General features: G+C 42.4%; 2 protein-coding genes and 1 long non-coding RNA gene across 11 annotated transcripts; 2 read left to right on the forward strand and 1 right to left on the reverse strand.

The window, feature by feature from the left end:
• Positions 1 to 13647: 13647 nt before the first annotated feature.
• Positions 13648 to 33665, forward strand: LOC101168889 (methylated-DNA--protein-cysteine methyltransferase). Of its 4 annotated transcripts, none has more exons than XM_004077080.5 (5): positions 13648 to 13793; positions 15901 to 16049; positions 25703 to 25863; positions 30209 to 30348; positions 32892 to 33665. In XM_004077080.5, the coding sequence occupies exons 2-5, from the start codon at positions 15913 to 15915 to the stop codon at positions 33018 to 33020; spliced, it is 567 nt and encodes a 188-aa protein (XP_004077128.1). In that variant the 5' UTR covers positions 13648 to 13793; positions 15901 to 15912; the 3' UTR covers positions 33021 to 33665. The 4 variants fall into 4 exon arrangements, with proteins under 4 accessions (XP_004077128.1, XP_078788093.1, XP_078788092.1 ...); XM_078931967.1 differs by having other exon boundaries at positions 13672 to 13793; positions 31049 to 33665; XM_078931966.1 differs by having other exon boundaries at positions 13702 to 13793; positions 15905 to 16049; positions 31049 to 33665.
• Positions 33666 to 41470: 7805 nt separating this feature from the next.
• Positions 41471 to 108028, reverse strand: LOC101169136 (EBF transcription factor 3). Of its 6 annotated transcripts, none has more exons than XM_078931964.1 (16): positions 107317 to 108028; positions 106861 to 107017; positions 106484 to 106547; positions 106293 to 106348; positions 104478 to 104551; positions 102789 to 102857; positions 68028 to 68109; positions 65898 to 66039; positions 61279 to 61412; positions 61056 to 61182; positions 50945 to 51033; positions 45572 to 45637; positions 45272 to 45443; positions 44855 to 45040; positions 44350 to 44439; positions 41471 to 43051 (listed from the first exon to the last, which is right to left on the reverse strand). In XM_078931964.1, the coding sequence occupies exons 1-16, from the start codon at positions 107445 to 107447 to the stop codon at positions 43020 to 43022; spliced, it is 1671 nt and encodes a 556-aa protein (XP_078788090.1). In that variant the 5' UTR covers positions 107448 to 108028; the 3' UTR covers positions 41471 to 43019. The 6 variants fall into 6 exon arrangements, with proteins under 6 accessions (XP_078788090.1, XP_023819502.1, XP_023819501.1 ...); XM_023963734.2 differs by having other exon boundaries at positions 61279 to 61409; positions 65922 to 66039; positions 107317 to 108027; XM_023963733.2 differs by having other exon boundaries at positions 65922 to 66039; positions 107317 to 108027.
• LOC144984154 (uncharacterized) lies at positions 56986 to 59449 on the forward strand. The gene is made up of 2 exons (XR_013647822.1): positions 56986 to 57250; positions 57559 to 59449. It is a non-coding gene; the product is annotated as an uncharacterized LOC144984154 (long non-coding RNA).
• Positions 108029 to 115568: the final 7540 nt, after the last annotated feature.

Here is a 115568-nt window from a genome sequence, read left to right on the forward strand (position 1 = left end):
GATACTACCAGACTAAGATCCGAAGTGCCCGCAATTTTCTTCAGATATAATTAATCAAGTGAAGCATGTAACCTAATGAATGTGTTTGATATCCGCTCCTATTCAAATATGGGCTTTATCTCGATGTGTGCCGGAATTGCTCAGAGCTATGCACAGACAGTGACATTGCTTGGAAATGTTCTTCAATAGTTTCTCATTGCGTGTAAACAATATCCATGCTTGTCAAGGCATGAAAAAAAAAACAGACAGAGAGACACATTTTAATTGCAGTAAATTAATAACAATTAAGCCGCAGGATGCTGGGTATCTTGACAGTGCTTTGTTGTTACCCTGGAGATAATATCTCCTAGTGCAAGTACGACAATAAGGTGAAAAGAAAAAAATAAAGTAAAAAAAAAATAATAGATATGGCACTCTTTTTCTTTTTATTCCCAGAAAATTACAGACAAATATATAAAATTAGAATTTACTTTGGAAGTTGGTGAACTATTTCAAACCTTTGACCATGAAAGTTGACGGATGAGCGCAAGAGTCAATCGAAGAACTGTCCAACAAGCACACCAAAAAATGAAAAATGTGAAAGACGGCGTAGTGTGAGCTGACAGATAGACAAACGAACATTGCAGGAAGATGATCCATAAGTCCTTACTGTGACCTCAGAGTGTCAGACCAGCGGAGTCACGTGACGGACAGAGGCTCTCTAATTAACAGGGAGGACTCTGGAAAGCTTCTCCGTAATGAGGCACCATGCTGGACGGGCCTCTAGTGAGGCACGCGGCCCATATGCAAGGCCAGCATTGCCGGAATTTACATACTGCAGGTCAATTGAACATATGCACACTCAAAACTGACTAATGACTTCCACTAGTGCTCTGATTCTATTTCACAGCCTGCTCTCAGGATGAGTATAGTATAGAACGCTAATGAGGATAACACTGGGAGGTATATGACTTCAAGCATTAATATACGTATCGAGACATGGGTTCAATATTAAATTTGGTTGCCAGGGTACAGCTGCAGCGTTTCAGGCGATGCAACTTCACCCCATGCTCAAAGGAATGTTTCATGATGTGACCAATCAGCAGGGAGTAAAACCCAATGTCCAGTAAAGTGCCCATCCTTGTCTTTTTGCTGCACATTTACTCTCAGACAGCTGATGCCCAGTACCTGTAAGGCCACCCATTCACTATTAAAGTTTTCCCTCAACACCCCACAGTTTGGACAGTTTGGGGGCCCGGCAGGGGTGTGTGTGTCCATCTGTGTGTGGCTGCATGCTCGCGCGGTCGACTGCACGTGTGTGGCTGCATGCATGTGTATGTGCATGTGCATGACGGAGAGGGTTTATGTTGAGGGGGTAGCGATGAGGAGTTGGAAGGTGTTAAAAGTAGGAGTGCTGGTGGTGGGGGGGGTGGCTCTTATTTGGCTGGGTGTAAAAAAATGCCCCCAGGTCTCCTGATGGAAGAGACAGGTATTAGCTCTGAGACCTCCATAGTCCCAGCTTGCCATTAGTTTCCTCTCCAGCTGCACCAGGATCCGGACTATGAATCTGCCATGGCTGGTCATTCATCAGTTTCACAGTCCGCACCAGCACACACACACACACACACACATACACGCACATACATTCCAATAACAACACAGTGAAATAGAGAGTGAGTGAGTAAGAGTCACAGGAAGAGTAAAAGTGTGAGAAAAAGATCTTGTCATGCAGAGACTTTAACTCCAGCAAGTGCTCATGCTGCATCCATGACTCAAATGAGGGAAACATTACTGAACAGGCCCACGCTCAGACGCAACACAGTGTCAGCCTGCGTACATGTGTGGGGGCAACCTTTCACGAAAAGGTGATGAGACATCATATAAATTAACTCTGGTTCTGCATGCTGCCGTTTCGCACAGTTGAGCATCGGGCCAGGTCCCACAGAGTGATGTGGAACTTCCTGTCAAACAGGAAGCATTTAAATGTTGGCTGGAGAGTTATGGAATTGCCTGTGGAAACATATCAGTTGAGGTCAAACGAAAAGGTCGGAACTCCAAGACTTTCTCTGTCACGCTCCTCTCCTTTCAGAAGTTTTTACGGCTCTGGTAGTTTATTTGAATTTGGGACGTTCTTTGATTGGAAATCAAGCTGTGCGAAAATATTAACAATAGGTCGGTGGACGCGCCTCCCTTAACTTAGATGCCAAAATCGAAAGGATCTTTTGTTGACACGTCGGTGTTTGTGTTTTTCTTCAGGCTGCGAAACAGTGAAAGTTTATCAAAACAAAGCAAATCAAAGTATTCCGTTTCTCAGATGACCTGCCATGCTGAAAGAGCCTTTATTTATTTATTTACGAATTTTCTGCCCCGAGTGAGTGAAGGCCACACGCTCTGTCATGTAGTGTATATGCTAACTCAAAAGGAAGGACAGGTCCAAGCGATTCGGTCGCTTGGGTTGATGTGACCAGGACATGGCAATGGCAGCAGTGAAAGCCCGGTTGAGCCGTAGTGACACGTCGTCTCCATCCATCTTCAGTCTGAAACATTTTACGCTAACTGACAGAGCGTGGCGCTTGCTTACCCACCTCCCAGAGGAAATAGTCCAGACTGGTGTCTTCTTGACATGCACTAAAGAGTGAGCAGTCCAGAGGTCCAGAGGGGCATTGTGTATTCAGTCCAAGACGAAAGGTTAGCTCCTTTGAAAAGAAAAACTACTTCAGTGTATATTCCTGAGAGTGACAATGACTTTGTTTATTTTATTCATTGACTTATTTGTGGGGCAATGAGTTACGCAATAAAAAGAAACAATTTAATCAAACATTTGATATTTTTACCTCATAAATGTTCATACAATTTGCATGTACATAAACGCATTACCTCCCTTCAAGTGGCTTTACCTGCTTAAATGTATTTACAAAAAACATTTAAAATGTAATTAAATGAAAATAGTTGCATATTATTGCAAGTTTAATGAGACATGGAAATCTTTCACTCAGTTTTAACATATGTAAGTTATTTAAATGTATAAAGAAAATAAAAATAACAAAAAAGAATGTAAATATAGGTATATATTCAAAGATGTAATGTGTTTCCCGATAGACTGAATTTCGTCTACACTTATGTTCATATCCTGTATCTCGGTCAGGTACCTAAAAGAAGGGGGGAGGTAGAAAAGCAGAATTGAGCAGTGGCTGTAGTAATAAATCACAGGATCGCTGGTGACATTCATACAATACGGATACAGTGTTAACTCAATGAGTCGGACAGCCCTAGCCTGTTCCTCCATCCTGACCTTGCCTCCCTGTCGTAATCAATCATGTTGGCACAGCACACACGCTCCTTATTTATTATTACTGTAGACCCGCATGTACAGTAAACAATGAGTAGAATACATTGGAAAGACTGAGGGAGTGGGGTGCTATTATAAGAGAGGAGGTAAAGGTCCAGCGGAATAACCGGGGGGCATGTGTGTCCACCTGGTTGGTTAAAAGACTGTGAAGAAGGACAGTGAGAAACCACCATGGCGAGGAATTGGCTTTCCTGCAAAAACAACTGGAACTGAGAACCTTTTGCTCCAAAAAGCTCACCTTACTGTCGCAATTTAAAATTTACACTTACTGCTGTTGATGTTGTCCTGTTCACACGCGGTTGTTATTTTTTTCAAGTAGTGAGGGATGCCACACTTCTAAAAGTCTATTTAAAAGTAGGTAGTGTCAAAGCTGTTTTCAGGCTTGTCCAGCTTCAGTGTTAGATTAAGAAGCCGTCAGACAGATGTCATTTAATTCTGGGGCTTTTGACGGTTTTCCTTCCAGATATATTAGTATTTCACTTCTGTTTTTCTCAGGTAGCAGGTGTATTTCCTGAGTGACAAAACCACTTTCTTTGTGGAACTAACATCTTACAAAGTCAGTGAAAATTAACAATGACCCAATGTGAAGCCTTTCTAACACCACCATAACAATTCATTAAAGCCAGCCAAGACTGTCATCATACAGTCCCATATGCAGTCTATGCAGGGGGCCTGTCTTGGCAACAAAACAGGGCCCCCATACAGCAGAAGGCCCCTGAACTCTTCATGAAGGATGGTCGGCTAGAAGGAGGGCCGAGGGGGAGTCGGTTCAAAACACATACCATATGCAGTTAGGAAGAGCCTCATTTATCAGCCTCTCAAATTCCTTGGTTTTTACACCTCAGACCCCCCAGCACTTTTTTCCCCTCACCAAGGGGTTAGCCACCTCCTGACTCTACACCATAAATGACAGGTCGCTAATTTTGGCTTTAACTGCAACCCTGATTTCTCGCTCCATATACATAACAATGAACTTATTACAGGTACTTGCACAGTTAAGCGACCCATAGAGGTGTGGAATACATTTGACAAGAATACTTTTACGGTGATTGATCACAGAAATCGTCGACATCGTTGCTGCAGTTAGTTCATTGGGTTTTAAGTTCATTGGCTTTTTTTTTGTTGTTTTTGTTAAAGTTTTTTGGGATGTCCATCAAACTCAGCTGTCTTGGTTGCCCTTCTCTTGCCCTTCCTGTCCGAGCTGTTCTTCGCAGTTGGACATCATCTGGCCCGTGAATGGCACATTGTTATGCTCGCTCCTTGGCGGCCGTCTGAGCAGATGCCATGAGCAGCAGCAGCACTGGTCCCTGCACAAGGTTGGTCGCTTGCATGCAATACAAAGCTGTAAATTACATCCAGCAAACACACCAGTGCTTTGCGCTCAGCTGAGTTTCAGCAGTTAAAAGCGCCACAGAAGGAGCACCGCATATCCTGAATTTGTTTGAGTGACGACCGCTTTCAAGCAGCGGGGGAAGTGGACCTCATGCTGCACGACCGTGGCCTAGAAGAAGAGATCAGGCACGGCCAGCTGGGCTTTGAACTTCCTACCCGGGCGCTCCTGAGGTCAACAGCTTGATGGCCACAGGGGTCAACCAGCAGCAAGAGGCCATCTTCTAGTGAACTGTTGGAGTTGTTTTGACTATGTCCCAGTGGCACCATTACCCCATGATGACTAGAGGTGATGTTTTTTTAAAGAAATCACAGTTTAGAAATAATAGTTCTGGTTTTTGCATGAACATCACGTACATGCCTGGATTTTGAAACTACTCTGTGCAAAAGTTGCGAGTTCAGTAAAGTAAATAGCACTATAGATTGAAAACAAGACACAATCAAGAGCCATTTGTAATGATCTTGGGAAATATATGAGTCTAAATTGAATAAAGGATATCACCAAAGTGTATTTGAGGAAGGATCATTCTTGTTGCGCTTTGCTACAAACAATATTTACACACTTAAATCCCATGACAAGTCCATGGATGGATAGTGGCCCACTAAGATATATGGGTTACTTTATTCATAGCGCTTCAATTACAAAATCATGTATTGGGGGAAGAATAAATTAATAATAAAACATCCTATCTGAACTTCTAATATTTTGCTTGGCGAAGGAAAACGAATTACCCTTTTCAGAACTGATGATGTATTACTAGCGTTTGATCCTTGGAGGTTTCACCATGCTCACATTCATTACTTTCAAGTGCTGAGGTGTATCTGCAATTAGAAGCACCTTGCAGTGGATTTCTGACACTCCCGCAGACTTGAAACACCAGATCATAGAATCATCACAGCATTATACTGCAGAAGAGGGGACGGTGTCTCCTTCGTATGGAAGCAGCGGTGTTGGGGCAGGAGGGGGGGGGGATGCTTAATTTAACCGTGTATCCGTAAGTGAGGGGAGCCAGCAAGCAAATGAGGACCTTTCATTAAATCAAAGGTGATTTTTGTTCTGCTAATGGGTGCCCCAAAAATCTAGCGCGGCTGCAAAACATGTGATCGGTCTCTGTGGAGCCCGCTATACTGCCACAGAACGGTCAGGGCTATTCTCATTTCAGTGTGCATAATTTAATGAGCATGCTTGTTTAATTTAATCATACTGAGTGGACTGTGTTGGTATGTCTTTAAAAAGACTAAACCATACAACCATGTGGTTTGATAAAATAAAGGAAAATGCATAATACCATAACTTGCCCAGCTTGTGCTGTAAATACCCTTGCTATTTCACAAATGGCAGTCATTTACATGCTACACTGAGTTCATAGTATGGAGCAGTTTTGTGGACTTATGTGACGTTTCTTCTGCCACCACGGACTTTGATTTTAAATTTGAAGGCACACCCCCGAAATATTTTCCCAATGACTGCCTTTAAGACTTGCCGTCATCACCAGGTTTTCCCCTGATTGACCATGACAGCACCAAAACAGCCACTGTGGTGAAACACCTCAGAGAAGAAAAGGAAGTTTAGCCAAAAAACACGCTGAGCCATTATGTTAAAGTAAACGACAGCACTTCCTAATGTCATTTGGCAGTGCTAGCGCTCAGCAATTAGGGCCTCTCTTAATGCGAAGCTGGGAGCATTTCTCCTCAAGGTTAGCGCCTCATTTCCCCACGATGGGTCTGCAGGGCCGGACCAGATGCATTGTGGGAGCTGGGGGGCGCGAGTTAGGACAGGTGTCCGCCACCTTGGAAATCTCCTCTCACAGCTGGCACCAGCTGGCACCCCCAGTGCCCCATCCGGATGGTCTGCTCTCCCTACTCTGAGGAGGAGAAGGCGGAGGAAGAGGAGTAGAGGGGGCATGTCAAGGGCAGACCTGATACAAGCTCACTCACAGGGCACCCATGCCATGACATGACCTGGCCACTAGGGGACATGCCAGCAGTGAAAGGCAGGAGTGATGCAGTGCAGCCGCGCTCTTTTGGAGACCCGCTCCAGCATCCCTAATGGAGCGGCAATGATGAGGCCCAGCAGTGCCAGAGGGTCAGAGGCAGTTTCTGTGGAGGACGCTACTCTTCCCACCGGAGAGCTGGGGATGTCATGTCAAAAGGTGGGCTCTCTAGATGAACAGGAGCCATTTTGCCGGCAGGTACTTGTGAGAGGAATCTTTAAATTACTGAGGATTGTATATTTAGCAGAAACCATTAAATCTTCATTTAGAAAATTAGACAACATTGAAAAATATACAATTTCACAACTTTTTATTTTTATTCTAGATGCATTATGTACTACTAAGACAATGTTAGCATCCTTTTAATTTTTTTTATTTCAGCTAAAACACAGTTTTAAGTTTAATTTAAAAACAATTTGTCTCTGAAAGATATGTGTGTTCACAGCAGAACATAAATTGAAATTAAAATAAATTCTATTTTAGAAATTGTGCAGTTTGATGAAAAATCTGAAACATAACGAATTGTTGAATACAAATTCTTTGGGGGTGGGGGGTTGCGCCATGGGGCTAAATAAAGTAGAGCTGCAAAGAAAATATTACAGATTTAAAGTGGCTTACTTGTGCCGAGTTGGGAGAAATCACTTCACATTATATTCGCATTATGTTTCAGGCAATACCACACAGTGGTTTTCCCTCTCATGATGCAAGTTAATTCACTTAATATGTCTTTAATGGGGACAGGCTTTCTTCAGTCTGAAATGGTTTCCACACTGACCATTATCTGAAATCAAGCCTAATGATGGCTTCTGTTTATGGTAATGACCATTATCACACAGACCCACCATCATGTTTGCCAAATGATCAAATGATCCCGCGTTCCTTACTTGCCATTTGAATTTGTTAGTCATGTAAATTTAAAGCCCTTGATGAAGCCCCCTACTCAACCCCTTTCCACATTTTTTCTTCACACTCTCCTGTATAATATTAAATATCTGATGCTTTTACTGCTGTTGTTTTGCCCTGGTACTGAGCTGAGTCTGCTTTTGAAGTTCATTACAGCTTACAATATAACCTCAGCAGCCCTTAATGGGCAAAAAAAAAAACTTGCGGGCATCTCATCATTTCCTTAGTTAACATAGTCATCAGCTCCAGTATAAAAAGGTAACTCTGAGGCAATAATAATAATAATTTGTAATAACACACACAAGCTCTTGGTGTCTGATGCCACAAGAATCCTTTGATGTGCAGACTGTTGATTACTGTAAATGAGAGCTGTTTCAGGGTGGATTGTGGGTAATTATATGCAGTGCACCCCAGGGAGCAGTGCTGGGACCCAGGGGACAGCAGTTCCACAGGAGAGTGAAGCACAGACAGAGCAACACATGCTGGGCCACCGATTCTCAGCTTGACGCGAGTCAACAGGCCTGTCTTTTATTTCTAATGTCTGTGATTTACATGAAAGAACCACTGTCACCCAACTGCAACAGAGTGTTGTATGCGGCAGTTTGATTGACAGGATTTCATATTCCACATGTCCCAGCACCCCCTTCTCCCTCCCCGAACAACATGATGATGATTGCAGCATTATAACATTAAACATATTGCCAGTTTAGCTGCTGTGGAATGGAGCTGCTCTGTGTTTATTTTTTCAAGCACATGCTTTTTTATGGCTCATAGTTCATTACATCTATAAAACAAACCATAAGAATTTACTTTAAATAACTGTAATATCAATTTTAACTTAAAAACAAAACATATAACATTGGCCAATTATAAAAAGTGTATAGAACCAAGTAAAGGCTGAGTATAACACTATAATAATGAGCAGATGCAAGAATATTCTATAAAACAATAAATATGTAATTCACACATATTTGTCAAGAATATTGTATTATTCATAAATGTAGAGACAAACTGTTTATAAGCTCACATCTACAATAAAGAGGGTTAAAACTTTCAGTTACACATTTGCAAATGCTTACAATTTATTTTTTTCTTTTAAATACATATCTATATTTTATGTTTGTCAATTAACTGTCAAATATATATTTAAATCTGAACTCAAATTAGGATGCAATGTGAGCCAAAGTTTCCAATCATGCTGGGAGCCCCACAATCTCTTTCTCCTCACTTGAGCTCATTTCTCCACTAATGACTTTGCCCTCTGATGCAAGCCAAGGGATCATCAAAGGTCCTTGAAACAAAAAGGGAAATATAGCAATTACTGGGACTTTCATCGGCAAGAAAGAGATTAAAAACCCTGTAGTTGTATAATCACCCGAGAAGCAAACCAAGACCTGTTTCACCAGCAAATGTATATTCAAGCACTTCGCTGCAGACACTATTCATAAATATGTTCTTCCTTTTTTCTACCACCTTCATTCATTTTTTTTCTTCTTTTTTCGGGCATGGTAATAGAATCAAATGTATTATGTATTACTAATCACACGATAAAAGCCTGTGGTGCCGGTAATGCATGTAGATTCCAAAAATGCTGCTCGTGTACAAGAAAAGTCATTGCCTTTTTAACAGTGGCCTGAGGGAACGGAGTTGTCCCTTAGCCTCCATAACCATTGACACAAAAGGTCCCCAAACAATTTCAAATTACTGCTTTATTTCTCTCTCTTATATAATCCACCCACATTATTAAATCTACCACCTTCTGGGACTTTACTGATACAATAATATTACAGTGCTAAGATGTTTACATTCCAGACCGCCAGCTTTTCTTGTTATATACATGTTATCCCCCAGGACTTACACTATTTATGCATACTACTTGGCCCAAATGAGGCACAGGTCATTTTGTTTTTAAGAGGGGTCAATATTACCACAAGCAAGGGGGCCAAGGCCAACATTGGAACCTGACTGAGCAGAAAATGGTTCCTGATACTCACAGATGAGATCTATTATACATTAAACATGCTTGTAAATATTCACTAGTCAGACCATTCAAATGGAAAATATGGTTTAGGTCAAAGGTTCATGAAAATGTTGTCTCCAGAGGAAGTCCCCGTAGAATAGAGGCAATGATGATAACTGGGAGAAACACCCATAGGGGACTGGGAAGAACATTAAGAGTTGTTTTACATGTTTGACTGTGGTAAAGCGATGATACCGGGGAGATAAATGATGGGCACTTATTAGACTGAACTGACCTGGAGTTATGTACCGTGTTTAATGGAATGTAGCATTCCCATCAATTATAGACCTGAGCTTAATTACGATGGATGAATGTCCACTCCTTCTTTTTATTTATTTTTATTCTATTTAAAGATTTTACTAGCACAAAAAAAAAAGCATTGAACTAAAGCACAACTTAGATTGTGGTGTGTAAGTACACAAGGCACAAAAGATGTACAAAAAAAATATGCGCACATCAGTTTTATTATTGGTTTGTCTCGCTGACAGGATCACATGGCCTGAAAATTATTTCATCATGTTCAAGTCCAACAGTGGGACTTCGATGTTATCGTCTATTTTTGTCTCTCTCAGCCATATATTTCAGAGGCCAGGAACAATGTAGTCTGACAGACATATTCTTTATGAGGGGCTCGTGGTCTCTCTAATTTGACACAGTTGTCAGAGATAAAGCTCCTTAGAGAGTGTGGCCATGCTCTGGGTAAGAATGGGGATTAAATTAACACCCCCACCTTCACATCCTCTGACCCCAATACTAGAGAATAAAACATGCACGGTGACTCACTTCCACACCCAACATCTCCCTCCTAACTTCATCTCTGAGTGCACTTTGATTTTTATCACTCAATGAAACAGTAATACTCATATTACTCTTATTGCTGCAATCTTAATTTTAAGAGAGCTCTGAAAATTGACAGAGAACACTTAAACATACAAAGAAAATTGAAGATGAATGAGTTTTTTTTAAGATGAAGAAAAATGTGTTGTTTTATAAAAAGTAAAAAAAAAAATAATAATAATAACTTGGCAAGAAACGTAGGCAAGATAGAGGGAACGGCTCACACAATTTAACAATACACTCCCTCTTCTTGGTCTCCTCCTATCAAATGACCCGAGCACATAAAATCAAATCAACACTGGAATGGATCATATCAAATTCTAATGAAAACATAATGTGCTCTTAAAATGTGTATTGGCCGGGCAGCCAGTCATCCAGAGAGTCTCCCCCAAATGACGTGATGAATAGGGAACACCGATGGAATATGCATCAAAGTCGAGCTCATGATTTATGTAATAGCAGTCACTTGGACACTGATTAGCTGCTCTGTCAAGCGTGTAATACGAGAGGCACAACCCCTGGTTTATCAGTCATTTATCTGAAGTGCGTCCTGATATTATCACTGGATCCTAATGTCATCATTATGCCGCACAGCATGTGCGGGCCAGTGTGTCATGGTGCCTGCGACACTCCCTGTCAGGAGTTCAAGTCTCTTCATTTGCAAAATGCTCAGACATTCATAACACTGTGTCAACAGTAAAATAGAGAAGCCACATCATATCAGCGATGGCAGAACAGAAGCACACAGGCGCACTAAAAAAGTGGCCACTTGAGGGTAAAGAGAAATTTTGTCTCACTTTTGTGGTCGTGGAGATGCTTACATGATGATCAGAATATTTCTTGAGAGAGGAGTGGATTTACAAAGAGTCAAAGTTGAAAAAAAAGAACAAAAAAGGAGGCTTCTGTTTTCAAGTTTGGTTCAAGGTTTGATTTACAGAAAAAAGATATAAAACGAAATCCAATGTAGTCTAGATATACACAATGAGTACCCCACCACCACCAGATCTCCTGGATGTGCCTTCTGAGCCATTTCTTCTGATTAAAATGCACACTCACACACCCTGCTGTGTGAGAGGATCGTGGTTGTTCAGTCTGTCAGGACTTTCTTGCTCTCCAAGAGAATATCTGATATCGTAAATGACTTCAACTCCTCCCACACCAACATGAGAATGAGACTGCAAACACAGGAAAAGGGAGCAAGACACAAGCAGGTGGTGTATGACTGAGCTATGACAATCATACACCACCGGATGGACAAATGTGCTATAAACAATCCCTGTCATTGCAGCATAAAAAAAAGGAAGGAGTTGTTATTCTAGCAAACATCTGGTGCTGTACACTAAAAGGAAGCGGTGCAACATGTAAGTCTATCATCACCTTAAACAAACAAAAATAGTGAAGGAAACTGAACAGGAAAAAGAGCTCTTTGAGTCCTAAACAAAAGATTTCAGCTCTGCTTGCCAGTGCAGACAGGGCACCACACCTTGGCAATGATACCGCTCACAATCAAAGGAACAGTCGTCATCAGTGGGGCCGTGTTTTTAAAGGATATCTTAAAAAGATTGAAAATATGTGTCATTATGGAAAACAATCGTGCTTGGATCTTTTTAGTATATCGTGTTTTTCTGTCACTCACAATCACTTCAAGCAGCTCGTTTCAACACATAACAGCTAAAATATTTCCTGTTTTTAAACGCATTGTTTGCCCTCCAAAGAATTCATTTATATAGGTGACTAAAAAAAACAATGCAAAACCTTGATGGTGTAAAACGTAATTTTAATTTAGCATTGTGCAAAAAGATTTCACAAACAGCAATGCTTTAGGATGAAAAAAGAAAATTCATTTGAGTTAAATTATATAAAGTGAAAAGTAAACACCGATATCTGTGCAGCGCATCCAGGTAAGACTGTGGTCCGTCCTTGTAAAGCAGCACCTAAAGAACTTGAGGTGTGACCCAGAAGATCCAGCAGAGGGGGCTGCTTACTGCAATCATATGCTGATTAATTGAGCTTGATTCTCCCCATGCTGCGAACATAAGTTGTCCCACACTGTAGGCTACATGTTGGTATGTGGGTAAAGGTTACAAGGCTTTGTCGAAGTCACCTTTCTACCACAGGTAGCTCTTCACATCATTTGTGATAAATGCTAAGAAAACATTGATTTTCAGATTATCCCTCATCAAGCCCGTATCAAACTAGGTTATGTTCATTTTTATTAATTGTGCATGTTGCTCTCTAATTAGCTAATGAGAGACAAAAAGCAGGTTTAGAGCAGAAAAATGCAAATTACTCTTAGAAAATAGCACAAAAAAGTAAATGGCAAGGCTGAGAATCATCCTTCATTGAAATGTCAGAGATAAATGGCTCAAATGTCACATCAATTAAAACGGGGGACAGTTAGTAGTTCATTAAAGAGAGAGCCATATTGCACCGTCGGGTACCGTTGCCAACCCTTACTATCTGGGGCAGACTGGCAGCGGGTCCAGATGGCACAGAAATCCTCACAGATTTCAAAATGGTCTCTGCAGGGGTGGCGTTTTCTCCCCCCCACTTCCACCCTCACTGCTGAGATGGGGTGTGGGCCATAGGCCCATAGTGGCCTACGCATTCCAAACAGAGGCATGCAGAGAACTGAAGACTCCACAGAAAGGAAATAAATACAAAATAATAATAATGGAAAAAAAAAACACTGTAGAGGATGCCACATACTTTTTGTCATAATGACTGAAATATATGCCTCAGCTTAATCTAAGACTGCTCCAGGCAACATAAGGTAACTCCCTCTCCTTTAGACGCCATAATAACCTACTCTAATAAAAGGATTGAGTAGTGCCCCATGTGTTGTTCATAATAACATGCTGACTTTATTAGATGGTAATACATAGGATGTTATTGGTTGTTGCAGCCACATAGGTGTCTTTTATCCACAAACATTATGCATGAGACCCCAAAGACCTCTGCAAAAACTGTCACTGGAGACAGAGAACTGTATACACGCCTTGGCTTTATGTAAGAAAACAGCAATGTTTTAAATTATTGGTTCAACCATGCATTTTTTTTTACTTTATATGCTGTAAAGACATTAAAAAAACATATAGTTTAATCCAAAACTAAAGTGTTTTTGGGAAATGGGGACCTAAACTCCCAATTTAAAAGAAACCTGCTTTCAATAAGGGGAGGGGCGGAACAGGACAGCCAATTAGAATGCGGCAGCGAACAGCTCCATCCTCCGATTGGACGGCTCGCGCATGCTGTCCGAAGAAACAGGAAAAGACTTGTTTTGCAGCAGGAGCAACACTGGAATCTACAAAGTACTTTATTTGTAAGCAACAACACTAACTATTATTGCTAAACTTGTTTTTGATCAACCAACTGTGAAATAGTTAGTGTCAGAACCTGGCTGGAGCTATTTAAAATAAGCGTTTTAACCTCTGCTTATTTATTTTCGACATTTTTTTAGTAAGCGAAAAACTAAAGGTGCGCGTGTTGCGTTTTCACACATGCGCAAACACACATGTTAGCTTTCTACTCAATTAATCAGGCGGGTTTGACCAAAACCTAGTCTAATGAGAAACGAGTGGGATGATTGACGAGCACGAGGATGCTGCCAGCAAAGTTTTAACAACACAAGCTGTTTGTTGTTCCTCACCGTGAAGAGCTGGGTAAACATCAAACACAGAGAGAGCCCCCGTTACGCAGAACAGCGCCGAAAACGCGGCTTGCAACCATCAAGATGGCATTATTTTTAATCAGCAAAGACTATTAGTGAAGGCCATTATTGCCAAAGTCCATTATTCTATCCACGAGTCTATTACCAGGCTGCTAAATGGCAAGACAGTGTGTTCAACGCTCAACCACAAAGTGCACTGACTGTACCATTGTTTGGCTCAGAAATGTTCTCGCCTTTATTGTCAGTTCAGGCAAACCCCTGATGAATACAGCGAGAGCTGCAAGAGTAGAAACAAGAAAGTTGAAGCAGACGCATTTGTGATCACATACCATGACAGATATGCTGGTGTGCGTTTGTGAAGCGAGAGGGGCTGATGGGTAATCCAAAACTAAAGTATAGATAGCTTAAAATTAGTAGCAGTTTGAATACGCAGTGAGAAATGCTTACTAGTTTTTATACATATTTTCTAAGTTGCAGATTGAAGTATTTTGCTAGAATTTTGTGGTAGATATATATAGTTGTTTTTTTTTTTGTTTGTTTTGTCAGGGTACTTCAAAATATCCATCACAATTAGGTCAAGCTCAAAGTGACACCTTTCAGTTGTTTTTGTTGTTGTCTAACAGGGCATACCCCCCACCCCCCACCCCAAATTCTGTTTACATCCCAGAAGACAAAGAAAAGTACAAAAACAGTTAATTGGAAGCAAAAATTCCACTTTTACCTCTCCAACCCCCCCAAAGATCTGTATTTGTACAATATATTTTATATTTCTTTAGTTTTTTTTAAATACTTTACTGGATACATTTTTGCTAACATTATTATTAATAGGTGTTTTCTGACATGTAAAAGTATTCTTTAAAAATATAAATTATTTTGAAGTACCTTGAAGAACCTTGAATTTTTTTTTAAGAAAAAAGTATTTTGTGACATTGAAAAAGTTTTTTGGATTGGATTGCTGAAGTTACAAAATAATATTAATTATAATAATAATAATAATAAGTCATACAGTCACCAATAAAATAAATAGATTTTATAGAATTAGAAAAAAATAAATGTCATGTTTTTAAATTTAAAAGCAAATTCAAAACACTTTGGCATATTTCTCTGAAATCTAGAAACTGAAGTGTTTTTTTGCTTAAAACTCTCACAATCAATGTGACCTTTATTTATTATAACCCCATCCCTCAAAAACTCACATATAACATAGTCAATCATTTCTCCTTCCCCTCAAAGTAAAAATAAAAAAGGAACTGCTGTCTGGTTATTGCCAGTATCCATCTCAGTCGTCAGAAAAGCTGCACGTTTTTGCTGTTGTTAAGGGCTGGAAACCAGAATCCCATTGGAGTTGCACCCTAAGGAACAAATTTAATGCTAGAAAAACATCCCGGCCATCAACCAAAAATGACGGATTGAAAATAATGTCGAGCTATCTTGGGAATCCCCCACCAGACAAGGGAACAGACTGCATTGTTTTTCTCATTTATGTGATATATAGAACAGAAAGAGGGGAAAAAATGGGCGATTTATTGGTTAGATAGGCGTATTCTTTCCCATGCACAAAAGAAATATTTGAGAGTAATGCAGGGATCAAGTCGCATCATGACATTGTTTGGATGCTAGGTGATCAAATGTATAAGTCATCCTCCGCTGGCTTCCGTTTGGTTTTCAATAGATCACTCAATGCAAATATGTGTGTGAATTTGTGAAAGTTTGCACATGAACATGTCAATGAACACGCTGTAATTTGTACTTCCCCCAGCAAGGCTGCAAGATGAAGAAGCAAAAGGAGAGCCAGTGCACTCAGAAGACCATCTCATTGCTGAGCCCCCTGGGGACGATCCAAGTCAGCGGATGTGAGAATGGTGTGCACACCATCCAGATCCTAATGGATGTCGCACCTGCTGAAAGGTACTGTACAACAGCCGGGCTGGTGACGCGATAAACAAAGGTGTGAAATTTACAGGCAGACAGAATCCACTCCTGTGATGGAGTGCCACCATTCCTCATTGGAAGCAGGGCATTTTTGTAGATCCCACAAGAAATATCCTGGAGAAAGTTGGGCAAATATGAGCAGGCACTAGAAATATGAGGGGCACTAGAATACAGTTGGGTTTGAAATTAGATTTCTGATGGCATCTGGTAGTGATTCTGTCTGCAGTATATTTGAAATTTCAGAAAAAATAACTCGCTTATTACCCACAGGGGAGTTGATTAGAAGCGATGTCTGGAAGGTCAGCTAAGGCCACAGGGAGAATAGACTGTTCTCTCCTGTTTCTGTATGTTTTTCTTCAGGTTGTATTCAGTAGTTTAGAGTGTCAACTGACATCAGAATGTTATATTTGGTTGCAATTCAAGGGCTGCCCATCCTTCAAAATTGTCAGTATGTAGACAGTCCTACTGAAGCGACTGAAACTGATTAAAGTCAGTATTAATAAGTACTTATTCCATAGTTTTACAGGTCCACACCCGATGCCTAAGATTAGTTTTGACTAGATTGAAATTAAATATCCATGTAGTGCAGATTCACATTTGATAAACTTGAATGACTTGGGAAATTAAACCATTTCGAATGCGCCCGGATCGGAAGTTATCCTTTTCCAAATGTACGTTTAAATTCTAATTTATGGAATCCCATTAATGACCGTGTATATTTCACATCAACACGTGTTTCCTTCTCGACTGTCTGATATTTCCTAAAATTCATCAAGCAGTAAAAACATGCCACTTGTTGTTAATGAGTTGAAGGGAGAAAATTAATAATATGGAGTTTTGATTATGGAAGATGTCCTATAACCATGTGCCAGCACCTTTTCTCCGTCTCCCCGCGAATGGGGTTTAATTTGCGCGTTCAGGTTCAGTAGTAATATGCAAATGCATTTAATGATTCGCATCACTAGATCATTTCTCAGTTTAATATCATTTGCTATGTCGGTCATAAGTGGGGCTCCGTTCACGCCACTATCTCAAACCTTCTCTAAGGTGGGAGCGAGAAATCATTAGGAAAATGTTTCGATTTTATCGTGACTGCTTCAATATGCTGTTATTGTTGCAGGAGGGGGGCAGTGGGCCCACCTTCGATTCGTGGAGTAACTCAATGTAAACAGGCATTAAGGGAAGCGAGATAAAGTGACAGAATACAGGCTTATCTTTGCAAACCGGCTTTACATGTAGATCTCACAAAAGCCAGCGTGTAGCGGTAATAGTTCAGATCAGGCATTTCCATTGATTTATTTATGACATATTAAACACAGCTCCTTCCAGCTTCGGATGTGGTATTGCACCAGCTTAGGAAGTCAGAGTGATAAATGATCTCTAGAAAATATTTTGGATGAGGGAAATGGATGCATAAAACACAGACAAGTACAGAGATGTCTGTGAGCGAGGCGCTGTGTGAAGGTTTACGTGTTTGCCTTCAACGCCTTTGTAAACTCACAGCTGGTTTAACAGCTGGAACAAAAGCAAAAGCATTCATGGCATTGATAGATAGTTATTGATGAATGCCATTATAGCTACATAAACGCCCTTGAAGTATTGCTTACCCACCATGACCGTCAGCTCTTTCTAATAGAAACGTCTCAAGCCCCTTTTGCTTCCTAACTGATCTTAGAAACATTTCCTGAAATCAACCTCCTCTGCCAGTCTAACGACAGCCCTGAAGGCACCATCAGATGAACAAATTCATTACATCTCAACAGCCCCTGTTGGGGCCTTTCGCACCAGCCTCCCTGTTAACCAGTTTTTTTTTCCCTCCCCTGTTTAGTTTTTAGTATGGCCCTGGCGTTCACACGCACACACAAAAAAAAAGGATATGCATTTTGTTTACATGAGATTACTGTTATCTGAAATATGAGGCTTCCTTCAAACGCAGCACAGACACAATCACTGAGCACTTTTTTATTAGTGTGAAAAATGAGGAAAAAAAAGGGCTGGACTCCTGCCCCGAGACATTTTTGTGAGCATATTATTTTACAATGCTTTGATCAATTTGTCTGTCAAGCTGGCTGAGATGTGGGGGCGCGGGAATAAGGCAATTTAGCTTGTGAGGTCCTCAATAGAAATGTACAGCAGGAGCCCGTGTATGACATGTTGCATTAGAACCTGAGTAGACTTTATTGCCTGATAATGTTGCAAGGCAATGCTGATATCAATCACTCTTTAACGGCCGGCATGATGTGTTTTCATGGAAAGAAAAGAAGAAGAAGAAAGAAAAAAGGGGGCAAGGAGCATTTCTTGGAAAATAATTGATTTAATTCTCAGCTGAGGGAGTTACTCCTCTTTAACGAGATAAAAATATTGCGTTGGAAAAACGGGCACAAAATGTGTTGGAAGCTAAAAATTGTTACGAACAAGCTCCTATAGAAAATTGCAATTAATTTTACACGGATAAGCACTCAAGTCTCATTTGCATATAGATCTAAACAATATATTTGTGTATCTGAATTCCCAGCACACGTTGGTCACATGATCCGCCTAAAATCCTAAGTGGCTCACACCAAAAATTATCATTAGACTTTCCAGGCCATAAATTCCCTTTTTTTTCATTTCCTCTGCGACACAAAGCCTTATAAATCTGTGTCTGATTTTTCACATTGCGCATTGTTTTTAGTTAATGATTTTCATCTGTTTGTTGTTGCTGTGATAGCGGGGAAGTGTACCATATGCTCCGGCAAAAGACAAATGATTAGCAAATGGAATTCTGGACAGCTGTCTGACTGAAAGCGTTTGGTTGATAGCATTCTGCTACCATAATTAGCTTAAGCTTTGGGTTAATTAACTTTCTACCTGGATATGCATAATAATAGCATTCTGCAGAAAGCCAAGCAGCTTTCAGGATATCAGCTGCAAAAAAGGCTCGCTTTTTATTTTGCATTTCTCCAGCATATTTCAATTTCAAGAGGCGATTTAGCTCGGGAGCATCGTCAAATATTGTAGATTTTGCTCCCCAAGCCAGATAAATCTGAAACAATAGGGGTGTATTATGTGGCAGAAATGCCATTTCTGAATGTAATTAAAGAGGATGAAAGCAATCACCAAATTTTAAATGCTTTTGTCTTGCATGAGGCCTACTTGTAAAAAAAAAAAAAAAATACCCATCAAGAGGAGAAAAGAGGCAAGAGAACCCCCAAGTCCTTATATAAGAGGCCTTTGAGACCAAAGTGAAGTACAACAGTAATTAGTCTTTTGTATGAAATTGTGGCCATGGTCATGATTAGTTAAGCATATGAGAGGACTGCAGGACTGTGCTGCTCTTAAGGAGGAGGGTGTTAAAGTCTATTTATCACCAGTTATCCTCACAGCTTTCCATTATCACCGACAACACTGGATGAGGCCTGAGAGCAGCCTAATTGTTCCGAGGTGGAGTGTTTTCGTGTCAAACCCGTCACCTCGGCCGCATTGGCATTCATAAGCAGCCAGACATTTTCCATCTATCTAGCCCTAATACCCAAGCTGTCACAACAGCTTTTACACAGTACCAATACTGGTGTGAAATATCTGAGGTGATGCATTTATCGTTTTTCTCACACTCCTGTAGTGTTGTGAATCAATGTCCTGGTTTCACACTGAATAGGGCTATGGCGAATGTATTCCCTGGCTGGGCCCTGTTTACTTGATATGCGGGGAATCATAGCAACTACTTCATTCCCATTAGTCTCACTCTCTTGCTTTATATTCCCTCTCTAGATCTCTTTAAGGCGGTCCTATTTAAAAAAAAAAAAAGATTTAGCAAAAGTCAGAAATGTCTTAAGGCGTGCGGAAAAGTGCTTATGCTTGTAGCCAAAATGCTTCGTCACACAAGCAGTAATCTGCTGAGATATTGAATGAAATCACCAGCAAAGCAGGAGGAGACTTTTTGACATAGTCCCTTCAGAAAATGGCATGAATAATTCATTGTGTAATGATATTCAGATGATTTTTGTTCTATTTTCTACCACAGCCTTGGAATATTGTTTTGCATGTTGTGAAGTGTAGTACTCAGCTGCGTATTCATTAAGGTGCTGCTCCCCGTGGCCCTTGGACCCATCTGTGCTCTATGTTTATGCCTCCGTCTCCCGAGACCGCCCCAATCAGGCTGCATGTGCCATTTCCTGTGTAAACTAACACCTGTGCAACACACTACCTGTAAACTGCCCCACGCAGACGAGACATGCGCTCAGTTGAAAATCTGAAAATGTTGTGGCTTCTGAAGTGGAGCCTCCAGGGTCAGGGCTGGGAGCTGAACAGGACTTTGCTTCTTGTTGTGGGGGAAGTTAAAAAAGCAGCCCCCGCACTTTTGTTTCTGCATTCTCTGCTGTTGTTGACCGGGAAGTTTCCCCCCCCACCCATTCAAAGGGTTGTGCTTGTTTTCTTTTTTTTTTTAAATTTGATTGCATTCTATATCTGCATCACGCAGAAGTGTACAGTGTGCGACAAAGTAAGGCAATATGCAGAGAGATGATTCCGCTCTGACATCTTGGAGAGGAGTATGAGTCAATTATGCCCAAGTGTTGTTCTTGCTTATCTTCCTGCAGCACCAAACAAGGATTTAGTCAAGGATTTAGGGGTGAGGGGGCGGCGGTGGGGATCATGGTAAGCGGTTCACAACAAAACACTCAAAACTCTTGGGATTGGGCACTGATTTAAAAATAAATTACAGAAGACGAAGCGCTAACACTCAAGGGCCCTCAGCAGTGCCGGCGTACACAGGTGAAGATTAGCCTTCTCGCTAATCAGAGAAACAAGGCAGTAATTTGCTCTGAACACAGACAGTAATTAGGACTTGGTGACACTGGATTCCCATAATGCCTTTGTGCTTGGCGTGGTCAAATTTTGACAGAGGCTATCCATGCGGGGTCACTGTCCCTCTCAGTCTCTTGGCCCTCCTCAGTTGAATCCCCTAAAAGGTCCCCACAGTTAGCGGGGCTCCCTAATGTACTTTATGCCTCCTCACTGGCTCCTTACCATTCAGGTAATTGGAATCTCTTACTGTGGCACTTGAGAATAGAGGCTAAAAATGCTATTTGAAACTGCTCAGTAGTCTGTTGTAGATAAACATTGCAGCATTGACTCGGGTGTGGATACACTACATAATGGAGTAAGAGTTAAGGCTCTGGTAATACATGCTTTCACTGACTCTTGTGGCGAGCCAGTTGGGAGGAAACCTAATTGTTGTTCGCTCTGTTGCCAACTCCGCTACCTTACAAACTTTAAAAGCGGGATTAATGTCGCTCCCTTTTTGGTGGAAATCCAATGGTGGCCTTGAAATCCAAATCGCATAAGCAAATCAAAGCAAAAACATATTAAAGATCAAAACTATTAAAAAGCAAAGCAAAGAATAAGAAGAAAAAAAACATTACATTTTGGAAATCAAATTAAAATTCCATGAAGCAAAATGTAAACAAAACGAAAAAAACATTTTGGAAAACTAAAGTAATTTCAAGAATTTAAAATAAAGAAGAGGAGGAGCAGAATTATTTTTTTCCAACTCTTTAGCCCAAACTGTGCAAAATAGTTGATTGAGCAATCACTGAATTTTGTGGTGGGTGTGGCCAGAAGCCCAAAGAAAGATATTTCCATCTCCAAAAACTTTGGTTGAAAATGTGAACGCCATCATCCAATCAGTGATGTTTTTTTCAATTACATTTTGGTTGCTGGAATTTTGTTTTGATTTTTAAAAGTTTGTGTTGCTTTTTATTATTTGTTTTACTTTTTCAATTGGCCTGATTTGGGATGTAACAATTTACTTAGAAAACAATTCGATTCATATCATATTTTCTGGTTGCTGATACGATTCATAGTCGATATTGATTCATTTTGATCGATCCGATTCACTGACCTAAAGTCGATCCAGGACATCTTTATCTAAAACTTTAACCAGTGTGACCTAGAGATAAATACCTGGTACTGAACAGTACAGGTGAAATTTTTCAGATTCCTCATATGTCTTAAAAGACAATCAAGAGTAAATGAAATTTGTGAACAGACAAACAAGTAAAGAAGAACTTATGGCAAATCCATTCACATTTTAGTTTCACAAAGTTCAGCCCACTTCTCTTTTTCCACATAAAAATAATCTAGACGGAACATTTTTCTACACTGTATGGTCACATGTCTCTGTAAAATTTAAAGTGTTTCCACACATTGGACTGGAATAATGGACTGATCCGTTTTTGCTGCCGTCACATGTGTGTTGTCCGTTGTGATGCACTTGGTCGTTTTAAAGTAGAATAAACCTACCATGCTTCAATTCGAATGGTGTTTGCCATTATTTATGTAATCGATTTATTTAATTTTGAAACGATTTTATATCGGAATCGGTCAATTTGATTAACAGCTTGCCTCAGACAGATTGATCTGATAGGATTGTAGAAATATAAATCGATTCATCAATTAAGTCGATTTATTGTCACACCCCTTGTACGTGATCTTTAATTTTTCTTTTTTGCGTTAAGTGATTTGCACTTCAAGGCCACCATAACATCCAGTTACAGGACCTTCATGGTATCATAGGTGTTTTCTTTTTTTTGTTTCCACTTTGAAAGAAACGAGTCCGCCTCACAGCCGAATAAGAAGTACACTACTCCAAAAGCTCTCAACTTTACCCCTGCAAAAGCTAGATAGGCATCTGAATGATGTTGGAATGGTTGAACGCGCTGCATTGAGCAAGAGGCTTACAGTTGTATCACAGCCTTTTGCTCAGAGAGCATCAGGATCTTGACATTCATAGAGACATGCTGTATTTTTTTCTCCCTTTTTAGACAGTCATTTTAGGCTTTTTTCATGCTCTCTTGAGTCTTTGACGTGTCTGAGTTAAGTATCTGCAGCTATAAAGCTGAGAAAAATATTGGACTGCTCTTGGCCTTTTCTATTTCATCCTCTGACCCGCCATGTTACCCATGATCGGTGAAGGAGAACTCTGGCAGGCTGTGTCAAAAGTGACAGCCGATCGAGTCAGGATGAGCGCCATCACGCTTCATAGAATGGAGGCTTGAGTCCTGAGTTTTTCCCCTTTTTTGTGCAATATGCCATTACACCCTTCGCCAGATTCCTTTCAATTAGATCCTGTGGTTAAACTGTTTCATTCTTATGTCTGCAGCAGATAGAAAAAAAAGTCCTGCTGAAGTCCTGTGATACAGGAGTAACACCAAACATATTTGAACAGAAATTGACAAGTTCAGTGTCATCCTTTTTTTCTGCCTTTGTCTTCTTTGATTGTTTCTTCCAGGATGAATGAAATAACCTCCAACATTATATAAGTGCTCATTTCATTCTTTATATTAGACTTGGAAAATGGTTAGAACTCCAAATGACTCCCACTTTACGCAACAATGATTTATGGTAATTGGAAATTGATTGTGACAGGAGCACAGTATTAGAAATTTTCTCAAATCACTATCTTGCATCAGGGGAAATATTCTTTTTAGTGCGGCAGGTCCTCGGCTAGTTTGGAATTAGTTTTATATTTCCTCACCTGTGATGAAATAGCAAATGGCTCAAGTACATAGAAAAAAAGAGTGATTTATGCAGTCAAGAAGGTAATGAAACAACAATACTGCTCACACTTTGTTTGAAGTGTTTATTTAAGCTTAAATTTGCGAGTTGAAGCACTCTTAAAAGTGGCTCTTACTTTTGTTTCTAGCTTTTCACACCTGAGAAGGCAGAAACATCAGGACAACATGCAGATGGCTCCTCCTCTGATAGTTTCCTCTCGTTTAAAGGGCGGCGTTTGTCTGTTGACTCTGAAGTGTTGGTGGAGCTACAAGTCCACTGCTCTTTCAGAGGAATCCCCTCTAGAACCAAGAAGCGACAGACTTCAGCTCTGCCGATGTTGTTCTCCTTTTTTATTTTTATTTTTATTTTCCCATGTTGCCGGTTGCACTGCCATTTCCCAGCCATAACATGTACTGCATCGCATTAACTTTTACCGCTGTCAGTGTCGGATCGCTCCCGACACGTCTTCCAAAGCGGTTGCATCCGACAGCAAAGCGGGGAAGGGAAATTAGCCACGGTGACAAGTGTGAAGAGCGAGCTGGAGGTCAAAGGTGGTGAGCCTTAAGCAAAGGTACACTAGCCTTTGTCCAGTAGATTGTAAGGGCCTGCGGGTCCAACAGGAACATTTCCACTCACAATATCCCCGAGCTGTCAGTGTGCAGCGGCTGGAACATCCTCTCAGAGAGAAAGAAGGGGTGGAGGATGCGAGGGGGAGGTTAGAAAGGAACAGTGGCCTGAAGATCCTTGCTGAGAGAGGGATGGGCGGGAGGGGGGAGGTTGATGGTGGGTGTGTGTTGGGTTGTAGGTAGTGGGGAGCCAAAAGAGCTGGAGTGAGAGGACAGAGAAATGGAGAGGGGGAGAAATGAGTGAGGGGGGAGGGAGGGAGGGATGGAAAGGAGAGACAATGACAAGTAGGGGCTGGCTGGGCACTCACCCATGCCGACAGAGATTGCCATGAGCCATGGCCATTGTTTGAGCGGGTCTCAGCGCAGAGCCCGCCGGTGGCTTTCCGAGTTTTCACCACTCAACTATAAACTGCTGTGTGGTTTATTTAGAAATGAGAGTATTTACACCTTTTACTGTATTTACACCCACTGTTAAACGGCACCCCGGAGACTTTCATCGCACAGCCACAAACTAGCAGGCAGAGTGGTTCTCTCCAAAACTGGCCTTTGCAGTCATAACACTCCGCTCCAGCTCAGCTTCACATGTCTAATATAAAACGATGCTCAAACTGCGACCTGCAGAAGTGTAAAAACACTTTAGGGCCGTGTTGTTACGGCAGCCTCTGTGAGACAGAGAGAGACAGCCTCTGTGTTAAACAAAGTAAATGTCTATTATTAATACCATACAGGATAAGTCAATTTTGTAAAAGGAGTACTTAAACGCTGGTATCATTTATTTATAAGTCCTGTACACCAGTTAATGGAATTGGCGGCCTGCTTTAGGATCCGCAACACAGCTTGAGGTCCACTTTGGAGAAATGCACATACTAAGAGAGGACCTTCCCAGTTGGGTCTTTAAGTGTCAAATATGGGTCAGGCTGCTTGCGTTGACCCGGGGGGTGGTCATCAGCAGAGAGAAACTCAGCTGTTAAGTGATGCCAAGTCAACCATCGGCAAATTCCTCCAAGCTTCTCCTCATGCTAAGATGCACGTCCAAGTGCAGCGCTTTGCCGGCCAGCTTCACTTTTGCCAAAAAAAAAAAAAAAATCAATTTATTCTTGTCATGAACTTTAAACCCAAGCAAAGATGTCATTGAGGTAGCAGTTTCCTTCTACTAAGCATTTTTTGCACTGCTCTTTATAAACATGTTCTGTATGTATATATTGAGATGAATGTGGATTGTATATTTTCATTCTGTTGTTGCAGCGACTTGACAGCAGCAGCCTGCAATTGCATAACTTTTGATTTTAAACACGTCTCGATTAACAACTTAGCTTTTCACTCAGCAAATTACCCCATCTTGCATCTGTGTCACATGTTATTGGACTCCTGTGACATATTTTAGCACTGTTCAGCCAAGAACTGGGCTTTATGATTGCTCCTCTGATCCCCCTCTTACCTCTCTATCCCGCCTTACATCCCTCACAGGAGCAGCGAGGCCCCCCTGAGCTGTGTGGTCAACGATAGCCCAGCAGAAACGAGCCCCGAGTTGCAGCGCTGCGTTGAATGGCTCCAGGCGTACTTCAGTGAGCCGCAGACCACTGGGAGTCTCCCGTTCCCTGCCTTTCACCACCCCGCCCTGCAAGGAGGTCTGTCATGGATAAATATTTGCAGAGCCATGACTGGGATCAGGCTTTCACTCTTAATTGTCAGTTACATCACTTACACTCACTGGCTCACTGTGTTATAATGAAGTATTTTATGGCTGAGAGGGAGAGTGGAGGAAAAGTGGGTGGTGTGTGAGCGGCGGAGGGAGAACAGAACACAGGGCTGTAACTTGGTTCAGTAATCTGTGGCAGCTCTTACCACGCGTGTTAGTCTTGGCAAGTTTTCCATGATTCTTGGCACATTCTTTGAAACTGATCGAATTCCACTCTTGACATTTTCAGACAGGAAGCTTTCTTTTTTTTTCTTCTTCTTTTTTTTTCGTCCTTTTTTTTTAATGAGATCGTGTGAATGGTGGTAAAGTTTGAATGAGCTTATTGTTGGCTTGACCAATCACTTAGGGCCAGTAAAACAAGAGACACCCCCCCCCCCCCCCCCAAAAAAAAAAAGCATTGTCTTTTCAACTGGTTGTGCCATGCAGGTGGCTTTTTAATTTATTTTATTTTAGTGTCGTTTTTTGTGGAAACGCATCCTCTCCCAACTAAGTTTGGAAATGAAGAATCAAAAACCATTTCTTAATCACTCTAAGATGCATTTTAACTTTAACATTTTCACTTTGTTCAAACCCACCAGCACACAGTGGGGAAAAAAAGTAACTAATATATGCATTTAACAATTGCACCTCCCTTCCCCTGCAATCAGGCCTTGGCTGCTCTCTAATTTCATGCAGATCTGCAGTGCTTGAGTGATGGCATTTTCAATGAGCAGTTACTCCATCGAGACCCTGTATACAGCTATGAGTCCCACGCTCCCGCAAAGGCAATGCAGAAATACATCAGGACCAATTACGATATCAACTTTCAGTGCGATTCCCTTCGCCACCAAGTGCTTGTGTACCAGCCCCAGGCTCTTTCAAATCGCATCTCATCTGAAGTCTTTGGGGTTTTAATTAAATTTCAGGATAGATGGAATTCTTCATTAGTACCTGATCTGAATAGGTGATTGTGCTGTGTACCACGTCTTTCCCTCATCTGTTGTTTTGGGGCCTAGTAAATACAGGTTTCAGGCTGGAATTGCTCTCAGTTGGTCGAACCATAGGCCAAGCCGCAATGAAAATGTTAAATGTGAGCATCAAGTGTATTTGTCTTCAGAGGAGGAAAACTGGAGGGTTTTTCTGTTTTCTTTCCATATTTTTTCTCCCTATTTTTTTTATATTTTTTTGAAATTCGCAAATATAACGAGATTTATTTTGTCTTAGTGGTGCACAGCGTTCTCCACAATCAAGTCCTGCAGCCGCAGCTACTCTGGGAAAAAGAAACAGAAAAGAAAAAAAAAACAAGTTTAATCAGGTCATTACAATATGTGACAACCAACTTTTGTTTGCTCAGTTATCTTCAGGGAGAACCTGAATGCAGCAGCGCTCTCGCAGCACTTGTCATGTAATATTGAGTTGTGACCTTCACTTGAAGTGTTGCCATGTTTATTTACACATTTCTGACAAAACAAGCCACTTTTCATATTAGCTGTCACGGCCTACCTGAGAAGCAGAGGGTGACATGAAAGGAGATGCAAGGCACAGTTTTTATAGACTGTCTGACTGTCATGCGGAGCATCACACGCCAGTTTGGTCAACAAGGGTAAAGGAATGGTGAGAGCGCGTGTATTTTATGCTCAGTTCACTCGTGTGTAGATCCCGCCGAAAAACACAGACGCCAACGTGGGTTCTTAAAAATGATGCATATTCTTATCTCATTAATTATACATCCATATGTAACAGACGAGAGGATCTTAGTCTCGGTAAGCGGCACAGGGAGCGTGCAGGGAGGGGGCCTGGCGAAGAGGGGGGTGCGGGTCGGGGGGAGGGAGGGCGCTCTTCAAAGCCCAAATGACTGTGCTCCTGCAGGAGCCCGAACCTCCCCCTGTGCACAGCGCAGGGCGAGATGAGACACTCGCCAGGACGCGCCCCTGTGATGTGGAGAGGAATTAGGGAAATGAACGTTTTCAGAGTATCGAATAATCACAGAATCATCAGCACCCCGTCAGCCTTCAAAAGTATGGATCCCTCAAGACTCGAGAGACACTTTGACTGGGAGTCAAAGTCTTCCCTCCCATTAGACACAAAGGATAATGAGGTGGCTGCATTTCCACTATTGTCTTTGTATTCTCACAACCTATGTAAGAGGTGACTGTCAGCTGGAGGTTGTCTCTCCAAATCTGTCATTAACAGGGCTGATAGAAATCAGTTTACTGCTTTTTCTTTATCTTGTGTGTGTGTGTTTGAAATTGCTCTCATATACAAAATTATGAGCAAATCGATCATATATGTCAATACCCTCATAATCGCTAGATCTGTTCGATTTTACTGCGGGTAAATCCATCCCTCCCTCGGCAGCGACCCCATCACCTGGCCTCACAGCAGGTAATGACCTGTAACATAATTATGGGATGTCTGTAAACATGTAAGTGGTTCCCCTCAACTTTTATTTAAACAATTGACTTCAGCGCGCCCCGATCTAAAGAGGGTCCTGACCTCAGACACATCGTATTAGGCACTTTATGAAGTATGGGGCTGGGGGACCGCGCTCCAAATTATTGCTGGTCACCTTGAGCGACCCGCGCAGAGTCTCTGTCACAATCGCTGATGAGGTTAAAGTTCTCTCACCTCTGTAGCGGCAGATGAGAGCAGACACTTGTTTTTCCTCCTTTCTGAGATGTGAAAGCATCCAGGAGAAACAGCAGCTCTGTTTTTTTTTTGTTAGGAGGGTGTCAGCAGCCCCACAGCTTGTTGCCGGCTTTTTTTTTTTTTCCCCCCGGTGTGGTGCAGAGTTTGGTTGTTTGTCAAAACGTCCGGATCAACAGGGATTTGTCATCACCTCAGCCCGGGCAGGTTTTCATCTACCCATCAGTGACAAAGCGATATCAAAATGTAGCGCTCACATCATCACGAGGCCAAACCCCAGCCTTTTTTTTTTTTTTTTGGAGGCAGAGCATCGGAAAAGGGGAAAAAAAATATTCAAGGGTTATCTTATCTTTTCGTGATATTAAGGCTGTCTGCGTAAGAGCCCGTCATCTCGTTGACAGCGTGATTATTACCTGAAAAATTATTAAACAGTACCTACGGGCCTTGTTCAAGACAAAGAACTCACATGGGTGTGCATCAATCAAACGTATCCCCTTTAGGTTTTACACTTATTCCCCCCAGTTTAGGCAAATTGCCTTGTTCGCGTGGCTTTGTGTAGCAGAGAGTGACTATAAGGTAGCGAGGGAGCCTGGGGAGCAAAGGATGTTCACTCTGTAGAAGAGAGACAGGGGTGTGACATGTTTTCACACAATGCCAATTTAGAGGGATTTCACATAGATCGCTTGTCATGTGCTCTCTTAGACCATATAAATGAGAGGGAATGGGAGATCACTAATTGAATTTTCATGACTGAATACATGTAGTGTATACACTAGAAGAATTTTTACCCAGTCTTGATAACGAGACTATTGTTCCTCACCCTGTCCTCTGTTCACCCAAAAAACGTGTTTTCTCCTTTTTCTTCTTGTCGCCGCACACAAGCTCAGTTCATCAGTGTCTCAAGGTTTCCCGGAGCTTCAGGTACTGTCTGGTCCGCTGCAACCAGACAAACATACCTCTCAGTCACTGCCTGGTAATCCAGAAAAAAACAAAGATAATGCAACTCCTAAAGCGCTAATGAAATCAAAGCCTTTAATGTGGTCGGTTAAGCTGTGGATGATTTGAAGAATTCCGCCATTTAAGCGAAAATGATATAATGAATCTACTCTGAATAGAAAGCAATTAAAAGGACAAATTGGTCTGATTAACCTCAAAGTCATCCCACCACCACAAATGGTGTGCAACATTCAAATTATTATTATTAAAAATGTGGAGCAGATTTGCAGTCTTTTTGGCCTCTCTTAATCCTTTTAAATGAAGGAGCGAACTTTTTTAATTTTAGCTGTGACCTTTCGAAAGCATAACCTAGATTTTTCTGCCATAGGAATAATTTTCTCACATCTTGCTTGTGTGTAGTGTTAATACTGGTTGTAAGGTCAAATAGAGGGATTTTCATGTATTAGGCTGTTTGATGAGGACTGGGGAAGAAGGAGAAAGAATAGACATGAGCTACTTAGAGTAACAGCAAATGTTGTCTTAAACTTTGGGTTTCAGTTCCCACACACTAGAGGGTTTTCCAAAAAAGCTTGTTTAAAGTGCCATCATGTCACGGTGCTCACAGTCGGCTGTCTGAGCTTGATTGATGAAATGGCTCTTCCTCTGTTCTCTGTCTGTCGCTCTTCCTCTCCGTCCTCTGCCGTGTGGCGAAGGCGCGTTCACCAGCCGCGTGCTGCACGTTCTTCTGAGGGATGTGAAGCTGGGAGAGACGGTCTCTTACAAACGCCTCGCTGAAATGGCGGGAAACCCCAGAGCGGTGCGGGCAGTGGGAGGGGCTATGAGGAGGAACCCGGTGAGTGTGGCTGACAGTGATTGACAGGCTTCTGTCCTTACTAACTTTGCTTTATCAGACATAGGGAGTATAGTTTTTTTAGCAAGTTTTTAGTTTAAAGCCAACATAATTGTTTTATAATATATAAGTGGTGATAAAATAATTATTTAATTGTTATAAAAAAGAAAACTCATTAACTTTTTTTTTTTGGTAAAAATTGAAGGTAAAAAACATTTTTAAACTCTGGAAAAGGGTGGAAGACATTTGTAATAATTAGTAAAGAAAATTAAATATTTTTAAGGGAGTTTCTAAAAAAATAAAAATAAAATATTTCATAATAAATATTGTTTGGAAAAAACAGGATAGCAGTAAAAGAAAATAAAAAGTGTAAAGCTGATCTAAGAACAAACATATGCATAAATTATTATTATTATTTTTTTTCAGTTGTACTGTAAAGTGTCATTGCATATTCTCTGGTTTTCTTCTCGCCTCTTGTTTTAGTTTCTTAAAGAAACAGTCCTCACACAAAACTAACAGTTTCAAACATTTCCAAAACAGTTTTTTCCAAACGCAGAAACAGTAATCCGAGCTGTGGATCTGTTTTGATTTGTCAGATGCTGAAATCAGCGCCTCCCTCTGAGAGCAGCTGAGGGGAAAAGCTCTACCTACAGCACAATTTTAAGTCCTTGCTTTTTGTTCTTGTTCTGCCTTCACTCCGCAGATGTTCTGTGCAAATCTCCGATTCTTGTAGGAAACCTGGCCTGCACCGTTTCGCCCGTGAATCTACCGCGTACAAAATGGAGGGCTAGAGGGCAAGCGGCGCGTCTTCTTTTGATCAAACTCTTTGATCAAAGGCTGTTTAACTCTGCCCATGTAGTGCTGTGGGCACCACCGGTGTGCTCCGTGAAGGCAGCGAGCACTTCTTGTACGGTACTGCAGCCAGTATGAGTTCCTTCAGATGTCAGCATCCACCTTTTGGAGCTCCACTTTTCCTGTAGTTTAAGATAATTAGGAAGGACGTCACATTAAAAGACTTTGAGCCAAAAATGTTCCCTCTTTTATTTTAATTGAATGCATTGCCCTGAATTCCTAGTATAATGTATATATAGGGTTAGCCAGTGGCAGTGCTACTAGATGAGCGTATAATGCACTCATTCTCGTGTTTTACAGGCGTTTCTTTCCTTGCGTCGGGGAGGCTGGGAGCCTGAGCCCTCAGCTCCTGATTCGGATCCAGAGTCAGATTGTCAGTGTCAATTACTTGTCAGTAGCACTGCTCCACTTGGGCTTCAGCTGTGAAAAGCTCAGTGTGCTCAATCGATCTTCGCCTCTCTGTGGCACTTCTTCTTCCCCAGGATTTGAGTATTGATAAGCCTGGTGTTGTGCTCTTTTCCCCCCCAAGTGAAGAGGCAGATCCACAGGCCTTGAGGGTACCCCCGCTCCACCTCCAAACCCGGGGAACAGTATTGATCCGAATACGCGAGCAGTATTTCTCTGTCTGCAAGGTTAATCTGGGGCTCGGAAAGTTTTATTGCTGCTGATATGGGAGCGGGTTTAATGATGGATTTGAACCGAAACAAGCTGCACGTTCAACTTTCATATGAAAGGTGGAGGTGCGGCCATCAATTCAGAGTACAACTCCCTCACAGCACAGGAGCGCAGTCACAGCACAGCAGAGGTTGGCATCTTCTTTTTTTTTTTTTTTGTTCGTTTCCAATCTACAACAGGAAAGAAAAGAGAACATTAGGATTTTTTTTAAAAAGAAATAATTGCAGGTTTTCATTCCAGCCTCTCCTTGTTCTGAATTCACAATGATCGGCATGTTTTAGGCTTTGCTTGTTTAATCTTTCTCCAGCCATTTAGTTTACAAAGAACTCAGGACCCCCCTGGCAGTCGACTGCAACGAGAGTAAACGCTCCACCGACTTCCTCTTTTTAATGATCACAGGCTTATCAGATCTTAATGTTGACACCCTCTCGATTGAATATTCATCCTGCTGGTGTTTTTGCCCATTAATTTTTGATTGCGTCTTTGCTTTTCACTATTTAAGAGTAAAAAAATATTTATACCCGTAGACTGAGCCATCACCCTGAATGTGGATTTGTGCAGGATCAAACCAGACACTTGTAGCGTGGCACTTTGTTTTTGCACACATAAAAAGTGCAAAATGAATTAAAAAAAACAAGACAAAAACATTTTTTTTCTGCTGGCTGGTTACTTTTAAGTCACTCCGTTTCTGAGGTAAATCGCAGATCCTTTCATACATAATGCATGCCTACTATCAGCACTTTTCCGCTGTTGTATTTTTATAATGTGCTGCTAATCTTAAAGTAATGTTTTTGCATAGATTCATATTTTTATATTAATAATTAGTTTGAACTAAATATACCACCTGCAGGCCCCTGTGAATTATTAAAGCAGCTTTTCATTAAAATTCAAGGGAAAAAACAGACTTGCTAAACTTTTTGGATTTGGATTGAGACGTGTTGCATCATTTTTGCAGGAATAAACACATGGTTTTTTTTTTCTTTCAGCCCCCTGATTGTGTCTGTTTTCTCTCTGTCCAGGTCCCCCTCCTGATTCCTTGTCACAGAGTCATTTCCAGCTCTGGACAGAGTGGGCCATACATGAGCGGCAAGGGCAACCATCTCAAACAATGGCTGCTCACCCATGAGAGGCAGAGAGGGAAAGGCTGAAGCATTTCAGAGCCCAACTGTCCTCTGTGCAGTGCCCACACAAGGCTGGAATTTTCCTTTTTTTATTTTTATTAGTCTTAAAAGAACAAAAAAACAAGGCCATAAAGTTAGGAGCCCTAAGCACACACTGTGGAAACAACTGGAGTTGTAAATATTCAGTTTATGCTTTCTTAAAATCTAAGAATAGAGATGCTGCATAACTAATGGGATACAGAGTTGTAGCAGAATTAGAATGTACAAAAATAACTTAAACAGAGAACAGTAGGAATTACAAACATATGCTCCCGTGGGTCTCTGTTGCATTTGCCAAAATAATGCTGGAATGGTTTTTCTAAAGAATTATTATTCCCCTTAAAAATACGTCTATTGCATTGTTGTTGTTGTTGTTGTTTTTCCTAAGAAGAATTAGTCTTTGTACCTCTTGTTGGTTTTTGTAATTTCCTGCCAAGTAAATGCTTTGTTCAACATCCAGTGATAAAGGCTCCGATTTTTACAGCTACAAAGCTTTGTAGTGAAGCATTTGTTTTGTCTTCGTTTAGATCTCATTGTTTGCTCTCGCCTTATAATCCACCTAGAGCGGAGAAGTCTTATGTTTCTTATAATGTATGCTTTGTCGCAATTTTAAATAAATGCATCACAAAATGACTTATTTTGCTTTTTTATTTTTTTTATTTAGGACTGTTTAATTTAGACACTGATTACAAAAAAACCCCAAAACAGATCACTTCTGAAATAATGATGCTGCTCTTCCTGCTGCGGCTGCGTTTGTCACTGCTCCTTTTCTTTTCCTTCTGAGTGGAGTTTTCCATTAGAGGGCAGTACAGAACGGGAAAACAGAAATCAACATTTCCTCCTTGAAGTCATCCTGTGCGTTTAATCTGTAATTTAAATGTTTAGATGTTATTTTATTTTCATCACATCCTTGTTTAATCCCTTTGGGGTGAATTACAATTTCTTCAAAAGAGCATGCAGAAATGATAGCAGGGTTTGAGAAATCAGCTGCTTTTACATGAAAATGTCATGAACTTTTTATTTTCTCCTTGTTTTTTTAACAGTGATTTATAGTTACAGTTTTAGTGTTTGTCTTTTTTGGTCTTTAAATTTGTGACTCTTAGCAGTTTTTTTTTTTTTTTTTTTGCCGCAGCTCCACTCAGCCCTGATTTAGCCCAGAGTTATTCCTCCTCTTCTCAGCCCAGGTAGCCTAATAATCCACCCTCCAAAAATAACCTCAGCTCTAACCTTTGCCAAGCCACCTCAAGTGGCCTGCTTGCTGAATACATTTGAACTTTGCAGCTTTTTAGAATTTCTTATCTGACCCGCTCCGAATGGCTGTCTCACCGTGTTGCTGGACTCACTTACTCTGCCATTGGAGCAGCGTCGCGGTGTAAATGTTGAGGCAGCAGACAGGCAGATGAAGAATGAGACTCAGTCTGTGGTTTCACAGAGGGCTAATGATGCCTGTGGTGACTACAGGCTACAGTCAGCCCCCTAACGAAGGGAGCTGTGACACAGCCACAAGGGGTCCCATTTAAGCCAGGCGCACTCTGAAGTGCACTGTAAGCACCCTCTTTTTTTTGGTTTTGTTTTTTTTTTTTTGCTTGTGGCCAAGTAAATTCTATGGAATGCCATGAATTTAGCAAGCAGAGATACTGATGTCTTTAGAGTTTTGTGGTTGATGTTAAAAAACAAGTCTATCATCAAAGCATCTGACATGCTGCCAGTAATTGGCTGCGTAATTTATGTAGGTACCCAAAAAAAAATCTCTTCCGAAAAAAGTTTTACCTTTAATTAAGCTTCTTTTTTCTTTTCTTTAAAAAAACAAAACAAAAATCTTCACTTTCATTGTGATCACTGGAAGAATTACCATGATGTATGCATTATTTTGTTGTTGTTTTTCACCATGTGGACAGTCTTTATATCATGCTGGCTCAGAGATAAAAAGGAATTAGATTAAAAGAAGCTGAGAAGATCTCATCATCCGCACTGTTAATCTCTTTGAAACCTTTAATTTTGGCCTAATATCTGCCTCCGTTTCACCGGCAGAATACTTGGTTGCGCGCGTGCAGGAAGCCACATTTGTGCGCGTGAGTGCGTGGCCATGCATGCTGGTGTGCGCACATGTGTACGTCCATATGTGTGTGGGTGAAGTGGATGATATTGAGTCTGACTTCATAAATCACCCAGACACTGATAAACTCCCCATGCACCCACACACCGCTAATGGGCAACCCTTAAGGAGTGTGAGTGTCTCGTGCGGCGTTTGATTCAACATTTATTAACCCCCTCACACACACACGCTCTCTCACACACACGCAAAGAGCGCAGATACAGTTGGTGGCATCCGCAGCGTTGGAGAGGGGCTTTGACCTGGCCGGGCTGTATTAATCATGGCCTATAGTGGTGAGATGCATTTTAGCTTATGCAGCCACAACAACAGCCTCTGCATTTCCGAACTGTACTCTAGTTCTCTTCTCATAACTTATATCCTGTCTCCAACTCCCTACTTCCCATCTCATATCCTGGCACCCCTCCTCATTATGGAGCAATTTTCTGCCCCCACATCAAACACAAACACACTCCACACTTCCTTCTCGTTCTCTGCGATCACTGTGCTTCATAGTTCTGCTGTGATCTTATCCACCACCCCTTAATATATGTAGCAAACTTAGAAGTTACTCTGGCTGCTTTATCCTGGTTTCATAAATAGCTGCTTTTTTTCCCAAACTGTTTAAAAATACAGAACATTTTTATTTTATTTTACTGCAAGCAGTTGCTGGGAGTATCCAGTATCCAGCAAATAGATAGTGAATGTCCAAAAGGCAGTTAGACAGATAGACGGAGCGGTAGATAGCTGGATATTCTGACATTACACTGGAGCTTGGCTACCGTATCAGGTTTCCGCCCCCTCTGTCTGCCTGCTGGGACAGCCTGGCCTTGGAGGCCCTGACACCAAGGCACCACACTGCCAGCCAGCCAGCACAGCTGCCACAGCAGGATCCAATACCAACACACTCCATGCTTTGCCACAACTACAAAGACCATCAGAACCAGACTCTGATGCTTATGTAGAGAGGTCTTTGAGGCTTGATAGAGAAAGCAGATTTTTTTTTTTTCGACGCATTTCTTTGTAACAAAAACTTGGACAGGAGGATGTTGAGGAGATACAGCTAGATTAATATAAGGGGGAAACATGCCTTTAGAGGTATCAGTATGCAAGCGTGTGTGTCTGTTAGTAACCTTGTATCAGCATGTCATTCTAACCCTGTGAACTCAAGCATTGGTCTGTGGAACTCTAATTAAGAACGGCTGATGAACAAGAATTACGTGAGAGTTGGCTGCATGTGGAAGCGTATCCCTGCACGTATCAATCTGTGACTATAGTGCGGCTGTCAGCGTGGTAAGGACAGTGTCTCACTCAGCCTGGAGAAAGTGCAGGTCTAGCCTTGGTCGCGTTGATGGAAGGGCGGCACTTCAGAGGCTCCAGGACCCCATGGCACCAGTCTCCCCAGTCCCCCAGACAGACTGGGAGCATCTGGGCTCTGTCAGCGCCTCTGGCCCCTGCAGACTCCGATCTATATGACGGGAGAGAGGAGTGCATTGGATCAGGGCAAGGGAAAATATGAGCCAGATTCCTCAGCCTTGTGCAAAACTCATGCTTTGCCAGTTAGCATGTTCGTGTTGCAGCATTGTTAGTGCGTCAAAGTAATTTCATATGGTTGGAGTTTATTCATTTTAAACTTTTTTTTTTTTAAGTTCTTTAATTAAGAATTAATCAAAAGTGTGCTGTTGGAAAATCATGCAAAGCTGCTTCAGAGCAAAAAGATGAGATTGATAGAAATCATTCCAGTTTCTCTATGAAAGTGAAAAAAGATTTGATCAAGTAGACGTAGCTCCAAAGCTCCGCCACATGAAAACTGATCCATACACTCGCCAGCACTAATTAATCCATACACTAAATTAGGAATATAAATTCCAGTCCCAGCTTAACAAGGTCAGTTCTAACTTCTCCCTTTACACTTTAGTTAACTGTGGAGGAGACGATGAAAAAAACACAACACCTATCATTGTGCTTCGCTTATTATGATTGACGATTGATGATTAAGTCCTCCAGCTGACACACCACCAAAGCCGGTGAGTTGGAATTGGATGTGACACGTACACAGTTCTGCGTGTTAGGTAATTCGTTGACGAGGGGCCAAATTCATTTATGGAACAGCGGTATTGGCAGGCATGGACACTCTGCAAAAACAACGATAATCACAGAGGTTTGGCGCTGTGTGACAAGGACTCTTCAGGGAAAGGCCCTTACACGCTGCTTTGTTGGCCGTTCCTCCTTAAGATGGAGGGAAACATCAGTCACCGTTCCTAAGATGAGAGTCGCTCAGAGCAGGAGGGGTTTGTGCAAGGTGTGGATAAGTTTTTCTTTTTCTTTCTAAAGGTTGGATTAGCGTAACTGCTGAAGAGGCTCACGCAACACCTGGGATGTAAAGAATTCTATAAATGTAGATTTAGTTACGTCTTTGCTTTTTCTCCCAAAAAAAAACTCCCTGTTTTTTTTCTCATTTTTTACAGAACTGACAAAAGAAAAGCTCTGTTATCCATTCTAATGAAACATGAGGGGGACCCAGTCGCAAGCCATTTAATCTCTTCTGGTATTCTCCATTTTTTCTGCTAATGAGCCTTATTGACAATCAAACAGAAGCTGTCATCCCCCAGGATGCAACACTCCCAGCCCCTGCTTGTTTGTCATAGTGTCCTGGCAATCAGAGCCGCCTGCAAGACCAGACTGTCAGTTAGTGGTTCTCACAGCAGCACTGCCTGAAAATGGCACACTTCCTGTAGAGTTGCAGCTGCCATCTCTGCTACTTCCATTACTTTCTATAGCATGCAGATGTTGTATCAACATTCCCTGCCAAGGGGACTGCAATAACTGCGAGATTCATGCCATGTTTCAGAGGCACGTCAATTTCTCAAGTGGCACAATTAAAGAGGGAAATACAGTACCAGGTTTTTCACAGGCGCTCAAATCGGAAAAGGACTTTTTCACTTCTTTTTTTTTTTTCCAAAGAGAGGCTGTTTCATAAGGGGTTCAGAAATCCGCCTGATTTTTACTGCCCTTTCCTGAGTGGAGCTGTTCTGTGAGCCTTTGTGCGGCAGACCTGTTGTGACCCACAGCGGATATGGAAATGGGGCTAAGGTTTTATGGGCCAAACGGATTGGACACAGTCAAGCTCAGGGGGCATGAATATTGGATGTTATTTCTGCTCCCTTTTTATGTAATCCATTGCCAATACATTATTAATAGATGATATCACATCCAGAACTACTGGACAAAGCACTACAGAGGAGTACTATGAAAGGAGCTCTATATGGTGAAGACTGTGGCAGAAAACACAGTCCAAGTGATATTATTTTATTGCTGCAGCCCAGAACTCTCTGAACTGAGAATCCTCAAACTGTCTTTTTTTTTTTTTTTTGGCTAAGTGAAGTTCATATAGTAGAAAAAATGTGTTTCCTGCAAGAGGAGATTTTGCATTTGTGGGTTTGAAATGCACTGAAACATTGATGAAGTATCAAATGACACCCAAATACAAGTTTAATGGATGCTGAAGCACTGGGATACTTACTTCATCCTGCTTGACTGTAGTGAGTGAAGTGGAAATCTTTGTGAGGATCAGGAGTTTTCCTTGCAAAGCTCACTCTCGGTGTACAGTAGCAGGGGACTCGTGTTTTTCATCTGATGTACAATTCACAGACAGGAGGTTGATCTAATACCGAACAGTCAAAATAAAAAAAGTGCAGCTCTCTGCTTTGATTGAAATGTAAAATTCTTCAAAAAAAGGAAATAAATTTGGTTTTCCTTCATCTCAAAGTTATAATCTTGACATGTGCAGCTTTTTATGAGTCACAAAAGCCGTATCTTTACATGTATAAACTTTCCTGCACTTGGAGGTCACTCAGTTCCTCTGTCCGAGTGCAAATCTTTTAAAAGTACTGATTGTCAGCACTGCACCTTTCTCAGAGAGGATAAACCGCCGTCCACCTTTTATTTTCACAGCCTGTCTCTACTGTACAACGCGCACGACGCCGGTAAAAGTGAATTCGCGAGCCCCTTTTAATAAGACTTACAAGAGAAGAAGGGTAAGGTAATATTCTCATTTTGAGGTCAGTCCGAATTGTTTTTTCTCATGGGAAACGGCAGATTGATAAAGAGCAAACAAAACCTCTTTTCTGAAAGCTTGTCCTCCATGGCCTCAATGAAGGTTTCATTCCTTTATATCATCCAGCCCAATTCCCAGCATGCACAGCCATTGTGGCTCTTTCAACTGGAGCTCTCCATTGACTGGCTCATTGTCCGGCCGCTCTTTTGTGCGTGCTATCACCGGAGCACAATCTTTCACCTGAACAACACAGGAGCGCAGCTTGGATATGTATGTATGTAAAAAAAAAATAGAAAAGAAGTGAGTCGCCCACGTAGATGCCAAACCATTAAGCTGACGCTGATGAAGAAACATTTACATCCTTAGGAATCTGCACTGATGCTCCTTTATAACACAGTAATTAGTCGTGCCCTGGCTGCATGCTTCACATGGAGATGTACAATATTAAAGCTTTTTTATTGAGAGGAGTTTTTCTTTTTCTTTTTTTTTAAATATAACAATACACGAGCAGATGGTTGAAGAGTGGCCCTCGGCAGCACAAGGCTAGTTAAGATCGATATTGCTTTCAATATTTCTTTCCTTTGACAGATAACCAGTACTGAGGAAAGTCTTGATAAGAGTGGCAACATATGGATGTGGTGAGCCTTGCTCTCTTTTGATTGTGTGACCCTCTGACCCTTGTTTGAGAGAGAGGCAGCCACATGGTACGGTGGGGGTCTGTCAGGCTCTGGTTATGGGGCATTATTGACCCAGGATTTATAAATATTTAATGCACACATTAAGATCATGGCGGAGGGTGGCCATTAGAGTTCTCCAATAAAAGAGGCTCTCACGATGATTGAATGGTGTGGCAGGGGCTAGTGGCTGTTTGTTAGGTACAGAGAAACCTGCTGAGACTTTATACTGTACCTCACTCACAAATGAAAAAGCTTGTCGTTATTTTTTGCTTTTCCGCCTTAAAAATATTTTCTCCTGCTGTTGTGGGGTTTTTTTTCTTCTTCTTGTAATTGATTGAGCATTTTATTTTTCTCTTGCGAATGGAAACGGCAGCAGGCGGATCAAAACTAGTGCATCCCAAACAGATAAAGCCACGTTAGGGAGCAGATGGGCGTCCATTGTTATCACACACACTGGATTATCGAGGGAGGCCTCTGAAAATGAAAATCGCTCTTTTCAGTGTAGCGGTCTTCTGCGCTATCAGCAGCCTTCTGGCCTATCTCCTGCACTGTGCGATCTGTGCATACCGGCCCGCATAATAAGCTGTGATATGCTGATTGCCCGCTCAGGTTGCTGTCATTTAATTGTGCATTAAAAGGCAGCCGTGGCCTCGGACAATGTTGCCTTGATGAGAAATTGACATTTTGTGACCTGCGCTCTGCCACCACTCAGGATGCCAGATAAGATGCTCAGTTGTTTTTAAGGAGGACCACTGTTCTTCGCTCAAACACTTCTATCCTTCTGTTTGACCCACTTGATGAGTATAGATTTCACAGTGGCCCCCCTTTCAGCTCTCAAACTATAAGAGGTTCAAAACGATACCAGCCCTTATAGACAAAGGATAACCTTGCTCTTTCAATGTATTGATTCTTTATTAACTAGGTGGCTTAATGCAATGAAATGAGGGATTTGAATGAGCCCCATTTGGGGTGCTTTGAATAAAAAGCCTGCACTGTTTAGGTATGACTACAATGAACCCTTGAAGCCTCACAGATGCAGGCTGCGCTTGTACAAAGACTTGTAGGAATGTTCCAGGTGCTTTGTTGAAATAATGCCAGTGAAGGAGATGTTTTCATCTTTTATCAATTTTACATTTTTTACAGGTTTCACTTCAATTCAGTGTCTAGAGCGTACAGATGAATGTGTAATTTTTTTTATTCTTTTTTTTTTTTATTGTGTCCCTAAACCTCAGTTTGTCTGCCGGTCAAACTGCATTTCAAACTGAAAAAGTCCACAGTTGAGGAGCTATTGTGTTTTTACTGAAAATTTTAATAAAGCATCACTTATTCATTTCTTTTTCCATTCCAAATGTTGACATTTTTAAATTTTCTTCCCTGTAAACACATGTAAGCTATGTGGCAGAGTCATCTTTGTGAGTAGAAATTACTTCTATACATTCTACAAAACAGAAAAAAATACAACCACAGATGGAGTGTTTTTGTTTGATTTGTTTTTTTTTTGTAGTTTTTTTCATTCTTTGTTATTGTGGGTTTTTTTTTTTTTTTTTGCTTTTTGTATCTCCAAGGCTGTCCCTCATGCACATTAGTCTCTATTGGATCTTAACAACTATCATATGGGTCACAAACAATTTATTTGACAATACAACCAACAAATTTTTCTCCAAAATGGTCTGTATAGATAATTTAAAATCAATATAAAAATAAACAATGAAGTTTGACTTCCCCTTTAAAAAATGGACAGAGAGTCTTGACGGCATAACACAAAGTTTGAGGATACACATGAAATATATGCACATTGCATTTCATCAAATACAAAAAAGAAAACAAATGAAGGCAACAGTTCTTGGCTGAATTATCTGTGCTGCATCACTATATTAAGGGCATGACGATTAATACATAGATAATGAAAAGCAATATACAAAATTTCAGAGATAAATACATTATTTATAGTTGATATGTTACAAAATTTTCCTCAGTGAGCGCAAGTGTGTGTTTAAACAGAAATATGACAATGAACTACCATACCTCTACATTCTCAATGGGTTTTAAATTTGCTTTTTTTTAAATGTTGGTCTAAAAGAACATGAAAAAGACAGATGTATAAATATTTAGCACAAGTTTGGCAATATCACAATAGTCTACAATTTTTAACCACATATAAAACACATAAGGGAGTTGGAGCTAGAAGGGGGAGACTGCTCCTCATTAACAAGAAACAGACTTCACAGTAGCCTAGAATGCATTAATATACAGTGCTAGCAAAAAAGTTGAAAAACATGGCAAAACACACTTGCTTAAAAGGAAGCTCTAGACGTGGAAGTACATCATATTCATCAAGAGAGCAGTGTTTTGTACACGTCTGTGTGCTTGTTGAATTAAGGAGGAATTTTTTTTTCTTTTTTTTTTTTAAACTTTTGAAGTTGATTTCTAGCTACAATAAATTACAAAATTTAAGTTAAAATGCAGGAATGAAACATGATACAACATTGCCCACCCAGTCCCACCCCGTCGTATTTGCTGCGGTTTTATGATCAATTTTCTACATTATATATTTCATATATTTTCCAGTTGAAACTGTCTTGGCCCCTGTGTAATTTTGTCACACATAAAAATACAAAAAGTCACATTATAAAGACACACAACTTTTGTGAATCTATTAAAAGTGTTGAAACAGAAAAAAAGAAAACTATTTCTGAGGCAAACAAGTTTGTTGGCAAATGTACTGTACAACAGTGTTTGTCTTTTTTTTTTTTTTGCTGTTTTTCTTTTTTAACTTTACAACCAGATGATGAGTTCACAGAGTCTCTTCCAGTACTGAGTGTGTGGTTAATTAGATATGTCCGAGGGCGAACCCGACAGGTATACAAAATAAATCCTTCGTCCTCCCGTGTCCTCTTCCAAGGGGGATTAAAACAAAAATTTCACCAAGAAAAAAAAAACGTTCTTCACAAAATCCCTTTTTTTGAAGGTGTTTAAAGTCATTGAAAATTAAAAAACAAAAACAAAAAGAGCCTTATTTTCCTTTTCTTCGTCTGTCCTTTAAAAACAAAACAAGTGATTGACTGTACATTGCACCAGCAATTTGCTGTGTGCTGAGAGGGGGGGGGGTGTCCTGTCAAGTGGTAGTGTGTCGAATGGTGCTTTTGATGACAAAAGTGCATTTACATTGGTGGGACAACCAGGCCGGACATGGCTAAGGGGGAAAGAGGAGACAGAAAACGGACGTTAGTTCTGAGTCGACAACAGACTTGGAAATAAACATGAAAATTTATTGAAATTACAATTTAGTGCATGCATGTGTGTATGTTTGTGCCAGTGCATGCTTGTGTCCAGCCATCTGACAGTGCACAGGTGCGTGAGTGAAAGCCTAATTGTGGTTGTTTGCGTGTGAGCCTGTGAGAGTTTGCCGCGTCGGCCAGCCTGCTGCAGTACGTCCTCCTAACGGGAGAGCGGTTTGAAATCGTCCCTCCTGCTCTGACATTTCAGCCCCAGCACGCCAGTCCTGCTATGTGTGATATTTCTCCTGGCGTTGGAGTAATGGCAAACAGAGGCCCAGACTCCCAAGAGAGGCGGCCGTGGTGACAGCAAAGCAACAACACGGTCACTTCCCACAATGCCACAATGCTGCAGAACTACACGTTCCTCAGACTACCCTCAGATTCGCTCCTGTCACTTCCTTTTCTCCTCTCATCTCTTCATCCTCAGCTCTCCAACTCTGAGCGGCACATTAGTCGCGCATTTCTACATTCCCCAACTTGTGCCTTTGCGTCATTATCCAAGACAGATTAGGCAAGATCAAAGGTAGCTTCCGTTATTTCACCACAACCATCTGCTAAGGATATCATTAGCAACTGTACCTCACCCTCAGAGTTTATATATTCAGTCTTTTCACACGTTTTAACAATTAGGCGACTAGTGAAGTGCTAGGATGATATATTATTATATTGCTCTGAGTATATTTGTAGAGTCATGGTTGAAATGCTTTTAAGTTTGCCAGCACAGATGATGGCAAGGCATTGCTCATTAATTTCTGCACAACATGTATTAATAAGTATGAACGTGTAGCAAGATGAACTTTAATTTCCCACTTCATTAAGCCCAATGTTATTAATCTTGGGGCACACACTACGGCTAAGCTTGTTTTCAAAGCAATCATGTTGGTCATGACACATGCACAAAACCTAATAAACATCATTACTAAAACAATTCTGGGAGGGTCTGTACCACCGACATCGGAGCAGATCATCTGTCTGAAAGGGCAACGAGAGCGCGCGTCTGCACAGGCGCTGGCGGCCTTACACCTGCGTGTGTGCGGGCGTGTGTGAGGGCATGCTTTGTGTGCATTTGAATGTAAACTGAAAGGTGTAAATTGGCCTGTCAAAATGCATATATTGGTAATGATTAATCCCTCACCAAACCGGACAGAGGCCTGAGCAGCGGTATCTGACCAGTAGTCCGTAGGGAAGGGATGAGGGGGTGAGGGGGGCTCACCTTGCAGTCCGTTGCCGTTGGCGCTGGTGCAGGAAGGGGGTGGGGAGGCCTGGGGTCGGACCACAGGGGCGAAGGCGCTCTTTTGTTTAACTGCAGAGACGATAGGGCAGGGATGGGGAGGGTTTGGAAAAGAAGGGAGGGCAAGAGTGAGAACGTGCAGTGAGTAGTGCTCAAGAGGGAGAGGGCAGTTAAGGCAAGGTGGGGATAGTATTACTGCCAGGGGAGCACACGATCAGCACTCACAGGCCCCTGCCATCAACATCTTCTCCGCGCAAACACAGGTGGAATCTGCAGAAATGCACCTAATTTCTCTTACAACTCCGAGCCGCGCAACTGTTCGCCTGACTTCGCAGCCAAACAAGCCCTGGTGAATAAACGCCTGCACATTATCACCATCAATAATTCTATAACCCCTCCAGAAAAGATTCGCTGAAGTGAAAACGAAAGTGGGAGCTTGAATTAAACCAGCAGCAGCTTTGTGCTACTAGTGGGGCACGCTACTCACTTCCATATGGGGAGTTGGCAGAGGATCCGTTGAGGAACCCGGGGGAGCTTGGCACTCCCAGGTTCATACCGGCGTTGCCGTAGCCATTCATGCTGTTGCTGACGGTGTTGTAGCTTGACTGCTGTGGGGTACTGCTGGAGATGTAGCCCCGAGGGGACACGCTGCTGGTGTTCCGGCTGTAGCCCACTGAATAAGAAGATGGAAGATGGTTCACACTCATTTATGTCCTTCTGTGGTATTTGTCAAACACATGGTTAGGGCTCAAAGTAAAAAAAAAGAAAGTTTTTATTTAAAATGTTTTAAAAGATCAACATTTTTTTATCATAGCATTAAAAAAATGTGTTGTTGTTAATTTTGCAATGCTATTGTCGTCTGCTTTGAGAGGTCCTAGATTGTGGAGCCATCCTGAAATCACACCTTGGTCATTCCCTTGTGACTCAGACACATTGACTGCTAGTTGGCTGCTGAAAGAGTTGACTCCCATCATGCCATGGGAGGCTGTGTTAGCGAGAGAAGGGATCTGGTTGTGGTTGCGTGGAACGCTGTACAGGGCCTCAGCAATGTCGGCTGCCCTCTTCAGAATGATCTCCTGAAACACACGACGGCAGAAGTTTCACCAATGCTTCCATGCAGTGTCATGAAACTGTGATTACATTCTCGTTTTTTCTCATCTATCAGTGGTAAAAGTATGCTGAAGACAGTTGTGGGCATACGCACCTGATTGTTGTGAGGCATTCCATACAGGGCTTCAACAAGATCAGCCGCCCTTTTCAGTAACACCTCCTACAGAGGAAATGCAGGGAGAAAAGGTTTTAAGTCCCACTCCGACCATTTTTGATGAATTATAAAAGTGATCCCAGTGGTCTTTTAGTTATGATTGAACATTTTTAGCTATCTTACAGCCCACACAACCGCAACCAAACATTACCGGGGCAACAACAATGGCGAGCAATATTAAATTTTTCAGTTTTGAACCAGCTCTGACGAGGCAAACAAAGATGTACATGGATGTATTTCTGTACAAGCAGAAGCATCAGAATAGAGCGGAGCATGGAGCTTGTGGCTTGCCGTAGTAACTCGTACATCACTCTCACAAGCTTTTTCCAACAGCATTTTTTTCCGTCTGCTCCTGATTCACAAGGATTGGAATAAAGAAATACTCAGATGCACAGTTGTTGGCTTATCTTTATACCTGTCCTCCATCATGAGAAAAATGCTACAAGAACGTGTTAAAAACACCAAAAACATGATTTTCATCAGAGTGGGTCTTTAAGAATCTCATCCAGACACAGTTTAATAATTTTAACAAGCAAAATCCTGTGCGTCATTTTCCAGCAGGGTGGCAGAGCACTTTGGAAAAGTTGACATAAATAAAAGCCACCTTGATTTAAGTGGCATCGGAGCTACATTTGTGCGCCACCATTTTGCTCCTTCCAACCATGCAGAGCAGTGAATAATGTTCCCTATCTTAATTAAACTGGCATAGCCCTTTAAAAACAACACCTCACCCATGATTCTGAGCTTCACGTTTGCTCTGAAGTTCAATGCAGAGTCCCCTCTCTTCAGAACAATAAAGTGAATTAGCTCTGGGTTAATCTAGTTCTGTTGTAATGACATTAAGGAATTTTTCAATTAACCTCTTTGACTGGCTGTTGCAAAGGACTACACAAATGACTTCCCATCCAGCAGGAGCTGGGTGCTTGTGCCTTGGGGACACGGATGCTCGGGATGTGGTCTTATCCATGTCTGCATGCTTGCCCCCGCTTGACAATGCGGATTAACTGTGTTGCTTTGGCTCTTAACGCTGAAAATGAGTTGGCCCCGGATCCTGTTTCCCCCACTCTGTTTTAGGCTTTCAGCTAGGTGGGGTTTGGCCCGTTTGTGTGTCTTTATCTGCTCTTTGAATGCAGCACTTACAATTAAATCCCCCTCAAGAAACCAGACTGCTCTCTTTGTTTTCTATAATACAGAAGGCCCCTCTATGGAAACCCTCTCCTTCTCTTATAGCGCATTTAATCTGACAAAGGCAAGTTGCAGAGATGGCTGTTGCCTGTGTTTTTTAAAATGCTCTCTTGTTGTCACCTGCTGTAGAGCAGAGATTTGTCGACTGTGCTGTTAGAGCCCTGGTTAAAAGCAATGCAAATCTGTCACCAGAAACATCTCAGATGGTGCTTGTTTTCTTCCCACATTCGCCGTGTTTTCTTTTGCAGGCCTCGGTAATTTGTCTGAAGTGTTCCATCACTTGGCAATGGCAGAGTGGGATTAAGACGGCAGCTGCCGTAAATGAATGTAAACACAGCCTTCGCGCCTTCAAACAGCGGCCTCCAAGACTTGGCCTGCTTTTCCAAGGCGCAGCGTATGTGCTATGTGCTGTGTATTGGGGGTGTGTATGGACCCCTTTCATCCTGAGGAGCATATCCTGCACCGTCCTTGATTTATCAAGATGAATCACTGTAGAAGCCACTTGCAGCAAATGCCGTGCTCTCTTATAGAAACATATCGCTTAATCCACCCCAAGTTACCGGATGGGTGGCTCTTAGAATGGGCATTTACCTCTGAAATTGGTGTGTATGCTCAACGTTGCATGCATCTAGTTTGCATACAAATAAAGAATTATGGTTGTCGTGAAGCAGGTAGACTAAATGAGAGGACCAGCTGTCTTGATGTGTTCTCATCAGGCAGAACAGATTTCTCTCTCTCTTGCTGAGTGAGATAAAGTGGTTTTCTTTCTTTTTGTCTGCAGTTAATAATTACCAATAATCTATTCTATCATATTTCAAGATCTCCTACATGGCTCTCAATTTTAAACAACAATTAAAGCAATTAAGACTGTCACGTTTGCAAGCCATGTTTCATTCTCTGTAAAACATCCTCTCCCTCCTTGTCCATATGGTACTTTGCAGCAGTGACATAAGGACAGCTTGGAAAAAAGGAGGAGAGGAAGCGATATTGCCTCTCATCCTTAATCTGTCGTTTACCGCGTGGTGTCTTAACTAACCAAGCTGACTCGCAGGGCTATGCTTAAGTGGCAACCTAGTCATATCCGAGGATGATGAGAAGTGCTGCACCCAATCAAGGCAGAAGTTTGTTTTCTTCTGACGAGACGCTTTCATGCGCATCAGCTCACGCTGTGAATACGATTAGCACGGAATAGTGTTCTGAGGGCATTTCCATGTAAATCTCAATACTGCTCCAGCATAAGTGTAATTGGCTTTCTTGTCATGGAGACATATCAGAACACACCATGTTAAATTGAAACAATTAAAGGCTTCGAATGATTTCTGTTGTTCTGTGACAAATGCGTGACTGATTCCCACTATTGTTCGCGACGCTTCAAGATCTGCCGCTCCACATCTGTTTGAGCGAAGCTGCTGGGATGACAGATGACCCAAGATTTAGAAGCTGCTTTGTGTTATTGCTGAGCGGAAAAGAAAAAAGAAAACATGAGGGGAAGTCATAACAAATGATGTGTTATAAAAGAAATCTAAGAATGAGGATTTGTGGCCCAAATGTGATTCTTCAAGCACTAGATTAACACGGATGTAGTATTTATATTATCACAGTTAATAAAAGGGGGCCTAGGTTATGTAGCTTGGAGTGCTAATGCCATTATAAAACTGTAAGGCAATTACTCTGTTAGCTCTAGCCTGAGGTAATGAATGCATTTAGAAGCATAGGGCCATTAGATGAAGGTACTTCAAAGAGCACAGGAAGAGAGATTCATTTAAATACATGGGTAATTGCTTGACATGAACACATTTGTAATATTTTCTCCTTGTGGATTACACAAGGAATTGGAAAAGAATGGGTTCAGGCTCATTTTAGGGGAAAAGAAAAGAATCCAAAGCAATCAGCTTAATAATAAAACAATATTGAGTTTCCACTTTTAATTTCATAATGAATCTAATTTGTTACAGAAGAGAGAAATTGAGTGTGATATAATGTGATATCCAGTCTATTTGTCCATTACTGCCAGAGGGCACAAAATGGTATTATAAATTGTCTTTTTTATATTATGAATAGAAAATTGTTTTATAACAAGATCTTAAAAAGGAGGGTGAATTCCAAAGTCTCTCTTCACTTAACGCAATGCCCGCAAACCAATCTCCTTTCTCATCACTTGACTGCTCACACTTATTACTTTCATATTCACCCTGGACTTTGCATTGAATTTTTATATCTCCACTCCTCCCACAGGGTCAGACTGTCATCCGCGATGTTGTCTTAGAATTACGAGGTAAACTTCAATCAGAGGCAGCTTCCCTCCCTTTTTTTTTTTCTCTGTGTAGCAACAATATTAGCGTGCATCCCTTGCTATCCATGAGCACTCCCATATTGGCTTTCTGTCTCCTTACAATTACCACGTGTCTTACTGGTCCCAGGGAGAAGGCTGGTGGAAATCAATAGCGCAGTAATATTATCAACTGGAGGGTGAAGTCATGGGAGGGAGGGTGGGTAGAGGCGGTGAGTGGGCTTGGTGTCGATTTGCCTTTCTGCTAATGCACACCGCGCGTCCTCCAGCTTTATCTTCTTTTTATAGAGTCTCCCCAGCTCACCTGCACCCTGTAATGGCTGTTCTTTGTATGCCGTTTCTGTTCTCATTCCAAATGTACGTTCCAGCCTCAGCTCGCCGCGGGCTGTTTTATTGGGAATGTGCTTTTGACCCCGAGAGCTGACCCTCAGATGGCAAGCTTAACAATGACGAATCACTTGGTGGGATCATTTACATGCCCCCTGAACCCCATATTTGGGTCCATTAGAGAGCAAATCAAATATTTATGTTGTTTATTGGAAGTGCAGGGTTTCATCTCACTCTGTGATTGTTTCATGCAAAGGCTGGGAGACCGTGCTATATTAAGTATACGCTCACCCAGGAAACTAATCTTGGGCTCAGTGTCAAAATCTGTCTCACAACCAATATCACCTTCTATTCAAGGAAAGACATTAGGTTATTCTGTAATAAAACAGTGTTAAGACAGAGTCTTTCATGTTGTGGGGACTTTATAAAAACCAAAACACCATAGTTCTGTTGACTGCTGGTGCCTGCAGAGATAGGGCAACACCTGAAATTAGAGTAACATTTCATGTCTTGGTGTAGGTTCTTGTCTCCACGGGGACCGGGTCTAATTGAAACACTTCATATACTCAACCAGGGACAGACTGTGATGTTCCATTTGTTCACACTGCCTTGGTCAAACATCTACAGCTACCACACAGTCTGTTCTTTATTAAACTGGCTGTTGGACATTATTGATATTGCTGTGTTGCATGCTGGGATTTAATAGATAAGGTCTTTAAAGGGTTTACAGTATTATTAAAACTCTGAGGTGGTCTCCACTTTACTACCTGCTGAGGGGGTTTGCACAGACTAATCAGTCATATTATTACACTTGACACATCTAGAGCGTCAGTCATCAAAATGGTTACTGGCAGGGTGGCAATTAGTGAAAACACAGATAGATTTTTATCAATAGGAAATGGATGCAGAGAAAGGATCAAAGTAAAACAAAAGAATCAAAGAGATTGCACCTTTGGTGCTTAGATCTTTCAATATGGCCGCCTTTTTATGAGCCACGCAAGGGAGACTAAAAACGAATGTAGTTTCCTACTCCTTCACTAGAGTTCAAAAGAAAACAATAAGAAAGCCAAAGTATAATAGCATGCGGTCTTTGTCTATTAGCTGCAGTAAGACTAGGGGGTTTACGGCACAGGGTTCTGTAAACAAAAGATTAAACCGAATCGAGCCGCAGAAAATGAAAGGAAAACATGAGTGGGGTAATGAGGGTGCAGGCGTCGTTTTCTGACCAGATTACCATCTCCACAGACTACTGGAGAGGAAAACGCCTGATTGAGCTATTTTACCACACAGAGCGTTTACGCCTCCCTCCACATACAAAAACCAATACCATTACCATGCTGGTTAGTGGGTAAGCCGCATATGTGAAGCAAAGCTGTTAGTGCTTAGGCTCACAAGGCTCCACGTTGATGCTAATGTTTTGTTTATTTGTCACAGAATATTAAGACATTAAAAGCCAGGCAGCTGTGAATCATTTCTGCTCTACGTTTGTCTGCACAAGAAACTCTACTGACCTTTGGTAACCTCTCAGGGTCGCCGGGGTGTCTAGGGATGACCTTCTGCAGCCTCTGGAAACCATAGTCGATGGTTGGCTCATTCAGGGCTGAAAGAGAGAAAAGAAAAAGATTAGAACTTTTTAGGACAAATTTAGCTGGAGATAGTAATTGGAGGAACTAATTGAGGAATCTGCTAGAGTTTACTTTACAAAAGTCATTTTAGAATCCCTAATTTCCAAGAAATCTCAGGGGTGATACCATGTTTCATGAAACGTCATTGGCTTTGAAGGGAGGGAAAGAGTGATAGAAAATGACACAGGTTCCTCTGACACTAGTGTCACCAAGTGCTATTCCATTAACAGCCATGATGACCTACATCCATCGAAGGATCCTTCAGAGGGACCCTCCCCCTTTTTATCTGCTTGAGAATATTGACTACAGCAAACTACATAGCAGGGGTCTTTTAATCTAACAGAGCTTTAATAATCTGTGAAAGGCTGTCCACACATTGATCTAGTGTAAGTTGCTGTCATTTCACCCTTCTGCACCAACTGTACTGCAACACTGGGCCTGTGAAATACGGCAGCAGATCCCATAGAGCTATTAATCTCTCCCACCCCTCAAATAGTAATCTGGGGCATGAGGCATATTGGGCGATGAATCAGAGGCACAAAGTAAATGAATCATAACCCAGACTTTGGTGAGAGCAGGGCGTTTTATGTCTGATAGTCCTAATGGGTAATTGAAGGTTTCCTTACAGCTCCTCCTGATTCTAAACAATCATGTGCACACTCGTAGGGCGGGCAGGGAAGAGAACGAGGGGAGGAAGAGAGCAGTGTAAAAAGGGGAAGGAACGACTTAATAGAGAACATCACTTCTCAATGTAGATATCATTTTCAGGAGAGTAACTCCGCCGAGCAAGGCGCTTCATAAATCAATGGCTTTCTATGGAGACTAATAAGAGCTGCCTGCCTCTATTCATTGTTCAGCCTGTAATTTGGCCCATCACTCATTACTCAGCATGTAATTTCGGCATTAACACCGCACAGCTCGCTGAACCTGCTGAACAACAGAAAATGTGAAAGCAAACGTACGCAACCCCCCCACGCACACACACATGAACACACACATACACACAGGGCCAATGAGGCAATAGTCAGGCAGTCCCAAAAGAAAAACAGTTTTTGTGGGGTTTTTTTTCATTCTTTCCATTGTTGCTGCTCATTTTAATCCAAATGCATTTATCAAGCACAACTTTTACACAGGCAGATAGAGTAACTTCTCACACCTACATGCTTGTACATTTGAACACACGCGCCACTTGTGGCAAAACCAGTAATTGCTAGCTCGACCGTGATCAAATGGAGCAATTATGTGTTCGAGCATGGACAATGCAGGGTGCTAATCGATAGCAAAGATCCAGCTCACAAATGCAGCGATGTTCAACCTCACAGAGCAGACAAGTGTGTAAACCTCACAGCAAGATACACTGCTGGAAATCTGATTTGACATGTCATCATATGTCCTGGAACAACAAAGGTCTGTGTCGGAATGTGGGCGAAAGCCATCCTCTTCTTAATAAAGGATTGATCCGCTGTATTGATCATACATGACAAGGCAGTAGCGAGGAAATTTGCCCCTTTTCTTTTCGTGTTTCCACTCCCCTTCTTGTCTATTCACTTGGCCAATCGCACATGTGTGTATGTGTGACAGTGTATTTGAGAGCGCACGTGCCCAGCTGGAAGCATGTATGTGTACGGCAGCCCTGCCAGACCCCACTGCTCAGTGTGATGTAAATTGTGTATGTGTAAAAAGCACTCCATAATCAGGCCATCCATCATCAGAGGCTGTCAGTGGGCTCTCTCAGGGTGATACATCACGCTCTCCTGTCCTTTGCCTCAGCTGGGGCCTACACAACCCGCCAGGCATGCTGGGAACACAGGCGGACAGACATACTGTACAGGACGAGACATAAGTTTGAAAAGGTGTGCTGTTTGACATCCCGTTCCAATGATAGTGATGCCCTGCTGCAGATGGAGACCCAAGAAATATGATGAATGTGACTTTGAGAGCTAGGCATGCTTAAATTGAGTTCTATAAAAAAGTTTAGACACAGCTTTCCAAGCATTGATAACTAGGAACTACAATCTGCCAATAACAACAGAATTTATATTTAACCTTAAATGCTTGCAGTTTAAGGCATGGACCAACGCTGTGCAGTTTCAGGCATGATCTCCACATGTCGACATGTCGCCATCTCATCTATCATGGAGATGATCTTTGTAACAACCCGAACGTAATGAAATTGGTGACACAGACCGCCATCTGCTATTGATTTCATGCAAATGCTTTTGACGGCTGATGGAGACTTGCATTAGTGCTAAACGGTGCTGTCAGTTGATGAGTTGACAGTTTTGTAGTCATAGCATGTACACTGGTGCAGACAGACACAGACAATGTCAATAATCCTGTAAGAGCTTCTGATGATATATACTGAGCACTTATACTCAATCTAGACAATAAATGTGCAGTTGGTACACTGCTCCGTACCCTTTTTTTTTTTTCTTGCGGGCAAAGGTTTTCTTTCATCTGCTGAGCTTTTACAAAAATCATTCGGATTACTAAAACTTTTCTAGCGAGTCAAAACCCCCTTTTATCCCCATCTCCCCTCTGTCCGCTTTAATCCTCGCCACATCGTTTCGTCACAACTTCTCATTTGAAAACTTTTTTTTCATGGAGGAAAGAATCTGGCCTTAACGTGGTCCCACTCGGCTCTATGAACGCCAGATCGGTGTAGTTTTGCCCTCCTAGTACAGTACGGTGGTGGGAGGGCAGCTTAAAGAACTGTGCCACCCCCCACCCCATTGCTCCCTGTCCTCTACAGAAGGAAACAAGAGATCCTCCAAATATATCCCATTAATCGTGCACGGGGTGGGGAGTCTAGCTGAGGGAAGGAAGGACAGATAGAACCAGGGGAGGTATGATGGGGGGGAGGGAGGGGGGTCACCGGCACGTTCCAGTCACGCCCGCTTCCCGGCCCGCGGCCAATCAATACCACTTTCCTGTTTTAGAGGCGGGTAATTATGAGGTGGAGAGATTGTGTGACCCTTCACCCCTGCTGCATTACTCGCCTGATATTAAGATAAATTGCCTGATTTTGGGTAAACATATGCTGCAATTCAAACTGTCAGCACTGGTTTGCTCAGGGATAATTTGTATTGATCTCCTGGCTTCTTCCCCATTTTGCTTACTGACCTCATGGATAATTAGAGAAAAAGAGACACGGGGAGGTAAGGCAGGGCTTGCATTTGAATACTTTGCAGAAGAGATGAAGAGCACATGGGGAGTGGGGGGGGGCATTAAACACTAATAGAATTTTCATTTTCCGCTCAGATTTAGACAGGTTAGCTGTTTTGTCCAATTATATCGCTTATATCATTTTCCGTGTCGCGTCAGAGATGCTCCACTGTTTAATTTGTGAGATGATGTGAATTTTCTAAACACAATATGACAGCAAATATGTTTGAGATGAAACAGCTGATAACTAACGCCACACAGGAAGAGAGTGTCTAATTCAAATCTCGACGCTTTCACTAACGGAATGAAACCGGTATCTGAAATGAATGAATTGATGAAATAGTGAATTATTGCCACATCTGAGGAAAATTAAGATGATAAGTGGCAAAAGCTTGAGCTCCACAAAGAGCGCACCTCTTCTTCATAAAAATTTAGAAGAACATATTTATGAATTTTTCAGTAATTCTCCCCTGAGAGTCTCCGATCATGTTTCAGAATATGAAAGAATGGAATGTGTGGCTGGGTGCAGCTGTGACAAAAGTGTTTCCTATTTTTTTTATAATATCCCGCATGCGCACAGCCCTCCATGGCATGCCTTCAGTTAAATTCCAGAAGTAACCACTTCCCAATCTGATTTTGATCTGTTTTCCTCTTTTATATGTCACTTACACACTTTTTTTTTACACACTTATTTTCCCGCCTCGCTCTTGCCCCTTTACTTAAGCATGTAGAGTGGATGTACATGGCACCGGAACGTGGTCTGCTGCTCCTTCTCCATGTTCTCTAGAAATAGGACATGAGTAACTGCTCTGCAGGAACAGTGTAACATGGCCGGCGCTGGCAGCCAGAAGTGCTTACATGGCAATACAGAGCTGTGTGCCCTCAGTCTATATGAGAGTGGATTGAACACGTGTATTGACTTACAGTATCAGGGTATAAACATAGGGAAATGTTTGAGCAAAGCAGTAAATTCAAGGGAAATTGTTCCTTGTTAAGTCTGCGAGCCTGAATGGAGGCTCGCAAGAGTACTAGCATTCCTGCCAGCCATTACAGCTTATTACGATAACTCTATCTTTCCAGGAGATAAAAACCTAGCCTTGTTGCCATTTGCCAGCTATTACTTTCGCTAATTATACTTAACTGCTCCGAGCTTATCTCCACTCCTCCTACACCATTGAGCAGTTATTTTTTTCTTTCCCCTTAACACAAATTAGAGGTGGAGTGGGAGTTAGAAAGGGGGAGACAGATAAACAGTACAGGCAGAAGTTCATTCAAATGTTATTGCATTTGTGACTTGTCAAACAGTCTAAGTGAAGCCTTCTAAGCACTGCAGTCTGTTAGCTGGATGCAGTTCACAGCAATATTGGCACACACGAAGAAGAAAAAAAAATGGACTTCTTCTCCGTTGTTGTCCAACAGTCCATGTAAGGCTACTGGAGGTGTAGAAACACTGAATTATTTCTGTGTTTCTTCGAAGGGTTAAGATGCCTTTACAGGCGTTGAAGGTAAAAAAGACAGAATTCATGCTGCAGTTCCTCCGAACAGATACGGTCTGTGTTTTTTTGAAAAGGTAAAAAATAAGCATGCTGGATTGGAAAACATGTAAGAAATCCACCAAAACCAAACCAAATTGGAGTTTCCACAGCAAACCCACGCAAAGCAAACCTCATCTGTTTTAACACTGACCATATCATCTCCATCCACTGCAGCCAGTTATCACTCAGTGATTCCATCTCCAGCAGCTTCGAGATGAACAGGAAATTAAAATTTCAAAGATCTGCAGTTAAGATAAATCAATGGAGACAGATCAATGTTCATTGAAATTTCATGAACTTTGAGCCAATACAGATGAAAAAAGCTCGACAGTTACAGTCTCCAGCAGATATTGCTCCTGCAACAGATAAAATGTAATTAACACTGTTAAAGTGGAGCAATGTTACAGATTGGACATCCATAATTCCAGGCTTTCTTCTCATCAGTTGGACTATTAGAAAGCCCCAAAGACACCTGTTCAATCCTCTTAGATGTCATCCAAAGTGCATGTGCCACTTCTCTAAGGACGCTGGCGGACTTTCACACATTACTGGCCAAAAGAAATCAAATGGCTTCCCTTCACAGCTGATTGCAAGCGCAAATTAATATTGTAAAATGAAGATCAATACATGGACGGGGCGCAGATCGATGACGGCTAAATTACGGCCGCATTTTCCCCCTCATTCAAGATGAGTTGTGTTTTCCTCTCAAAGTCAATACCGCGCTGCCTCCCTCATTCATTTCTCAATAAACTTGCCGATGAATTTCAATCAAAACGCAGACGTGGAGGGGGGTTGGGGGCTGGAGTTCTTTTAAAGCCCGTCGGGTGTGGATCACGCTTAAAATGGGGCAAGACGAGGAGGTAGAGTTAGGAGGAGGAGAAGAAGAAAGATCTTTGTCTATCAAGAGTCCCCCCCTCCTCCTCCTCCTTTTTGCCTCCTCTGTCTGTCTTTTCTGTGGCAGAGAACTGATGCTGTGACTTAGTGAGGACAATCCATTTTAACAGCCATTCTAAAACAGATCCTTTAACGAAACAGTGAAACAAAAGTGGGTCCAATTAAAATTAAATCAATGAATACCATCCTTGTGGAAGAGGGGAAAAAAACACATCTGTAGTTTCATTTTTCTTTTATGAGATTACCACAATACATTTTAGTGAAACGTAATGGGGAAAAGACATGCTCAACTGCAAGTACTTATTTCAATCAATTTCCTGCTGGATTTCACAGGTCACTTGCTGATAACACGCTGTGGAATAATGCCACAGCGTGCTTCTCAAAGCCTACCTGACAAGCTGCCTGACAGTGGGGGAGTTCGAGCACGTGTCACGTCAGCCATTTAATTGGACACGAGGACCTTCCTTCGTGGGAACCTTGTCGCGATGAGCACGAGCTCACAAGGCCTTCCAGCCAGGCCCATCTAACTTGGCAACGTATGTCGGCTCCACTCCTGCGGAGCTGCTGCTAAATACCAGCGCAGTAATGAGACAGGCAGGTATGGGGATATGGCTGGTGGATAACATGCTTTGACACATGCTAAAACTGTTGTTCCAACTGGTTACAACCCACTTGACTGTGGTGATGACATTTATAAATGTATGTGTCATCCTTCCCATTGGCCGCTCTTCATACTGTGAGGAGAGTTTTCTTCTCTTTTGCTTTTTCAAAAAAATCTAAAACCTTGGATGGAGAAAGTCTAAAGTCCAAACGTGTGTCTGGTGTGTGATTTTAACCCCTCCTCAAAAACCGATCTGTTTACATACCTCCTTGAAGGCCTTTGATTATACCATATCTTTGCCGCAGGCCACACCCCAGCAAAGACCAGCAACCGGCCAAGTACCAAACCCAACCCTGCCGGACAGGAAATGAAAAGGAAGCTCCCCATCTGATCAGCTTGTAAGTCCGAGACTTCAAAGTGACGACAGGGCGGAGAGGAAACGCAAGGACAGGCCCAATTCACTCGCTGGACAGCGCAGCTCGCTATCTGATGTGCTGTGATACAGACGTCTGTAGTTGTTTATTTCATTTTTGGAGGAAGAGGTGGGTCCAAGGCTACAATTTCTGATATACTCCCTCTTAGAGTAGGCCCAAAGTAGTTCTTTGAATTTAAGAGTTGAAATTAACACACTTTCAAATTATTTTCCTTAGTGATTCAAGAAAATACATATTTTGCATGTTTTTTTTTAACTTTATGGAGTCTGCGTAAAGAGACCTCACTTTTGCCCCAATGTCTTCCTTTTTCATCCCTTAACAGGGTTGACATTCTTGATCTCCACTTGTATTGAGTGAAGCACACATGACCCCTTTGTCCTTATGTTGATGAATGGCTGCCTCATACCCATTTTGTCAGATTTTGGTGCAGTGGAGTCGATAGCGTCACCTTGACGGGGAAACTTTGTGATCCATCAGCCCTCAAGGCTGTCTGCCCGCAACTAAGCCCTGGCGAAAGCACCTCTCTGTGTGGGGGCATTTGCTTTATCCAAAATCCTTCACCCGGTGTGCTTCAGAGTTGTGAGGTCGAACGAATGGCTCTTATTACTGCCACTTCACAGTTAGGTTGAAAAAAAGGAATGAAAAAACACTTGACTTGTACTAATAGCTGAAAAGCCATGCTGGTCACCAAAGGTCTAAAGACGAAGCACCCTGTCAGTGCCCAGCTTGGGAAATTAGCAAATAATGTTCCCTTCCCCCTGACAAATGTGTGACAGCTCGCCTTCGCCAATCATTCTCTCCTAACGTTATGATGCATGTCCTGGATCCCCACTGGAGGATACAGGCGAAGTTTACTGACCCTCAATTTACCCATGACAAATGGGGTACTGGTAAATGTGCGTTTTCTGGGGCGCGGAAGGGGTTCATTTTAAGCAATCGTGGTTATGTGGATGTCACTGATTAGGATAAATAGTGGCTGAGTGTGTTAGGACTGCTTGCAGAACCATATTACCAGGGGCCTGCATCGTTGCCCCCGGAGGAGAGCTCTCACGGAAACTTGGCCATGATCGAAAAGCAAAAGCTCTGATGCAATTAGGAGCTTAAATTGGATAAATTGTACGGTCAAGTTTTTATTTATGATTCACTCTTTCATACAGTGCTGTAAGCGTGCTGTAAAAAGATTAGGAGGAGTTAAATAAGTCTGAAAATGTGGACTTTTTTAAAGAGATATTTGATTAAAGCAGCTTGTGCTGATTTCCCATGTTTAATAAAGCGCACAGTTTTTATAAATTATTGACTCAGGTGCATCCACGACTCTCTCCTTTTGATTCTCCACAGCCTTGCTGACAGCTGGTTCTGCCGCTGTAGGGCTGACCAATAGTAAACCAATACATGGATTAGGCAGAGGACAAGCATGCACAGTCCGACACAATGCCCTTTAAGAAGGTAAAAAGGTTTAAACCAGAATAGTAAAAACAGCCAACATGCAGAACATTTCAGCTGTGGCTGACTATAGTTTTATAGTTTCCCTGTTTTAGTCATTAGTGTTTTTACGTCAGGATTATTTGACATTCTTTACAGGGTATTTTTTTAAACATGGATTGTGAGTTTTGGACTCAATCCAAGGTGCCACCTGAGTAAATACACGTCCCCCTGCTGTTCAAGTGGTCTCCTTTGTGTTGGACTTTTGGAATTTGTGATAATTTTAAGGAAGATTTAATGAAAATAAAAGCTCCTAAAGTTCCCCTCTTTTCAGACCAAATCATGCCTGAAATGATTTGCTTTAATAACCAAACTTTCAAAAATATACTGGAGAGTTACAAAACCTCCTTTTTGATATCAGTGTATCGCTGCATGCTTTTGCTGCACATGCGTTTTGCTATTTCAACCCTTTTTCTGCATTAAGGGTCATTTGTTCTAGTACTGTAATACAAAAAGGAAAAGCTATTGAGTGGAATGAGCTGTTTTACTTTCAAATCCACTCTCATGCACTCAGTGCATCAACCAGTTCACATTTTAATGTCTGTTAGAAGTAGCTAACATCCTCTCACCTGGCTATTACTGTCCATATGGAGCCAGTGAGAGCTAATTCCGGCGTTTGCATTCTGCCGTTTAACCGTTTCATTTTCTCAAGCGTCACCCTTCCTACAATCAGGGTGAGCTACGCAGGGAATAGCAGAGTGGAGGAGCTGGACCTGTCTATTGGTGACTTTCTCTTTTAATTCACCGCACTAATCAATTGTACCACCGTTGCCTCCAGGGGTAATTGTATCTTTATACTAAATGGAAGTGAGAAGTAACCAGGGAAGACGGAAAGGAAGAATGGGGGAGAAAAATCAACAAAGATAGAGAGAAAGACATGTTTCCCCAGTAAAACCTGATGGTAATCATCCCAATCCGCTTAGCCTCTGTGACTAATGGGGTCTGTTCTTAAGGGACCTGGCACTTTCACTGGGGTGCTATAGAAGCCATTAATGTCTTAACTTATACACCTTCTCGGAGCTGTGCAGTAACAAATGTACACACGCACTCTTTTGCACTTTCTCCCTCACCGACACACACATGCAGTAACACAGCCACACCACACTCCTGTTTCATTATCCCAATGCCTCGTTGGCCTCTGCTCCGCTCCTGCTAGGGAGGTTAAATGCAGGAGAGCTGGGCCAGACTGCATGGTTGGAGGAGAAGGGGGGACGGATGACTGGGGGTGGTAGAGCAGGAGGTTTTGGGAGTTGGGTGGGTGGGTGGGGGTCTTGATGAGAAACAGCTGCCTCATGATGGAGGGGTCTGGATGGGGATTTTGGCCTTGCTGTGCTCAAGGCCAGGGCTGTGCCGGAGGCCTGGGTATGGTGGGGATGCGGGGAAAATGGGGGGGGGCGCACTTTGACGCGGCCCCATTTCATTCTGCCCATCAGAGTTGGAACAGACAGAGGCTTCCAGGTCAGACAGGCTTTGACCTTCGTGATCTCTGTCGACTCACCACTGATGACAGATAAGACCACCACTTCCTTCTGTTAGCCAAGATAATCAGATCTTTTTCTCCCCTTCTTTCTTGCATGTCTTTTGCACACTTGTGAGAATATTTTAACACCCATGCAGATAAGCTACGGTTGTTCCTATCCTAAACATTACAATCGGACTCCAGACTTTGGTTTGTAACCCAAGAAAATAAGATGAAATGATGTTCCATTAAAATTGGGTAAGCTATCATAAAACCTTTATTCATATTTAAAGTCTTGCATACTTTAGGTTCAGCAAATACGGTCAATTTATCGAAGGTGTCCCAAACTCAGGACTGAGAAGGATTATGCTTGAATTCTGCAGAAAAGTTAAAGGGACATGATCGGAAGAGGCGTTCTTCGACGTACCAGTATAGACAAATCTCCCAGGGGCACCTTTGCAGAACTGCTTGGACTTGTAGGACAGCGTGACTTCCACAACACCAGGAATATGCCGAGGTGGAGTCTGGACACGGATGGCGTGGGGAGTTATCAGCTACATCAGACAAAAAAAAAAAAGAAATATTGAGGATGGTGCACGTTTAGAATACTTTGCCGACTCACCCGATTAAAAAACAATGTAAAATCATACCTCGCTCCATACAAGCATGGTGCCAAAGACGACTTGTAGGCCATCAAAGAAGTTGTCTCCAATGATGATGACAGTAGCTCCTCCAGTGGTCCATCCCTCGCTGGGGCTGATAGCCTTGATGCATGGGGTGGCTGCTTATCCAAGACAAAGAGAAGAGCAAATTCAGCACCTACAAAAGGCTGTTACACCTGAGAACATGTCTCTTTCCTCTCAGACATTACGCCATCACCTCTGCGCTGAGTCCTCCGTGTTGCTAACAAAGACATTTAATGGAAATTGCCCCCGGAAAAAAAAGAAAAAAATGATGGATTTGTCTTCTAAGGGATGTGATTCAAAATCATTTATCAGCGCACTAGAGTGGTGTAGTTAAGCAGACCCTTCAAATGGTCCACTTCACAAAGGCTAAACGCCAGGCTCACCAGGAAAAGAAATTTGACGGAGCAAATTATGTGTCAGGGCAAATGTAGCCATCAGAATTGATTATGAATGGGGCTACGTGTACAGTAAAATTTCAAAGTTGAACACATCTTAAATGAGTCAAGAATACAGGCTGTTAAAGTGGAAATGACAAGCTAAAGCTTTGCTACTTCATGTTATTCCATTACCTTTGTTCTATAATACAGTGCAGGCACATGGAGTGTACTTTCAGGTTTCATAATGTCAAATGCGTTCATGAATAATTCAGAATTAATTTTTCTTTTTTCTTTTTTTGCTTTTTGTGATCGATTCGATCTATTTCATATTGTTTATTACAATGCTTTTCATCTGGCATGACTTCTGCTGTGATGCTGTGCCATTTGTCAACAGTCTGGCTTGTTATTATAATCTAATTTGAGTGATCTTGCGCCTCACATTCACTGTCATTTGATGCATTACCTTAATATGGTGTTCCGCACAACACCGTGTTTACAACACAAGTAGCATGACAGCTTGCCATAAAATAGCAATATCAAATTCAGTCTATTTCCATCAATATCTTTTAATACACTATGAATTGAAGAGGTTTTTTTTTTCTTTTTTAAACTGTGTGCAACTACTCTGGCAAGTTCCCTTCTCCTTCTCCTTTAAAAGCTCAGTTTTTTAAACCTCCTCTATCCTTTCTATCCAGTAAGTAAATCACAGTCAGCCATTGTTGTATGGATCACCTCAGACAAGACATCTCCCTTTGTTTGCCTTGCTGTTGGGTCTGTTCAGGTCATGTTTGCTCTTTCTCCATTCCCATAAAGTGCACACACACACACGTCTGTACTACAGGGAATCTGACTTTAACAGGCACTGTTGACTTCATGCTAATCACCTCGTACAGATTTTCATTTGTGAGGCCTGGAGGAGTGACATTTGCTTTCCTTAATTGGGAAGCGAGGCGTCTGAAAGAGGACCAACCCTCTATGGGCATGCTGGGCCCCCTCTAAGGGCCTGACCTTCATCAGTGCGGACGATTACAGCAAATAATTCACCCTTCAAAATTACTGTAAACAAATTGACTTTGGGGATGAGAGGGAACGGAGGGGGGTGAGGTGGGTGGGCGGGGGCAGGAAGAAGGAGGAGTAAGCAAGAAGTCCTGATGGTGACGGTGACTGTTGGGGGGCAGCTGCAGCCAGAAACCTATGACAGGCACAGACAATCATGCGCACAAACACAGACGCACCACCTCGGAAATCCCAGTGCCCCCTCCCACACACAGAAGGACCCATGGAGAGGCAGCGACTGAGGCCCTAAGCTGTCCACCCTTCTGCCTAAAAATTTGCATACGTCTCAATGCACCGACAGAGCGGGGAGCATGTGCTGAATGGGGACCGTGGCGAAGTGGATTACACAGTCAGCACAGGCGATCTGAAGGCAGACACGCACAATGCCCCCCCCCAGCCGATGATAGGCATCATGAGGAGTGGACAAACCAGGATGCAGAGAGCTGCTCTAAGTGTTGCATCACTGAGTGTTTGCAAAGTTTTGGCCGCGGTGTAGGACAACAGCATGATCTGAATACATATTTCATGGCTTGTTTTGTTTTTTCGGCGGCAGAGTTAGATGCTTGAATTTACTCCAAGATCCCCTCTGCTGTGAAATGACCGCCAGCTGACCTGTGATCTGTTTTAATCTTTTCCCTCTCCGTTTCGAGTTGGCCACGACAAACGTCAAAACTGATCTGAGATCTGAGCGGAGGAGGTCCTCTCTCTATTATTGTGACACTCAAACAGGTCTGATGTGGCCCCGTGAAGCTGTCCTTTGTTCTGCCTGCTGAAATGTGTTGTAATTGTGCTGTGGGATGTCCAGATGGTCGGTTGATAGTGCAGCTGATGGGATTATACCTTTTACCTCTCCCTGGGCCATCTGTTCCCTTTGACTCTCTCCATTTCTCTCTTTCACTCTCAGTCTATCTCACTCGTACTCTTTCATTCTCTTTTTCCTTCCCTCCTATCCTTGCCCCCCCTCTTTCCTTCTCTTTCTTCCTCTCAGGCCTAGCAGTCTGGATTCACTTGTCTTTATTGCATAAACCCTAACAGCATTACAGCCACTTGGCATGCAAATGAGGCAGGCGCTGCAGGCTCTATGCTGAGTCTCCTATATTGTCTGGGGCTCTATAATAGTGGAACTGAGCTGAGGAAAGTGCATGTGTGTGTGTGGATGAGGGAGCGTGTGTCTGTATTTGGGGGGTAAAAGACTCAGCTATTTGTGAGCATGTTTATGCACCTTTGAGCTCGAATCCATACACGTTTGAGTGGCAGGGCCGCCTCAAAGCACGTTCATGTCTGGATGCATGAATTGCTTGTTGTGACACGAGTGAGCAAAAATGTCACACAGTGAGACGGGGTCTGTCGTCCCCTGTCTGTGCCAATAGGGGGCAGCACTTCTTGATTAAACCTGAGGAGGGAGCAAGGATTCCTCTCAGCCTCAGCCACAGATCTGACTCTTAGGGTGAACTCCAGAGGAAGAATGTGTTGCTAATTTAAAGCACGCTGCCTGTCTGGGCTCATTGTCAGAGCATTATGGGGGACGAGGATAGAATAACATTTTACAAGCGGCTCTGCTTTTCTCATGTGTCACATCTCTGTTTGTTATAGGTGACTTAAACTAAGTGATCCGTTGCTGTTGATGCAGGATAAATTAGTTTTGGATCTTGGAAGGAAGCAGAAAAATAGTTTCTTATCTCAACTTGTGAGAGCGGTTAAGCAGACGAGCGGTGCATTAAAGTAATCAGACAAAGACATGTGCAACTGGGCGGTTGACAATAGCTTCTTTTCTTGGTTTACAGGGCGTCACTCTGCTGCTTTGAAGAGTGTGGTGAGGAGAGGAATAAAAGGATGGGTTGGAGTAACCTGTAAAGAACACAGACGTGCACTCACACACACATACACACATAGACAAACACACGCAATACACAGAGGGGTCCCGTGGGAGTGGGGGAACATGGAGGCAAGGGCTCAACCTCTTTAATTGCTCTCCTCATTAAGAAACTGGTTGCTAGGCGATCCACACCTATCGTGTCATAAACGTGAAACACACAAACAGAACGTCAGCGAACATAATGACTTTGGTGCTCCGGGCAGGACTTTAATTATTTGATTTTGTTCTCCAGTAGAGGAGTCATTAATAAAGACAAAAACAAATAGATTAGCTTTTTCCCCCACCAGGACTGGAGAGCATCGAGATATATTAATTGTGTAGCCTTCCTTTTTTTTTTTTTTTTGTATTAGTCGTTGTTGTATTAAACATTGCATTTGCTTTTGGTGATAGAACCATTAATGCCCATTAAAGTGTAGAGAAGCTTGTTTTAGTCAGCGGTGTATATAAACTGTTTGCCCAGCTGTAATTGGCTCTTGAAATCTGAACATAAGCAATTTGCACAATTGGCCCAAGTCAGTTCACTTTTTTTCCTCCTTTTTCTTTTTTTTTTTAAACAATCTTTCAGCTGTGTGTGCTCCCATCTGCAAGTGGAGGCAGTGTGGGTCAAAAGGTTATGTTTAGTACATTTTACTTTTTGGATTTCCCATGGTTTGGTGGTCCTTCTTTTCTCTCTCTTAGCTGAGAAGGCAATCAGTCTATCATATGGAATCAGTTGGAAGAAAAACAGTAAGTTCTGTTTTTCTCATAGGCCACCCCACCCCACCACACTCACCATCAACCCACCCTTTTGCTCCCCCCCCCCCCCTTTTCTTTTTCCCTTTTTCTGTCTTTCTCCTTTCTCCCGATGGTGTAGCCCTCTCCCAGTTAAATCTGCAAAACTCAGTGGCAGGGAATTGACCCCACAGGTACATTCTTTGGCAATTTGATCATGTTTCACTGAAGTTTGCAGGATTAATGTAGGTGCATTAGAAACCTGGAAGACGTTCAACTTTTTTCTTCTTTTTTTTTAAATCATGTATCATCACCGGTATTGAACCTGAAATTACTTTAAGCTGTGTTATGTATACTGTTTCCAGTTTGTACTAACAGCTGAACAACAAAAAAATGTTTTTTAAACAAAATAAAATCATGGAAGAGACAGTGAAATGGAGAAGTTCTAAGCAGCTAGAAGCAGCTAGGTGTGTGATCTTAAAAAAATTGGAGAATGTCTAAAAAGGAATGTTGAAGGGAAAAAAAAGAGTGTAGCAAATTATAGGATGTAAAAATGTGCCTACCATTCTCCAGATAAGGAGGCGTACCTTCTGAAGGGTCGAGTCTGCGAGCCCTTCGCCCATGCTTGGAATTGTTGTGTACGAACATGTTGTCAGAGACAGCCAAGACATGGCCGTCCACATTGACGGTCGTCGATACGACAACCTGCAGAGGGGGGGGAAAGAAAGATTTTTAGAATTTAAAATGCATTAATAGTTACAGTTCTATGAATGACGTGAATAACATTTAAATGCTTTAGGAATTTGATGGTATTGATTATTATTGTCAAACCTCATCAAGGGAATGTGTTCTTTAGACATATCACATTACAGTTCCTTCTTATCCATTTTGTCTTTCCTTTTTAGTGTCCTGCTTATATGCAGGGCTAATTGACTTTTAACTCACTAAAATGAGATTTCCGTTGGCGCACACAACAGGCTGTCATCATTGGTGAAGCTCAGGAGAATTGATCAACTTGTGCACCTATCCAAGGCTTGAAGGCCTCCCTTTTAAAATATTACCGTGGCAGTTAGCAGCTGAGCCAAACTCCATCCCATCACTCAACAAACATTTTACTAGGATCAGATTCCAAGCCACACTCCATATTTCATAATGCTTATTTTTGTTGTTGTTTTTTGGCTACCACATTCCAAATAGTGGGCCCACATGTGAATGGCCAAAGTGTTTCTGAGCCGGAAAGAGGGAGCCCCTCTCAGGTTTGCTTCGCCGGTAAGTAACCTCGGTGTAGTGTTGGAATTCAGTGGGGTACTTTTTTTTTGGTTGGATTGGAAAGGGTGAAGGGGGGGTTTAGGTACAGGAGGAGGAGGGTAAGGAAGGGGAAGTGAAAGAGCTCCATTCTTGTGAGCAGGTTCAGAGCTGGGCCAAGCTGAGGATGATGGATTGGGCCCTTTCTGGCCTCCAGCTGGTTTTGGGGGGTAATAAGTAGAGTTGAAGGCATGTCGAATACACAACTTTGGCCAGAGAAACACCTAAGCCGGAGCATCTGGCAAATCTATTTGAGGGGAATAGCACACTAACTGCGAGACAGAAGATAAAGGACGGTCATCATCCAGTGATAAAAAGCACAGTTGTTTTAGACACAAAAAGAGGGATGCTAAAACCCAGCTGCTGCATTTCTCCTGACACACCGAGGAGTGAAGGTGAAAGCCCGTGGTAGCTGTCATGCATCAGTCCACATTCACCCTGAGGGAAGATTTGAGGAGGCAGGAGAGGTCTGATGGTGGTGACATCAGGAGGGGACACCCTGTCTTGTCTGTTTCATGTCTGGGCTTCCTCCTGGAGGATGCCTGCCTATGTGTCCATCACAGAACAGTGCTTTTCAGTGGCGGACCTCCTCCTGTAGTTTGTCGTTACCTTGATAGAACAAATCGTGCTAAACTCTGGCTGTCTCACCTTGACCTAGCAGGTCGTTTCTGGTGAACATGTCTGGATGGGATAGATGGATGGTTTGATAAATGGATCAGCAGGAGGTCAATCATTTTAAGACTTCTTGACACATCAGATGTTAAAGGGGAAAAGAAACAGTAAAAGGGCCTCAAAAGTACTCGACGTCCATTTCCTCTTAGTGTCAATTTCAGCAGGTTTCAGATGACTTCTTAACTTTTTATACAAAGAACTGCATATGTGGCACATTAAGTGTGTGCATATGTGGCAAAGAATGAGAGGGATATAGAAAAAGCGAACATATGCGCTCTTGGCGTTTAGGAGCATGCATTCATGTGTGTGTCATCGATATGCGTGCTCGTGCATATGTGTGTGCAAGGAGGTATGCATTTCCTCTGCCAGACAAATCCTGACTTAACATTGTTGTTACATGTGGTTGGATCGTCCTCCCCTCTGTGCTGAGGCTCAGAAAGCTGTCAGGAACACAATTGATGGCACTCTTAAATCCTGTATTCTTATTTGTGTCAGATGGTATTCCCTAATAAATATTCCATCCAGAGCACACAGGACACAGAAATCCTTTCTCTCTCTCTGTTCTCTGGTTTTTGCCCCCTTCAGTGCCGATAATAAAAAAAATGTGTCCGTATGTGAATTTGTTTCAGCGTGTGTTAGGATAGGGTTGCTGTTGCAACTGTACATTTCTGCAGCCGACAGGAATAAAGTTTGCGTGTGAAACAGGCGGTAGTCACCTGAAATCTGCGCATGTCTCGTGGGTTGCCTGCATTCTTCAGACAGTTCTGATTGCACTTGAGGAAGAACTTTAAGAAGAACCTGAAAGAGAGGGCAGATGCATTAGAACTGAGTTATTCTGCAAAAGTAAAAAAAAAAAAAAAGTGCAAACCATTCTCACCCATTCATTCAATCCACCTTTTCATTCTGATAAGTCAAAAGTTGTACATTTAAGAGATTCTGCCCTTTTTGTGATCCTATACACTCACCTGAGTTCACGGGCCTTTCCCAACACCCATCTGCCACTAACATACAGGAAGTCACTTGATATTCCACCCACCTCTTTAATCCCAGGACACCCCCTGTGCAATTAAAGTTCTCCTGTTCAATAGGGAAGCAAATGAGGCCCACCTGTGACCAGGTCTTGTTTGAAGAGCATCAGGGATAAAGGACCTAACAAGGTGAGAGCGCGCCACAAAACTTATAGTCCTGTCAGGCAATTAGGCGGACACTCCTGGGACCACGTTATGCCACACACACATACACACACACAGATAATGCATACACAGTGGTGTACTTGTGGGTGGGTGAGGCAATTATGCCACAAATTACAACCTGGCTAATCGTCTCTGAACAAATGTCACGTCTGAGTGAGATCTGGGCTTGGTTAGTTTGTTAGCTGCCTTTTTTCTCATGTCTGAATGAATTCATCGCTCAACTTTTGAAATCAGTTAAGGTTTTGATGTGATTTAAAAAGTTGGAGACAAAGTTACACAGTGAGAGACTGACACCAATGATCTTAGATTTAATCTTTTGTGTAAAAAAACCCATAAATAAAGATAATCAGCAATAAAATTGACTTCTTGTCTCTGCAAATTCTCCCCACAGATTCACGACGGATGCCGTCGTTGTTTTCCACGATTTATTGCAAACACAGTTTGTTTTTCCTCACGTGGTTTTAGCATTAAAATATATGAAGAAAAACAGTTTTCCCCGTAAAACTAACTTGCCTTGTGGAATCACAGCGGCTCATTGGATTACTATAGATTCCACGACCGTTTCATTCAGCTAAATTCAGTGGCTTGTGTGGCCTGTGAGGATGCTTTCACAACACTTAAGGCTTCCCGTTCACCCAGTGGGATGCGGGCCAGCTCATAAATCAGAGTCTGAAATGACCCTTCTAACCCTGGCCACATTAACACATGCACTGGTCATTTGGAAGCATTCTTCGATAGACTCCTATAACTTGTGCTTCACTCACGGCCCAGGAGGAAACGGAGAGGTGAGAAAATATTTTCGCTCCACATCCAAGAAGCTTTGGCTTGGACATCAATAAAAGACGCTTTAACCCATGCCAGAATGCTGATTGCCTGTCGGTGTGTGGCGAGCCCATAAAAAACCTAACTTGTCATTAGTGCGTTTCACTTGATTGTGTTCACTGTGTTTTCGGGTTGCATCTGTTGGCTGATCATCAAAATGACCATTATGTACTCTAATTCCCTGACCCTGTTTTTATTTCCCTGAAGAGTCATAATGTAGAGCAGTAGACATCTGCGGAAAGCAGACCTGAAATACGACTTTTATTTGTCTGTTGCCTCTCATACAGATTGGGTAAGACCACTGGCGTGTATTTATATGTGTGTTTCCTTGCTTTGTGTGAGCTTGAGCATGCACTTGCATCACCTATCGAGAGACGATTTATGTCCGAGCAATGCGCAGAACATGTTTCACAGGCAATGCGTTCACTTCATAAACGGACGACTTCAAAACTTAGTCCTTTTCTCTCTCTGCGATGGGATTTTTATGTGCTCTTCCCGCTACAGCAAAACCAAAAGTTGAGAAACAATAAACACAAGAAATTGAGTGCCCACGCAATCATAAAGTAGCCCCCTTTATGTTTACTGTTATGAAGGCAATTAAGCACAATTTCTCCCCTAAAAAGATAAGCCTGGTTTTCATAGTCCACAGCAGTGGCGGTGCTATAGCATCCATTACATTTGAGTTGGTTAAGATTCTCCATGAGCGCAGTGCAAATTGGTCCTTAGTGAAAACCAGAGCAATTAAGACAAGGCCCCTCTCCCTCTTCTTTACTTCTTAAATATCTACAGAAGTTTGTGCTTGTGTTTTGGCACGCACAGAGACAAAAGGAGGTTGTTTAATTGTTTTTTAATGGGATATCAAGTCGTCGCTGCCATTAGACGTTGGCAATGGAGGGCAAAGGGGGATAGAGGGAAAGAATGAACTGCAATTAGGTTTGATTAAAGCTATCCTTCTCAATAATCAGCTGTTCTGACAGGACAGGGGGACCCTGGTGGCCGCTGAGATGGAGGAAGGTGTTGAGTGATATTAAGGCCAATGAAGGGGATATTAACATGGCTAATTAAAGCTCTTCCAAAGCCGGTAGAGGAGGCTCTCAGTGGACCGCACTGGATGAAATAATCGGCCAAGGCAGCTATCAGTTGGAGGAGAGAAAAGGAGTGCGGGAAGGGGTGGGGAGTAGTCCATCTGAGAGGAAAGGGGGGGTAACAGAGGGAGGGATAGTGGGAGGTGAAAAGGAAAACTATGAAGTGTGAAGAAAGACAAAGAGGAAGACATCGACAGGCATATATAGAGAGAGACTTCCAGGGCAGCTACAGAAGCTCATTTTGACATCAAACCTCTCTGTCTGCATGCCAGAAGTCTGCCAGTATAACTAAGACCTGACATGAGCTTTTATCTCCGACAGCTAGTCATAGAGGTCCACAAATCAACGTTAAAACAATCCTGCTCAGGCCTCGGTCTAAGGCAATTAATACGCTTCTCCTGTAGTACCTCCATGCTCGCCCACTGCCGAAGCTACTAATCATGCCATAATGATTTTTCTCCCTCTGGTCAAAGGGGAAATAGATTGTCTCTTTAGTAATGCAGCAGGCTCTGCGCCTTCCACTCCCTGGCTTCACATACCCGGTAATTGAGGAGAAAAAGGCCGACTTTGGCACTTTGACTGATTTGAGGGCTGCTAGACCCTCTTATCTTTACTCTGATCATTTTAGGCTGACACTCAAAGGAAGACCCATCGCCCTAATTCGAGCTCACCCTCTGCCATCATCAAACGGAGGGGGAAGAGAAGAAAAAAAATAGAGAGAAGGGAATAGGGGGGAAAACAAACATGGGAGGTAAAGAAGGCCTTTTCTCATTTAAATGGCCGACTTAATTGCAGGGTTGATGTCACTCACACATAAATGTCCATCCTTCTGATCTGACTGAAGAGGGTAAATAAGGATAATGTTGTATTATTAAGAAGACTCTATCCACATCAGATGCTCGTTGCCCTGTGAGTTTTAGTCATTCTTTAAGAATAACTTCATATTTTAAAATCATTTTAATGATTTGAAGAAAAAAAAGTGTTTGAGATCTTCGAATTTCTCACTGATTTTGTAAATAGCTTTCCGCAAGGCATATTTCTTTTCATCGATGCTACACCTTGTTCTTATTGTTCAAAAGAGCTAGCCCATATTTATTTAGACTGTTACACAATACACTGACAGATGGTCACAGTATCTGTAAGAGGCAGGTATTGACAACTCTAAGCTTCTGATTGGTGCCCCGGCACTAATGACTAGCATGCAGTGTCCACAGCCCGCAGCCATGACAGTGAGGTCATCCGTTGCAAGGCGGTGAGTATCGATCACCACCTAGCTCCAGCCCATCAGGCCCCAGCTGCCTCCCAGACTCAATGGGCCCCTGTTACAAGAGCCCTGTAAGAAACGGCTCCCAACACCAGACTACAATCTGCTGACACCAGATCTCTACGCTGAGATAGTAGTACACGGGTCAATAGCGTATCGGATTTCCAAAACGCCAGGGTCTTAATGTCAAGCCTCCTGCCTTCACTACCTACCGCTCCAGTTATTAGGCACCTCACTGAACTGCATTCAGATCCCTGTTGTGACAAGGCAGTGCAGGTAAAACGAGAAATAGAGACACTTATAGATCTTAATCTTCCTGAACACTTCTTTGGGCAGCTGACTGGATTTGGATGTGGATGCCAGTGGAGTCTCTGGGAGGCCAAAAGGAGCTGAGGGGGTCCTTTCTGCCATTTTCCAGTTTGCCACTGTCTTCCCTCGTCAAGAGGGGCTGTTTTTCTCGCCTTAGCTGAAGTAAACCACAGCACATTAACAATATTTGCTCTACCCCTGTACAAGCGCCGAGGGACCAGACCCACAGATCCTATCACTTCTTTATCAGGGAACAAGTGCCTCACTATCCAACCTTATTGGGTTTGGAAGATTAACCCCTTCCACTCACAGGCTTTGCACGCCTCCTCAGAGAGCAGCAAGGCAGATGTCACTATGATTATTATTGTTCCACGTCAAATATCTCAACTACACGTCTCAGAGAATGTATTGGGTATTTCCAAGGCCTTTTCTCACTCTGCATCGACATATATTTATTTCTTTAACATGGATTTTTTATTTTTTTTACCAATTGTCTGTACAGTTTGTTGTTTCATATTATTTTTGTCTGTGGTGTGTGTGTTCCAGGGATGTCACAAATAATTTATGTGCTTATTCTGCAACATAAGATGTGGCTGTGTCTCTCCATTCATCCCTCTTTGCCCTCTCCACTCCCACTCCCCCCCCCTCCCCTTCTTTCTCTCTAATGGGCAGAGTGGCATTGACATTATTTCACTTGAGGATCCCTCACTCTGTCAATCCCTCTTCATTTAGTCCATGGCTACAGGACTCATTATGGTATCTCTTCCTCCTTCACTCTCCCTCGCACTCTCACTCATCCTCCTCACCTCCTGCCTTGACTACTTTCCAGCTATCTCCCTCCACACTGTTACTTTCTTACTTAAGAGAATCGCCCGTCTTCACAAATGGTTTCATGTCAAGCCTACTCCCAGCCAGCCTCCGCTGATTCCCTACAGGCTTTGGAACTGGTTTACTGTAACAGATTAGACGAAGACCTGGAGCTCCTGCTAACTATCCATCACTTGCTAACAGTGGACTAAGGCTGTGTGCTTTATGCAGCTTTTAGCTCCAGCCTGGCGCACGTTGCCTTTTTAGCCGTGAGCTTTCCTCCCTTCCTTTCCCATCCCCTCACATCCAGATTCGGCCGAGGCTGTGTGCGGTTGCACGCTGCTCTTTGTTTTACCCCGAATGAGGCTTTACTCTACCGTGACTTTGAACGCAATATAATAAGACACAAAACATAAATAATTCTGCGTTGTTTTGTTTCACATAGTCTTGTTGTAAAAACAAGCAAGACACTGATTGCCACTAAAGAACAAACATCATCTGCATCATGTGCCTCATAAAAGACTATGTGAGGATTATTACTGATAATGACTTTGGCAAGATTAACTTTCTTAGAGGAGAGGTTGCTGCCGTTACAAAAATAATCACGCACATCAACAAAACAGCCCTCAGGACCATTTACTTTGCTCACCAGCTGGACACCATAGCGGTATCTTCAGGTTATTTTTGTGCATGAGGAGAAATATGGTGCTTTGATTAGTGGTCGGAGCTGGAGCTCGGGGCCTTGAGGAAATACCAGTCAGCACCTCCCCGCACTAGTGAGATGGAAGATAAGCATATGTTGGAGGAACTAGTCAGGGTGAATAGTGGTATTTAGGATGTTGGACGTGGGGTAGTGGAAGGCCAAAGAGTGGGTTTACAATGAGAGCCATACAGCACAGACACTCTCCTGTGGCACCTTGGAGTGATCAGACCTAGGCCAGACACTGAGGCACACAGCGAGACAGCGAAGGCCAGCGGGAGGGGGGCGGTGACTATTTCACTGCACAGTCTTGCTGGACTCAGCATGCCAGCGCTGATTTGCGTGTGATTTCATGTGTGTTTAGGTCAGTGAGTGAGTGGTTTTACTGTTTGTCCATGCATGCTGGAACCTATGAATGTATGTCTACATCATAGCTAATGTATAATACATACATCTAAAGTGGCTGTCAGGCCTGGTCAGTCATGATAATACATGAGGCAGTCACTCTGACATTGCCACCATATTAACGCATTCTCTGAAGGCTTCAAACCAATAAAAACAACACTGTCGTGCAGGTGAGGGGGATAGAGGCAGAAAGACAAAGAGTGGGTCGGTGCTTAAAGCTAACAGGTAACCTTTCTGTGCTCCTAGGACAAAGGCAGAGAGAAAAAGAAAATGTCAAATTAAGAGAGGCCAGGCAGAGAGACGTGGCTGCCATATTTGTGTGAAAGCCCAGTGCTGTTGGCAGCAGAGATGGCTGCTTTCTGATTCATCTGGGGCCGTATGGCAAAGCTTTGTCAGTCTGTGCGAGGTATAAATAATTCAGGGTGAGAGATGGCAATTACAGGGCCCTGCACAACCAAAATGAATATTTTATAAGGACTAAAACTGCCCTGGAATGAATCACACACATGGAGTCACACACACACACATATGCACACACAAGTGTAAGTGAATGTGACCAACCAAACACACACACACTCACAAAGGTAGCATCATAAACCTATAAGTGTTGTATCGTTAACAATATTTGCATTGTCGTAGCCCTTGACTTTAAGGGTTCATAATTTTTATTTTTGGTGACAGCACAGGTGATTTCTCCAGTTCGGTTTGGGGGTGTCATGCTGTGGTTGCGTTTTCCTGTTTTCCTGCTCACACTTTTAGTTTAATGCTTAGTAAACAACATGAGGCACAGGTTGAAATACTAAATAAATAAAAGTTTTAAAATATGTAAAAAGTTCTGATACGGTCGAAAGGATCTACTTCCCTAAAGAACTCACTAGGGATTTAGACCTTCTACTTTTGACTCTGTAAATATGGTCTTTGTGTGTTAGCAAAAAAGTCGTGTTGGGGGGGGGTTAAAATGCTAATGGGAAAAGATTAAACCCGAAAGCCGCCTGAAGCATTGACCTCTATAAGGTTTTGTCTGTCACGTTTCCTGCAAACTCTGTCTTTATAAATCTGAGACAAAAAATAACATTGTTCCCAAGTCCTGAGGAGCGCAGCGGCTTGGTTGAATGGCCATTGTGCGGGCCTAGCTAATGATACCTTAGCTTTTGTGAGAGGGAGGCCAGGTAGGTCTGTGACATCAGCACCACACAAGTACCTCTCTGTCCGGATGTTTAGGGAAGGATTTCGTCCGTGGTGGGAAAAGGAATAAAGAATAAACAGATCCTGCTTTTGTACCAGCATTCTGAATCCAACATCCTGTGACAAGGGTATCATGTAGTCAGGGAAAACAATTAAAAATAAAAAAAATAAAACGTAAAACTTTCTCTATTTCTTGTTTAATTGAGAAACTGTATATGAATGTAAGCGTCTGGGCAGAACTGGCTCAGCAGCCCAATGATGTAATTCCAGGAATGTCTCTTTTTTTTCTTCTTCTTCTTTTTTTATATCAGTGGGAGTGTGGGCGTTTTGTCAATCCAAAGGGAAGATGGCAACCCTCTGAGGGAGGAAAGACCCCAAGCATGAAGACACAGAACGCATGTGTTGGAAAAAGTGACAGCGAGGCAAATGCTCAGAGAAAGCTGCTTCCTAACCGAACCGCACACTGTTAGCGATACAGCTAGCTGTTGTGAAGGCGGCTGACAAACCCATGGCGTGGCGTGTCTCGCCCCGTTTGTGAATTTTCAAAGAATGTGATTTGCAAATAACATGAGTCTCTGGGCATAGACTGGGCATGTAAGTATGCTGAATAAAGCCCCCCTGCTCTGCTGAGGGGAAACCCTCGCTTGTCAGCTCAGTTCTTTGTCAGGAACCTGACAGATAAATAGAGAGTGTTTTGCCGCTCACTCCTCCTGCCTTATGTACACAGCGGCGTGTGTCTGCTTCCACATACAGGTTGACTTGCTTTAGGGGAGGAATTTGTTGAAAGACACCCCACCGCTTCTCAGGGCAATGACTGAAAATATTGTGGGCCACTTCAGGCAGCCTCAAAACAACAAACAATGGGGGGATGATGTGTAGCCAGATAAAACACAGATCGGATAGCTGGGTCTAAGCACCACTACAGGGCTTATTTTTCATGCAAATTACTACTAATGAGCTTCCTGAAATCTGACTAATTATATCAAAGTGATTTCTTTAATTAGTTTGTAATAAGTCCTCGCAAAAACATCATAGTAAACAAATTACGCCATATAAAAATATCAATTTGTCACACTTATATAAGATCTAGTGCGGTTTAGGCTCATCTAGCTTCTCTAAATATCAGAGCAAACATTTATTATAGAATTAAATATGTATTTAGAGAATGTTCACTGAGATTAAGAAAGCACATCTTTTGCACATTTGTCACGGTTTCTCCATAACCGTTTCTCTTACATATAAAGAAGAAGCCTCTGAAAGATTAGAATAATGCTAAGGCATAATGACTTCCCCACTCATAAGTGGCGAGCAAAATTCCTGTTAATAATTTAACGCTACAATATAAAATTCAGTAATTAAAAGTCATGAAATATTTTAACTATCTAGCTCAAACAGAGCTGCTCTGGTTTTTAATCCGACATCAGAGAATACACTTGTGAGTGAGTGGAAATGCTGTCTGTCAAATCCAAATACCTATGTGTAAAAAAAAAACTGATGTCTTAAGGAAAAAAAAGAGGAAAATTTGAATTTTTCTACCACTTTGCACGTTTTGTTAATCCAGCAACATGCCTCAGACCCCTTAAGAGTAAAAATATATGTATTTATATAGTGTAGTATCATTCACAAGAGAGCTGGAAAGACTACCGATTTTTTCTGATACCCTCAATCTGCACTGGGATGGATTAAACATTCAATTTGTTACTCGCCAGACCACCACCCAGGTTCACCACTTACCATACAAATGGAAAACACACTAGTAATCTATTAGCCTGCCTGGCCTGACACTGTATTATGTTGTATTTGTATTATATTTACTTCAGGGAAATTACGATTCAAGTCATATTTATCTTCATGTGGAAATGTGTGTCTAAATGGAAATCACCTATACTGCGAGGGTGGATGCAGAGCAATACTAATGTGATCCATGAACCGTGCGATTTAGTCACCCTCTATGGATGCACTATGGGCTGATTCTACATATCAAACATGCACTCCCCCTGTTAAAGCCCGTACCCAGAGCCCCTGATGCTGTTTGATAATTATTACGCTTACATTGCAACACAAGACCTTGCCTGTGGAGGTGGAAGAGCCACCCCCTTCCCCGTAAAACACACAGGAACATGCAAACACGCACATGCACACACACCCTTTGTCATATACAGTAGTAAACAGCTTCACAGTAAGCTGTTTGCACTTCACTGCCCGCTTTAGGAAATAAAAACAAAGAGCAAATTGGGGGTTTTGCGTCTCAGTGAATAAATAAGGTTGTTTTACTCACAGAATCCATTACCTTTTAAAGCATGTGCCTAATGCGTTGAGCCTTTTCATTCTACAAACAAAGCCTAAATTAGGAATTAAAAACATCCGTATTTAGATAACAGCATTAGCTTTCTGACTTCAATGTAAAAAAGTTGGACTCCATCCATATCATTCCCCATGCCTCCATTGTTACGGTAAATTGCAATATTAATCCCGGCTAAAACCAAGGTACTGCAGCTTTTATGCAGTACACTTGAATTATGCTATTGAAGTAATTGATAGTGATTCAGTCATTGAGGGTACTAATCCCACGATTCAGTTCATCTCTCTCAGTGCCATTTACCTCCAGATGTTCAGAGTTTGGGGTAATCAATAAAGAGGGAATAAAGATTGGCATTCACAATACTCTCCTTGACAAGCTCCAGCCGAATGTTTGTCAAGCAAATTAAACACACTTAGACTTTTCACCTGCTCCTACAACGACACCACATATGGCCGTGAAGTTAAAAATAAGAAACTGTGCATACATTACCATGCATAATGCACAACTCCCTCCATTTAATATGCAAATTTTGTAAAATATTACTGAATACCTTCTGTTCGGAATGAATAAATTTGAATTGCAATTAGAATAATCTTGTATAATTAATGAAAACTGTCAATTTTGGTTCCGAAGTAATTTGATTAGCATGTTGATAGGACACTTATCAAGTTCAGTAAACTGTTAGATTAAGAAGATGAAAAAAAAAATATTCTAAGGATATTTTTCTCAACGCCTCTGACATTTTCCCTTGGCATTGTAAACAAAGACAGTAGCTGGCAAACTTCCTAAATCGAGGGGTGAAGAAGGGAGGGTGTAACAGAAAAAGAGAAATAGAGACGAGGACAGAGCTAGAGAGCCTCTTGAGATAATCTGTGAATCTCAGTCCACAGATGAAAAGGAGTCTATCGTCAAGGCTCCTGAGTGAGCTGCTCATCTCTGCCCTCTGCTCTCTAGCTAAGCCCAAGTTTATGGGATTTATCTTGTGAACCATTTGTAGTTTTCGCATCACATGACGAGTTAAAAACAGCACGCAGCTTTTCTAAATGTTTCCAGGCTACAAATGCAGAGTTCTCAGCTAAAACCCACAGACAACTGATCCCAGTCTGCAATCCTTCTGAGAGTAGCTATCTATTAGCGATCAACAAATTGATGCACGGCATTGTTGTATTGTATAAAACAGAACCATCTGTAGTGTCTACAGATGAACAGAGCTAGTGACCTCCTTTTCCCCTCTCTTTCTCTGCTCATTAGCTACCCTGAACCTCTTTCTCTCCTGCCTTTAGTTTTCAACCCCCAAATGAGACCTAAATAGCTTGCAATACAGGTTAGCTCGAGGAAGGAGGGGGGCAAACATCTGTCGTGCTAGGTATCCGCATGCAGCTCGAGGTATCTCCTGCGAGGAACTTTGGGGATGTTTAATTCATAAACGCTGTCATCCATGTAAACCTCCTGATTTCATAATGACTAACTCTTGGTGGTTTAATTAATTTAATAATGCCTTTCAGAAGCCATAAATGAAAGGGTCTCTGAAGTGTTGCATTAATTAGCCAGCACCGATGCTCCCCCTGTCAGACTGGTGGCTGTCAAAAGCAGGGCGAAGCAGAGGATGGGCACAGCTGACGTCCTGAGGTCGGAGGTCATGCCAATCATTCCGCTCACCACACTTAATGACTCATAATTTGCGTCTAGTAAACACAGATATTGGGGTCAACCTGTGGTCATGTCCATAATTCTCTCCCCATGCTAGGCTACATGATAATAACTGGTGGGACACACAACTCCTGCTACATTCTTGGTAATAAGCTGTGGCACCGTCACATCATGTTCCTACTTGTATTTACACGGCAACCCACCCTGACATCGCAATCTATCTGAGCTTTACTTTACGTAGGGCTAATGCCAGCGTCTTTGGCTTTAATTACAACGTTATGGTTCCTTCGCCAGCAAAGTAGTAGCAGAAAAATGCATCAAACTTCATTAAAAGTCTACAATGCTCAAAGCACCAGCACATAAAATCATCAGAACTGACCAGATTATATTCCAAACTAACTCTTTGCATCTCATAAGGAGGTTGTTTTCCTTTTTCATATTTCATAAATATGAACCAGGCTGGTTCGTGTCTGTGCCTGTCCATTTATTACCATAAAAATCAGCTGACTGAAGTATCTCACTATCTGTGGAGGCAATTAACTGTTTTGAGAGAATGTGTAATACGGGACTTTGTAATGGTATCATTTGGAGTCAAGGCACAGATGCGCCGTGCGGAGCCATACTGTAATTAGAGAGAAACGCTGTACAGGTTTTCCACTAATTAGCAAATTATGCTGAAAATAGCATCAAGCTAATTAACAGTTATTATGGCATTTTTGAAAGTATGACTTTAATTAGCAAAGTCCTGACGCAGGCAATTTCAAACTCGTCTCCAAGAAGATGAGGGAGAAAAAAGAAAAGAAAAAACATGGGGCATGATCAAGAAGATACTCAGATTATTATGATGCTGTCAAAAACTAAAGCAAGAGTAGAAAGAAAAACAGGAAGAGAGAGGGTGCGTGAATGAGGGGAGGGTGAGAAGGAGGAGTTCTGGGGGGGGGGGGGGGGGTGCTTTTGTGTGTTGTGTCTGAATCTCCATCCAAATGAGGGGACATGTGTGCTACGCCACGTTGCCAAGAGCCGTGTGCCCAGTGTCAGGTGGCAGCGGCTCACCCCTCAGCTACCAGGCGAAGACGAGAGTGAGCTCAGCTGGTGCCCGCAGCCTCTCACTTATTCTACTCTGCTGCACATTAAAGGAGTCCTCGAGTGGAGCCAAGCAACGCCAGCCAACCTGACAACAACGCCGCATCTTCTCCTCATTCCCAACAGCTCCTCTTAGCACCTCCGAAGACCAACCTTGGAGCTAACGATGCTGGTGGAGGAACCTGGATCCTCTTAAATTGGCATTTCAAACATCTTGGATATGTTGTGTGGTTTCCATTAGAGGAAAATCACATTACAACTGTTGCTCCAGTGGATATGGAACTGTTTTTGGGGAAAATTTTAAGCCCAATCGAAGCAAGAGAGTGTCACCAACAGAAATGGGGAAACGAGGAAAAGAGGGGTGGAAGAGATGGAGAAAGAGAGGGGTGGACTGAAGGGTCTTTGAAAACCCAGTGTGTGAGGCAGAACAGAAGTGTGCCTAGCCCCAGGCAGCCTACGGCTCAGGCCCATTAGCTAGACTGACCTTGCCCGCGCCTTTGTCTTTGTGCTCTCCTCCCGCTGCTTTCCCTTCTCAAGCATTCCCTTTTTGTTGTCTCCGAGTGAGATTGGGAAGGGGGCCATATCTTTCAGCTTTTTAAGACCCCCCCTCCCCCCTCTTCAATTGTACCACCCCTCCACCCCCCCTCCACGCCTAGCCTGAAGCTCACACCCCAAAGGACTTGGTGCAGTGACACGCCTAGCCGGTGGCCACCTCTGCCCAGACAAGAACTTGGCTGGAGCGGTCAGTGCCCCAAAGACCCCCCCCAGAGAAAATGTTGCATACCAGGGGGGCCAAAATCATGGCTCTGCAGGCCTCACATACACGCACCCTCTCTGGGCAGCCTGCCTCTTTATTGCCTGCCTCTCATTTGAGAGGATGGAGACTGGCTGCCAAGTTTTGACACCGCCACATATGGCCTCCTCCATCAATCGGACTAATCAAGCATCAAGGGGAGGCAGGACCAGCTTAATTGCCAGCCAGATATAGCTACTCTCACTTGACGTGCAACCTGAAATAGAACAGGTCTAAGGAGACATGACAGAAGATAAATGAATTCGGCCATTGTTCTAGTAATTGTACAAAACTGCATTTCTTTACACTTCAGTTCTTCATTTGCACCGACTTGGCAGCTAATGTAACAGAGGAGGGCAGATCAACAGCATTGCAAATATTACCTTAACATCGCATCATCCTCTCATTAAAATGTGGATTATGTTCACATTTGTAATGTTTGATACCTGGGGTTAAAGACACTACAGTGAGTTGTTGAGGGGGTGTTTTTTTTTCCCATGCAGGCTGCAGAGATCTGCTCCTCCACAGTCCTTGAGGCATTCTGTCTGACTCTGCCTGCCTCTCTCCACTTCCTGTTTCCCTTCACCCCCCACTGGGGTAGCAGCCATGGAATAACTTAGCACATGGAATGAGGAGGCGAGATCAACAACAGCGATCCATTCATCTTGAGTTTCTCCTGTCACTCTCTCTTTCCGTTTGTAAACACTGAGGGTCTGTGGTCAGAATGGCCTTTTGTCCACTGTGTTTTCCTGCATCCCTCTCTTATTCACTTCAAAGGTAACAAGTGACAGATGTCTGTCTTCTCTGCGGTCTTGCACACTGAGGCTCCATGATAGCATCTGGGCTGAATGTCAAACTGTGAATCTACCCCGAGAACGCACTGTGGTTATGCCAAGCTCATTGTTATTAATGTCAGGGACACTGCCTACAGAAGTATTTAAGATGCTCCCTGTAGTTCACAGCAGGACGTGCAACTGGGGGGTTGGGGGGGGGTGCTTGTATGCAGAAATGAGGGACAAAAGATTGTTGAAGAAAATATTAAAATAGAAAATCACCACAAAGGACAAAGTGAATAGATAAACAGTCTAATTAGATATTTATCGGGAATTCCTGGTGGGCGTAGACCTTCCCAAGAATGTGTGTAAGTCAATTAAGCCATAGGAGGTGATGAAAACAAAAAGAGATATTGAATTTCTAAAGAAAGAAATACAAGACTCTGATGAAAACTGTGTGTTAAACATGTTCTTTTGGCTTCTTTCTCATTATAGTTGTAGTAAAATTAAGCTTAAAAATGTCTTTCAGTGCATTTCTTTTTTCAAATTTTTGTGAATCAGGAGCAGCAGAAAATATTCTGTTGGAAAAAGCCTGTAGCTGTGACGAAGGTGCTAGTCAGCGGGGCAAAAGCTCCCTGCTCCACTCCTTTCTAATATCGCCCACAGACAAATGGATCCATGTACGTCTTTGCTTTCCTCGTCTGAGTTGATATCTAGCTCAAAACCGTACGGCTGGATAGCTCTGATGTTGCTCCACATTTTTGTTGCACTGGTAATGTTAACTTGGGATTGTTAGGGGCTGTAAGCTAACGGGAGAGAGTGTAAGAAGGAATGATGGCAAGGCTTACGCCATCCAAACAGTCCCACCCACAACTCAGAAGTAAATTTCTGATGAACTCCTGCTGCTCTGCAGAAACTATGTTCTAGAAAACGACACTGGTTTTCTTTTTTTTTCTCCAAAAAATGGTATAATAATTCATAAAAGACCACTGAGAACAATAGATAATAGATCAAGGGATGATTGGAGTGGGACTTTAGTTAAAAGAGTTTCTTGGAATTGCAAGAACTAACACAAGTGGCAAAGGTGGCGGTGTTGAGAGCTTGTAATCTCAGCACGGGGCTGTGTTTGTTTAACTTGCTCTTCTCGATTGCTGCCTGCTTTTGGTATTTACATGTTTAATTGAGAAGTGTGCTGCCGGTTTCTTCTGCCCATCTGCCGAGTCCCTTCCTCTTATCAGGCTCATTCCTCAAACTGACAGCTCTTCCTTTCTGCATATCTCTCTTTCACTCCCGTGCCACTACACAGCTAACTCCTCTCTCTCCTTTCCCCTCTGCCTCTTCAATCTGTGAAAGCTGGATATGAGTAATGACAACGCGTTTCCTCTCAAATCAAACCAATAACTAGCAACACACACACATAGACTTGTGACAAAATCTTGGCCGAGGGCATCGCGTCATGATGCTCTGCGCCGTACGGTCCAGGTTTTTTCTCCTTTTTTAAATTTTTTTTCTTCTTTCCTTTTCACCCTCCCACATCTAAATCACGCAACTGTCAGATGCAACATGTGTGTCATTGTATCCCCCATCAGCGCGTTTCATTGTACACACTTCCACCTCTGTAGAGCTGCCTCTTATCAGCGGAGTGTCAGAGAGCCCCCAGCACCGCCGCCTCCTCCCCGCTGGCTTTTTAAATGCTTTTCTATTAAGAGCAGCGTTGTGTCCCTCTGATAGCAGCAGCTTCTCCACTTCATCTTTCACAATCCCAATGGGCATCAATGGACTATGTAGCCTTGCAACACCAAAGGCTTTGTCATTCAGTGCAGATGAAAACAAGCTAAACGAGAGTGAAAATCTAAGCAATCCATTGAATCAGACCAGAAAATGGGCCAATAGGGCAAACCACTTGAGCTGTGAATTGTCCACTCTTCAGCAAAGCGTTTGTGACACCTCTCAGGCTTGAAGTGGACATTTTTTTTTATTCTTAACACTAAACATAGGAGGTAGGGGTGTAACAATTCATTTAACAATGATTCAATTCATATCACAATATCTGGTTACTGATCCGATTCATAGTCTATTGGTTCATTTTGAATGACCCAATTTGATCTGATTCATTGACCTAAAATCCATCCAGGACATCTTTAGCCAAAACTTCAACCAGTGTGACTCACTAAACGGTGCAAATGAAGTTTTCCAGATTCAATGTTATTCAAGTGTAAATGAAATATGTGTACAAACGAACAGGTAAAGAAAAATGAATGGCAAATTCATTCACATTTTAGTTTCCTAAAGTTCACATCACTGTTGTTTTCCGCATTGAATCATACAAACAGAAACATTTTTAGATTATTCTACCACCCTGTATGGTCATATGTTTTTGCCTAATTCAATTTCCACAAATTGGACTGTAAAGATGGTTTGATAATTTTTTGCTGCCATCACGTGTGATGACACTTGGTCGTTTTTATGTTAAAGTAAAATAAACCTTCTGTACCTCAATCCAAATATTTTTCAAGATCAATATAATCGATTTATTTCATTTGAAAATGATTTTATAATGGTATAGGTCAATTCGATTAACAACTTGCTACAGACGGATCGATCTGGTTGGATCGTAGGAATATAGATCGATTCATCGATTGAGTCGATTCATCGGCACACCCCCAATAGGAAGGCACAGCAGACGTGGAAAAATGAACCCTTTCTATTAAAATTTGTTCTATTTTAGCTTGACAGAGAAAAACAATAACTTCCCAGAAGCAGACAAGTGCTTTGCATTTCAAGCCATGAGAGCCTGTTGAAAAAACGAGGAGGAAACACATCCACCACACTAGATTATACTGACAGCAAAGGCTAACTTTTATGAGCTAAAAAAGTCCAAACTGATCTTCCCGCCCTTCCCAGCATGAAGAAGTCCCGCTGGGGGCCTCAATGTGATCAGCAGCATCCCCACCACGTCTCCTCATTATTGAGTAAATAGGTTTGGGCATGTCCTCAGTAAACAAAGCCAAGACTGACAGTTAAGGGAGTGAGGGGAGTGGGAGGCAGCCTCGTTCCCAATTAGAGTCGCCTCAGGCAAAACTTTAAAGAGGAGATCAATCCTACAGATCACTAAACTGATCCTGTCACAGACTGAGGATATTTAAACCGTGGTGCTGAGCAGAGCGGTGCAGGGCAGTTCTCAGTACAGTTTGACTGTGTGTGCTAATGACTTGGGGGTAGGCTCTCTCACCAGGACACACACCCCACAGCGAGGCGGTGATTGACGGGTGAAATCGGACCTCAGCTGCAGTTCTCGGCACAGTAGGGGCCAGATGGGGAAAGAGCGATTTGCGTTTTTTAGTATGCAGCTCCCGCACTTACGAATACTCCCTAATTGTCTCCCTTACTTACCTGTGAGGCCATTTCCCATCACAGATGCAGAGAACATTTCAAATTAACCCAGGATGTTTTGATATTTTTTATTTTTTTTTACCTTTCACCTTACACGCTTGAAGCAGATTTATTCAAATGTGCCAGTGGGCCTCATCCCTGTCTATCTAGCTAAGGCAAATGGTTGGCAAATAAAGGGGCTAACTTGAGGTGGTGAGGTGCAGATGACACCTGACTTTAATCACATCTTAAGCTGCATACACCAAATGTTTGACCGCACAAGAGATGCTGGCACACTCCAACCGCTCGCCGCTCTTGTGTAGCGTGTAATGAGCTACCAAAAGTCTCCGCATCTGCAGAGGAACTGAACATTTAAATAAGCGAACGATGCATTATGTATATCACAGAGGCCCGTGTGCAGAAATTAATTGTGATCAGAAAAGCCAAAGACAAAACAACCACCCTCAATCCATTCCTAAATAGCTGTGATCTAATGCAAAACAAATTCATTTTTCATGCCATTAAAGATAAAGAAAATCTTAAAAGGTTTGGTTTTGCTTGTCTGCGTCTCTTATTGAGAGTCTTTCACTTTCAACTTTATTTGCGGATTATTGCAAATCCCCGGTACAAATCATATCATGAAATCATGTAGCTGGGACATTGGATGTGTTCTGCTAATGCTCAAGGAAGATCCCCTGAGGGAGCTGTTGAGTGGGGGAGAAAGGAAAAAAAAGAAAGTGAAAGGAAGGGGAAAGAGTGGGAAGAGGGAAAGAGGTGGAGAGTGGGGTTACAGGAGGAGAAAGAGAAAGAGGGGCGGGAAAGAAAGGCAGAAAGGAGGGGAGGGCAGCGGCAGTCAAGCTGCACTTTATCCTGACAGATCTCCTTTACACACTAATTTCCTTGTTAAAGAAGAGAAAATGGCACTCAATCCGGAGAAATCCTTTTCTCTTGGAGCAGGCCTGTCAGCTGAGGGATGAGTGGATACAAGCTGAGCTTTCCTCCTCAGGCGAGCTCCTCCTGGCACGCAACAGCTAGGCTACCACTCACAGCACAGCTCTGTACGCACTGCCATAATTAATACACCATCGGAATATAATGAACCATACCATGATACATGAATATCGGTGGGTGCTGTCGACAGCAGTCGTTTAACCGCTTGTTGGAAATCAAATGTGGAGTGAACTTTGTTTTGTTTTTTTTAAAATGCCGCCTTCTCCATCACAAATTGCAAACGAATTGAGTGAAAACATTTCAAGCTTGGTCGGTATTTTAAAATATTTCCCAGGACACAATGTTAAGCCTCACACTAGCAAAAAAAAAAAATTATCCAACCAGCATATCTTTCATCCAAACATATTTATCACTGAATTTGTAATTCAGCTGTGTGTATTAGCCTGGATTTAGAAAGGGGAGAAAAGGAAAGGCATGTTTTATTTTAAGTCAGGGGTGTTAGCTATTCAGCCTGGATGTTCTTATCTCTCAAGATTACTATTCGTGGGATGTGTGTCAAGACTACTTTTCAGAAATCTCTGTAACAATTCAGATGCGATCGATAAGGAGTGACAGTTTATTCTAAGGCTTAGCACAGGCCAAGAAAAGAACGACTGAAGCATCAAGTTTAGGGGAATGAATTTGTTTTGTATTTGATTTTTCCATTAAATTTATCACCACTTTAACTCTCCTTTTCCCCTTCTCCGTCTCACTCCTTCCCTCTCACTTCGCCCCTTAGTCTGTCACTCACATCGACAACGAGGCTGTAAACGGCTGTCAATTCTTCATCTGTGATTCCCGTGTCTTCATTTTCATCCATTTTGATTGCTTCACACCCTATACCTATGATGCTTTTAGTGCTCATCAGCGACCTTGTGACATGATAGGGGGGAAATTATAAAATAAATTTTCAGTGGCAGACTGAGGCTGCCCTTTATAACACTTCATCATATCTGCTGCAGACGGAAAATAGTTGAGAAACATTTTCTTACAAAACGGCCTGATGCTGGTTTGGCCCAGAATCATATGGTAAATCTATTACCACTTTGTCAAGAGAAACCACTTGAGGTTTCCCACAGTGTTGCAGCAGGGAAAGTGGGAAACTGTAACCCTTAAATTGCTGTCCAAATGTCTCTTATTCTAGTGTTTTACAAAATCTTCTCCCTTCTTGGATTTAAGGGTCATTGAGAAAGCCAATCAGAGGGACAAGCCAGTCAGAAAGCCAGCGGCGTGAACAGGACAGGAACCAGCTGATGAAATTCATCCATACTTCTCACTTATGATGACATGATTGATTTTCCCTCAGAGTGCTCAAATGTAGGATTGTCTTCCTACCCCCATCTCCTCCTCCATCCCGCCTCAATCTGCCCACCCACCCGCCACGCCAACAGCTAATGGATAAAGCCTCTGTCTGTCTCAGGCATGGCGGAGAGTTGACGAGTGGAAGAACAACTGCAACGAATGAAGGGTGAAATCTGAGAGTGCAATTTTCCGTCTGTCAATCTCCCTTCCAGAGAACAAGTTGACCACCAATCAGGGGAGTCGATTGGGGGCTGGCGGCTGATGGGAGGCCTCTGAGTGACAGCATCATGTCACTACATTAACAGAGCAATGAAAGACATAAAAAAGGAGTTTTTTGAAGGGCCGACCACTTATGCGATTTCTGACTGTGATTCAGACTGCTCTGCCTTAACAAATGAGCAAACTGACAGGTTAATGTATAACCTACCATTTTATAATTCATGCCTCTGAATTCAGGAGACTCCTATCATCCACTAGGTGCTTCAAAATACAACCAATTAAACTTTGCTTAATTATTTAAGGTGGAAAGTGAGGGAGAAACATGCCTTAAAAACTCTTGCTTGCAGTCAATTATGATAAAACTTTAATGAGGCTGGATAGAGAGCCATAAAAACTGATAGCCCCTCTATCATGAATTATAAATCCATATCGATTTTGTTTCTTTGCTATAAGAATTGCAGGTAATCGTATGTTACCACATGTAAAGTGCACTTCCCTAGTGAGGATAAATATTAACTATCAAATATATATGAGGTGTGTGTGCATTTATGACCAAGCTCATGGAGGAAAAGAGGAGCGGAGATGTCGAGGCAAAGGGCCATTGGGAATGGATGAAGGGTGCCATTTCTGACAGTAAGAGAGACCCTTAGCAGTGCTGTTTTGATATGTTACCTAGTTAGCGTCAGAGAGAGGGGAATAAATAGTTCTTTATTATTTGTGGTTGCCATCATGTCTCTCCTAATAGACAAGCTATACTGAGTTTAAACCACATTATCCTCTGCGAGACCATCGCAATTACTCTTGAGAGCTAGGTCTGATGTGTGGATAAGGCAGGTCGCCCATGTCTTAATGAACACAAACAATGTGAAATGGAGGAGGAAACAGTGGGGGGAAAGATAATGGCAGGCCAGGCATTGTTTTAATAGAGACAGCACTAAGTTGTTTGCTATGATCTATGCGAAGTCTGTGAATGTTGAAATTCCCAATGTTAGTTGTCATCTTTTTTTTTTAATCCTATTAACTGATCAATCTGGCGCCCTCTCTCTTTTTTTTTTTTGAAGCCAATCCTATTTAGCGGATCTCCGGAAGACCTGTGCGGCTTTCTGTCGTTGTCACCTGCTCCTCGGACACTCAGGAGGTTAAAGGGCACCAAACTGGATCACCGTGACACTCGGGACGAGAGTTATCCCCAACACAAATGGCTCAGAGCTGGATTAATTGATAAACTGCCTCTTCACTTCATTAGTCAGACAGACTGGGCTTAACGAACGAACACAGAGCGATTGTCAGTCTAAATATGTTAATCATGACCGCCATTATGGGGTTCTTCTTTTAACCACCTTGTCTCCGTCTTTGATAAACTACAAAGACTTGCTTCAAACTCGGCGCGGGCTTGTTCCAAGGGAGGCTATTTGTCAATGACAATGGGGGGGAAAACGGAGACAGACATACTCAAGAGTGGTACTGGTGTTATTGAATATAAATATATAATAACAGTGTAAAAAATGCATCATTTGGCCTTTTCACAAAGGCAGTTGTAATATAGCGCTAGGTGAGCACTGTACTTGACGTACACACTGGAGGTGAGGGTGTCAAGGGAGAGCTCGCTGGAGAGAGGGGAGGTTTTATTGTTGCCCAACCCTTCCGCTTAAGTGCACATGGCTGGGAGGAAGCCGGGACCTCCAGCTCTGACCTCTGCGCATGTATATTTAATAGGCCATCAGTTGGCCGGGGCAGCGCTCTGATCAGGATTCAGAGAGGGGCTTTGAACACCCCTGTGTATTCCTGAGCGTGCAGCCTCAAGCTGCTCTCCCCAGCTGTGTCAATCCGACAGCACTGTTACAGGCACCCAGACAAGGCGCTGGGCACTCCACTGCTACCGCCTAATGATTACAAAAAAAAAAAAGCAAAACAAACAAGAAAACAATAACAGTTGGCGTATGGAGCTCTGCTACCATCTAATGAGAGATTTTTTTAAACAGGAATTTTCCTCCAGCTGATGTATATTGTGTGTGGGGTTACATCAGTAATGCTATACCATGCTACGTTCCTCTTAATAATAACAAAAAGGCAATCTCATGGTGACTGCACTACACTCACTCGCTGGTAACGATTGCAGAAACAAGACGGCAAACAGAGAAGTGCCACTCGTGTGTCTTCTCTTCTAACAAGGTATCACTACTCTTTGAATCAAATCAGCTCTGTGTGTGTAAGCGTATGAATGTCACTGTGTGTGAGGGTGTGTGCGTGTGTGTGTGAGGCCAGCTTAACGAGGGTGGTTCATTTGACAGGCAATTAGTTTGCGGAGCTGCTATTGACAGCCCCTGTGCTTGTGTTTGTTCAACAGCTCTGGGTGAGTTCCACGCTCCCTGGGCTACGTGACAAAGCACCTCCGACAGGGAGCTCCTGATCTCCACCGAGGCTCGGAGGCTCGCGCTGTGAGGAGGATGGGGGGGTGGTACATATGTGACAGCTATGCAGACAGAAGAGAGAAGCAAGAAGGGGGAAAGATACAAAACCCACAAGGGTCTATTAGGGGGTTGTTGCAAGTTAATGTAGCTACAACACACTTTTTGGTGTCGCATTTTGAAAAGGCCTGAGCAATGATGTTGTCATTTGTTGTTTGATTGCGGGGATTGCAGAGGGTAATCTTAGGAGACACGCCGGCTCTCACACTACATGCGCACACATAAAAATGCAGAAAGAGAGGAGGCAAGGAGGTGGAGGAAAGCTGGAGGGAGACGGAGGAGAGGAGAAATATAACAAGATCCAAACACTCTTTTATCCTTGAAAATCCTGTATTCTAATGCAAGGGGCCCCATCCCTCTTTTAGTTGCAACCGTTTCGTTTGTAGAGCCAAGCTCCAATCAATATCATTATTTTCACAGAGGATCGAAGTGCCTTCACCGAGTTAATGGGGGATTGAGGTGGTAAACGTTTACCCTCTCACTGTCAGCAGAGCAGTGGTCCATAGTGGGCCTAGATGACAGCACTGGCCCCGCTGTGGACACACTATGTGGAGATGTCCTGTGGGTAGACAGGCTGCATGGACTGTCAACCGCCTGCCATGCCCTAGATGGCCTAACATATCAGCTACTTGAGTTAGAGCAGCAGCATGGGCTTTGACTTCTGCTTGAGCTAACAGAAACAAAATGACCAGTGCTGGCAGCAGCTCTGCTCCATATTGTTAGTGTTGACACATGAGCAACCAGAAAGAAGACTTTGGGGTTTTTTATTACTATTTTTTAATTATTTTGAAACAAGATTATTCTATGTAACGCAGATGCAGCTAAACAGTATTAAACAAAATAACGCTTTAACACGTCTTGACTATGCATCAGCTGGTCTGTCCCGTTTTCAAGGAATGGAGACTAATCTGCAGCTGGCAACAGCAAGGCAAATTCTCTTGTATAGCAGCATATGCTAATTAGCTCTTCAAGCACGCAGATGCATTGCTGTAAAATACTTCTCGTGTCTGCGTATCTGCATCTCCCAGATGGGTCCCAAGCTGTGCCAAACTGCATCTCATCAACTGCTATGAACTATGGCATCACATGACCGCCGAAGATGTGTGGGGTCCTATTCTGTCTTACCTTGGCACTACACGGTCAAGGGATGCATCATCGGGAAGATTTGTCAAAATGGAGGTGAGTAGAGGAAACAAGAAAAAAGGAGGATTTTTCTGCTCAAAGCGTTGAAAGTTTTAGGTGATTTTTTAAAATACTTTTATTTCCACTTTGGGAGAAAAAAAGACCAGCAGCAGTGAAGTTGATCTGCTTTTGGACCCGGGTGTGACAGAGCACTGAAAGATTTCATGGGACGTTGCCACATGATTCACTGAGTTATTGGTTTCCGCCCTGTTTTAATCGCTGGCAGGCCCGGGCCAAAAAATCTCGAAGGATTCCTACGAGTTCTCTTCTCCGCCGTTCAGCAGAATGGAATTTGGTCTGCAAGTGCCTCACGTCATTCAAGGCGTCCTTCACAGTTTTTAGGGGCCCTAATTCAAACCACATGGAGGCCAGCGTCCGGTTACGGACCTTTCACCAAAAAAAAAAAAAAAAAGAAATTTAAAAAAAATGTGAGGGACACAAATTCCCATTGGCTGCTTCGGGACGGGAAATGGGGTGTCTTGAAGGAAAAAGATAACAAACAGATCTAAGTATGAGTCACAACATAGCTAAAGCACACACACATTCACACACATAAATATACATACACATGTACATACACAGCAACATGTACAAATACACGTGCGTATGCACAAATATACACACAAACTGTGAAACATGCACTTATGGGCCTGCAAAAGCTGTTTGCTTGACATAATGGAAGAATGAGCATCAGGCTCTGTAATATTGCTCCTATTCTTCATTGACAAGCATATATATTCTTTTCCTGTTCCCAACTGACTTTGCAACGCTGAACTCCATTTATGAATTATCTGACATATTTCCTGCTATTTTTTTGACAGGAGTACTCAGAGGAAATTTCAAGGCACCTTTCTCCTGACAAGTAGAAATATCAATATTTGAATAAATTGCAGATTTGGATCTCCTTACATGGATGCTCTCCAGAAAGAGAGGTTGTGTGTGCGCGCGTGACAGTGTGTTTGTGTGTGCATGTTTTTGCATGTGTGTGAGTGAAGGGAATGGGAAGGGGTTTGTTTCATTCTGTTACCACGGTCTTATCCCCCCGAGCCCGCAGGCAGAAATCTGTATGCAGCATTTCATTAGGAGAGAGCTCGACTGAGTGACATGTGAAGAACACTTCGCCGTCGACCTGATGAAGTTTACTTCTCTCAAACGACAAAAAGCCACTTTGTAGACTAGCCCTTTTTTCCACAGAGGAAGAGGAGGGGGGGGGGGGGTTGATGGCAGATCACCAATAAAAGAATCATGAATGTTGTTTCACAGAATGACAGCCTATCTGTACACAAATATTCTTCTTCGAGAAAAATGTCGGCTTCAGAGCTTTTCTCCTCTGCTTTTTTAAAGTAGGTTTGACTTCACAGAACTGACAGTGTTGGAAATATGATCACCTAAATTCTAAGAGCTGCAGAAAAGGGGCACAAAAGGGAGAACGCAAACAGATTGTTCCTATCTAACAGAAGTGGCGAGTTTTATGTGAGGAAAGTAACATTTCACCCAGTGAACTAAATAATTTACAAACAAACACACCGTCGTCGCCCTAATAAATACAGCATCTGTGCATCAGAGGTCAATGTCAAGCATCAATAACACTCAGCACTGTCTTCTTAAAGCTGCCGGTGTTACATATGAGAGACTTCTGCCTATCTGTCTCACTCTGTTTAGCTGCAGTAGCTGCCATGCTGTCCGCATGTCTGCTACCACTGCTGATGGATCGCTGTCCTGCCCACCCCTTCAAACTGCCCCCCTTCCTCCTCTTTCCACCCCACCGTCATTTCAGGGCGGCTGAGAAATGGCTCAGGCATGTGAGGTCACTCAGGTACCGAGAAGCCTGTGGCACCGTGACCCCTGAAGACAACCTCCCTGACCGGAGTGTCATACTTTCTCCTGTTCCGACGGAGAACCAAAAACAAATCTTATCATCTATCTCCCACCGAAAAAAAAAAGAAAAGCTCTCTATCAGTGCGCAGCTTTGACAATCATCTCTCCACACGACCTGTGATTTCTTGGACAGGCCCTGTTTGACACTCGCAATGGAGAGGTGACGGCACGCGAGTTGTCCATCTCTCGTCTCACCTGCCCTTATCTCCTCTCCTCTCCATCTCTCTTGTCCCTCTGCCTTGTGTGCACAACTTAATAAGCAAGCAAGGGGTAGATTCCCATTATGGAAACCCTGGAAAATGGCCCGGACATTTTCCCCCCGTATCTGGGATCTCCATCTGGAAAAGGCACCCTCGCTCTCACTGCCCCCCTTGTCCAATCTCAGTGTGTGTTCTGGTGAGCCTATGCTGCAAAGATGGCTTTCACTCTCCACTGGCTACAATAAGATTGGCCCACCAGGTTGACTCTATTCGAATCGACAACCCATTTCAATAAAGTAACAAAACAGAACGGAGATGTGATGCTGAATAAAACATTTTTGAAGAGTGCCCTGAGGGGGGAGGAGGTGTTCATTTTGAATGATCCAATTTTGTAAATATTAGAACCTTTTAGCTTTAACTTTTCTAGCAAAAATATAAAATAAGCTGTAAAGTTTTTCAAAGACCCACTCCAAGGAAAATCGTGTTGTTGGTATTTTTAACATGTTCTTGTGCCATTTTTCTCATGATGGAGGACATATTTAAAGAAAGCTTGCCGTTTTTGTTGCACGGCTGCTGTTAGGGTTTGGGGTTATAAGGGACTGTAAGCTAGTGGGAGAACGTGTACACAAATGGATGATGGGAAATGGGAACGGTTTTACTCCACGCCAACAGTTCCGCCCACAAGTCAGAGGCAAATTTCTGATGAACTACTGCCGCTCTGCAGAAACTATGTCTTAGATAAAAACACAGGTTTTTTATTATTATTATTTTTGGCTGAAAGCAGCATAATCATTATTAAGAGGCCACTGGGAACGCCTTTACAATAGATCAAAAGGTGATCGGAGAGGGACTTTAATCATCTTATTCAGTTGAGTTGGTTTTCCACCAACTCAACTGCTGCTTTTCTGTTTAAATGATCCTGTTTCAGGTTGGGCTGGTTCATAACTAGACTATGCGGTTAACGGACTAATAAAGATTACACTGAGGTCAGCAAGTCACTAATCCTCTGCATTATTAGTAAAAACAAAGCCCAGAGCTTACGCCAGGCACCTCCGAGCACGTATGCATAAGGTCCGAACATAATATGGTGTGACTTAAACCATGCAATGAGTAGAGAAAATAAATATGCTAAGAGCAGCAGGGGTGGATCAGGCCAGGCCTCTGCGGACCGATGTCATCACTCCCTCTGGCCTCAGCTGTACTCCCCACCCGAGCGAAAGGCCCAGTGATTACAGAGGCTCAGCTTCCCTCTAAGAAAGCAAACCGGAGCTGCAGTCCAAACAAGGCCAAGCCAACAGCAAGGAAGCACAGCTACACCAGGCAGCTCGGGTTTAACGTCGCCTCCGACCTGGCTGGCCCCCGGGCTTGCATTAGTCCCCCAGCCCTGCCTCTCCAGGACAAACAAACAACCACCACTAACAAAGTCGGGGACAAGCACAGAGGCAGCCTGAGCTGGTGCCACCAGCGCTGTGCAGAGGGGAACCTGACCTGATTGGATTTGCTTTATCAGCTCATATAATGGCTCCCAGACCGGCCGGTTTCAGTGGCCAAAAATAAAAGAATACAAAAGAAAATTGTGCTTGCTTGCCATTGTGAGTTTGGCCCAAAATGGGTAGCTCCCCAAAAACAGATGGGGAGGCATCTCAAAAATGTTCTTTGCCCCTGGGGGCATGTGGTTTTCCCCATCATTATATAACTGTAAACTCCTGGATGTCAAAGATTGGGGATAATAACTTTCAGATGTCGGCAGCTCGGGCCAATTCTGGGACCTGCTGGATGGGAACAGTTATTTGGCAGAGGAGAGGAAGTCCGAAAGATTACGACTAAGATGTGACAGAGAGGAAAGTGGACCTGGGTGGAGCTCAACGGGTCATCCTGGTCCGCTTCAGTCTGTTTGTCAATTTACCGGGTTCTAACAATAACAGTGTTGGAAGCAGGAGCCCTGTGTATTTGGAATGGTGGGAAAGAAAACAGGAAATGAATTAATAAAAACCAACAGGAAATCATGACGTGGTGTTAACGCTGTGGAACCGAGCTGTGGCCATCAGATTTGATACGACAGTTTTAGCACTTCTTATTGCAGTGCAGATGTGCCACTAATTCAGAGACAGAAACACCTCTTTCCATAAATGAGTCCTCATAGAAGCGACATCCTGTTAAACCATTTTTATTGGCTTGTCTCACATGGTGGGAGAGGATCGTTGTTCATCGCTGTCAGCGTTGGAGGGCTTGGTCGCTTAAATCCATGCTTCTCCAATGGAATGAAACATCTTACATTTTTATCTATTCCAGCTGGTCACTGCGCAGTAAAAGGCACAGTTCTGTTTTTCTTCTTTTTTGAATCCCCCCACCACAACACACCCTTTGCTTTAAAGTATCGATCGCAGTGCTGAACAAGCAGAGGAGTGTTTTTTATTGTAAATCAATACTGATCGATCTGCAGCCTGGGTGTTGAATATGGATCAATATCACACCAGGCTGTGGAGGAGATCTGATTTCAATTGGCAAGAGAAGCCCGCAGCAGGTTTCCATCAAGCGGTAATTCAAGACATGGGAACATAAGTCAGATGGATTGATATAGACTAGCCAGGACCTTTCTTGCCACTGAACCAGCACAAGGAAATTTCTGTCATATATCATTAACACAGTTGGGGCAGGCAGTAAAACAAAAAAAAAAGTGGGGGACTACCTCAGTGACCCTCGAGGTTTAGCTGTGGTCACACATTAAATAAACTCTAAGCATGCGTTTATTAGACAGAAAAAGCAACAAGTGATCACTTAAGGAGCCACCTTAAGTACACACATTGTGATTATGTTCTAGAGACAACTTTTGCTTCTGATTATGCAGAGGTCAGCTTAAGATTCATGCTGTGAGCTGTTATTAATTTACTGAACAAATGTCCTGAAGAAGGATGAACGCTGAAAGATTTTTTGACGCTTTGCTCACAGCTAGTTTTCATTAAACCTTTTCTTTTTTTTTCTATTGTTGCGTGTTTTTAATTTGATGTGGCAGAAACACTAAAACTAAGCGGCACGCATGTGTCGCTGAAGTGCAGCGAAAAGCTGGTCACCTGGTTCATTCATCACTTGTTTGTGAGGCTTGAACAGAGGGGCACTGTTCCAAGTGACAGCATTGTAAAACAATAAAAGCGCAGCTATAGTTAGAAATAACTTGTCACTTTTAATAAATGACACTGGTTCAGGGCTCTTTCTCCGGGGCTTCTCCTGCGATACATCCCAGGCACCCCTGGGGCCAACAGAGCAGCCAGCAGGCCAGCTCGTTTCCCCGAGGTAACTGATGACCCTATCCCTGAATTCCCCCATCTTTGTCCTGTGACCTCTCACCAGCGGGAGCAGGACCATGTCCGATGAAATCTTCAGACTGCTTCCCATCCTAATCTCGCCCGTGTCACACGACAAATTGCTACATTCAGAAAATGGAAATAGATTGAGGTGGAGGGAGGGACTGACAGAGGTAGGAGAAAAAGGGGAGGAAGGAAAAGACGGGGAAAGGAGGGGGAGTGTGCATCGACAACCAGTCCCTTAAGAAAAATACTTGAGGAACGAACGACTCGGGAGATCCCAACATGGAATCACATCTCAGCGAACATATTGATCTGATTTACAAAACCTCCGCTCTAATGCGAAACAAATGGCGTGGGCGTGAACTGGTACTTAACCATAAAACCCCAGCATTACTGCGTCTGCGATGAAATACCACATATATCCCTCACCGAGGCCTAATGTGCTGTTTTACGGCCAGATACGACTGAGGTTGACCCAACAGTTTGTTTGACAATTAGGGGAAACGTAATAAGGATTGAATAGGGGTGAGAGCATGCCAAGAAAAAGAAAGGCGACCCTTTTTCAGAAAAAAAAAAAAAAGTTTTAAGTGTTTTGCAGGAAACAGAACCAGGAGTTGTTGGACAAAGCTCTTGCGTCATTTTATTATCACTCTGAGGAACGAGACGTCTTCAAAACGACTCCAAAGTTTAATTATAAAAGAGAGCTGCTAAATATTTGAGAACGAGTGGCATGTTTTATTTACTCCAGATTTAATTTCAATAATGTAAGGTTTTCACCGCGGTGGCTCGTTGCAACACTGTGTCGGGGAAAGAAGAATAAATTTTAATCGCTTGTTTTCTTTCATAATATCAAAATAGATTACTTACATTGCTCCACAGCTGGATTTAAATCACCGTAGTAGGCCAAGTCAATGAATGAAATCTTAGATGGTGATCTTTAAAAATGTACATGGAAAAATAACATACACCAAACAAAATATCCATATGTAAATATATAAATATATATATATTTTTTTTTGTTATTATTTTTTTTTTTGTGTTAGCATTTTCTTCCTGCTCCTCAGCATGTGTGTGTGTACACAAAGTCCAGTGTTGCTTTTGGCCCAGCATTCATCCCATCACCCCAGCTTTGGCCTTGTTTCTGTCAGCAGTGAACCAGGGGAGTAAAGAGTAGTTGGGAAAGGAAGAAAGAGGAGGAGGGGGGCAATGAAGGAGAGGAAGAGAAGGAAAGAGGAAAAGAGAAGGGGGGGAAGGGTTGTCTCCATGGACAGATGGACTGCTCTTTCTCAACACATGTGGAACCATGTTTCGTCTTTCACTGCCGTCAAGCTGGAGCCGAATCCGTCGCTCTGTTGGCCCGCGCCACTCTTTCGTGCTGCACACCTCACAGCGCACACACGCAGACACACGCACAAACATCCCCGTCTTTCCCTCTGCACACATGTTAAAGTCATCACCCCTGCTCAGCGCTAGTAAAACACAACACCCCCGGCTTCTCTGCTGTTGTCAAGTCTTGCCATTAGCTGATGCCACTGGGGAATCCTACCCTAGTGAGGTGGGTGTCCCCGGGGAACATCAGGCACCGCGTTACGTTCAGCCGCCACTCATGTGAACCCAAACATGTGAGCATAATTTGGAAAATATCATTTATACTCTGCGTCTTTGTACGTGTCTTGACATTTACAAACTGCGATAAAAACCAACATGAGGGAGGAGGGAATAGAAAACAGGGCGAGAATAATTTGAGGTAATGTTTTGCTTAGTGAACAGTATTACCCAATCCTGGATGTTGGAGCACTGGGAAGAAGGTTCTGGCTCCGGGGCTACAGAGAGGGTCTGGGTTTCATTTTTTCAGCAAGTGCAAGCCAAAGGAGAGCTGCCAAGTACAGCTTTCGCTCTCAACACTTCCTGCTCTTCCTCCTCTGGCTCTGGAGGTAGACAGGCCTCACTCAAACATCACGTCGGCTTAAACAGGGGTGGCCAGCTTATTCTCCCATTTCTCAGCTGATGTCAAAAACTCACATCTGCCTCGGGAAACACATCTGTAAATCCAACTTCAAGATGTTATTAAGCTGCAAGTAATGAGGTGTTCGCAGGTGTTTGCGTGCACGCGCAAATATCATAAGAGGTTTAGGAAGGCATTTCCTGTAGAAGTCAACAGCTTTAAATGACGCAATGTAAATCACTGAGGAACTCTGCAATGTAGGTCCTACAACCTGTTATAGACCTAAAAAAATCACACACACACACAAACAAAAGAGAAAGAAACACCTGCCTCAGTCAACAGAATCACAGCAGCAATATCTGCTGCATCTCTTTCATTAAGGATGGTGGGAGCTTAGAGCGAGATTAGCACTACCTACTGAGTACCATCTTAATTGCTCCTTTGCAGATGCAGTGAAAACATGTCATTTAGGTACTTCATAAACAGACTTCTCTGTGCAGGTTATCGAGACAGCCACTCAGTGAAAACACACCCCCTTTTTTACAATGCTGATGTGCAATTAAAATGGTTTTAGAAATCCTCTTTGACAGTCCATGACTTAGCCAAAAATGTAAATGACATTAAAGGAGACAATGAATTTAATTTTGTTTAATGTCCCCTTTCGCTGATTCTCATTTACATCACATTTCCACATAAAGGGCTGACCTTATAAATACTGGCATTTGTTCAGCTTTTGGAGGTAATCACAGTTCTGCAAAAACCAGATGGGAGCACGCAAATTTTCCGATTTGTTTCTTAGCAGGCTGGGGGAACGGCGTGCGAGGCGTGCGAGGCGTTCTAAGGCGGCGGTCTTTTGTTTCTGGTAAACAACTTGACAACAAGTCGCGTGCACTCTGGGAAATGACCTCGTAGGTGTTCCGCAAATGAACGATAACGCAAAGTCATTTAGAAAATACAGACTCGCTAATGAGGGGACATAACAGAAAGCTAAGCAAAATTTACATTAGGCCAAAATTTAATTGCATTAACACACGAACAGGTGCAGGGAGGCCTTAATAAATGAGCTAAATGAATAAAAGCCTCCCACAGCACAACCGTGTGTGCCGACCAAAAAGAGGGGAAAAATAAGAGAAAAAACAAGTCAATGTCATGAATTATTCAGTGGCTGGGCTTCTCTCCAAAGGTCAGCGCTCTTTGACCTGTGTGACAGGAAGTGAAAGGCTCTGCCATGGCCACTGGAATAAATGGAGCTGACATGTTTAGGTCTGCTCCACAAACTATTTGTGAGTGGCAGTGTAAATTGAGGCAGGATGTTTAACTCTGAGAAATTAAAATCCGAACGCACCGATATCACGTCCTGTCTGTCTCTGCTCTACTTACATAAATTGCACAATCTTCCTGGACTAAAATGCGACCTCTGACCCCTGACAGGCAGAATGAGTCATTTTCTCTCGCCTTTCAACAGCATGTGCAGTCCCATTACAAAATCCATGTGTTAGCCTGAGAAATGTATCTAATCTTTCACACAGGAAGGGACAAAGTCAATATGTAGAAGAGTGAAGACAGAAACCAGACCAGTGGAGTCGCTGTAAATTAAGTTATGTTTGGAGATACACTATGTGTACTGTTAATGGAAAAGCCATCTGATCAAATTTGAGGTATCTCATCACTACAACTCTAATAATTCAAATTACAGACTGATCAAATCTACACCTCCTTTACTCACAGACATGATACATGCTGTGTTCATCCAAAGTGCTGCGGTCATAGCAACAGAGCAATAATTAGGGTCTTGATCAACCCACTGCTTCTTTCCTTCTGTGTGCACAACTGACTATGAAATGTGCACTTACTTTTTCAAAGGAAACCCACTCAAACGCAACAAAAATAGGACCTTTCTTCATCCAAAAATGAGGATGAATTATGCAAAAGCATCAAATGTAAGTACTGAAATATTTAGAGACCAAGGAGAGCTGAAACTTTGTGACAGCTGTTGGGCCTATATCTAACCAGCTCCTTTTTTCCCCCCTTTTTTTTTTTTTTTAAAGAGAATCCTTCCTCTTCAAAAATCTGAGTGAAAATCTGTATCAAAACTCAGAGAGAAAATAGGGTAAACAGATGTCTGGCTTGACCGCAGGAAAATAGGACACATTTGGAATGATAAGTTTCCCAAACTCCGTTGGATATGCCAAATCCATGGGAACGCCAGTTAATGTCTTGCTAGATGCCAGCTAGCTGTGCTCGCTCTTCCCCCTCCCCTCCTCCCCTTTCTTGCCATCTGGGAAAATGTTACCGAGTACGAGCGCCATCAATGATTCACTCCAAATCTGTTTCTTAAGGTTCGGCCATGCTACTGTTTCTCAAGAAAATGTGGCAGGGCTCGCTGGTCTTCATGCTGTAATTGTAGACAGATGAGACGCGTCTGATTCAACAATCGAAACCTCTCCTCTAGGTTTATGTCACTCAGCTCTGTTCTACTCAATTGGAAATAATCAGTCTCTGCCAGCAGCGACCGCAGCACAGGTGCCTCTAATGATGTGCATGAGAAAATGACAGATGTAATCGAAATGGCTGTAAAACATGGGCGCCTTAACTAAAAGCTTAACCATATGCACTCCAGGAAGAGTCACTTGAATAATGTTACATCGTACCCCAACCGCGTTCTCTGGCCCCGTCCATAACTCTTGCTAAACCCTGCAAGTTTTCACAAGCACCCCGCTCCGCCTCCCTCTGAACCTGTGTGGGTCTGTTAGGGTGAGCTGATGGGCTCATAGTTACTACATGGAGACAATGGGAGGGTCTAATGAGGAACATATGCTTTTGTGTTTCAACAGAGCTGCTCATTGTGCAAGGAAAGGGATACTCTTTTCCTATTCAGACTGGTCACAATGAAAATCCGAGCCCTCCCTGAGCCAGTTGAGCTTTCAATATCCCTTTGCTTCTTTCTTCTCCTCTTCTTTTTTTTCCCTCCCCTTCGTCGTGTCTTTAATTCTGCGTGCATTCATTTTGCTTATTGTACTTAAGTTACATGTTTTGTCCCGTAGATTGAGGTACAATAGTGTGTGAAAACCCTGAGCGACACAAGAGCGCACTTGAAAGCGGCGGAAATCCGGTGCAAGAGTCATCTAAAGTTATATGTTTATTTATGTTTTCAAGAGCCCCACTTGATATTTTTAGGAAAACCGTACACTGACTTTGAGAAAATCAAAACATGGGAGATGTGCATGCATGCATGCACGACTGCATGCAGCGGGCCTGTCCGTTTGTCTGCATTTGCGCCCTGATCTGACTGTGCATCTGCGTTTATCTCCATGTGTGTCTATGTGAGTTTAAGTTCAGACAGCAGTAGCTCTGGTAATCCATCCAGGCTCCCAGGGCAGCCAGCTCCTACTTCCTGATGCATGAGAAGCCGCTGGAGTGGAGTGGCAGCAACAACTGCTCAGCCCTATTTGATTACTAATAAGAGAGTTGTCCCTTCTGTCAGATACCAGGCATTCTCGGCTAAGCAAACAGTGATTCCGGCTAGTCAAACATTAGCATTGCTCTCCCTGCTTCTACGTGGTGAGAGTTACATTGAGATGGACGCTCAAACGACACCCCCTGCTTCACCTCTATATCCAACACATAAACACGCATGCTCATCCCGCCGCCTAAGCATGTTCACAAGGACCGGGCCGGCAGCTCGACTGCGCCTGACAGGAGTACCTTAAATTCTTCCTTTTTACAAAGAGGTGAGGGTGAGATAAAAGTGGCAGATGTGACTTCCCATAAGAGCAAAACAGCTGACATAAAATGTTTATCCCTTTTAAAGTCGGATTTTAATGACACGTAGCTAACTTGAAAGCATCCGTGTCATAAACAAAAGAGGGAAGACAGATGAGTGAATGCGGAGGTGCCTGAGCTAATTAGGGGCATTCCCAGCATGATCCTCCTGCGATTGAACCACCTGTGATCGAACAAACCCCATCCAGGTGGTGACCGCCCCTAAGTGCACAGGTACCTGGGAAAGCCGCCCCTCAGCCGCTCACACAGGATCACCCACAGTTCCCGCTCTGCGGGTTCTAAGAGACGAGTCAGCCCAACAGGGCCGCCTGTACACCGGGAGGGAACTAATTTGTTCACTAGCTCATCCGTGTGCCTTCACTTAGTCGCTCAACACGTTCAGACAGCATGACACTCAGTCATTCACTTTACTTTTCACCTGTTCACGCACACACACACACACACGGATGATCACAAGCCTACCTGTCGATGATCACTGGGTCTGACGGAGTCTCGTTCCTGTTCCCACAGCTTTTCTTGTCACAGCATCGGCTGAAGAAACATAGAAATTGTTTTTAAAGGCGGGTTATTAAATAAATAAATGCATAAAATACATTCACTAAATGCTTCTTGAGTGGTTTTGATTTTAGGGAGGGGGGGGTGCTGCCATGAGATTCCCTTCACTCAATATCCCCAATTCCATTGATGCTGATGGCGGATAAAAAATGTTGAAAACAACATGTTGTGTTGTTTGGCTTAGTGTTGGAGGGGAGGGGAGTGGGGATTGAGCCAGGAGGCAGGGGAGTCACTTTTCACAGCTTCAGCTTTTGTTTACCTCTAATTGCCAAGCTGCTATTTCTGAGGGAGATGCAAGGTGCCACCCTCAACCAATATTTCTGCAGGGCATTTATCAATTATGGCCTCAAAAGCACTAATCTATCTTCCAGCACATGTTTCAAGCATCTCCTCTCTGAGCCTATAGCTAGCTGCCGCTCACTTCTTTGATTGGGACTTGAATCAAAAACTGCAAAAATAAACAAATACATCATTTCTGCTTCCATTTGAAATGAAAACAGAGAGACATATGTGAATAAGATTGATTTATGCCATATGGTGCAGGAAGACAAACAAAGAGTTTGTGCACAGCTCAGTCAAGCACATATGAATATTCCTGATTTTCTGAGAGTAATAATGTAAATATATACTTTAAATATCTAAGAAAAAATGTCATTTTAAATTAATGTATTATAGATCTAAAACATGATATAATTCACAAGATTGAAATTGTAATATGTGTATATGTGATAAAAGGCTGCAATTCTAATAGTTATTTTATTCAGCAGCAAAATGCATTTCCTTCTTACGGGAAAAAATTACCTCTACAACACCAGCATATTCAGCGTGTCACAAATAAGTGATGGATGCATGTATAAATTGAGCGTGAGTGATGAGTTTATGCATGAAAAAAGACAAATCATTCTCAGCTCTCATGCTGCTCCTACTCTCAACCAGCAAGTTGAACAATGCACTGGTGCAACAAAGGAGAGGTTAACCGACAGTATCCAAATTCAATGTTCACAAAGCTCATGCTGAGCTCGACAATAACAACAAAAGGCGTTTTTTCCTTTTAGTATCAATGACACCGGTGAATAGCAGCGCAATATGAGTAGTTGAGATTTATGCAGTTAAATGACACTAAAAGGCTCGCTGATCAGTGTTGACAGGTGGGATCAACCGAGAAATGACTCTGTGCTAAAAAGAAAAAAAAAATCACACATAGCATGGAGCGTTTATGCATGAGGGAGAACACATTGACTTTGACAGGCTTAAAACTGGCATGCGGTTTTGAAAATGTAAAAAAAAATAAAGGATGAGCATTAAGAACTTCTGTGCTTTGTCACTAACTGTTTATTATACAATCATTTTCCCACCTATGAAAAATGGAACTCACTGCCACTCATATCAAAGTTGAAGCACGTCACACCAAAGTGGGAAATGACAGCAGCTGTGTGTGTGTGTGTATATATGTGTGTGTGTGGTTACTGAAAGACCACAGGACAGTTTGCAACACCAAACACGTCAAATCGTATTTGCTCCTAAATTAATTACGTTAAATGTAATAAACATATATAAATAATGTTTTTTTTTAAAACACATAAAATGACTGCTTACCTGCACATTATTTCATGAGTAAGAAGAACTCTGCACATTTCTGGATTCTTGTCTTGACCCTCATAAACTATGGCCTTTGGTCCAACACAAGATGGAGATAAAGTAACATTACAGTCATAATTCAAATATGTAATAATTTGTATAATTTTATTTTATTTCCTTTTTTGTTTTTATTTTTTACAATTTCTAAAATATTTTTTAAATTGCCAAAATGTTACAAACAAGACACAATGCTAAAAAAATACATAATAAACATCAGAGGAAATCTAATGTGTTTATATATTCTGAAGCTTCATTTAAACATCAATTACCCAATATAACAATTCAAATGCATTTAGCAACAACCTTAAAAACATTTCTCTGACACAAATTATAAAACAATATTATTACCAAATATTCAAATAATAGTGATATTAAACAGTATTTTTTTAAATAATCTCCACAATATCATGGTGCCACAGACAGAGGGAGATTTTTGAGAAGGAGAGATCCAATAGAAGTGTCATCAATATGCTTATAATCTGGGGATATTTGGGGGAAAGTGTTAATGGGCAATCTGTTGTTTATTTTGAGCCGCTAACAATGATCTTTCTGTGGATAAAAAGCGGTGTCTGGCGGTACGGTTGAGTAATTTTTGAGCATTGGCTGAAACAGATGGCGTGGAGCTATCAGTTCTGCCGCTCTTCTCTCCCTCCCTCGATCCCTCCCTCCTTCTCCCATTTCTGAGGAGAGACACTTTACTCCCTCGTTCTGAACCAAAATGTGAGCAAAGAGCTTGAGAAAAATGTTTCAAAATAAATATAATAAATTAGGATATTTTGCGCGCAGTCACTATTTGACATCTTACACGTTTGTAAAATTGAATTTAACTTTCAGGCCGGTTAATTAAAAAAAAAAAAACTAAAAGTGACACATCTGAATCAGGTCGCATCACTGTCTCTTTTTTATTTTAATGTCCCATTTGACCTGATATTTTTTGTGTCCTCTCATTTTTTATTTTATTTTTTCGGGGAACTAGGCGATTATCTGTATTGGCCTGATTTATGTCGGTGTTTTCAGCTGTAGAAACAGAAATCCATAAATTGCTTGTTCTGCGTCATTGACTCGGATCATTCGCGCAGGAATGTTGTGTGACCAGCGGTCCAGGCTACATGGCTCTATCCAGGACCTTCTGCCCCTAAGCCCCCCGTTTCATAACAAAACATGATGGATGGAGATTGTGAGCAAAATCGGGGTTTCATTTACATCCTTGATTTTTAAATATTTTTGGAATATTTTAACGCAGGTATCTCCCGCTTTTTACGCGCGATGGATCTTTTTTCCCCTTTTTTTGGAGAACAAAATTTCCTAAAATAAATATCTAATTTTATTATCATTAAAATATAAATTTAAAACATCTAGCGTCTGTTTTTAATGTTGAGCGTGTGACCTCTGACGCATCGCAGGAAAAGTCAAATCAGACCATGTGGCACTGAGGTTATGTTTAAATTTTAATGCTGTGCAAACTGAGTCTACAAACAAAGCCAAACTCTGGCGGAGTAAAAAAAAAGACTTTAGATTAGAGTGTGGCGGTGTTATGAGGTCAAACATAAACAGACCAAATGGAAGCCGTCTCTTCCTATTACAACGATAATTTGATTTTATTTCGGGCCACAGGCGCATTTACTTTTAATTTTTTTAACTTAGTTTTTTTTTTTTTTTTTTTTTTTTGTAATTTAGAGTCATGCGTGGACCTCAAGGGCGCACGGTGGTCCAGGTCTGGCAAATGTGGATGTGCGTAAAAGAAATGCATAAAAGCCAAATGCAGCAGCTTACCTGCTTCGTCATGGAATCGATTAACCGTATGTAAAGATCCTGTTCTGTTCTGACACCTGGAGATGGAGAGAAGAGCATCACTTAGGAATTTCGAGGAATTTTTTGAGAACAAAACATTTATATTATTATCAGTATAATCATATTTGTTGTTGGTTTGTTTTTATGGTGCAAATGTACGCATGATAACTCACCGTTGCTGTACAATAACTGTAGTTTGTAATGTATCCCATTGTTAGTTTTTTCACTGGTTGGTTCCTGTAAGAAAACATTTTTAATCAACATAAATAAAAAGATTGTGTCACGTGCGTTCATAAAAATGTGATTTCTTATTTTATGTATTATTTATTATTTTTTAATAAAAAAAGGCATGAAGCGGTCTTGCTCGTTCCAACAACCCGCTGTCATCCCCGGAATTGAGTTTTTTAAAACAATCAATATTGCACGTGACTTCCCCTCAGCAACCCTTTGCCATTTCAGAGAACATTATTTCGATAGGTGTGCTGATTATGTGCAGGGTTTGCATTTATTTCTTTCAAATGGTAAAAAAATATATATATGCAGCGCTTACTTTTTCTTTCTCCACAAAGTCCACAAAAGCTGTCCTTTCGATCTCCACGGGCTGACCCTGCCTGTCATACAGCGCCAGGACGAAATGGAAAAAATTGGATTTTCTGAGGTTGGAAGGGGGCTGCTTTTCATAATGTGCCCGTGCCAAGCCGACACCGCTGCGGGGAGAGAACAAGAGACCAGCTCGGTTAAGCACCGGACACCGGGGATGCTAGAGATGATGGAGAAGCTGATGGAAACATTGGAGATGCAGACGCGCGCTTTGGGTACGCGGGGGGGAGATTTCTTGATTTGTCACAATAATGGGTAATCTGATGTAATGAAAGAAGGGAAAGCCGAAGGGGGGGCATTTATTGGGAGACCGTAATTGATACAGAGTATTCAGGGGATTGAGAGGTCGATATGATGAGGAGGGAAAATGCGTGAGAAAAATCAGATGCGTTTTTGGCATGCGTACCTTTGGGCGGCTGTGTTTGCGTCCACCACCCCAGCTGTGTGCATCCAGGAGCGGACCGAGTTCAGTCCACCCAGCGGTTCCTCCTTCATCGTCGTCCCACCCCGCGGTATAGTTTCCTGAATCCCAAACATTTAGGAGAATTTGCGTGAAAAAGAGCCTCCTGTGAAATTAGGCAGATAAGCGTCCACGCGTGTTATCCTTCAGGGTCTTCTTCTTTCACGGGATAAGCAGCGACTCAGACTTGCGAGGGAAAACCCGGTCCACAGGTCTTGCCTCCCTCTTCAGTCCGTCCGATGTGAACAATTCTCAAAGTGCTGTACTTAGTTAGAGCGGTATCCACAGACTGGAAAAGTGAATTGTTCAATAAGATTTTTTTTGTTGTTGCTATTGTTTCTTTTTTTTCTCTCCTTTCTCTTTTTTTGGCTATTCACAGAAAAATCGATGGCAGTTGTTGGTGTTTGAGGGTGATGCGGCTCTCAAAGTGCCCACATCCCTAAAGCACCGCATCCAAAACCTTCAGGACTTCTTGTTGAATAAAAAACCCCACTCCTGCAAAAAGGTGCTGCTGCTTCTCCACAAGACAAACACAGGCGAAGGCTGATCACCAGTGGAGGTGTTCCTCGTACACAGGAGAGGTGGATAAGGGGCCCTTTCGCGTCGTGCAGGATGGATGGGAACATGCAAAACTAAGCCCTCTTTCCCCGAGGACTGAAATCTTTCCCGGGAGCCAAAACTCTAAACCCACGGGAGAGGCGCTGTCAGAATATGACGCGCAGGGGGCGGGGTTTTGACCAAATATGGCGCTCTGACGCTTCCTGTCATGCAGCGGCGCTGCACGGCGCTGGTACAGCCCCATAGTGCAGCAGCCTGACAACACTCACTCGCTCCACTTTTCCTCTTGCTTAGGCCCTATATGTGGTGAGTTTGAATTTTTTTAACCATATGGAAAATTCAACCTGGTGTAACTATCACACATAAGTATGAAAAAAAATATTAATATTAATAAAATGCATCATAATATTAATATTAATAATAACAGTCTATTGGGTTTGATTGCTTCTCGCTTCTCTAATTGGTTTCATTGAAATGAAAAGAGTCTAATTCATTTATTTTGGGGTAAATTTGCTTGTATTATTACAGTCAATGAGGTGGTGCGTTCACTGACGTGTTCAAAGCTGCGATAATGCAGGCCATAAATCACATTTCAATAACGGAACATCACATTTCCTCATGTAATTGATTTATTCTTATTATTTCGGTGCGCTTGAAGCATGCGCGTCCGTGGTAGGCTGTTGTAATCAATGTGTAATTAATACATAAAAAGATTTCGCAGTGTCACACGCAAATTTATTAATTCCCTTAACATTGATCGTGTTTTTAAATTTACAACAATTCATTTAAGTTATTAGCACCTAATATTGGCTTTAACATAAAAAGAGAAGAATAAAAAAAGTATTTAAACAGAAGCAAGTTGGTTTATTAAAAGACATAAAAGAAGAGGCTCCTCATCTTTTAAACCAGAATCTGACGCACAAACTTGGAAGTAACTCTTCTTATTTTACGCACGTCCTGCAAAATTAACAATAGTCCAAAACATCTTATTCGTTTCTTTTAAAAGCCAACTGGCTTCATGTCCGACTCTGTCCGAGAGGGACAGGCGCGCAATTCGGTTCATTAGCGGTGAAAAGGGGGAGAGGATGAAGGGCGAGAAGGGAGGGTGCGAGGAAGAGAGATGTGTGCTATATCCCGAGCAATCTATCTAGCTGGTGCTGAGGGTTAATAGCTGCTGCCAAAGATAAGTGAATTATAAGCTGTTGCTTTCACCTCTACGAAATCTATTGCCAAATTGCTCAGTCGCAAAATTGACAAAAATAAATAAAATAAAAGTTTTTATTGTTATTATTGGAGCCAAAACAAAGTTTTCAAATAAAATTTAGGATTTTCAAGTGTTATATTTTTTTTTATTTGAAACCATTTTCATGTTCTGTCTGTTCCAAACAGATTGCACATTTCCCCCCATTTTTGTGCACAGTTTCAAGTCGCTTATTAGAACTTAACCCCTGATTACACGCACCGAAGCGATTTAAATCTGATTATCAAATTAGGAGACTTTGAGACAAATCCTCTTAGATCTGATACTGTTGACTGGAGAGGGAAAATGGATCTCCACACCCGTCACGTAGGTAACGATGCTGTCCTGAAAGGGAGTTTTAAACCGTATTTGACAACAAATGCAGCTGTCCCGCTATTTCAGAAGATATTAAAGGAAAATGAATGCAAATCTGTGTGCAGGAGCCATCTGGACGTGGAGAGAGGGGAGTCAGCTGCTGCACACACCGAGGCGCGGAGCCTGAATCCGTCTCAGCTCATTCTGTGGGATCATCTGCGTGGTGGGCTCACACCGTGGCAAATGCGCTCTCCATCATTAGGTGAAATGTTAGAATAGAAATAAAAGAAATGTTGATCCCCTGTTTGTTTGATTGGTGCAGAAAAAAACTAAAAAAAAAAACTCAAAATTTAAAAACAAAAATCCAGTTTGGCGCAAGTGGAGGGCAAACTCAGATATTATATGTTAGGGGAAGCTGATGACACGCGTGGGGGCCCCCTGCATATATCTCACTCTTCTGTTCAGTGACCACAGTGACTGAAGCCCCCAAAGATTTGGGTCTGATACCAAATCAAACTCCTCAGGAGGCGTGCTTTCCAATAAAAATGTTCAGGGCGACTTCCCTGGACCTCCGTATTGAAAAAGGGGGTGACGTCTTCTTCCTTTTGTGTGTGAGTCTGTGTGTGTGAGTGTGTGAATTTACGGGGCGAGGCCCTCATGATCTCCTTAAATTTGCATGTAAATGGCGACATCAGCCTCCGCGCGTGCCAGGGGCCAGCGGGCCTCCCAGATGTCAAAGCAAAGTCAATCAGCCGGCCGCTGCCCAGCTGTCCATCGATGCACTTCACTGGGACAACACTTTCATTATGCTCACCTGCATTGTTTCCTAATGGATTGATTGGCAAAAAATGTTTAAAGTGTGTGTTTGTGTGGGGGGAAGAAAATCTTATTAGCGCCCACAGAAAGATCTCTCTCACGGCTTCATCACAGAGGTTGCTTTAAAGTGATCTTCTTTTCGATTAAATATTAATCAAATCTGCCAACAGTTTCTTCGCATCATTCTGAATTTTAGATGGAACAAACAGGCAGTCAGCCCACTTATTGTTTACAAAAAAAAAAGCTCGTTGAGAGTCTCAATTTTTATGTGGATAAGTTGATTTATGCCCAATTTTTTTGTGTTTACATGTGAATCAAAGCGCCGGAAATTCTAAAAGAAAAAGGAAAAATGAGACTTTTAACTATTTTTATTTCGTTTTTTAACAACTATTTTTTTAACGTTTTCACAAATAATAAAATTTATTGAAAGTGATTTTATTAATACAATTTCTCACCAACTAACGGATTGAGAAATTTAAAAAAAATCAGAAAAGCCACTTTGCAGGCCTGCTGAAGGCACGGGCTTGATTTGACATGCGCAAAAAAATCAAATCAAATCAAATCAAAACCCAGTTTGCGCGTTATTTTTAATTATAGTGGGAACGCGCAAATGGGCAGGAGGGGCGAGATCAATCACGCCGGCTGTCCGTGTCAAGTTGTTGCAGCTGATAGACGGACAGCGCCCCTCATTGGTTACACTTGAGATCATTTTGTCGATGTGAGGCTGCTGTTCTTCCGCACCCCCCCCCCCCCCCCCCCGAGCGAAACCGACGGTCTATAGAAAGAAAATGAAAACCAATTTCGAATTAAACGATAGAAATAAACACATTTATTATGAATTTACTCCTTTTTTTCTTTCATGTTTTTATCGTGGTTTGTCAAACTAAACATACTGGACGTTTTAAAGTTAATTGGCAATAAGTACCTTTGAATGTTATTAATATTGTTATAATAGTTATTATTATTAAATGCATTTTATTGTTACCATTTACGCACAGCCTCTGGTTTTGTGACTTCACATTTCGTCACTAACTTCTGTCAGAGCGCTCATGTTAATTGTGTGCAGTGGTGAGTTCTGTCAAGGGCATTGCCCGTGCGCAAAATTTGCATTTCCATTCTGCCGTGGAAATGATGAGAGAGTTTCTGCGCGGTTTAGAGCCTTGCGGCGCAGTCTGTGGGCGAATTACATTTAAAGAAGGCGAGAGAAATTAAATAAGAAACCGAGACCACTTCAGGGCTATTAACATCTAAAATATCCCCAGGAAATTTCGACCAAAATACACATGGCCAAATACCCAGGGTACCTTCGCTCTCATGCAGCCCGCCGTCTCGATTGTGTCCATCAACTGTTTAGCGGGCCTGTCTTAAATTCTTTATTTAAAATAGGGGGGAAAAAAAGTTATCGCACTTTCTCACGTTCCTGCGTTGATGGAAGTCAGGCAAATGTGATTATTCTGCTTTAAATTTCGTTTAATGCAAATACAGTGACATTCAAGTGGAAACATTTCACCTTGAAAGTCTCATTTGAAGGGAAAATAATGTTAAAAAAAACACGCACACATGTTGCGTCCTTATAATAAAAATGAATTTTCCTGCGCACTCAAGAGAACCTGAACTCACCTACTGACCCCTGTGATGATGGAGCGCCTGCCAACTAACAGCGACGCTGCCCCTCCTTCAGGAATCCAATAATTCTCAAGTTACTCCAATCAGAAAGTATATTTCCAACATGTTGCCGCTCCTTCATTTCTACAAGGATAATAAATTAACAGGATTGCTGTAGATTTATCAGCACTCTGATCATTTTTCTTTTTTAATATTGAACTGTTACTATTAACAGAAATGTTAATTGTGATGACAAGATGGAAGGAGTCAAGGTGAAAACGGTGCAGCAATTGCTAAAAATAATTCCTGCAAGCCAGAGTACAGTATGATCCTGCAGAGGAGTGTTACTGGCTAGGGACCTTTTTGCTGCAACAAAGAGGTGGAAAAGAGGAAGTAAATGAATTAGAGTACAAGCCAGATTTTGTTTTTGTTTCATCCACACTTGTCCTGTCCCTGTTTTTTTTCCCCCAACCTCTCCCTCTTTCCTTGAGCCTAGAAGAGCTGCAAATTGTATAATGCTGCTCTTTGTTCTACCAAGTCAAGCCACATGAATAGCCGTCCTGAGTGCACACAAAAACACACTGACAAACTGATCATCTTTAAAAAGCAACGCCCTGGTGCTCACTTGGCCTACTTTCCACAGCAGCGGAGGGACGTGGGAAGAGGAATAGAATTCAGGGGAGGATGTTCTTGCACTCTGGGAAACACGGAGTATAGCAAATGTGATGCACATAAACATAGCCCTTGCATTGTCAACCTTAGACCGCATTTGCCCCAGATAACTAGTCCCCATGTGCTAGACTATTCTCTTTGACTTTGCAATTGAAATCCAGAGAAGATTATGCCGAAGCGAGAAGAGGCAAACTCCAGGGTGGGATTTCAATTGTCAATTCCTGTTGGATTTTATAGCATTATGACATATAGTACGCCATCTGTTATGATTCCTGTGAATGTACGTCTACATCTCTTCAAGAGGAGCCTAATAATGTGAGCATCAGTCCAATATAAACCTAATTTAAAATGGAGAGAAAGCTTTTTTTTTTCCTTAACACATAAGGTCATACTCGGGGGTTTATATGTAACCAAACACCGGACTTAATTAGAAAAGGTGCAGGAAAGTAACCAGTCCAAACTTTTTGCTAAACAGACTTCCTGAAGCGCTTGATAATCTGGGGCTTCTATGTACACCGCCTAACCAAATGTCGACATCTGTGAGGGTGTGCATAAAGAAAAGCTCCTCTGAGAAACGGGGGATAATAATCTTAGTTCCCCTCACCTTCAGCTTGCCCATAGGGGTTTAAAAAGGGAGATGAAGAAATCCTATGTAAACATGCCAAGTCAAATTTTCACTTGATATGTGACATAAAGGCAAAGGGCAACCTTGGCACATCACTAATGTGCTTCCACACATGACTGTTCAGTGCCCCTGGATGTAAACAACTGATGTATTCAGCACATGGTTTGAAAAATGACTCACTGCATGCTCACACTTGGTGTGTTTGAACGTCTTTTATTCAGCGCACATAGGTGACAAGTCTAAAGGAGTCAACAAGAAGCTTGTACACATTCAAAATCTCCGTACTCGATAAAGTGAGTTTGCTCTCCTGAGAAACATACAAAGTTTGAGCATCTGTTCTATCATGTAGTCTTTGTTGAGAAATTAAATATTGAACCGATCTAGTGTACCATGAATGTTTCACTCACACAGTGATTAGATAAACTTGAAAGACGGCGCAGCACTTTACACCACTGTTGTTGGTCTCGTCTTTAAGTGTTTTCCTCACAACATTGTGTCAATCAGGGCCTATATGCATGCATGTGGAAGTCAGCACACCACCAAATTTATATGCATGTTTTGTGCACATAAAGAATCTGCAGGAGGTCAATTAATGTTGTGGCACAGTCCTACAGAATTACAGCGAATAAATATAATTGGAAAACATAAATTAAGTCTCGTGCCATAAAAATCAAAACTTCTATTTTTCCATTTTATGCTCTTGAGGATTGTGCATACAAAAGCATTGGTTTGAGTTGATTGATCTCAGAATAAAGGACGCCTCTTTCCTTACTTCCTCATCTCTTCCTCCCAATCAACAACAGTCTCAAGGGAGACACCCTAATGATGTCTATTGACATAACATTGTGGATTAAAATAAGCAGACTGAGGTAACATGCAAGCAGGAGATAGAACCGGTATCATCACAGAGATCATCAAATGGTGTCGTGAGTAGTCTTTTGTCCGGGACCATAGGAGAGTTCTGTTGCTAAAGGGAAGGACAAAAGCAGAAGGCGCCACGGGTATAAGGTTCCCCTGAGCAACAAAGCTGAAAGTTTCAACTTGCAGCACATGGGTGTAACTTTAACTTGAATACTGCGGATCAAAGACTCACAAACAAAGTGGGTGGAAATGCTGGAGGAGTGTCTGTGTTCAAGTGAAGGACGGGTTCACCAGAGAGAAAGCGGGAGCGACAATTTATAAAAACATAGACCAGGCAATCAGGGCTAATTATTGAGACTGTGTTTTTTGTGAACTCGCAGGGCAGCCTGATTCCACTGACAAAATTGACATGCATTGTAATTTAAAAAAGAAAGAAAATCAAATAACCCCATTCTCAACTATAACAAAGTGAAATTGTATCAAAACAAGATTAGCAAACGCAACGCAGCGACAAAATTAAATTAAATTCAGTTGCGACTTCCACGTTTCTGCCAGTGATACCTGCGGATTTCCTTATTTTACCTCAAACATTCACTCCACAATCATGTTCATCTTTCAGATAGTGGGAGAATTATTCAGCTCAGCTTCTTTAAATAAGAAACATAGCCTTGAAATTTGCAGGGCTTAAGGCAATTCATCAGGTTAGATCAGTACAATGTGGATGTGTAACCTTTACACTGCACTGAAACCTGCACATACAAGTGTTATGAAAGGTCCCTGTGGCACTCTGCTCGTCTGACATGGATTTGAAGACTTGCCACTTTATTAGCTGCTAAGCCCCCACTACTTGTTCTATATAGTGGAGGCCTATGTTATGAGCTGGGATCTCATTGTCTAGCGTTATTAGAGGAAGAGTCTGCAGCCCTCTCTTGCCCCCCTGAGAGAAAGGCCTGACTGACTAAAGGGGAAGCTACAAGTGCAATTTAACCCATCTTATTTACAATATGATCTGTTACAAGGACAGCAGGTTTCACACCCAAACCAAGCCCCCTTAAATCTAACTCACCTCTGTTTTCATTGATTCTGTGTTTGAGTATGTTCTGTTGTACACTCAGAGTGACTGAAAACTCATTTGTGGTGATGAACAGACGGTATTAGTCTAAATTTATGTGAAACTTTAGGTTTAAAGTTCAAAACTGCAGCTATTTTTTTTTTTTTTAGTGCCGCCAACAATAAATCAAGGCAAACAAGCTGTTTGTGATCATGAGGGTCTCCGCCACACTCCTTCCCTCTAAAATGGAAATGATCTGCTGACGCTGAATAATAAGTGCCATAGTGCCATCTAGTGCACACATTTGCACACTGAAGAATGACACTCCCTGAGTGTGAAATGACCTTAACCATTCACTTTCCACAAGAAGCCAAAAGGAGTCCATGTGACATGAGAAAGTGAAGTAATGAAGAGGTTCTTTAGTTTGAAGATTTATGCAGAAAACCTCCCTTAAA

Source organism: Oryzias latipes, chromosome 15 (genome assembly GCF_053564925.1).
Source record: "Oryzias latipes strain Hd-rR chromosome 15, Olatipes_Hd-rR_3.1".
NCBI classification, from domain to species: domain Eukaryota; kingdom Metazoa; phylum Chordata; class Actinopteri; order Beloniformes; family Adrianichthyidae; genus Oryzias; species Oryzias latipes.

Coding starts and splice junctions, on each gene's coding strand:
- LOC101168889 (XM_004077080.5), top strand. CDS start 15,913: ATGAAGAAGCAAAAGGAGAGCCAGTGCACTCAGAAGACCATCTCATTG. Junction 25,864..30,208: donor CCACCCCGCCCTGCAAGGAG/GTCTGTCATGGA, acceptor CGTGTGGCGAAG/GCGCGTTCACCAGCCGCGTG. Junction 30,349..32,891: donor GGGCTATGAGGAGGAACCCG/GTGAGTGTGGCT, acceptor CTCTCTGTCCAG/GTCCCCCTCCTGATTCCTTG.
- LOC101169136 (XM_078931963.1), bottom strand. CDS start 107,447: ATGTTTGGGATTCAGGAAACTATACCGCGGGGTGGGACGACGATGAAG. Junction 61,183..61,278: donor CCATGCTTGTATGGAGCGAG/GTATGATTTTAC, acceptor TGTCTGATGTAG/CTGATAACTCCCCACGCCAT. Junction 44,440..44,854: donor TGCCAACTCCCCATATGGAA/GTGAGTAGCGTG, acceptor TCGTCTCTGCAG/TTAAACAAAAGAGCGCCTTC.